The sequence below is a fragment of the Anastrepha ludens genome, chromosome 3 (assembly GCF_028408465.1).
Source record: "Anastrepha ludens isolate Willacy chromosome 3, idAnaLude1.1, whole genome shotgun sequence".
Classification (NCBI taxonomy): domain Eukaryota; kingdom Metazoa; phylum Arthropoda; class Insecta; order Diptera; family Tephritidae; genus Anastrepha; species Anastrepha ludens.
In genome coordinates this window covers 13,630,163-13,774,341 of record NC_071499.1, presented here as the reverse complement: position 1 = coordinate 13,774,341, position 144,179 = coordinate 13,630,163, and the positions used below count along the sequence as shown (strand labels likewise).

The window sequence follows — 144,179 nt, the reverse complement described above, 5'->3', positions numbered from 1 at the left end:
GAGATCATTTTTCAGTATGCGGTGGATGTTACGATCAGATATTTTCTTTAGTTCTTTCGTCATTTGATTGGCACTTCGTCGGGAATTTCACTCAAGTCTCTTCTTCACTTTTTGAACCATTTCACATGACGTTGCAGTCTTTTGACGACCACCTCCATGACGTTTCGTGATGCTACCAGTATCACTGTAACGAGTAATGGTGCGATAAACAAAAACATTATTTACTTTAAGGTGCTCGAGCTCACGAACAATCGCTGGTTGTGATTTTCCAGGAAAAATATAATGCAATCACACTTTTACGTTTGAAATCCATTACTGATTTTCTTTTTTCGCGTTTACTCTCGGAAAAATGCTTCCGCGCGCTTGTAAACAATACTCTGGACTGTCATTTAGCCAATTAACAGACAGCTGATGCTCGTGCATGGTTACACTACACGAGCGGTCCGAATTTGGCTACTCTTCAATTGCCGGACCCTGTAGAAGCAAAAAGATTTGAATACAAAATTTCATCCAATCGTTTCCAAGAACCCGATGGCTTTATATTTATAAGAAGCGCCCGTTCAAGGTTACAAGATTCCAAATTAATTGCGAAGTAATAAAATTGATAAAATTATTCATTTACAAACTCTTTACATATCGTAAAAAGGAAATTAATTTTAAAACATGAAACTTTCTGTGCCACTGTATATCAAAAGAACTCGCATAGAAAAGAGAGAAATAGTATTTGAGAGATAGATAAATATTTTTGGATTTATAGTTGTAAGATTTTAAGAGAAGCGCAGGCTCCTACATACATGCGATTACGCTTCTGAACTATTACAAATTCAACAAAAGTATACATACCGAAGTTTTAAAAATATGTTAATATGTATGCAAGCTCATAATGGTGCTGCTGACAGTATTAGGTGGGTGAAAGTTGCATAAATATAAACAGTAAAAAGAGAATAACTAACTTTAGCAATAACAGCAATGAGCTTGAATTATAACAAACAAGCAAACAAACAGACTACAAACAAGAAGAAAGAAAGAAATAAAGAATACAGCACAAAAAACCAAGTTTGCAACCATAAAAGCAACACACAACAAACCAACTATCCGACCAACCAACCAACGGACCAATCGACCGACCGACCCAACATCAACCCACACTGAACGAATGAATGAGCCAAATAACGGGTTCGTAAAATAAATGTAAAATAAAAGATGCAAAAGAAAAGTAATACAAATTATTTGTAGAAGCAAGGAAAAATACTTCTTCTAAGAAAGGCAAATTAATGGCGAGAATCGCTGCATAGAAAAATGTACTAATGAGCTCTCTAAGCAGGTCTTTGATTTAATGAAATTGGGGGAACAAATTTATTATAATTTGTAGTACTCCATAGTAATTAAATTTATTAAGTAGTATTAAAAGTTGAACCGGTTGATAATAGTAGGCATTAAAAACGAGTAGTATAGGGTTTCCCAGTAAGAGGTGTTATTTTGATATTCAAGAAAAATGTTTTTTTTTTCATATAAATGATCGGATGTTGATTTCATTATAAAGAGGAAGGTTTGCCGTTAATAATGGAAAATAACATCAGGCAAATGACCACCACGACCACGCTTACCGGACAATATCCTTTTCATGAAATTTTCCATAACCGAATTGCAAAGTGACTGCCCTATGTCCTCGATAGCCTCGCGAATTCAATCATTGAGGTCTAGAATCGATCCTCGGCTGTTGGCGCAGATCTTCTCTTTCCCGTGGCCCCAAAGAAAAAAGTCACAAGGTGTTAAATCACAAGATCTCGGTGGCTAATTGTGATCACCTCTTCGAGAGATAACACGGTTCGGAAACTTTTCCGGTAAAAGATCAATGGTTTCGTTGCTTGTGTGGCACGTAACGCCGTCTTGTTGAAAATAAACGTGGTCCAGAAAACCATAAAAATCGTTAATCATCTCTTGATAGCGCAATCCATTCACCAATAACACCTGTTATTGGAAAACCCTTTACCTTGGTACGAGCAAATGCAGTTTGATTAACATGTCTAAATTCTGTCAACAAAGTACCGGGAATTGTTCAACAAAGCGCAAAATAATTTTTTAATCATCAAAAATTATTTTGTCGCCTTCCAAATAGGCTCCATTCGAAGCAATGCATCCACATAAACCAACGATTAGTCCAGTCATCAAAGCACCTAATAAACTCGTCTGAAGAGATCTTATGCAGCTCCTTGAGCGAATCCTCTTAATGGTCTCTATCGACTCAAAGCGGCGTACGCGGAGTGCAATTTAAGTTTTGGGAAAAGGTCGCAGGGGACTAAATCCGGTGAATGCAGTTATTGTTCGATGATATTTGCCGAGTTTTTGGTCAAAAAAAGTATTCACAATACGAGCCTTGTGAGACGGTGCATATTCATGGTGCAAGAATCCATGAGTTTCCTTTCCATAAATTAGGCCGTTTCCTACGCACATTCTCTCTCAAACGTCACATAACTTCCAAATAATATTCTTTATTTACCATAAAACCTTTTGGTACGAATTTTGAGCGCACAACCCAATGATAATCAAAGAAAACGAGCGGCATGACTTTCACTTTTGACCGACTTTGACGTGGTTTTTTGGGTTTCGGCTCATGTGGATAGCGCCGTTGGTTTGCATGTCAAGCTCATATACCCACGTCTCATCACCTGTTATGATGCGCTGGAAAAGCGTTGGGTCCGAATTCACTTGCTCAAGCATGTCTTCAGCCACCTTCTTCCGATGAATTTTTTTAAAGGAATTGAACTCTCTTGGAGCGAGTCGAGCAGCCATTTTCCAGCACCATTTTTTTGACTTTGTCGACTAGATCAGGGCAAATCTTCCACCACTTCTCGGTCCTTGGCCGTCTGCAAAAGCCTTATACCATTCGTATACCCGTGTTTTTGATAAAACACACTCGCCATAGGCTTTCTGCAACATTTTCAACTATTCGGTTCACATAATCCTGATCAAAACACAAAACTTCAAACAAATTCTTGGTTCAATATTTTTATCCATGGTGAAAATCGCCGAGCATTACTGCGGTTGACTGACTGACTGACTGACCGAGCATTCCTGCGGTTGACGGTTAAATGCCAAAAGCAAGGTGACAGATCACCCTCAAACTCTGCGACACTATAGAGGGCAGTTGTAACAACATTCTAGCAAAAAAATGTAGACATAACAAACATTTTTTGAAATAAGAAAAGTAAAGATATCCATCGCTCAGAAGTATATTTTATTGATTTAGTGAAAAAGTTATTACAAAAAAAATTGGATGATTAATTTTGAGCCACTTTGTATAAAACTGTTTTATGTTTTTTTGATTTAATTTTGTTTTAAATTAATTATTTATCATGAATCCAAATGCTAACTGTTTATGTTAACTGTTTTATGTTTTATAAATTTTTGTTTTTTGAAATTAAAAAAAAAACAATTATATTAATTTTGTCTTAAATTAAAAAAAAATTTTTTTATGGTGATCCAAATTTAATTTTTTTTAATTCTAATTTTTTTTAATCTAAAATCAAAAATTTTTTTTCAAATAATTTTTTTTTTAAATAAGGCGCGTAGAAGTCAAAGTAAAGATTTTCATCACTCAAAAGTTTTTTTTTTGATTTAGTGACAAAGTTATTTTAAAAAAAGAAATAGGATGATTAATTTTGCGCCACTTTGTATATATGTAACTGTTTTATGTTTTTTGAAATTAAAAAAAAAATTATTTTAATTTTGTTTTAAATTAAAAAACAATTGTATCCATGATGAATCCAAATTTAATTTTTTTTAATTTATATAAACTTGATTAAAAAAAAAAATTTTTGTTAATATTTTTTTAAATTTTTTTTTAAATAATTGTTTTGAAATAAGGCGCGTAGAGGTCAAAGTAAAGATTTTCATCACTCAAAAGGTTTGTTTTTTTGATTTAGTGAAAAAGTTATTAAAAAATATAGGACGATTAATTTTGTGCCACTTTGTATATAACCGTTTTATGTTTTTTGAAATAAAAAAAACAAAAATATTTTTTATTTTGTTTTAAATTTTAAAAACAAATTTTATTTATGGTGAGTCCAAATTGAATATTTTTTTATTTAAAAAAAAAAATTTATTATTTTTTGTATATATTTTTTTAAATAAGGCACGTAGAGATAAAAGTAAAGATTTCCATCACTCAAACGTTTTTTTTGATTTAGTGAAAAAGTTATTAAAAAAAATTGGATGATTAATTTTGCGCCACCTAGCATATATGTAACTGTTTTATGTTTATTAATAATTTTTTTTTTTTGCTTTTAATTATTACCGGTTAAAAAGAAAATCTTGAAGCGGTTTTCATACATTCATGAAGAGATAAGTACAATCGGAGATGCGACTATAACTGTTTTATGTGTTTAGAATTTGCTTTTTAAATTAAAAAAAAAACAAGTTTTTAATAGTTTTTGAAATAATTTTTTTTTTGTTTTTTTAAATAATTTTTTTTTAATATTGTAATTTTTTTTTTAATTTTGTTTTAATATTTTTTGTTTTTTAATAATTGTTTTTTGAGATAAGTTGTTTTTTTAAATATAAATTTTTTTTTTAATTATCACCGGTTAAAAAGAAAATTTTGATGAGGTTTTCATACATTCATGAGAGATAAGCACAATCGGAGATGCGACTGGGTACTGACCATCCAAATCAATACAAATTACTATAAACATAGCACCGTCAGTATTCTTTTTTCAAGAGCTGTTATATTATTTTACTGCATAGAAAAGAACCTGCTTTCCATATTTATATTCATACATTTTCCCCCCTCACAGATTTTTCGTTATTTTCTCACATACATACAAACATACATATGCAGAATGTGCTGCCCAAAGCCCGTTGAGGGAATTTAAGGACGAAAGAAGCGAGGCGTGGCTGATGTAGACATACAAATGTGGTTGCATATCAAAATATGCAAATTTATACCCATGCGCAACCGCGTGGATATTTTATACCCCTCACCCCTTTTTAACCTGATATCAGCATTCACAGCAAGGCAACCAAATTCGGTCTTAGACTGGTTAGTAGTGATTTTGTGGTGTGAAGTTTTATACTTAATTCGAATGGTATTTGCTGGACATTAAAATGTATAGTAGTTCTTGACAATTTTTCACTGTCTAAATGAACTCGTTTCACGCAAAGGTAAAATTTTCATCTTTTACTTATTGTTTCCTCATTTGAGAACAAGTATCAGAAATCCAAACGTGTTGTCGTTTCGTTATTCAATTTTGGTTTTTTTTTTTTTTAATAAATTGTGAATGAATTAAAGATTCCCATTTTTGATTAAAAACAAAGCCTTCCACACAGTGTTTCATTAGTCCCATTTTACGCATTTTTGATATAATTTTACGTAAGCAATGAGGCTGTGCTTGGCGGCCTTTTGTCGCAAGTGCTAGTACTCAATCACATTTGACCTCTTCGGTACTAATGCTTGCCTCGAGAGGCCAATATTTCTTAGGCTCGTGCTGAAAATTCCTACTGGCCATTTTCTCCTATGTAGGCAATATGTTTGTATGTATGTATGTATAATACTTTTGTATTTATGCAATTCTGCATATTTCCAGTATCAGCAATTTGATATACATCCACACATACAAACACACTCACTGGCACACACTACAAATCTATAACTCGACATAAGTAAGTAAGTATGTAAGGCCTGTTCGCTTGTGCATTTTGTCAGAGGAAATTTTATGTCTGCTTCGGTTCGGTTCAGTTTGCCTCGCTGCTCGCTTTGTGTGCTGCTACACGACAGCTGTTGGAAAGTTCAATTACTTTTCTAGCATCATCATCACCATCAACAGCATAGCATAGCCGCAGTGCGAGGCGCAGCATCATCCAGCATCCAGCATCGAGCACTCAACAACAACCAGCTTCCAGCCTTCTGCCTCTAACTGCCACCTTCCACTTCAACACGAAACGCCCTCCCTCCCCCGATCCTAACTTGGCGGCCCACTCCATAGCCGAATGGTTTCATTGCTAACTCAACCCAACTAATTTTTTGCGCGGAGGTTGGTTGGGCTGCTGGCCTGCCCTGTCTTGTTGCTTTACACAGTTTGTTGTTATTGTTGTTGCTGCCACCATTTGTGCTACTTACTTCTTCACCTTTTCGGGAAAAATATTTTCTAGAATATTCCAGCCTTTGCATATTATGGACCGATGGTGGCAGCAACGAAAACAAACTGAGCACTGCCTCATATTCAACAATAACGCATTGCAACAACAACAGACTTTCTTCTATACAAAAGTTCTGTACCTTTATGTGTCATGTGGGCATTGCTATTGTATTTGTGTACTTGTGTTGTTCTTATTATTATTGTAATTTTTATAATGTTGATTTTTACAATTTTGTTTTCTCTCTTCTTCTTTTCCTGTTAGAGTTTATCTGCAGCTTCATTTAGCAGAATTCGCCTTAAATATAATATTTTCTTGTTGTTTGATTGAATGTTTTATTAAGTTCTTTTAATATTATATCATTTTATTTAAATTTATTTCCATTTTTTCTTTTTACACGAATTTAATTTAACACGACTCAAAAAGGAAAAAAAAATCGATTTTACATGCATTTTTTTTTTGTTTTAGCACGATTTTCAATATTTAATGAATTATTCTTGAATCCAAAAGAGTAGAATTCTTCGACGCCTGTACGTAGCGTTTAAATTAGTCTAAGAAAAAGTCTCTGAGACTCGATAGACTTTGCTCTCGCGGTTTAATATTTTTTTTTATAATACATTTAATGAATTAAAATATGTAAGGAGAAATAAATTTTTAAGTGAACTCTAAAAATAATTTATTAATAGTGTTTCAACCTAATTCTCTTTTTGCACGAATTTTTTTTAATTTTTTTTTTTATTTTGTGGGAACGTATCCATCTTATAAAAGGAGAATTAGGTGTATTTTATTTCTGTTAAATTTTTTTATTTTTTATTTTATTTTAGAAGAAGTATTAAATTTTGCTTCAGTTCCGTTTTCTTTATTTAATTTTATTTATTTATTTTTTTTTTTAGTTCAGAGTTATTTGATTTTGCTTTAGTCCAGTTTTGGTTGTTTATTTAATTTCATTTATTTTACTGCAGTTTTTCTTCAGTTTGTTATTTTAGTTTGTATAATAATTTTATTGTTATGTAAGCCTTTATAAAATAAAATAAAATAAAAAAAATAATAATTTTTTATTTTTCATTTTATAGTTTGTTTGTATAATAGCTAGATTTTGCTCTAGTCTCGTTTTCTTATTTTTTTTTTTTTATTTAACTTATTTTTATTTCATTTTAATTTTTTTTATTTATATTTTTTTTTATTGAATTTATTATTAATTCTGTATTTTTTTATTATTGATTTTGCTTTAATTTAGTTTCGTTTGTTTCATTCAATGTAATTTTATTTAATTGTATTTTTTAATTTATTTAATTTCAATTAATTCTTTTCATTATATTTTATTTTATATAATATTTTAATTTATATTATTTTAGAATAGAAATAGATTAAAAATTGATTTATTTTGTTTTAGTTCCGTTTTGTTATTTTTTTTTTTTATATTTAATTTAATTTTATTAAACTTTTTTTTATTTTATTTTAGTTCAATTTATTTTATATTTTATTTTGATTTTATTTTAGTTCAGAATAATTATCCTATTTTGATTTAATTCAGTTGTTTTTTCATTTAATTTCATTTGAGTTACTGTAGGTTTTCTTCATTTAGTTCAGAATAATTATTAGATTTTGCTTTAATTCGGTTATGTTTTTTTATATTTAATTTAATTTAAATGTATTTTTTAATTTATTTAATTAAAATTTGTTCTTTTCATTATATTTTATTTTATATTTTGATTTATATTATTTTAGAATAGAAATAGATTACAAATAGATCTAGTTTGCTTTAGTTCCGTGCTTTTATTTAATTATTTTAATACCTAATTGAATTTTATAAAAATTTATTTTTTGATTTCATTTTAGTTCAATTTATTTTATATTTTATTTTGATTTTATTTTAGTTCAGAATAATTATTTGATTTTGGCAACATTCAGTTTTTTTTAGTATTTATTTTTCTTCAGTTTTTCTTAAAGTTATTTCAGTTTTTTATTTTTAATTTTGTTGTTTATCATTTTATAATAATTGTTAGATGTTGCTTTAGTCTCGTTTTTCTAATTTATTTAATTTTTTTTATTTAATTTAATTTAGTTTTATTTAATTTTATTTTTTATTGTATTTTATTTCAATTTATTTTTATATTTTATTTTCATTTAATTTAGTTTACAATAATTATTAAATTTTGCTTTAATTCCATTTTTTTTTTTTTTTTTTTAATTTAATTTGCTTTTAGTTTTCTTTATTTATTAATTTTTTTATATATTTTTATTTATTTCATTTCAGTTTATTTTTTCTTTATATTTTCATTTACTTTAGTTTTTATTTTATTTTATTTTTCATTTTGATTTATTAAAAAAAATTGTTATATCTCGATTTAGCCTCGTATTTATATATAATTGTTTTTAGATGTAATAAAATTGTATTTTGATATATATTATTCTAGGTTGAATATTGGATTTTTTCGTTTAGCTTGGTTTTTTATTTAACATAATTTAATGTAATTTTATTTTATTTAAATAATATACATTTTTTTTGTTTTTAAATATTCTCTTCATTATATTTTGTTTTAAGTCAGTCTTTTAGTGTATTTTATTTTATTTCAATTTATTCCTTTTCATATCGATGGTTTTCGAGAAAAGCGACACAACTCAAAATTCGGAGTTTTGCCGTTAAAAGCAAAAATCAACTACAGAGTTTATATATTTTTATCTGGAAAAGCGTCATAAGCGAATCTTGAAGCAATCCTGAGAGATGGCGTTAGTGTCGTTTTGTCAGGTGATCGAATTGGTGCGTCACTTATCTAGAAAACTGACCCAACTGAGTATTTTGTATTTTTGAATTATGCCCCTTCTCTCGAAAACCATCGATATATTTTTGTTTACTTGACTATTTTATCATATCATATTTTATTTAACTTTTTTTATTTTATCTGATTTGATTAAATTTCTATTTTTTAATTTCTTTACATTTATTTAGTTTTTTTCTCCTTTCCTACATTTTTTTATACTTTTGTTTTGCTGTAGTTTTTTATTTAATTTAATTTTCATATTGTATTTCAATCACTTCACATTTTATTATATTTTATTTTGTTTTGATTTATTGTATTTTAACTTTTTATTATTTTTTTATATATATATATTTTTTATATATACTTTTTTATATATATATATTTTTTATATATACTTTTTTATATATATTTTTTTAATTTTTTTTTGTATAATTAGGTTTTATGTGTTTTTTTATTTTTAATTTTCTTTTTAATTTTTTTTTGTCAGTTTTCATTTTATATATTTATTTCAAATCATATATTTTTTATACTTATGTTATTATTTATTTTATTTGAATTTATTTATTTTTTATATTTATTTTTAGTATTCGTCTTACTTTTTTATTTATATATATATATTTTTTTTTTATTTTACTTTTTTTATTATTTTATTTTATTTTAATAGAGGGTTTTCTTGAATTTTCTTTGTTTTTAGTTTTTTTATTTCATTTTACCCAACCTTGTTTGTTTTTGTGCTAACGCTTGCTTTAAATCGGTTGGCTAATATTACATTCTGTATACGAAATTGTGTTAAAACAAGTATCGTCATATCTGGGCACTTTGCATGTGCAAACGTATGTATATACGAGCACATATATGTACATAGATACATATATACTTCATTTTTCTTTTCCGTCTCTTCTTTAATGTACACTATACATTACACGCCTCATCTTCGTTACACCAAAACAAAAAAGAAAGAAATAATAAAAAATAAAAATAAAATTAAAAATCAATATCTCTTGAATTCGTTGTGTGCCTTTTCCTCCATGCTTTTCAAACAAATGCATGTACTTATGCAAATATATACATATGTACATATGTATGTACAGATTGCTACAGATATGTACTTAAACATATACAAATATTTACAGGCTGATACAAAAATCGTGTCTACATATTTTATGATCATTTGCCTAGAGTAGGTATACGTATGTATATATAGTATGTGAAGATATGTACATATGCATATACACCTAAATAAGTACAACCATTACATTCCTTTCCCTTCTCTAATTCATTGTCTACTTTATTTTGCTAAATTCACATTCCATTTGTGAGCCTCTCACGTCAAGTTCATATGTATGCATGTATGCAAATGCTTACGTATGTATATACATACTTTTATACATATGTATGTATGTATGTATTCGCATGAACACCCAGTGATATCATTGCCTTTGTTTAAATTGCAATGTACACAAATTAGCATTGAAAATACAACCGCTTGATCTTCAACTATAAATCCTCACTCGCCACCTCACTAAGCCCCCTTCATTCTCTACACCATTAATTTTTATCGCTGCTTCTCTTTTTTGATAGCGCACAAATTTCTATTGATCGCAAATAATCGAACTCACCCGCCTTCTCACTCTATTCACTCGAATGTTTTTCCACTTTTCACTTCAAACATTTCATTCGCTTTTCACATTTCGCTTTCATTTCAACAACTCAAAAAAAAAAAAAAAATCAAATCGATCATTCATTACATAGATATTATATGTACATATTTCTTACATATTTGCCGAGGCACAATAGACCTTATATATACATACGTACGCATTCACACAGATCTTCACCTATGCACCTATTCCACTGCGCGTTTATCATCTATTTGATTATGTTTGCCTGTTACTAGTTCCGTTAGTCAAGTTTCTATCGCAACAAATATGCATGGCATCTAAACAAAAATCTAATTATAGCTGCGCGCAGTAGATTCAGTAAGTACCATTTTATAGGCAATTTTAAATATCTACTCCAACGCACACACACACACGTATACATATACTGTATAAATAGTCGCTACTTACTTACCTATACAGTTGGGTACTAAATTGTTTTGAATATTTAACACGATTTTCTTATTTACCTATGCACGCAACTTCAGTATTGTTAGTGGGAATTATTGAGATGGGAAATTATTTTAGTAATATTTTCTGAGTCAATTATTCCAATCAAAGAGTCTTAGATATTCCAATCAAAGTGCTCTCATTTTGTAGCTAATCTAAAGTACAATTATTCGAGATTCAGCTACTTCTTTTTCGGCCCGTTCTGCCACTCTCTTCTGCAGCCATCAAATCTACGGTTAGCGAACGGGTTACTTCAATCCACAAGCGAGCTTCGCAGGTTGAAAGAGGAAGTTTTGGAAATGGATTCGTTGGAGTTGTCCCAGCTTGGAGTACGCGAAATTTTGTATAGAGATGTTGCAAAATTATTCCTTGAAGAAAATAACTGAAAGATTTTTTTTCTGTAAATTTTGAAAACTGGACTTAGCAACTTTTCACTCTAAGCTAGCGACTTTTTGTTTTTTTGTTGAAAGAAGTTCCAATATTTCTTAAGGCTTTAATAAAAATTTAATAAATTTGTGCGAAAAATAAAAATGAAGTAAGTCAGTGTAACTTTTTACAACAGAGGCATCCATGCTTTACTTTTCATATTAAAAAATATCAAAATCAAAAACAATATTAGAAAATAAAATTAAACTAACCAAAAATAAACTAAATATAATAAAATTGAAAAAAAAAAATAATAATATACAAAACAAAAATCAAAATAAAGAAGAATGAAATGAAAATAAAATAATTAAAAAAATAAAATAAAAATGAAATAAAAAAAATGAAAATAAAATTTATTTATTTATTTAATATATGGAAAATAACAATAAATTATTATTTTACAATAAAAAAAAGGAGCACTAGCTGCCAGGGCTTACGGCTCACTACTCTAATAAGATTATTTTTTTACTACAAAAGTTAAGCTATTAGAGAGTTAATTTTCTGGAAAAAAAATAAAAATTAAAAAAATAAAATTAAATAAATAAAAAAACAGTATTAAAAATAAAATTAAATAAAAATAAAAATTCTTTTTTTTTTTAATTTTTAAAACCAAATATAAAAATAATAATAGGTCTATTTATAAGTTCGTGCGGTTTTACAACAGATGGCGTAACTTGATTATTATTCCATCGATCCACATTTCCAAACATTCATTGGAGAGCTACTGTCGTAAGGCACAAACGTCAGTATAAGTTTTTTATTTGAAGCGTAAACAACAATATTTTTACCACACTTGAAAATGTCGAATTTCGTGCCAAATAATGTGTTTTTGCGGGGAATTCTTCTTCATTATTTTAATATGAAGAAAAAAGCAGCCGAAAGTCATCGTATCTTGGTGGAAGTTTATGGTGAGCATGCTCTATCTGAGCGAACGTGCCAGAAGTGGTTTGCACGCTTTAAAAGTGGTGATTTTGGCTTGGAAGACGAAGAACGCGAGGGTGCGCCGCCAAAGTTCATGGATACCGAATTGGAGGAATTGCTCGATCAAGATCCGGCTCAAACGCAAGAAGAGGTTGCAAAAACTTTGGGAGTTGATCAATCAACCATTTCCAAACGTTTAAAAGCCATGGGAATGATCCGAAAGGTAGGCCATTGGGTGCCGTATGAATTGAAGCCAAGAGACGTTGAACGCCGTTTTATGGCATGCGAACAACTGCTTCAACGGCACAAAAGAAAGGGTTTTTTGCATCGAATTGTGACTGGCGATGAAAAGTGGGTCCATTACGACAATCCAAAACGTCGGGCAACGTATGGATACCCTGGCCATGCTTCAACATCGACGTCGGCGCAGAATATTCATGGCCTGAAGGTTATGCTGTGTATCTGGTGGGACCAGCTGGGTGTTGTGTATTATGAGCTACTGAAACCGAATGAAACGATTACGGGGGATGTCTACCGACGACAATTGATGCGTTTGAGCCGAGCACTGCGAGAAAAACGGCCGCAATACGCCGATAGACACGACAAAGTTATTTTGCAACATGACAATGCTCGGCCACATGTTGCACAAGTGGTCAAAACATACTTAGAAACGCTCAAATGGGATGTCCTACCCCACCCGCCGTATAGTCCAGACCTTGCGCCATCCGATTACTATCTCTTCCGATCGATGCAACATGGCCTGGCTGACCAGCACTTCCGTAATTACGATGAAGTCAAAAAATGGATCGATTCGTGGATTGCGGCAAAACCGACCGAATTTTTCACAAAGGGAATCCGTGAATTGCCAGAAAGATGGGAAAAAGTAGTAGTAAGCGATGGACAATATTTTGAATATTAAATTTGTAACCATTTTACGTCAATAAAGTTTCAAATTTCGAAAAAAAACCGCACGAACTTATTCATAGTCCTATTAATATAGAAAAAAAACTAAATTAAAAAAATAAAAAGAATAAAAGAATTAGGAAGCAATATGAAAATAATAATAAAAATAAAAAAAAATAAGAATAAAAAATTAAAAAAAAATAAAAAATAAAAGAATTAAAAAAGTAAAAATGAAATAAAATAAAATTTAAAAAATAATAAAAATAAAAAAAAATTGAATAAAAATTTAAAAAAAGTTTTTAAAAATGTTCAAACCTATGCATATTTGCTAAAAAGTCGGTATTTCTATAAAAAGCGATTTTTCTACATGCATTTCATAGGCTTCACAAAAAATATACTGAAATCCCGGGATTGATATCCTTAGTACATATGTACATATGTATATAAATAGAAATGCTTAAACTAAGCATTCATTATTACTAGCCGCATTTTCACCTCGTCGGTTATGGCGATAAACAAAATGGCCACAGCCGGGTATTGTAAATGCGCACAGGAAATGCACCCGCAGAGTGTGACAATTTGATGCCGATTTTGGAGTGATGGCAATTTTGTTTTCGAAAATGCAACAATATACGTAATTTCGCACCTTCTATTTTTTCGATCAACAGTGCCAACTTTTCTTAATAAGACTCATGCAAACTATCGCTTAATTTACTTACTTAGAGGAAATCTGTGTCAATCGAAGACCATTACTGACTGAATATATCTTCCCTTAATCCCTATTGCTCTTTATGAGCCAAGTTCACAAACCAATACACGCGGAGAAGGGCTCGATTATATGCTATAAACGTAAATTTATTAACTCAGAAGGTCAAGAAAAAAGGCAATGTATTATAAAGCCTTCAAAAACAATTTGGGTGCTAATTTGTGAATTTAACTGGTTACCTTAATGTGATTCAATATAAATTTCATAAATTTTCTCAAATTCTCAATTTTTTTTTTCGTAATATATACTCATATGGTGTAGTAAGCAAATAGTAATTTCAGTTTATAGCATGCGAGATGACCTTGGAGTATTCATAAGATCCCAGCGAATTAATATCGTCATACGAACGCTATATAACAACAATGCATATTTGAATTTAGTACAAATCGCTCACTTGCTGAGTAACACAATTGACAGAAACAATTTTGTATTGAGATAAGTATGCAGAAATAACTGTGAGTTAGCTCTTTTGCTCTTATGCTGAGTATGCATAATGCATAGCGGTATCAATTATTGGTGGTGGTGGAGGTGTCAATCAATAGTATCTCTTTAGAAGAAAAAGTTCAATAGTAAACTGAGTTTTCTCAATATTTTGATATTTTTTGTTTAAGACACTCTTCTAGCAAACTCGTTATGTGTGAGTACTTATGCATTTATTTATTTACTTTTAAGTCTTTTGGTATAATCACTAAACTCACATGCCCGGAAATCTCTTGTGTATATATGTATGTATGTTTGCTCTTATGTTTAAGTTAATGCAGAGTAAGTAATATGAGAGTTTGTCGATCATGTGACTTTAGTGATTATACCAAAAGATACATATAGGTATATATGTACCATATGTATATATATGTGTATAGAGATGCTCATTAAAGTACTTCGTATACGCGTATGATATAGCAATTCACGCAAAAATGTAATGTGCGTACGTATGTTTGTATTAAGGTGGCCGGGTGCGAGCACGACTACATAGTTTTTCTCTCTAAACCTATAGGCGATCAAAAAACACAAGAGCTAAGAATTCGCTATATACATAGGTGTATTGTGGCTTGTGGGTCAACGGCTATTTTTTATAAAATGCACAGGAAAATCAGGCGCTGAGTGCTCAATTTTGAATCTCCAGTGATCCAGATCCCGGTTTTCACTTGAACAATTGTACATCCCATCTAAGTTAGAAAACATAATAATAAGCTTATAGCCTAGACAAACCGCAGCGTTAATCAGGATTACCAACGCAGTTAATTCTGTTTAAAACCGTAGGGTTTAGCGATGGTTGGTACGCGTATTAGTGAACAGCTGTTGTGTTTATTGGGTAGTTTTGTCAGTAAAAGGTTGACTGCAGACAATAAATGCGAGTATTAACTACCTTGATAGTTAAAAATAATTATTTATTAAAAAAAAATCTTAAATTGCAATTTCTCAAACTGCTCCGAAATATCAAAACAATTAATATAACTTCGAACGTGTAAAGGCAAACAAGCTTTGCATCCAGTTCTTCTCGTTCTGCCTTTTAAAATGTTGATTATTTTTCATTCACCGTCTGTAAAGGCTATTATGTAAGCAACCTACATAGACATGGACGCACATATGTACATGGGTCGAAAACACTCACTCTATTTGTTCAATGAGATGCAAGAAATTTTCATAAAATATTTATTATTATTATTTATTAGAATAACATAAAATATTACACTAACTTAAAAACAAAAAAAAAGAGCACACTAGCTGCTTGGGAAAAAAATAAATAATTGAAAATCGTGTTAAAAGAAAAAAAATTGTGTAAAAGAGAATTTTGTTTTTCTTTTTAACTGGTGGTAAATCAAATTCATATAAAAAATTTCGTATAAAAAGAGAATTAGATGTATAAACAAGGTGGCACAAAATTAATCATCCAATTTAGTTTTTGAGTAACTTTTTTATTAAAAAAAAAGTTATTTTTGAATGATGAAAATCTTGTGTTTGTTGTACCAGCATAAACAATCCCCATACTTACATACGGGGAATGCTGCTGGAGTGAAAGTCCTTGGCCGGATATAAATCCGGGTCGTTTCGGTAACGTAGAACCGACTGGAAGCGAAATGAATGAAAATCTTCTTCTCCATTGCTTGTCTGTTTGCATACTGCAGCTGTCTAGTTCACAAATGATTGGCGTATGACGTCATTTGCAAAAATTATAAATCCTCCGACAGGGTGATTAATTTTGTGCCACGTTGTAAACTATGATTTCACGAGGCCAGTTGCAAAAATTATAAATCTGCCCATAGGGTGATTAATTTTGCGCCACCTTGTAATACTATGATTTCACAAGGTCATTTGCAAAATTATAAATCTTTCCAAAGGGTGATTAATTTTGCGCCAACTTGTAATACTATGATTTCTCGTCATTTGCAAAAGTTATAAATCCTCCGGGAGGTGATTTCTTTTGCGCCACTTTGAAATACTATGACTTCACGATGTCATTTGCAAAATTACAAATTTTCCGGTAGGGTGATTAATTTTGCGCCACCTTGTAATACTATGATTTCTCGACATCATTTGCAAAATTATGAATCTTCCGGTAGGGTGATTATTTTTGCGCCGCCTTGTAATACATTGATTTCAAGGGAGCGCCATTGTAGTTCAAGGAGTGTTTTCCTTCGTCTGGTCACCCTGATATGTATATACGTAGCAGTATGTGCTTTAAGTATTACTATCATATACATATTGTAAGTTTTTTGTTTTTGTTTTTTAATAATTCTCTTGTGGCTGACATCATATTGTCATCAGCAAGAGCGCGTGATTAAGTGCAGATGAATATATGTACATACATGTGCGTATGTATACGTCTTTTATTCTTTATTTTGTATTATTTTTTTTATATTCAGGCTCTACAGGCATTTATGTATGTCGTCCACTTATACAGATATTGTATGTATAATTGTATATCTTAAATAATTACATACATGTGTACACATTTTTATAAATTTCATCCTGTCAAAGCACCTTACCACAAAGCACCGATCGCTGCTATTTTTTTTTTGTCTCTCATTTTTTGTATTCAATTGTGCCCATATTCACATACGTATCGAGTTTATAGCAATTCTCGCTATTTTTTTTTTCTTTCTGAAAATATCTCCCTAACCTGTCACTTTGCGCTTTTTATCAGCAGCTTCGAGCATACATACATACATACATACATACATCAGATAGGTTCATTGCATTAAATACCTAATTAGGTATGCAAGTCATGTCAGTGAAATATTTTAAATTACTCGCATAAGCAACGGCAATGCGAAAGACAATTTACAACGCATTGCCAAAGCGCTGCCACAACAGATAGTATAAATAGTATATATGTAGATGTAAGTGCATATGTAAGTATGTATGTATGTATATATAGTAGATGTAGAGTGTATTTATTTTAATATAAATAGATTCAGTGAGTTTATGAGCGAGCGAGTGAGTGATAGCCGATCTTACGCTCGACCACTGGGTGCGGGCGTTTGGTTATTTGGTGTTATAACGAAATAAAAATAATCGAAATGGAAATGGAAATAGAAACAAAATACTATATATAAAATGAAAATAAAATATTGATAGCAAAGGAAAGCAATCATAGCACAGAATAAGTGATGAATTTTATTATTCATTTATTTAATAAGCAAAGTAGCTGTAGCTAGCACGTTGAGGAATGGAAATTACACATACAAATGTACCATATATAAATGTACATATGTGTATTTACATATTTACATGCTTATAAAAATGTTGCGCTCAGTGTAGTTCGAAAAACAAAAATACACCATTTCATTACTCGTACCTCTATTTTATCATCTTTTATTAAAATGATAAAAGGAGCACTTTAAAAATAAAAAATGGCAACCCTATGCAAAAATATTTCTGGATGAAAGCGCTTCTATATTTTTTTCAGTTTTTTTTTTTCTATTTTTATTTGATTAAACAAACCATAATCAACCATAACTTATTTTTACAATGTTTAACCCTCCGTTGGTCACCTTTTTTAAAACCTTCGGTTGGGCACCCAGGTCTGATCTTTTTTCGTGCTGTTATATACATATGTACGTTGTTCGAATTATAGAGGCTATACTGTTTAGAAATTTGTTGCACATTTGTTTATCTCGCATCAGCATACAAACACGAGGAAAAGCAGAGTAATTAGGCCAGCAGTGAAAAATAACGAACTCTATTACGATTTCCGGTTCAGTGGCCCCCACTCAAAAAATTTGTATTCATTAAAAGCAATAATTTATTTTTAGTATGAGCTTACTGAGTTTGATGTAAACAAACAGTAGTTCACACTTGTAAATCTTTAAGGTATTTATTTAGAAATACAGGTTGGCGGAAAAGCAAGAAAGCAAATATGAAATTATTCAATATAATCTTGCTCAACTTCAATGCATTTATTCCCATGATCCAGGATTTTTTTGTTTTCCTTGTTCACTCTCCTCGGGAGCAAAGGGCCTCGACAAGACTTGTCCTGCGTTGGTTTCGTTAATCTATTTGATTTCTGACAGGGTAGATGATGATTAACAGTGGGAATGCCTACCTGTCGTTGCTTAGGAATAACGCCTTCTTACTGCTTGGAGCCCATCTGTGTGTCAAATTTTTCTAGCAGAAGGATCGCACAGAGGCTTGAGGACTTTGCTAAATTTGGGGTGTCTGCGCTATTACCGCTGTTGCCCGCTTCCTCTTCCTGGCGCCACTGATGCAATGTGTAACTGGGTGTTTTTCTTTGTTTTTGCTTTCACGTGGCCCCATAGAAAAGAGACACAAGATGTTAAATCACAAGATATCGGTGGCCAATTGTGATTTCATTTCATTTCATTTATTGCCCAAAATCATTTTAACATAGGAGTTTACAAAGTTATGATAAAATTAGATTATTTAGCATTATCCTAACATACATTTGTATTTATCTAGGAGCTTAAAACTTATTTTTCTTTTGATTATACAATAGGTTATCATTATTATTTGGAATGTCTTTGGCATAATTTTAAAACTTATTTATATTCTCCCAAAAAGGGCTTAAAAAGGAGATAACGTATAATAAACTTCTATAATTTATTTGGCTATAAATTGATCAATGTTATAAACTAAATTTTCATCGTTGAAGTTGTAAGTATTGTATCGCCTATGATAATATATTGCTTTACTATTTTTATGTAACATATTATTATTTTTTAGTATTTTTAAATATATTGGTGATAAATATTTTTCTGTTAGAGGTAATGCTATTTCCCTTGCCTTTGACGGATATTTGTTTATCAGTTCATTTTCTATGAATGTCAGTTTATCAACAAATCTTACTGACGATTTCATTAAGAAAAAGTCTATGCGTGATATTTTACATTTTTCATACAAACTTTTATTAGAAACTCTTTTCCGAAAAGTACCACTTCTGTAAGGTTGGCGATTAAGACCGCTACAAATTCTTAAAACATATCGTTCAAATCGTCTGAGTCTCTCCATTTGGCTCGAAGAAATGTTGAACCATATCGGATGAGCATAAGATATGATTGGTCTAATTATTTGTTTGTAAATATTTATTTTAATACAGTTCGATAGTCCACCCTGCCTTCTTAATAAATTACAATAGCTAAAGAACATTTTTTTTGCTTTTGTCAAAATGAAATCTATATGTCTTACAAAGGTGAATTTGATATCCAAAAATAAATTTTTTGGATTTGTGAACATTTTTTGTGAGTATTTGCACAGCAGTTTTCCGGGATACTTCAAAAACAAAAAAATGGATTGATAGCTAAAGCTTTTGAAAATTCTGCACATGTGCGCTTAAAAAACGCCCGTTACTTAAATACATACATACGTATATAATATATATAGGGAGGGTCGATTTAAAAATCGCTCATTGCTCTGTGATAATCGTATTCTAGGGATCAAAATAAGAAACTTTGTCGAAGGAACCATACCTCTAAAACGAATTCTGATTGATGTCCCCCAATTTGGGTCGAACGAAAAATCCCACTTTGACCCATTTAGAGTGCTCCAATCGAGTCCAAATGTATGACCGACCCCCTAACTTTGGACGGCCGATCCACCCATGCCAGTGGCACACCTCCTGGAACTCCCCTGGGGGGTTCCCCATACAATCATTTCAAAATATCACCATTTTTGGCCTTTACATGAAAAAAGAAACTAAAAAGTTCGACCCAAATTGTGGGGCATCATAATTCGTTTTAGAGGTATGGTTCCTTCGGCAAAGTTTCTTATTTTGATCCCTAGAATATGATTTTCACAGAGCAATGGGCGATTTTTTTGTCTCCCCACAAATCGACCCGGCCTAGTATATATGTATATGCATATAAATGACATAAATCCTGCTCAAAGACTTGCAGAGATGATATACAATAACTTTTGTGAATTTGTTTGTGAAGCAGATGTGTGTGCACATGTATGTACATAAGTATGTATGTATATAAAAAAATAAAAATACACTTTTGATTGCACAAGTTTTTATTTTTGTTTGCAATTAATATGTACACTCGTACTTATATACTATGTATGTATGTGCGTATGTATGTATGTATGTATGTGCATATGTATGTATGTACGTATTTAAATATGTATGTATATTATGTTCATACGTATGACGTTTTTGCGATGGTGAAATAGAACTTCCACATAAATTGCCTTGCCTCAAGCGGTGGGCAGCAAAAGACAGCGGAACGGGCGAAAGTCAACGAAAATTAAGCGAAAATGTAAAACCAACGCCATATTGGAATGTGACTTGATTTTTGTGTTTTTTTTTTTGCCTTTTTCTTCAGTATACACAATTCTCTTTTTTTTTTAAATATTTTTTTTCTATTTTATTGCTAAAGTACAAATTGTGGTTGGTGTGGAGCTGAATATGAGCAGCAGCTCAAAGGAATAGATATACAAATATGCGTACATACTTACGCTCATTTGTGTATATATATGTAATCTGTATGTATGTATGAACATATACCTATAGGTATGTTTGTATGTTTGTATGCACACATTTGGTTATTCATATTTATGATATGTGCACAATTGTACACGAATGTTATATACATACATACATACATATGTATTCTTGTATGTGTGTTCTCTTCTAGCTAACACACTGGCCAGACGCACTAAACGACGGGCGGCGGCGGCGAATAAGCGTCTTTGTCAGTTAGTCAGGCAAATAGACTCATTTCGTAGATACAAAAGTATTTTCTTTTCATATGCCTTAATGTGCGCGTATGTACATAAATATGTGCTAAAGTGTAGATATACCTACATACAAACATACATATTCTCATTCATACATATGTAGGTAGATGAATTTGTAGTCAACGCTATTTTTAGAGAACGAACGAACGTCGACTTCGGCTTCGGTCATTTTCGTCCACTAAAGCTCTGTTCGTCTTCGGTAAAGAAAAAGCCGAACTTTGAACGAACATTTCTCAATTTTTTTGTCTTCAGAAAAATACAAAGAAACAGTCTTCGCGGTTTACATGGTAGCGATATGATTTACAGTAACAACATTAATTAAATAAATAAATACTAATCAATAATTGGCGCATACACTTCTGTTAGTTGTTTGGCCGAGCTTCTCCTTTTATTTGTGGGCGCGCGTCTTTTTGTTGTTCCACAATAGAGGGATCTACAGTTTCAAGCCGACTCTGAATGACAAACGGTTTTTTATGAGAAACTTTTTCGTGGTACAAATACACTCAGAGAGGTTTGCTATTGATTGCTGAGGAGAGACCGCTATTAGAAAAAAAAACTTTTTCTATCATTTTGCTTTTTCATGCACGGAGATTCGCGTCTACGCTCTCCCGAATGGTAGTCTCGCTATTCGGCAAACGGCGGCAGTAACAACATTAGAAAAATTATTTTTCATTATTAAAATCAGTATCTTAAAGAATATCTGCGGTCAAGAAATTGTAAAATTTTTCAATACTGATAGCAAAGTTCACCTCTTTTTTTTTGTTGGTTTTGTTTTATTTGTTTTTTTTTTTATTTTTTTTTTTTATTTTTTGTTTTTTTTGTTTTGTTTTTAAAAACTGCTTTCAAATGTCTGTCTGCCCCTCCATCGAGTGTGACCAGAAAGAGAGAGAGAGAATTGTTCCGTGCTGCAGGTCAGCTCTATGCAGACAGGCGCGATGAAAATGCCGATCAACTTTTGTTTTTATGATACATTAAAATATATTAATAATCCGTTCTTTCCAAAGGTACATCGTTTTATTAATAATTCCAAGGTTACATAATTCTTACAACTAAGTTAACAAATACGAGCTTAAAAACTAATAGTGAGAGTCAAAATGTAAACTGTTGCTGCTATGTAAGAAAGAGAAATAGATTGGTTTAGGTAATGTCATTAAAGAAAAGGTCACTTAGTAAGGGGGCAAATTAAGAAATGTGAAGAAGAGATGTGAGAATATACATATTTAGGAGAGCTAAGGAGAGAATAAGTAAGAGAGTGTGTGTTTTTGGTAGTGGCAGCATGGTTATGTGACTATATACAAATTACTCAACCATGATTCAATTATTAAAGGTTTGCTCACTAGTGACATTCGATTTTTGGCACTCCCTTACAAAAGGTTGTATTTAAGAAGGTGAATGGTGGAAAAAATTAAATCCTTTTTGTTAAAAATGATAGCAAAAAAGTATTTTTTTTACTTAAATGGAAACAAACTGCGAACGGTTTAAAAAATTTATTTTAATTAATATTTGACTGTAAATAATGGTACAAATAGAATTTGTTAGCGGAAATTGTCAAGTCTAATATTAAAACAAGAAATTATTTCACTTAATCCAAGATTTTATTTTGTAAATTAATTATTAAATTTACAACCGATCTCGAAATTGCGAAGCTTCGTCAACATGAAAGTATTTTGTGAAAAATAAATTAATAATTGGCACGTACAATTCTGTTAGTTGTTTGGCCGAGTTGTAGCGCGTGTCTTGATGTTATTCCACAAATGGAAGAACCTACAGTTGTAAGCCTATTCAGGCAGATGGTTTTTTTATGAGGAGCTTTTTCATGCTGGTACTATGCTTTGCTAAGCCTTCTCTGGACACTTCATCCATTCATGGTAAGGTGGGCTCATTGGAAACAAGTTCCGTTAATCCCAACTTTTTTATAATGAGGTTTGCAATCTTCTTATCGGTCGCGTCGGGACTATCCAATTATTCTCACTGTCTTAACGCTTTGGGAAATGCTAGCTGTTTGCAAAACATGAATTCCTTCTAAATCAACACTTCACAAGAAATAAAGCTTTGTAAATTCTCCACTCATCGATCTTGGATTACGTCAAATACTCTATCATGCCCTGACTTAAGCGGTATGTATTCCATGTCATACTACCATAGTCCTGAACATACCGATGAAAACTCTTGAGCGAGTTGTTGCTCGTAAGCACATCATTTTCAAAATGAAAGGTTTTTTCTACAAATTTTACTTTTTCTCCACTGTTACTCAAAATTTCTAGAGCTAGCAACACTGGGTTGCTCCGGCTAAGGGAGCCGATTTGTCAAGAGAACGAGAAAGTTTCAGTAAGTAAGCAAAACTTTTATCATTGAATCATGTTACTCAACCACGAGTATAAAATAATTTCTACAGAAACATGTAGTGAATAGTTTTTTTTATTAAAAAAAATGTCCAATATATAAAAAAAATACTGTAATTTTAAAAAGTCTGCGCTTTTTATTCGCTTACATCCTTGAAAATATTCATTTCGATTTCGGTTCGTCTTCAGAAATCGATGTTCGTTCGTTCTCTAGTTATTTTATACAATAATTGTGCGAGTGCGAATACCATTTTCTACCATTTCTTATAATTATTCGTTGAGTTTTTGATTTTTTCGTTCTTGACTGCTGTTTTCACTCTTTTTCACTGCTGCTAACATTGTGTTTGTTGCTTTTGTTGTTGTTGTTGTTGAACAAGTGTGATGGTAGGGCTGGGCTGTCGCGGTGACAGCGGTGTCATCCATTTGGTGCGCTATCTACACCATTTTTACGCCGCACCAACAGCCTCACACTCGCGCGCTCCATTAAGACGGGCAATCGGCTGGAATGACTGGAGCGAGCGACTTGGTGACTGCTTGGCTAACCGACTAACTGACTGAGTGACAGCCTGACGAACTGACTGACTAACAGCCTGACAAACTGACTGTCCAGCAGCAAATCTGTCTAAGCCGTACAATGTAGCGACGGACTGACGCATACTAATGACTAAATGCCCATGTATGTATGTATGTATGCAGTTATACGTGTATAGAAGTATGTATGTATGTGCGTATATAAGTGTGTATGTATGTACATACATATGTATGTAGGTACGTATGCATGTATGTATGAATGTATCTTTGTGTGGATGTATGTACGTATGTATGCATGCCTTTGTAGTTTTGTAGGCATTTTGTTGTTGACTGTTATCCCTGTCAATTTGTTTTTATTGTATCTTATTTATTTCAGTTGAGTTTTTTATGCCCATTTACGCTTCTTCTTATACGTCGCCTTCACATATTCAATTTACATTCGCCACTTTGCCACTTTTGTAATCACGACGAATTCAACTGTCCTGCTCTTCGTTATTCATTTAATTTCAGACATACATACATACGAACATATTGCTTAGCTCATCATTGTATTGGATTGTATGGCTACTTTATCTGCTGAAGAGTATATTTTCCGCAAATGCTTAAAGAACTATCGCAAATTTATATGTATGTATGTGCAGATGCGTCTGTGCGCCGAGCTTCACATACTTGGGTACTCATTTACTCTTTTTTTTCTGCTTGCTTATACGCACATATTCTTATGATTTCGCGTTCACCTGAATTATGATTGTACATAGGTATGTATATATGTGCATATGTATGTATGTATGTATGTATGTACATGCATATAAATAAAATTAAGTTATGCATGGCGATATGTTTTTCTGAATTGCTATTTATTAGCTAGTCGCGTTTGGTTGGCAACCAAACGATAACGGCATTTACAATAGCAATAAAATCATATGCGGACAACAAAAACAACCACTAGCATTCACTAACGACAACCGTAACTACAATCGCAGTTTAAAGCTCAACAGCTCGTGTGTTCGCTTCGCTTTGTCCCGGTTTTGTTTTGTCTTCCCCTACTTCCCCTCCTTCTACACCTTTGTTTCTTTGATTGCGTGTATTAACATACGTATAGTATAAATTTGCAATTTTTTATTTTTTTGTTATTGCTACATTTCTATACACACATTTTACAAGTTTATTCTGCTACTCTTTGGTATTTTTATCATTAATTTCCATGAATTCATGCGACAGAACCCGAGTGGGTACTCCTTTTTGAGTGTGCACGCACTTGGCTTTACGAGTGAGTTTTCTTATGTACATACACACACATATACAGTCATACATATTAAATCATCTAGAGGATATCATGTACATGTGTATGCATGTATGTTGTGTAAGTCCTTTTTTTGTAAGTCATTTGCTTTGGAGAACCAATTAAAATAAGAATAAAAAAGCAATTTTTCAGTCTACGCTGAAATCGCTTTTGGGCATTCATATAATACATATTCGGCTGCATACAAATCCATACATACATAAATTTACGTTAAGTTGCGTATACGCCATGCTGTCGCAAATGGACGAAAAACGTTAAGCCTTTAAAGCCGTTTACTGAAAAAAATATTCAAGTACTGAAGTGCAGCTGAATACAGTAAATATTTTCGCTGCCTACGGCTTCCAGTTGTAAAAAGTACTGAGAGAAAGGAGAGTCATCATCTTATGTGCACATGAGTCAATTTGATATCATAAGTTGTCACTGCGCTCGGCAAGCAGGTGGGTATAACACATTGGCAGAGTGTCACCGCACATCCTGTGAAATGGTTACATTTTTCATATTAGATAGAAAAACATTCAAAATGATGCTCTATCAGAAATCAGCAATGCTACAGAATCTTTTACCCGCGCATTTATAACTTTTATAGCAATTTTACTGAAAGAATTTAACCCGGGCAACTTGGAATTTGGCAGTGTTCCAGCTTATTTGACAGTTTTGTTGGCTTCCAAACGATTTTCATGATTTTTGCATATTTAGAAATTTAAATTTCGTTCTGGCATTACCAAATTTATTTTATAAAGGGTGGTTAAGTTTCAAGGGCCGGTGTTGATTTTAAATAAAATACAAATTTTGTAGGAAATTATTGTCATTTCTCTTTATTATGATAATATTGATATGGCTCAATTACGTATGGAACAAAATATCGGTCCAATGGCCACCGTGACCTCGGCGGCACACCTTCATCCGATGGTTCAAATTTCCGATGACGCTGAGGCATAATTGAGGTTCTGTGCCGTTAATGTGCCGAATTATCTCATCCTTTAGCTTTTCTTTCAAATAACCCCAAAGAAAGAATTCCAACGGTGTCAAATCACATGATCTTGGCGGCCAATTGACATCGCCGCGACGTGAGATTATTCGGTTATCAAATTTTTCGCGCAAAAGAGCCATTGTTTCGTTAGCTGTGTGACAAGTGGCACCGTCCTATTGAAACCACAAATCGTCCACATCCATATCTTCCAATTTGGGTCATAAAAAATTCGTTATCATCTCAAGATAGCGAATACTTTTCACAGTAACTGCCTGACCGGCCTCATTTTCGGAAAAAATACGGCTCAATGATGCCGCCGGCCCATAAACCGCACCAAACAGTGGGTGCATTGGTTTTTCGGCAATCCTCTTGGAGTATCATTCGCCCAAATACGGCAATTCTGCTTATTGACGAATCCACTGAGGTGAAAATGTGCCTCAGATGATTTTCTTCGAAAATTGGTCATTCACTGTTGACATTTCCTGAATAACTTTAACGCGTTGCTCGATTGTGTATTTTTCCATGGTTCAAATTGAGTTAGTCTGAAATTGAAAAATGTCAAATGAAATGCAGAAAAAAACTTGACGTTTAGGTGTGGTTCACATTCAACATCGGCCCTTGAAATTTAACCACCCTTTATATTTTTAGTGTAATCAAATATAAGAAGCCGAACTAAATTTTGAATAATGATTTTTTTTTGCGAAAATTATTTTTTGCCTATCAAATAGATTCCCATTTCGGCGTAGTTTTGCTCACGTCAGGCGAATTTGATGGTTTTTTTCTGTTGGCGGATCGTCATTTTGCACCTGCATGTTTTTTTTTTTGAGCCTTGTTCACTCCGCTCGGGAACATAAGGCCTCGACAAGACTCTTCCATCGCACGTCGTTCTGGGCAGTTGTTTTCACGCCGCTCTATGAAATATCGGCATCTGCTAGCTCGCACACGACCTGCTTTTGCCAAGTGATCTTTGGCTTACCGTAACCTCTACTCCGTTGCAGATACCAGTGCAGTGTCATTCTCGTAATGCTATCTGTTGGTTTTCTAAGCGTGTGACCTACTCATCGCCCCTTTCTGCGTTTGATTTGCCATAGAATGGGCTCTTCATGCGTTGATCTCCACAGCGCGTCGTTGCTGATGATATTCGGCCAGAATATTCTACAGATGATTCGGGGGCATTTGTTAACGAAAGTTGGTAGCCTCCATGTGTTGGTGTTGGTGACCATCCTGCATTTTTAATAATCTGAAATTTTCGCTGCATGATTTTGATGGTAGCAACATTTCTAAAGCTGCCTTTCTAATTTCCATTTCAGTTTTGAAACATTTCTGGGCTCTATACTGATGAGCTCTATTAACTGAACCTCTATTGATTCAGTTTTTTATAGTTCTCCTCTTAACATGCGGAACTCTTAATCATGCGAAAAAGCTAATTTTACCATTTATCACCCATTGCAGAAGTTGTGGAGACCTTTCAGAGAAGGATACTATTGAGCACTTTCTCTGTAGATGTCCGCGTTTGGCAGTCAGACGATTAAGGTCACTCGGTGCTCCTTTCTTTGCTAGCCTGGGACAGTGCGCCAACCTAAGTTCCATCAATCTTCTCCGTTACATCAACAGCTTTGGTCGGCTGTAGATATCTTTCTCTTGGACGACTCGCATAGTGGTATTAAAACGGCGCTTTAGCACTACTTGGGAGTGTCAGAGTGGTACTTCATCTACCTTCCTCTTAAAAGAACGGCTCTCTTATGACCACTCAATTTCGGCTCTCAAACTCTTCTAAAGGGTGGTTAAATTTCAAGGGCCGGTGTTGAATGTGAACCACACCTAAACGTCAAGTTTTTTTCTGCATTTCATTTGGCCTTTTTCAATTTCAGACTAACTCAATTTACACCATAAAAAAATACACAATCGACCAACGCATTTGGGCGGATGATAATCCAAGAAATGATTGCCGAAAAACCAATGCACCCACAAAGAGTGACCAAAATGAGACCGGTCAGGCTGTTACTGTGAATAGTGTTCGCTATAGTGAGATGATAACGAACTTTTTATAGCCCGAATTGGAAGATATAGATGTGGACGATATGTGGTTTCAACAGAACGGTGCCACTTGTCACACAGCTAACGAAACAATGGCTCTTTTGCGCGAAAAATTTGATGGCCGAATAATCTCACGTCGCGGCGATGTCAATTGGCCGCCAAGATCATGTGATTTGACACCGTTGGACTTCTTTCTTTGGGGTTATTTGAAAGAAAAGGTGTACGTCGATAAGCCAGCAACAATTCGATAGTTAGAGGATGAGATAATTCGGCGCATTAACGGCATAGAACCTCAATTATGCCTCAGCGTTAGCGAAAATTTGGACTATCGGATGGAAGTGTGCCGCCGAGGCCACGGTGGCCATTTGGCCGATATTTTGCTCCATACGTAATTGAGCCATACCAATATTATCATAATAAAGATAAATGACAATAATTTCTTAAAAAAAATTGTATTTTATTCAAAATCAACACCGGTCTTGAAACTTAACCACCCTTTATAACAGATTTGTTCAATGCGACTTTTGTAGTGTTCGCACTTTCCGAGCGTTTTAAATTTTGATTTAAAGGTCAAAATTAAGACACAAAAAATTAATTATGTGATAAAAAAAAAAATTTGTAAAAGTGCATCTGTGTCAATATCTACAACAGTTTTATTTTTGCTGAATCGTGTGCTTATCGTATGTAATTACACGTACATACATATGTACGTTTTAAGCTCATGCCGACTACGAGTGTGCAAAGTTTGCAACTGTACATACATCCATACATACATGCATACATATATACATACATACAAATTTACATATATACATACATACTTACATGTGTACATGCACACATACATACATATACATACATACAAACATACATAAATATTCATCATTATCTCAATCGCCAGTTAAATCACGCTCCAAAAATGTCACATCATTCCATACTTTCCGTAAATTTCAATTTACTATGCGCAACAATTCCCAAATTGTACACTATGATGAAGGAATTACTATTTCAAATTAAAAAATCAAGATTTATACACCCCGATTATCCGCTCGTCGTCCGTTTAGTTTAATTTGCAGCAGTGCAAAAACAACCAAAACGGAATGGACGCCCCGCTACCAACACCAAAAGTTATTCAACCTCTACTGCTTAACACGACTAGTAATTCAAATCCCAATTATACAATTTTGTAGTTGCTCTTGCTGAGCTTCTGGTTCTTGTGTATAGCTTTTAACTGTTTCGTTGTCGTTGTCGTTGTCGTCGTCATCGTCATCGTCGATATGTCGTTGCGTCGTAGCTTCGTTATCGTAACGCGCAAATATCGTTCAACAGCCAACTTCCACCTCCTATCACCGCCGTCGTCGCATTGCTGCCTCGCTGCCTCGCCTCATACATACATACATATGTATATCACTTCCACTGTGGCCGTTTCATTTGGTTCCTGTTGTTCTACGACCTGTGTTTGTTGTTTTTGTTGTATTGTTACTACTATTCACCTTTAGTTTTGCAGTAGCATTTGCTGTTATAGGTTGCGCACAGTTCATTTCAGCGTCAACGTCAACGTTCACATTCACAATGCGACGCCTGCTGCCATGGTCGTGCTGCTGCTGCCAATGCGTTTCGGATTTTCTGTTGCTGCTTACACAAAATCACATCTCTCTTCGACTTTTTAGTCTCAATTCGCGTGCGCTACAATAATAATGTATTTGCGAGTACCACGCGATTCTCCATAACACAACAAAGCGCCAACGAGGAACAGCAGCAGCAACAGCACCACCAACAGCAGCACAATCAATTTCACAGTCATACATACATAAGTACACTGATTTTTGTGCATAAATGTCGACAAACAACAACGGTTCGAAAGTGTGTGTATGTGTGTGTACATACAAGAATACATTCGTGTATACAAATAAACAAACAAATGTGTATTGACTCGTTAGCTAGCCCCAGTGGTATTGTGTGTGTGTGTGTGCTCGTTGCAGAATATTATTAACTAGTAGGTAGTTGGAGAAAAATAAAAATATTGCAAAAATAGCACAAAAGAAATAAAAGATAATAAAACATTGTAAAAACAGAAGTGAGCAAAGTGAAAAAATAGCGCAACAAAGCGTATTACGGAATAATAGCAGCAAAGACATAAAAATGAATTAAAGAAAAAAAGAGTGTAACAGTGAATAAAAAAAAAATTGTAAAAGTGATAGCAGATAAAAGCTTAGTAAAACCGCACGCAGCAATAGAGACCAAGTGTAGAATACACAATGCAGAGAAGAAACGGAGAACAAAAAAAATGCTGATAAAATGCAACAGCATATCCATACACATACATACATACATATTTACATAGCTAAATATATAAAAATACAAGTATTCAAATTTAAAAGGTGAATAAGTTGAAAACGAGATAAATCCATACACAAATTGAATTAATTAAGTAAAATTACTCTTAATACTTGAAAGATAACGTTAATTATGGTATGTGTAAGTAGATAAATTGGAAAATGACTTGAAAGTAAAAGTGACTTATTCAAAATTATAATTTATGTGCATATGTTTTAAATATGAAAAATATTGAGAGTGTATGTATGTGTGTAGGTACAACTGGCTTATGAAGTAATAAAAAATCAGTTAGCAATTACTTAATCAGAAAAATTTAATCACACATTAAGCGAAATTTTACAGTAGTATAAGAAAAAAAGTGAATTTAAAATAAATCTCGTGCCATTAACTCGAATATTGTCCGATTTATGTTGAAGTGACAGTTTGTAATTTTCACCTTAGTGACAAGTATTGCGCTTTTATGATTTAAGAGCAGTCATATATTGGACATTTTTTACCTACCGCACAGTGGGATAGAAATTGATTGACACATTTTTTATTTGGGTCCAAAAAAACTAAAATAAAAATTTAAAATTTTAAATCAAATTTTATTAAACTAAGATTTTGTAAAAATTTTGAATTAAAGTTTTGTAAAAAATTTAAATTTTGTAAAAATTTTAAATTAAAATTTTGTAAAAAATTTAAATTTTGAAAAAATGTTCTAAAAATTTTGTAAAAAATTTAAATTAAATTTTTTTGAATTAAAATTTTGTAAAAATTAAAAAAAAATTAAATTAAATCTATAATTTGTTTATTAAATCTTTTAAATTAAATTAAAATTTTATTATTAAATATTTTAATTTTTTCTTTTAATTCAAATTTTTAAATTTTTTTTTTAATTTTTTTGGAAAGTACAGGGAATGCAAATTTTGATTCTTGCGTGAATCTGGGAACTAGATTTCAAAAATTTTGTAAAAATTAAAAAAATAAATTAAATTAAAATTTAAAAAAAATTTTAAATTTGTTTATTAAATTTTTCAAATTAAATTAAAATTTTTTATTAAATATTTTAATTTGTTTTTTTTTAATTTTAATTTTTAAATTTTTTTATAAAGGAAGTGGAATGAAAATTTTGATTCTTTCGTGATTTTTTACTTGGTAACTGAATTTCAAAAGTTTTGTAAAAATTTAAATTAAATCAAAAATTGGTTTATTACATTTTTTAAATTAAATTTAAAATTTTGTATCAATTAATTTAATTTTATTTTTTAAACATTTTTTAATTTTCTTTGGAAAGTTAAGGGAATGAAAATTTTGATACTTGAAAACTGAGTTTCAAAACTTTTGTAAAAATTAATATTTCTTTATTAAATTTTTTCAATTAAATTTAAAATTTTTTATTAATATTGTAATTTGTTTTTAATTTTAATTTTTGAAAATTTTTTAATATAATTTTTCTGGGTGATTTTTTAATTGAGAACTTAATATTTTTTTTTTAATTGTCTTTAATATTGAAACAAAAAAATATAAACAAATTAAATTGTTTTAATAGTTTTGTATCAAATGAACGTTTGGTTGATCCCACAGCGCTAGTTCTGCTTACCAAAAGTGACCCACTGGGCACATTATATCATAACCTCAACCTTCATATCAAGAAAGATGAGGTTCTTACCCATTTAAAGTTTGAGAATAGGTTAAAATCATTTCGACCCTAAGGCCTCTAATTATTCGCTTTACCAGATAAGATTATTTTACATAAATTTTAAATGTACCAGCTAACCTGAGGGAAACTTCGGAGGGAACCTTACATTGAGTTTTTAGTGTTCTTCGTCGGATTTTCATCGATATTCATCAACGTAGTATAAATTAATATATACATTTTTTTTGTACCAATGGAAGAAGAGGTAATTTTTCCGGCACAGTTCTGTAAGGCGAAATTGCTCTCGAAGATGTGCAACTGCCTGCCGAGAGTTTGATATTTTATAAAAGCTGTGAGTTCAAGGGCAAGACCTAGTTTGCGATTCTCGTCTACCACAGAGCTTTAACAGATCATTTATGTACACATAAATACACAAAAAGGAGTCTTTGAAACTCTAAGTTGTGTTTATGTTGACGATAAATAAATATTATTTGAAAAAAAAAAAAAAATGAAAGAGAAATAAATAAAAATAAAAATGAAATAAAATAAAATAAAAATAAAATAAAATGAAATGAAATAAAATAAAATAAAATAAAAATGAAATGAAATAAAATAAAATAAAATAAAATAAAAGAAAATAAAAATGAAATAAAATATATTAAAAAAAAAATGTATAAAAAAATAAAAAATAAAAAATTTTAACAAAACCAAAACTTTTTCCTTCCTAAACTTTTACGACAAGTATTAAATTAAAGCAGGGTTCATCTTTATCATTTAAATTCAAATCATTTTGCGTCGGTTTTGTAAACATCATCTAAGTACGCATTTACATATTTTTCTATAAACATCACATCATTTTTAGTGAATTTTGGCGTGAATCATGAAAATTTCTACGCATATTTGAAGGCAACTAAATAATACAACTTCTAAATTTTTCAATATCAAAACTTTTATACAAATGTTTTTAAAATGATTTTCTTTAGTTAATGAATTTTTCATTGTAGATAATTTCGTTTAGAAAAAATGTCAGCTGTAAATCATTAATTAGTGAACGCATTTTTCATAATAATTTTACTTTTGAAAAAATAATTTTGAAAAAAAAAAAGTCTTCATTCAATGTATACCTAAAACTGTACAGAGAAACAGCCAAACGTATTTTGCCAAATAAAAAATTGTTTAGCCAAGGTGAAAGCATATCTGTTGACTTTTGTCAAAAAAATATGTATCGACTAAGCATTTTTTGGCTGTTAAGTGGTAAATTAAAAAAAAAAAATAATTTATAATTTTATTTTATAAAAATTTATAATTTATTTATGGGCGACCATTTTTAGTAGAATTTTTTTGTGTAACGTCCTGATTTATTGATTTAAAATGGAAACTTGCTAACATTAGATACATAAATACACAAGTAAATTGTTCAAAATCTGCAGATATCTAAATTTGGGTAGCATAAAAAATTTCAAATGCACTCCTGCCTAACAACTTTTGTTGTCTCATTTCTACCAACTGTTTAAGAAGAAACCGAACAGAAATAAATACGTGGATACACATAAATATATATGTACAGTATGTAGTAGTACCTATAGATAAAAACAAAAGCAAAGCCTCGCAACGCAACGCTATCTACCTAATTAAACATTTCAAAGAAAAAATGTGGATTTTTAAACACATTTCATGTACCACAACAAGTTTTCGCATTAATACGAACAATACATGTGCATATAAACGCACGCACATATCAGCTACAACACAATTAAATGCATCACCACACAACCCCTTCGCCTTCGCCTTGCGCCTTTGCGCCTTTGACCAAAACGCCACAAACCTCTTGAAAATAGCAGCAACGCCCGAACACATTACACTGTTTTTGCCAATGCTTCTTCTTCTACTTGTCAACATGTACGCTCTCATTCTTGTGCTCTCGAGGCTCGTGCTCGAAGCCCCCTCCCCTAACGGAAAATAACTAGTGGCTCTCATCTCCCGCTGCACTGCTCTGTACTCCCATGCAATTTAATGTTTTGCACTGAGTGCCAAGTGTTGTTTGCAGTTGATTTTTTTTTTGTTTTTGTTTTTTTTGTTTGTGTGTTTTCTTTGTTTCCTTTACACTCGTGTGCCAGCTCGATTGCCTACTCCTTGGCGTGTACATCGCTACATACATACATACATATGTACATTTGTATTCTTGCATACAAGTGGATACATTTGCCAACGATTGGCACTCGTATGAATTTTTATTTTTGCTGCCGTTGATTTTGTTTTAACACTGTCCACTGTTTTGGTTGCTGTTGTGTGTTATGATGATGATTTTTTTCCTATTGTTGTTGGGTGTGTCGTTTTTTCGCCCGCATTCGGTCGCATCTCCCAACTTTTGCATTCATACATACATACATAAATGTAGAGCTATGTGCGCTTACTTACATACCTATAGTGGTTACATACATACATACATACGTACAAGTACACTCTTGCTATTTGAATATATTTTATTGTATTAGCGCAACTACATACATACATACATATTCGGTGTATAAAAAAATAACACCCGTACCAGCTCGTCTTACACATCGCCACAACACTTCCAACTGACATCAGCCTTCTTCACACGCTTCCTCCGCCACCCTTCTGCGCTATCCTCAATTGTAATTTCGTGCCATTCGTTTTCTTCTATTTTGTGTTTCAATTTTATTTTTCAACTTTACTCCGCTTTGCTCACCAGTTCCGCAATTCATTTGCTCCCACTTTTGCATCACCTCCACACTCTTCTCGGTTACTCCCGCTGCTCGTGCTCTTTGCAGTTATGTTGTTGTTTCTTTTTCTTTTTGTATGTTGTCCCCTACCCCCAATATGCTGGCTGGCTGGCATCCCGTCCTATGCTTACTGCCTTTTTGTTTGCCTGACAGTCAGGCGGTTGGCCTGTTGTTCGGTCGATTGAATTTTTTATTATAATTTTTTGGTTTTGCTATTTGTATTCCCTCTTACCTCATAAATACGTACATACTGTATTCATACATATATAGTTGGTACATACATACATACGTATGTACGTGTGCGAATATTTTCAAGTGCTGCTGCTGTGTCTCCAACACTTCTCTTGTATACTCGATCCGTTCTTAGCATTCAGGTTATCTCTATGTACCCCACTATACTATATGTATGTATGTAAATGCCTTGCGCAAATATACAGATGTATGTACGTACGTAGATATATATTTATATATGTATATATAAATATTTGCACCAATTCGCTGTACACCATCGTTTTAATCTCGACATTTTTCTTTTACTTTTACTCTTAGTTCATATTTATTCTGCATATTTTATACCCTTTTGTTCTTCCGATTTTTATTACTACCTACATATGTACATACATACATATATATGTACATATGTATACTCTGTTCTTCAATCCGATTTCAATTTGTATTTTTTTTTTGTATTTCCTTTTACCCTTACCTCCAATTTAATATTTGTCTCTTGAAGTCATTCGCCAACGTTTGAAAATTGTGCCGTTTTAATTCATCGACTAAACAACGATTTTCATATTCCAATTTTTATTGTTTCATTATGGGCTTTATATATATTTGTATATGTGTATATATATATGTATATGTATATATATAGTATATAGTACTTAATATGTGCAGTAATCGGCTACTGAAGCAGTTCGACAAATATTCATTATTTTCCAATTGACGTTACTAGTTTGGAAGGAACTGCGCTTGAAATGTGGTGAAATTGATTGTTTTTTCTAGATGGTAGCATCAAATGTTTGCCTCCTCCTATCTAAAATTGTATGTGTCTAACAGCATATCATAGCGGCAGAGTTGGAAATATTAGCAGTAGGGTACGGCAGCAGTTTGGTTTGATTAAAGTTACTTAGACATGTAGAAAAATCAGGGCCATGGCGAATAGAAGAGGTATTTTTCCATGCAACGAGAAGAGTTTAAGCGCACTTTAAAGTGAAGAATAATTTATTGGCTTTGTTAGCAAAGAAAACAAGATATTGAATTAGGTCAAGAGGAAACTATTCTTTGATTTCAGTGCGATGCTTGTTAAAACTCTAGAAAACTAGCCAAATCTGGGCAAAACCAGTAAATATGATAAAGGTATGTCATCTCGGAAACTTTTACCTATACACATGGAATGCGTGGGTTTTATATTTGCTAATTTCCTATTTCCTCATCAGCATCATCTTTTGGCGCTACAGATGTGGCCATGCTGAAAAGATTTTTCAAAGTGTTCTTCGTAGCAGACCATTATTCGGCTCTGAGCGAATTTGAGATGATGAGCTGCTGTCACTTGGGATGTGTTTCACAATATTTAAAAATTTCAAAAATCAACAACAACAGGCTGTAGTAACGTAGAATCCAAAGTTCCCCTCAAAAAAAAATGTTGTTTCACCATACCTAACGAGCAAACCTGGTAATCTATCATTCTTGAGAGTTGGTTCCTGCACAAAATATCTCCATTTGCCCCGATCCTTTGCTGATACCTTTCAGTTGTTGACCTTGAGTCGTCCCCATGTCGTCTTCTACTTCCTCAATCCATCTTGCTCTTGGTCTGCCTCTTGCTTTCCTTGCAAATGTTTAAGCGTCACTTTTCGTCATTTTTCGTTGAGCTCTCGTGTGGTGCATTTTCATGGTATGAGACCTAGTCATCTTAGTCTTTGAGCTTTGATGAATCGCACAACATTTTCCCCTCTTATAAGCTGGTCCCGTTCATGGCTCCATCTTATACGCCACTCGCCGTTGTTTTGACTGCACAGCATTTTTGCCTTTGACTGCCTCTAAATTTTTTCTCTCAAATACTTGGAGTTTGCTTTTGTATTTTTCACTTTATGCCCAAGAATCCTATTTCCTAATTTTCTTTACTCACCGTGCATGAAACAGCAAATGATAGGAAAATCTTTTTTCGGTAGCGGTTTGTAACGATCGCCCCTCTGCAGGCAATGGCAAACCTCTGCGTGCATTTCTGTCATCAAAAAGCTCCTAATAAAAAACCATCGGTCGTTCGGAGTCGGCTTGAAACTGTAGGTTCTTCCAGGAGGAGCTCAGCCAAACACCAAGTTAGGGGAATACTTTCTTTAAAAAGAAACTTGAGCTCTACTCGCTCTCATGAAATACTCGTAGTTCGAACAGAAAATTCAGTTTGAACTATAATTGGGTACCTCAGCAGTGTTGCCAACGCCAATAAATCTGAGTCGCTAGGGCCAATATCAAAAGTCGCTAGAAAGCCGCTAACTCCATCAGGGGTGGATCCTAAATTTCATTCTGAGAGGTGCACAAGAGGCCAGCTGCGGACTTACAATTTTTAGATGAATAATAATTAAACCGGTAATACCAACTCTACTGAAATTTGAGATCAACGGAAGTTAGTTTCAATCTCCTGAAATACTGGTTTTTTTATTATGATTCGATAAATCTACTAAATTTTCTAACGCTTTGTTAATTTGTGTCTGAAAAATATCATTGGAAAGCATGAGTGATGCAAGAAATGTTGAAAAAGTTATTTACGAAGTTGATCCAGTACTGGATTCAAATGGAAATTTGAAAATTTATAAAATTAATAATATTAACTATTACGCTTTAATAATAAAACCAGGCAAATCATACAACAATTTACTATATGATTATTAAATAAAGTCTTGAAATGGATTTATAAAATATATTTAAGCATAGTAAAGAAAAAGGGGCATAAAAAAGCTACGCTTTAAGGGGGAACACCACTGTGACAGCCAAATAAATAAGTGGGGAAAATGAAGGAATTTGTGGATCGAATTTTTTTTCATTTTATTAAGTGTTCATTAAAGACTGTCATCCTAAATTTTTATGGAAAAATATTAATTTATAAAAATTTTAGCTATAGTCAGTAAATTGTTACACTAGGGTATGGAAGGTAAAGTGCATTCACGGGTAATCAAGTTGACAGAAAAGTATCTATTGCCTAAATCGGGTTTGATTTGCTCTCCAAAAGTCGCCAGATAAGTCGCTAATCATTTTTGTCGACAAAAATTTTATTTTGTCACCAAGACTCAAGCAAAAGTCTTAAATTCTAGCGACAAAGTCTCTAAATTGGCAACACTATACCTCAGAGGTATTTCATTATGGCCTTCCCCTTTGCTTTGTGGTGCGATTTTGTTGTTGTTGTTGTAGCAGGATAAAATATTCCCCATACTTACATACTGGGAATGCTGCTGGAGTGGCAATCCTTAGCCGGATATATATCCGAGTCGTTTCGGTAACGTAGAACCGAGTACGATTTTGACTTCCCCTCTTGCACATCATCAATCATCACGGCATATTCCCCGGAGGTTTATATTAGGTACATATATTCGATTAATTAAATTTTCTAGCTATCAGGCTCAAATTGTTAGTTACACAATGTACGCATCTCAGAGGTATTTACTTTCCACCTGTTCCACCTGTTCTTATCTCATAACCCATCGTGCTAAGCTTCAGATTTTCGTACTTTAAATCTAAATAAAAAATAAATGTGTTAACATTTCTTGCTGTTATTCTTCTTTTCCTTCTATTCCTATACATACATATGTATGTACATATGTAACTACATACACACATACACATACATATATATATGCTGTAATCATACATATGTATGTACCTACCTCTATTTGTGGTAGACAAGTAAATATGTATATATCTGACTATTAAACGGTTCGCATATAGATTTCAATAATTTAAATTAGCGGTTAGTTTCAACCGGAACGCGTTGTTGAAGTGAGTGAGTGGCAGCTTGACTAAGTGGCTAACTGAATTAAGTGTAGATACTATTTAACAAGAGACATAGCAGAAGACTAAGCATGAATTGCAGTAGCTCAAGAAACACACAAGAATAAGAATGATGAAAAGACCAAGCAAAGAAGAAAAACCAAAAAAAAAAAAAAAAATAACAGACTATCAAGAAGTGCTCAGCAGATAGACACAGACTAGACTACCAAATAAATCTCAACACAACATACTCAGGTACTACACATACTCGTATGTTCATGCTGGAGGAGAAAAAAGAGTACATTTATACATACACACAATTGTCACATTGGCAAACCAACTTACCAAACTGTATGGGACAGAGAAAGATAGAGCAGCTATCTAAGGTGAAGAATGGAGTTAAATGTTGGGTATTGCTCCACCACGCTCCACTCCACGTTCCGCTTACGATGAGCTTACGGCGACCGGCTTTTGAAGGTAGTTCGTCGACAATTTCGCGTTTTGTTTGAACACTTTTCGCCTTCGATTCCTCACCAGACCTCCCCGCGAAACTCAAGCTACTCGCCGAATGGGTACAGTGAGGTGCATAAAATAACGTGCTTTTAAAAGAATTTGCTAACTATTTGCTAATTTATGGTTTACATGCGAATATAAATAAAAAATGATTTGAAAGAAAGGCGCTGATTTTCGTTTCGATTTATAGTGAAAGTGCTTTATGAGATCGAGGTGGGGCAGCGATTTAGTCAACATTTGCTCGGATGAAAAAAATTAAAAAAATTTTAATTTTCTTAAACAAAGTTTGCGGTTTATTTTAGGGGGGAACCTGCTTTAGAGGCTTGAAAAAATCGATTTTTTTTGCATACATTTTTTTCCCCAAACTATCCACTACGGCGGCCGCCGTAGCCGAATGGGTTGGTGCGTGATTACCATTCGGAATTCACCGAGAGGTCGTTAGTTCGAATCTCGGTGAAGGCAAAATTAATAAAAACATTTTTCTAATAGCGGTCGCCCCTCGGCAGGCAATGGCAAACCTCCGAGTGTATTTCTGCCATGAAAAAGCTCCTCATAAAAATATCTGCCGTTCGGAGTCGGCTTGAAACTGTAGGTCCCTCCATTTGTGGAACAACATCAAGACGCACACCACAAATAGGAGGAGGAGCTCGGCCAAACACCTAACAGAAGTGTACGCGCCAATTATTTATTTTTATTTTTATCCAAGAATGTATCCTCAAAATTTCAGAAGCAAATTCAAAATATCTTCGGAGTTACAGAAGAAATTGTGATCAAGCGTCGAGCAGGTATACGAGCGGCCGGTTCGCTCGAAGTGCGAGTTCTCGGTTTTTTATTTTTGCGATTTTTCCTAATTACCGGGAAAGATAGTGAAAAAGTTAAACGTCCTATCGAAGCGAGATAACATTGATTGTATTCGGAATTAAATTCTCTTCTAGTTGAACCTAAAAAACCTTAAGAAAGTTACGATTAACCCAGTTTTTAAACATTCTAAAGTGAATTTGTTTTTCCAAAAAAACATTTTTTTTTATTTAGCGAAAAATTGTTGAATGTCTCACTTTTTGTTTAATTTTCTCGGTTTAACTAGAAGCTATACTATACTAAAATAAAATTTTTTTTGGGTTTTTGGTTTGATATGAAAATTGCAACCTGCATCTTTCCCGCCGCACGACATATGCACACTCGAAGCGCCTCTGAAAATGCTTGTACCAGGCATAATATGACATACATTATAATAAAAAACTGTTGAAATATATAACAATAAAACCTGAAAGTTTCGTTTCAATCGAATATTTCTTTCCTTCCCAAAAAAATCCACGATAAACTCGATTTTTTGAAGCCTCTAAAGCAGGCTCTTAAGGGGGATGCATTCAATCTTTAAAAATATTGTATTTTTACTTCTAAATTATGGAATGAATAATTTTAGTGTTACAAAATTCTCGTAGTTAAGTACAGATTTTTCAATAGTCTGTAAGTGAACAGCTGCTGCATAAGACTTAAATAAGTAATAATTAGGATTTTTAGCGGTTTTTCTGCTCGTAACCAGTCAAAGAAAAAATGTTTTAGCGCTTCAACAGAATTGCAGTGGGCAGCGGGCCCGCTGTAAAAATTATTAAGTTGTTCTGAAAGTAATTTCGTTTTTTTGTGGATATATCGAGCTTCAAGGTTAAACCCAGATGATCATAAACAGTTGAATGCCGGATTGAAATTTTGCAAACCAGTTCTGGCACTGGTGTATTGTCAACACATCTTCTCCGTACAAATCGGTTAATTTCTTTCTGGCTTGAACAGCATTTTTACCTTTTCTATATTAAGGAAATGCTGTTTAGTGCTCTCCATATTTTAAAGGGCACCAACCAAAAACTACTGCGTAAAATCAACTGAACTTATTCACACACAAGCCAATAGAAAACATTTAATAGCATGAAATTGCACAGAATTGCGGCGGGAACGGATTTCGTGCCGTAGATTTGTTTAGAGAATTAGATTAATTTCTATTTTCTCCGACGAGTTGAAGACTCGGGGTTGCTTTTTTGATTACTTGATTTCACTAAAAAATTTATTTTATTGTAAACACAAAATATCAGCTGAAAACCAGTCCGGGGATCAGTGGATCAGTTGATAATCACCCGTCAACCCGCTGTCAAGCTGCAATTCTATTCCGGGTCGAATTAGTCGAATTTCTGTGCTTAAAGAAAGCTTTAATCTTCGCTTTAAAGAAATCTTTGAATCTTCGTGTAGTCAAGCATACATTTTAAAGCATTGTTTTTTATGTTTTGAAAGATTTCGTCTTATTTTTACACTAAGAGCTGGTCCTAACGAGGTTTTTAGATTACTTTTACTTGTTAATTTACTAAGAAAAAAATTAATAGCATTAATGTTAGATTTTTTGGTTAATGTTCCTACTTAAACTTAAATGCCCCTTACATTAAAGCCTACTCATCTTTCGAAATTGATGGCCCTAATTCATATATGTATAGTAATCACATTTACCAGCAATGCAGAAAGTAGTCCCGTGAACGGACTACCACTAGTCCCCACAGTGGCCACACCATTCGACACAGTAGACGACGGTCGCTGTAAGTGCGACCCTACCTTGAACCCTACTTCACCTATCAAAAAAAAAACAAAAAAACAACAAATCACACTTGCTCTCCCCATCACTGTAAAAGCTCCTTGCTTTCCCCACGTTTGGCACCAAAACAACAACACCCCAACACATCTTCGTTGTTGGCATCCTCGGCACAGCAACAATGCGTTTCGCTATCACCAGCAACATCAAGTTTTGACTTTTAGCTGTTGGCAACTGTCGGCTGTTGTGCGCTGGTTTGACGGTCAGCCAGTCGCTTGGTCGCTTGGCGGGCCTGCCATTAATCGGTGGTCGCTCGTTTTTCGTTTTAATGCACATAAATACAGTCATATACGAAAACTATTCAACGCTTTGTGTCCGCTGTTACACATACATGTGTGCGTGTGTGTGTGTGTGTAGACATGCATGCACATATGTAGGTATGTATGTATCTTATTATGAACTTCGTAATATTTTGCTTCGCCACTTTTTCGCTTTTTAACCATTAATAAAAACAAATAATAATTAAGCATTTCTGTTGTAGCTGCTATTTTTATTGTTGTTCGTGTCGTTGTTGTTTTGTTGTGTGGTTAAATATAAATTTAATATAAAATTATTTGTTTGAAATTTTCGCATTGCTGAGTAAAAATGAATCAAAAGCTAAACGCGAGAAATGTTTTGCGGAAATCGCGTTGACGATCAACTTGTTCGTTGTAGTTTGTGTGTATGTATGTGTATATATATTTTTTTTTTTTTTTTTTTTTTTTTTTTTTTTTTTTTACGAGGAGGAAGCATCGAAAGCCTGTACCCCGTCAGTGTAGGACTTTAACCCAAACTAAACCTCCTACCGTCCATGTACCGATCCCCTCCCGGTACTACCGTTAAGTAAATCGTCGGGAAGGCGGTTGAACTCTAGGCTCTACGTCAGTTACACTTCACATGCAGTCCGTCAAAAGTTGCATGTACTTTAATCCTCCCCCAGTTTTGTTTGTTACCGAAGCAAACCACCCCAGTTGGGCCTGTCCACCCCCTCCCACCATACTTGTCACACGTCGACTTAAGAGTTCGTTTCTTTGTCAAGTATCGTCTGTTTATCTGCCGCTGACCTCGGATATGTCTGCGAGCTTTAATGCATAAATTATTTGGCTAATTGCGGCCGAGATCTTATCCCACGCATACTTTGAAGACATCATGATGTCCACTATGTTTTCTGGTACTATCGGATCATCTGATAGTGAAGCTAAATCCTCTCTGATAGTCACAAATCGCGGGCATACAAAAAATACATGTCTTGCATCTTCCTCTTCATGGCATATTCGACATAAAGGCGAATCACGTATCCTAAGGCGATGTAGATACTTCTGGTAGCAACCATGGCCTGTCAAAAATTGCGTTAGCTGGAAATTAGGCTCACCATAGCTTCTATTTAGCCATTTTTCGATTTTTGGGATTAGTGTATAAGTCCACCTTCCCTTTGTCGCGTTTTCCCAACGCTCCTGCCATTTCAGCATGGATGTAGCCTTCTCTCTTTTTATGATCGCGGATATGTTACTGTGGTCCTGTTCTTTCTGCACGAACACTCTCGCTCTTTCTTCCGCCAATATATCTATCGGAATCATGCCTGCGATCACCATTGCCGCTTCGTCAGAGGTGTATGTGTATATATGCATATGTATATGTGTGTGTGTGAAATGTATGTGCTGTTGGCCAAGATAGGCAAGAAAAGGTATTCGCTAACGGTACTAATTGGTGCGTTCGGCTGGTGGTTTATGCATAATTGATGATTGGGTGAATTTATTTACTTTATAATTAATTTTTTTTTTTAATTTTTTTAATTCGGTTTAGTTTTTAATTAAACGAAACTCTTATTCTAGTTTTATTAATTCTACTACAATTAGGAAAACTTATTTAGTGTGAAATTAAATTTTTCTTTTAACTTTTTTTAAAATTTTTTTTAATTATAATTAAGTTTTTTCTTTTAAATAAATGAAACTCTTATTTTATTTTATTAAATTTTATTATAATTTAGAGCTGTTTTTTTAGCTAAATTTAATTATTTTTTTTTTTACATTTTATTATAATTTAGTGCGATTTTTTTTTAATTTTCTTTTTTAATTTTAATTTCGTTCTTTTTAATTAAATGAAATTCTTATTTTGTTTTATTATAATTTGGTAAATTTATTTAGTGTGAATTTCAAAATTTCTTTTTTTTAATTTTAGCTTAGTTTTTTTTGTTTTAATTATTTTATTTTATTATAATTTGGTACTATTTTTTTATTATAATTTGGTAAATTTTTTTAGTGGAACATTTTAATTAAATGAAACTCTTATTTTATTTTATTTTAGTTAATTTTATTGTAATTTGGTAAATTTATTTAGTGTGAATTTTTCTAAATTTTCTTTTTTAATTTTAATTTAGTTTTTTTAATTAACTTTAGTTATTTTTTTTTATTGAATTTTACTAAAATTTGGTAAATGTATTTAGTGCTTATTTAAAATTTTTTTTTTTTTTTTAATTTTAATTTCGTTTTTTTTTTTAATTAAACGAAACACTTATTTTAGTTTATTTAATTTCATTGTAATTTGTATTACTTTATTTAAATTCTTTTTGCATAATTTTATTCTAATTTATGCTACTTATTACTTCATATTATTTAATTTAATTTTATTTTATTTTATCTTATTTTTTATTTTATTCTTAATTTTTTATTATTTTATTTATTTTATTTATTTTATTTAATTTAATTTCATTTCATTTCATTTTATTTTATGTAATTTAATTTAATTTCATTTCATTTTATTTTATTGTATTTTATTTTATTTAATTTCATTTTATTTTATTTTATTTTAATTTATTTTATTTTATTTTATTTTATTTTATTTTATTTTATTTTATTTTATTTCATTTCATTTCATTTCATTTTATTTTATTTTATTTTATTTTATTTTATTTTATTTTATTTTATTTTATTTTATTTTATTTTATTTTATTTTATTTTATTTTATTTCATTTTATTTTATTTCATTTTATTTCATATCATTTCATTTCATTTTATTTTATTTTACGTAACTTTCTTTTATTTATTTTTTTCTATTCTATTTTACCCCTTTACTTACCTGTGTTCCCCTCAATTAGTTGTGCTTACATTGACGCGTTCCTTTGTTTTTTCCCCATACATCTCATCTGTGGCCAAACTTTGTATTGCTTCTGCATTTTTCGACAAAAAAAAAACAAACAAAAAATGACAAAAATAAAAAGAAAAAATAACAAAAATAAAAACCAAATTGTAAATGTAATTTATTTATTTTCGTTTTTGTGCTTGTGACTCTGCCTAAACGTGTCACATTCACAGCGGTTGAATGACACTTAGTCGTTATTATGTTGAAAATAATTTTGTTTGTCTTTTATAATTGTTGTTGCTCCTGTTGTGGTCGTGTTGTATGGTGAAGTGTTTGTTGTGAATTATTTCTTTGGTTTTGACAATCGCGTTTCGGTGTTTTTGTGAGAATCAATGCAACACTGCTGTGGGTTGCGAGTTGGATTTGGGTATACACAAAAACGAAACAAAATGGGCGTAAGGGAGATGTATGAAAGACTGAAAAAACTACATATATCTATATTTTCACCTGCAAATATCGATATTTTTGCACAAACAAAAATAAAATCCATGTCGTTTTAGTATTTTTTTTTTTCAAAGCCTCTCAACTAAAAGTTTTAATTTTTTTCTCTTTCAACCTACGCAAATCACTTTGCCCTGAGCTGTTAATGGTATTGTTATAATCTAATTGCATATGTGAAATTCAAACAAACATCTGTTTTGTAAAAGAATTGAGTTGTGGAACACAAACATGAAATAATTTGGATCATAGAAAGCGACCTTTCCAGGTTTTGAAGTAAGCCCCGAATGAAGTTTCAAGTGACAACTGATATTTATACATACATACATACATATTTATAAGGCATCAAAAAGGTACAAGGCGCAAGGCACAAGGGCACAAATAGTGTTTGTATAAATCTCATCATCCCATCAATCCAACCATCGGGATGATGGTGTTTACATTGAAAGGGGCGAGAATACTCCTGCCGAAATTCGAGCTCTGCTAACAGCAAACAGCTTACAGGATAAAATAGTGAATTTGAAGTTCATTGAGTTAGGGGTAATGATCAATTGTAGGGAGTCTCTAAAACTCCCTTTAAATGAAAAGTAGTTCTTCTAACAAGAAACTGCGTTAGAAAAATTGCAAAATTAATGCAAAAACCTTTTTGCCCGATTTTATTACTAATAATCCTAAGCCTGGCGCTATCACTGGACTTAGGTTAGGTTGAAGCGGTTGTCCACTGTAGAACACACTCAGGCTCATGGCCCATTGTGATGCCGCGTGAGGAAACTAGCCCTTATCCCTCCTGAAACTGTTGTGTTGTTTCGTAAGATCCTTAATTTCGACATAGCCGAGATCTTCGGATTCATTAAAGAATTGTCCGCCCAAAATGGCGAATTTTCTTCTAGATAGAGCAGGACAGTGACACAGAATGTACGGGAAGGTCTCTTTCTCTTCCTCGTCTAGACAACTTCTGCAGAAGTCATGTGTTTGTATACCCATTCTCACTGGACTTACAGTCATTACATTTTTATGCAAGTCAGTCACTACAGTTCAAACAAACTGACCGCTGTTAAGGTTAGAATAATAAGAACTTCAAAAATTCCTCCAGAAAATATAGAAAGAATTTTCTGAACAGTAGCTGTTTGCAGTTTGTGACAGTTTTTCGAAGTGTTATTAAGGATAAAGGCAAGTGATTTGAAGAATATTCTTCATATATGCAAGTGTATGTATTTATAATTAACACTTACACCCTTTTCCAAGTGTTTGACTGAGCTCCTTCTTCTATTTGTGATGTGATCTTGATGTTTTCCTCTAATGGAAGGGCCTACACTTTTACGATGCCTCTGAGCGGCAGAAGTTTTTCATGAGGAGCTTTTTCATGGCAGAAATACACTCGGAGATTTACCATTGTCTGTTGCGTAGCGACCGCTGTTAAAATACTTTTTCCATCATTTTGTGCTTCATAACCGATATTTGAACCTGTGCAATTGTTACAAACTATCAAGTATTAGTGTTCGTGTACATCAAAGTAGGGGAAAGTGAGAGAGCAAACCGACATTTCATTTTGAGGGGAAGTTGCAAGTTTTTACTCGATGAAGTTTTACTTGTAAGAATTTGCAAGTGAGAAAAACAGCTGCTCTCAAATAAAAATAAACACGAATCAAAATTTGCAAATTGAGTCAAAGTTCAAAATATAAATAAAAATTGTGATTAAAATGGAGCATTGAAGTATATATATTTTAGAAAAACTGTATAAAGTTTATTTGAAGTCATATTTTAAATGGGAATCGTCCAATAATATAGAGCTATGTATTTACGCCTGAACCACAGCTTCCAGTCACCGTGGCTGCATACACACATACATGCAGGCATAGACGGAAGCAGGGGAACTATGAAGATATGTAGATGTGAATGCCACAACAATGCAATTGCTAATGGAATATTCTTCATCTGAGGGCGATGATGAAATGGAGCAAATTAATGTGAACAAATTAAAATCATGTGATGTTAAGCGCGTTATTTTGCATTTTATTTGCATTATTTTGGTTTTTTTTAATATACTACGAGGTAGCTCAACTATTTTAATTAACTTTTTAATTATTCCAGAAAGGTGTTTCTGCATCGACCGAAACAAGTGGTAAGCGGAAGGAGCTATGTCTGGGCTATAAGACGGGTGAGGTAGAATTTGCCATCCAGCATTTTCCAAATAATTTTTGACCGGTACTGCAACATGTGGCCTAGCTTTGTCATGATGGCAAATCAATTTATCGTTTCTGGATGCCCATTCTGGCCGTTTTTCGGCTATTGCCTGCTTCAAACGTATCAATTGTTGCCTGTATAGCTCTCCCGTGTTCGTCTGGCCCGATTTTTTAACAGGTCATAGTACAGCACACCCTTCTGATCCCACCAAATACATAGCATTACCTTCAAACCATGAATATTCGGCCTTGGTTTCGATTTGTCTGCTTGGCCTGGCTTCACATATGATCTTTTTCGCCGCTTTGGGTTGTCTTAATGAATCCACTTTTCAGCGCCAGTGACAATACGATGCAAAAACGATTTCTTCTTGTGGCGATTAAGCAGCATTTCAGACATTCAAAATCGTCTCTCAACGTCTCTCGGCTTCAATTCGTGTGGCATCCAATTTCCTTGTTTGTGAATGTATCCGGCTGCTTTTAAACGTTTAGAAATGACTTGTTGAGTGACTTCCAATGTTTTTCCAAGTTCTTCTTGAGCTTGACATGGACCTTGATCGAGTAATGCCTCCAATTCTTCGTCTTCAAACTTTTTTGATGGACCTGATCGCTCTTTGTCTTCTGTGCCAAAATCACCACTTTTAAAGCGTGCAAACCACTGCTGACATACTCTAACCACTGGAGCATATTCAGGATAAGCTTCTGAGAGTAAAACTATGTGCTTCTGTTGCACGTTTCTTTAAATTGAAGAACAAAAGCAAACCTCCCCGCAAATGCTGTTTTGTGGGAACGTAATTTGACATTTTCACTGTAATAAAAAAAATGTGTGTGTGTCTACTAATATTCACTGTGACATATAAAATTCACTTGATTTTTTGGCGTGCTTTAACATAGAATAGCTGCCACTGCCAAAATATTGACTACATAAATAGATAGGAGGTTAGTACAATAACAAATACGAAATTAATTCGTTTTACACCCGAATATTTCGAATATGAAATAAAACTTCAGCAAAAAATAAAAAAAAATGTATGATTACGTCAGTTTTTTTGTGCGATTCGCTCGAAAAATAGCTAAACGCAGCTATCGAAACTCTCCAAATTACAAACACACAACAGCTTTTTTTGCACATACATATGTACATACATGTACATTCATATGTTTGCATGTATGTGTGTGCGTGTGCATATTATCATGTTTTTATATATAAATATAAAAATCTCACCAACAACAACAACACCACCAATTGCTATACTATAGAGCAAATAATTCGAAAAGTGCAGTGAAAAAACAAAAAAATTCTCTTACAACGCATTCAATCGCGTAATGCGGCACAAATAATTGTCTCTACATACAATATGTATGTATGTGTGTATGTATGTATAGTACCTATGTACGTACTTTCGTTTATAAATACGTGCATGCATATATACATACATATACGTACGCACATGTACATGTGTATGCACCCGTTTTCTTGCCCCTCCAATTTGCGCCCCTTTCTTTCCATCCTATCATTTCCATTTTTCACATCCATGCACACAAACGCACTCACACACTCATGTTTAGCTGCATTTATATGCATCGAAATAGTATATATGTAGACATCTATGGTACATAGCCGCATACGTGGCTATGCACTCGTGCATATGCGTAAGTACAGCGTCGATTTGTATTTATTGCAAAGTATCTTTCCGCTGTTTTATTTATTTGCCTGCTTGAATGCCCACTTCTGTCGCCCATTTGTACTGCATTAGTCAAACAATCGGAAAAAAATTAAATAAATACCTATCAAAGTTTATGCAATTTTGATTAAGCTAAGTGAGTGGGGTGGTGACGTTTTAAGGGTGGCTCAATGCCACTAGTTTTCGTGAAGTCGCAACTCATTAATGTGAAATAGGATTAAATGAGAATAAAGAATATAAATAGGCATAAATATGTATGAGTACTAATATTAGTGTAAACAAGAATATATAAAATACAACAAATAAAAAAAATCTTTTTATAATTTATAAAAAAAATAAAGTTAATAAAATACAAATTTATATATAAAAAAAATTGTATAATCCACAAAAAAAAAAAATAATTAAAAAAAAATTTATAAAAATTAAAACAATAAGATCATTAAAAATTTTAATAAAAAGAAAATTTATAAAACATTAAAAAAAATTTATAATAATTTTAATAAAATATTTTTTTTTATAAAAATAATTTATAAAAAATGTAATTAAGAAAATACAAATTTATATTAAAAACAGATGCTTTTTTCCAAAAAAAAAAAAAATATTTTTTTAAAAACATTAAAAAAAACCCCGACTGAGATGTTTGCCAGAGAGCTTCAAACTAAGAGGGGAACTTAAGGGGGGAAGCTGGTCTAGAATTTTGAAAAAATCGAAAAAATTTTTTTTGTCTTAAAAGGTGCTTTAGGGTCTTAGAAATAATATACCAAATGAGGGATGCCAGCAAAAATGTCTAAATGCCCAAATTTTTCAGTCGACGGCAGTGCCTCGCAGGTATGCCCCGAACGCTACTTACAACTTTAAACGCGTTTTTCTCGAAATCACTTTTTTTAAACTGGCCGAAGACATAACTCGAACAAATCTTTACCGATTCTTACGAAATTTTGACAATACATTCGAAATACCTTTCTCCGGAGACGTACGTAGGATTTTTTATTTATATTACATAGTTTTTTTTTTAATCAACAATTTTATGTCGTTCTTTATAGTGAAAATTGTAACTTTTTGTTCAAACGTGCACCATTTCGCGAAAAAACAAAATATCGAAAAAATCCTACGTACGTCTCTTTCTGTTGTTATATAGAAACTAAAAAAATTTAATTTTTTGATCCAGGACAAAAATTAAGGAGTTTACGTCTTCGGCAATGGACCCACTAGAAAAAAAGGCGCCTTAGGAGAACTGCTGGACAGCGGCCATTTTGAAATTAATTCAGACGAAAAATTTTGTATTTGTACCATGAAAGCTATATTATTAAACCTATTTCACAGATTTTCGATTGATTCCTTTGTTGAGTCAAAATAAATTCATAAAATATGCCAATTTTTTGCGCTCTAGACCAGCTTCCCCCCTTAAGGTTCAAACCTGATGGAAAAATAATCTAAAGGGATAGTGGGAACCTAAAGGTGACAAATATTTATAAAGTGGGTGCTTCAATGACAAAACATAGAGACAATTAGTTATTTATTATTATTATTATTAACATAGGGTTAATAACCAACATAATAAAGAATAATGAAATAAAACGTATATAAGTATTTTCAGTGATCGCTTTATTGTAAATCAAGTGAATCATAATTATTAACAAAAATCTGTTTTATTTTTATTGTAGTGCTTTATGATATACAATGTTTCTTGTTTGATTACCTGGTGAAATATACAAACAAATCTGATGCTTTTCCAACACTGGAACAGGCAACATACAATTGGCCATATGAGAAACATGGGTTTTCTAGATAAATTAGTAATGTTTATCTTTTGGTATTCTTAAATAAATATGTTTTGGATTTGTATAGCCCTCCTTGATTATTCTTAGAATTTTCTTCGCCATTTTTATTTATTGTTTGTGAATGAAATCATTCCTTAACTGAAACTAAAACAAAAGAAAGAATATTGCGAGGCCAATCAAATCTATAGCTCTTACATTTTTCGACTTTTCAATTTGGTCGAGTTCACTATTTATCACTTTTGTGTAAACGCATTAGATCCTCCAACGCGAACACGCACACACACATGAATGCACAATATTTATATGGAAAAAAGAAAAGGGCTGTTTTAGGAGTTTCCCCGGAAATGGTTTGAATTTTTCTCGCCGTACAAACCATCTGTGGACTTCAAGGAACATTTTAAAAAAAGAATTGTTAAGAATGGTGCATGCGCTGTTGAGTTATGCGCTTACCAACACATTTTGCGATTCATTTTTATTTTATAGATTATAATATAGACTAATTTGTTATGTTATGAGTTCTGTTGTAGACTTTTTGAGTCTGGTAAAGGTTTGGGATTTGCACTTATTTCTGTGGGAAGAGGGTTGCGATTGGAGTCGAGTGTTTCCACTGGACTATCCTTAACGGTTACAAGATAGCTGAGTAAAGTGAAAGTAACCAATAGGCCTCTTCTAATCGCCTTTTCCCCGCTCATTAACGCTATGCTCGATTGACTTTACGAAAAATGTGCTTGCGAAAGCAAAAACAAAGTTATCGAACAAGATTCGCCTCTAGCAGCGAGTATGCTTATCCCCCATACAACTGGCATAGCTCAGTATTTTACAAACAAATGTAATTTTAGGCAGCTCTCTTCTTAACTAAAAGTTCTATCTGCCGACCTGATATGATTTGCATGCAATACTTTTATTTCAACGAGACTCATGATCCATTAATACAGTTTGGAAGTTTATCCCCTTGAAAATTGAAAAAGGGTCGATGTAAATCATAGAATAATTTTATGTCATTTTATGAATGAAAGTACAAATTATTTATATATTTAACTTAGCCATCCATTGGTGATTGGCATCTCTATGTGCCTGCTTACCACATTCTTTATGCAGTATGTCAAGGCTGACTTTTGACCTTAGAAAATAAATTCAATTTTTCGACTTGAATAGAGAAAATAGCACTCTTTATTTACCGTTGACTTCGTTTTTGTACTGATTCATATTTATTCACAGCATTTAAAGGGAATTAATAAAAAACTTCAAAGTCCTTGGAAAGAAACAACAACTAAAGCAACGAAAAGAAGTAACACACTTTTTTGACATTGTCAATAAATTATTTTTGCAAACTTTAGACCCCAGAACCATAACGGACATTTTTCCAAATTTAACCGTTGGAATCATATTTCGAATTTGTGAAGCTCTCAAGAGCTTGCACCATACTCTAGTCGGTCCATCGATGTAATGTAACATTATCTTTGTTGTGCAAAGGAAAATACAGGCGTTTTTCTACGTTTTGTGCAGATATTCTTTTTTTTTTATTGTAATTTTTTATTTTATATATCGGTTGCTTTTTTAACTGCATAAGAATTATTGATATTGATAACAATGGTTTGACAGCTGATAATGGCAAACTGTGTTGCAATTTATGTTTGGCAAGACGTTTTGAATCGTTCAGCGCCAGAACAATGCTTCCAAATTGTGCAAATATACTTTGAAAAAAAAAAATTATAATAATAAATTTGTTTGCGAAGTTCATAGAGCACTTCGTTCATTTTATGATCAACATACGATATATACCAAAAAATAAATGCCAAGAAATTATTTACCAGATTATACGTAGTAAAAAACAAGAATTTCACAGCATTGCTGATCGGAGGTGGCGAGTGGCCATCCTACAATCTGAAACAGATAAAAACCCTTATACGTCTTTCGAAACACGAACTAAGGCATATACTATCTCTTATCACCGGCCACTGCCTGTTGGGCACTCACGCACGTCGGCTTGGGGTTCCTCAAAACGACCTGTGCAGATTCTGCGAGGAAGAAGATGAGGAAGTATCGAGCAGACATTTGCTGTGCAGTTGTCCCGGTCTAGCCAGAAGTCGACTCGCTCTTCTAGGCTCTCCAACAATTGACAATCTTTCAGTACTCTCGAACTTGAAAATCGAATCTCTCATTAAATTCTCGAAACGAATTAATATCTTTGACCAAAACCTACAATAAAAATCTCGGTTAGGTGGGGAAATCATATAACATAATGAGCTCTAGGGCAACACAACGGATCCAACTTGCGGTCTATGTGGCACTCCGATGTCGGGTCACCCTTAAACCAACCAACCAACCCAACCAAAAAACAAATCATTCCAATAATATTAAATTTTTTTTAATGTGACTTTTATTTTTTTGATAATTTTTTATTGTTTTTAATTTTGTTTATTTCTATTTTTTAAATAATTTTGCTTGTGTTATACTGTTTAATTTTTTTAAATTAAAAAAACTTAATTTTTTTATATTAATTTCTATTTTTTTTTTTGTTAATTTTTTATTGTTTTGAATTTTTGTTTTAATTATTTTATTTTTGTTGTATTGTTTTATTTTTTTTTAATACAAAAATTTTTTTAAATTAAATTTTAATTAAACGTTTTAACTTTTTGTACATATTTTTTAATTTTATTAAATACATTTTTTTTATTTAATTTAGTTTGAATTTTTTATTGTATTAATTTTTTTAATTTTTATTTCTATTTTTTTTAATTTTTTTTAATATCTTTTTAATTTCATTTTAATTTTTTTATTATTAATTTTATTTTTATATCTTGTTAATTTTTTATTGTTTTTAATTTTTATTTTTATTTATTATTTTATTTTTATTATATTGTTTTGTTTTTTTAACCAAAAAAAACTCTTAATTTTAATTTAATTTTTCCATTTTGTTTTACATTTTAAAATTTTTTTTTACTATTTGTTTTTTTAATTTAAGTTTTAAAGTTTTTTTTCTTAATTAATTTCATCCAATCATTTCAATAATATTTCAGTTTTGTGTTATCATTTGAAGTTATCAAGCTCCTAAAAAAAACAGCCAATATATTTTATTATGTATACAGGGTGGGCCAAATAAGACCTACTAATGACTAAAGACTACTACTAGCAGTATGCGCAGTTACTCCATCTTGCTGAAACCACAAATTAGGATACTGCTCCGCCATTGGCCGCAAAAAGTTTTCAATCAATGTTCTGTAAAAAGCTCCTGAAATCGATTCCGGCGTTTCATCCTCATTTTCGCAGAAATATGGGCCGATAACTCTAGTGGCCATAACACCGCACCAAACAGTACATTTAGATGGGTGCAACTGATGTTGGTGTGTTGCCCTTGGATTTTCTGAGCCCCACAATCTACAGTTTTGTTTGTTGACCTAACCATTTAAATGGAAATGCGCTTCATCCGACATCAAAACATTATTTAAAAAATCAATTTGTGTGGCTAATTGTGTAAAACGACTAATTGTGTGGCCTTGGGTTCCATAATAAATTTCCAACAATTCAATTATAACCTACAAAAAGAGAAAAATAAATATGTCAAAAAATAAAAAAGTTATTTGTGCTCAAAATTAGTAGGTCTTATTTGGCCCACCCTGTATTTAATTTGTGAAAGTGTTACATTTGTCTTGTTCTATTCTCATTTGAAATTCCAAACATTTGCACAGGGGCGTATGCCAATATTTTCGTAATGTCGAGAAAAAAAATTGCGCTCTTTCGCAAAAATTTGGTTTCCTCCCAAATAAAGAAATAAAGAAATAAATAAAAATGTTCACCTATGAAATAAAATAAATAAGAAATAAATTACGTAGCAAAATTGGTAATGATTTTTGCATTTCTGGGTTTTAATGTCATCTCATGCAAAAAATTAGAGTATCTGTAAGAAAGAGTGGATTTGCAAACCCTGAAATTTTCGCATAATAAAAAAGTTGAAATGCCTTCACCCCTTTTTTCTGCCTGCATAAATCAGCACGGTTTTTACACCAACATACATACCTACACGTGCATATTAAATTACTGCTTACAAGCCGAGGCCTTCGCTTCAAAAGAACTTTTCACAAAACCTTTTTTTTTGCTCGCATTAAATAAATGAAAAATATTTTTGTGTAATTATGAATTGTAACAGCGATTGGAATGCCAATAAGCAAGCAAGCAGGAGAAAGTAAAAAAGAGCAAATTAGAGAGAAGAAACTACAATACATTGAACTAAGCGAATCAGTAAATAGAAAAAGCTGCTAAAGCAAAGTACTTGTAAAAGTGCGCTGAATGTTCAAACAGATGTGTGTATACACATTAAAAATCGTTGAGATAAAAAGCAATGCAAACAACGAAATTGAACTGGATTGCGGCACCTAAATAACGATCGTCGTAAGTGAAAAGTGAGTTGCCAGTTGAGATAAAACAGTGTACAATTGAGCTACTGGAAAACGTTATATGACGTTACCGCACCGAGAAAACAAAAAGATTAAAAAAACTTAAAAATAATGAAAAAAGTAACCTTAAAAACTGCGCCTAAATTTGTAGCTCCAAACCAAATTAATTCGGTTTCACACATCAGCTCCAGAAATAAGTGAAAAAAAGTAAATTACAATCAAGCAAATAAAAAACAAAAAAACTACGCCAACGTCAACAAAATCTTCGTGGGAGATTGAGCCGGAGAGATACTCGCGCGAGTACCGTTTTATTTTAAACTTATTCACCACATACATACACACAAACATATGTGTGTATGCAGCCAGCAGTATTTGCATGTGTTTGTGCATCGGTGGAAGCAGCGCTAATTATTATGCAAAAAAGTAAGTATCACTCGAGTGTTTATTATGCGATCAGCTATGGACAACAGTTTTTGTTACTAGTTTTTTCTTCACAAAAAAAAAATAAAAAAGTGGAGGCGTATAATTACTAATGTAAAATCTTAATATATAATATTTTTTGTACTTTAAGACTATTTTGATTGCATGCGCCACTGTGTTGATAGTCATTCACGCTTCTCAGTTGTGCTTAGTTGGTAGTCGTAACGAATGGTTTATTGAGATAGTTCGGAAGCGTCATTTTTGTGTATGTATGAGCAGTTGCAGGCATTTGCACTTGCAAGCGTAGTGCAAACGTCGCTTCTACTAAACTTAAATGTAAATATTTAGTTGAAAATAATTTTATAAGTTTGAATAGATAATTGCGTGAAATATTTTTCGCTTCAAAATAGACTCCTCCACAATCACACAGACGCGTGTTATACATGTATATACATACGTACGTGTGTACACCTGTGTTCGCAATAATAGCAGCGCGACATATGGCAAAGTTTTGACTAATTAATTATTTTCTAATAATTTTAATTAAGATTCTTTTATTATTTAATTTTAATTTTTGTTGAATTCTTTAATTTGTTAAATTTTTTTCTATGGTTAGTTTTGTAAAACTATAGTTCATACAAAAACAACACATTGCAAAGTTTTGACTAATTAATTATTTCTGATTTGTTTTTTTTTTATTTATAATTTTTTTTTTTTTTATTTATAATTTTTTTTTTTTTTGTTAATTTCTTACTGTTTTTAATGTTGTTTATTTCAATTTTTTAATAATTTTATTTTTGTTATATTTTATTATTTTTATAAATAAAATAAAATAATTTTAAAAATAATTTATATCTTTTTTTATATTTTTGTTTGTTAATTTTTTATTGTTTTTAATTTTTTTTTTATTATTATGTTTTTGTTATATAGCTTTTTTTTAATTAAAAAAATCTTTAATTAAATTTTAATTAAATGTTTGAATTTTTTTTTATATTTTTAATTATTTTTAATTAAAATTTTTTTTTCTATGGAGGTTGAATTAGTTTTAAAGGTTTTTTTTCGAAGATTTGGGGCTTTATTGTGAAAAAACGGTACAAAATATTTTATTCGAAGTATTGGCCATCGCTAGCTACAACTTTCGCCCATCTTTCGGGCAATTCTCCAAAATTCTGGCCGCTGCTTGGCTATCCATGACTCAACCCATATTTTGGTAGCCTCGTACGAGGAGAACCGCTGGTCCGCCAAATCGAGACTCATATGCCGGAACAAATGATAATCGGAGGGAGCTATGTCTGGACTATACGGCGGGTGGGGTAACACTTCCCAGCCAAGCGTTCCAACATGCGGCCGAGCGTTGTCATGTTGCAAAATAACCTTCTCGTGCCTTTTTACCGTTTCCGGCCGTTTTTCTTTCAATGCCCGGCTTAAACGCATCAATTGCAGTCGGTAACGATCCCCCGTGATTGTTTCGCCCGGTTGGAGCAGCTCAAAATATACGACGCCGACCTGATCCCACCAAATGCAGAGCATGATTTTCTTGCCGTGAATATTCTGCTTGGCCGTCGACGTTGATGCGTGGCCGGGCAAACCCCATGATTTTTTGCGTTTTGGGTTATCGTAGTGGATCCATTTTTCGTCGCCAGTCACCACCCGATGCAAAAAACCCTTCCGATTTTGTCGCTCGATCAGCAATTCGCACGTAAAAAGTCGCCGTTCGACGTCGCGCAGCTTCAACTCGTACGGGTCCCAATGTCCTTGCTTTTGGATCATTCCCATCGCTTTTAGACGCTTGCAAACGGTTGATTTATCAACGCCCAATGATTCAGCAAGCTCTTCTTGGGTTTGCCACGAGTCCTCGTTTACCGATTCCCCCAATTCCGCGTCCTTGAACTTTTTGGGCTGGCCAAGACGCTCCTTGTCTTCGGTGTGAAAATCACCACTTTTGAATCGTGGAAACCAGTACCCACATGTTGAAATCGACGGAGTATGGTCTGGGTAGGCCTCCTGCAGCAATTCACGGGCTTGGGCTGTATTTTTTTTCAAATTGAAGCAGAAAAGCAAAGCTTCCCGCAAATTGCGTTTCGACGGCACGAAAGTTGACATACTCGGAGCACGAAAACACTGCGTTGTTTATACTTCAGCGAAATGACAGATACTGATAAACAAAGCCTAGGGATGAGGCTTTGTCATGAATATATATTCAGTATTGCCAACGCGATAAAGTGATAAATAGCGCCATCTGTGTGCCACCTTTAAAACTAATTCAACCTCCCAATTTTAATTTTTGTTTTATTTTATAATTTATGTTGAATTCTTTAATTTTTTAAATTTTTTTCTATGGTCAGTTTTGTAAAACTATAGTTCATACAAAAACAACACATTGCAAAGTTTTGACTAATTAATTATTTCTTATTTTATTTAAACAATTTTTTTATAATTTTTTATTCTCAATAAACCGTGCGTACACCTGTGTTTGCAATAATATCAGCGTGACGTATTGGAAAGTTTTGACTAATTAATTATTTCTGATTTGTTTTCTTTTTTAATTCATATTTAAAATTTTTTTTAATTAAAAGTTTTTTTCATGTAACTTTAATTTTTTTTTGTTAATTTTTAATGTTTTTAGTTTTGCTTATTTCTATTTTATTTGTTTTGTTTTTTAAATTAAAAAAAAATATTTAATTTTTTAAATTAATTTATTTTGTGTTTTTTTGTTAATTTTTAATTGTTTTTAATTTTTTTTTTAATTATTTCATTTGTTTAAATTAAAAAAAAAATTCTTTAATTCAATTTTAATTAAATGCTTTCATTTTTTTATATATTTTTTAATTTTATTAAATCAACTTCTTTTTAGTTTAGTTTAAATTTTTGTTTTTTAATTTTTTATTGATTTAATTTTTTTTATTTTGGTTTCTAAATTTATTTCTACTTTTTTAATATTTTGTTTTAATTTCTTTTTAATTTCATTTAGATTTTTTTACTATCAATTTTCTTTTTATTTTTGTGTTAATTTTTTTTATATTATTTAAATTTTTTTTTTTTTATAATTTGTTCTTGTTTTTAATTTTATTTTTTGAAGCAGTATTTCCGCGCAGAGAATTATTATTAATTATTTATTCTAAGTGCCCTTTTACATTTTTGGCATCGCCTACTATCTAATGTATAATTGTACAAGTAAGTGAAGTACAATTGTTCGTATAAGAGAGCAGGATTGGTTTGCAGAGTTGTATTTAGAATTCAACATTTTTATTATATTGTTTTATATTTTTAATTAAAAAAAAAAATTATTTAATTTTAATTTAATTTTTCCATTTTGTTATATATTTTATAATTTTTTGAAATACATTTTGTTAAATTCAATTTTTATTGTTTATTTTTAAATTAGTTTCTATTTTTTGTACTTCGTTTTTTATTTTTGTTAATTTTTGTTTTCATTTTTATATACTTTTTAGTTTTATTGTAAATTTTTTTTATTTAATATTTATTTTTGTTTTTTAATTTTTTTATTGTTTTCAATTTAAATTTGTTTTTTTAATTTTCTTTTAATTATTTTCTAAATCTTTTTTTAAATTCTTTTTCTTAATATTTTGTAAATTTCATTTTAATTTTTTTATTATTAATTGTATTTTTAGTTTGTTGTTATTTTATTGTTGTTTTTAATTTTTTTTTTAATTTTTTTATTTTTTTATATTATCTTACTTTTTTAAATAAAAAAAATGTTAGAAAAATTTAAAAAAATAATTTTGTTTTTCACTTTTCTATACATATATTTGTTAATTTTGTTAAATAAATTTTTTTAAATGTAATTTTTTGTGTCAAATTTTTTAAATTAATATTTCAATTTTTTATTAAAAAAAAAAATTTTTTATTTTATTTTAATTTTTTTTTATAAAACTATAGTTCTTACTAAAAAAACAACCGTGTTGCGCAAAGTTTGAAATTTTGTAGAAATTTTAAAAAGATCAACAAATTTTCATCAAATTTTAAATATTTTAATTGGAATATTTAGAAAATTTTCTGGTATGCAGTTCTATAGCCCATTTAATTTTAGTAAAATAAAGTGTAAATTTGAAGTCACTCAAAAATTCTGTTAATTTTTGATAATTTTTTTTTTTGTTTTTGTGGTTTACTGTACTGCTGCACCTTTGCTTCCATACAAACAAATTCTCGATCATTTCTTATATATGATGAAAGAAACTATCATTCGATATTGACTGTAAACTAAAAAGGTAACTGTAACTATTAATGAGAAATCATATTCTCCCCCTTTTATGAGATAATTATTTCCGAGTAAGAGCAGCCGGCAAAATGGGAAACAAGTTTAAATGCATTTTTGTGTGTATGTGTATTGTACCTGAATCTGTCAAAGAATGCCGAGATTTAAGTGTACATTTTGACAGTAATTTTCCTTTTAATAGTCACAGTAATTTCATCTTATCAAAATCATATTGTGCCCTACGCTAAGTACTACAGAATAGCTCACATTTACGGATCCTTTTAACTGATTGAAATGAAATGAGACAGATATAGAGATAGTTTGTCCTGTGAGAATTTTCCAGATTCTTTGGCAAATCTGTAAATATCCTCCAGTTTTAGAGAACGAATATTACTCATTCTCGGAGCCCAAAACTCGTAGCCGTGCTCTAGCAAAGGCAGGCCACTCACAGAGAAAGTGCTCAGCGCCTCTTCCAAGTACGACATGCACATTGGGCCTGCGTTTATCGAGCTCAATGAAACTGAGCAGAAAAATATATGGAAAATTTGCGTGTCATTATTAATTTGACATTATGCGACAGCTGATTTGACAGAGAGAGAAGAGAAATTCGCTTTTTATATGAATTCACTATCGAATTGCTGTGATTTGTAAGTGGGCACGATTTAAATATTTCAAACTATTTTTCACGCAAAATTTTGAAATTAAAATTTCTCGGCACGCTTTACTTAAAAATATTGAACATTTTCAAAATTAATTGAATTTTCAATTATTGACTGTAATTGTAAAAATTATTGCTTACAAATAATTAGTTCATTTGCAATTTTATTTATGCTATTTTTAGATAGGAATTTTTGTTCACTCATGCACACTACATACATAGGTACATACATACGTAGTGTTTACCTCATTTACTTCAGGCTGAAGTCAATTTACATCAGTTGTGGTGGAAACGCGTATTTATATACGTTCCTGCTCATACATACTTACTCATATACCCACTGATATAACCTCATACTCACATACATATGTATATAAGAATTTATCATAAATTTTATATGAAAATTTACATTACTACATTTGTTTCACATGAATTTCTAGATGAGCTGTTTAATACAATAAACATCGGAAATGACTGTGACCTGAGATTTGTTAAATTTAGCAACGAAAATATGAAATACAAAGTATTTCGCATAATAATTAATGCATTAATGCAGCTTAATCTGGGTAGTAAATATAATTTTAAAAATCCTGAAATGAACGCGTCAATCCGAGCAGACAAGACAGTCCACGACAAAAAAATAGTAAAATATATATTTTTTTTTTCAGAAAATCGGATAGATTTGCATGAATGTTATAGTATTTTTCAACCATGTGTTGGTATAGGTGAACCCGTTACCTATGAGAATCGGAAATTCTATTTCGATTTCTCGAAAAAATTATATCACCATACGCCAGAGGCTACAGAAAGTTGCGCATATTGCGGTACCGCTACTTGGCTCTCAATAAATTTGCCTGCCAGTTGTTGAGCTGATGTGATTGTAGAGTAGACTCACGATGTACAGAATTCAGTTTGTGGTCAGCGCATTTCAAAGAATCATCTGATTGGCTGACGTAGCAGGGGTAATGAATCAGTTTGTTTACGAAGAAAATGAAATTGTGTTGGTGATGTATAAAAAAAATGAGCGCAGCCTAAGTCCATGTTACTTTGTTGCTGTTTGAATAACAACTGTTTGCCAGCCGATGTTACTCTCACAATTTTGCTTCGGATGCCGAAAAATTGTAATCTATCGTCTTTGAAGTAGATTGTTTTCAAGGATGATAGATTCCCAGTTTTGGTATTTAGGTATGGTAGAAAAGAAAACTGTGCGGGGAACTTTGGGGTTGTCACGTTACTTGGGGGCTCGGCCGCCGACTTCTGCACGATAATTTCACACATATTCACACACTCGCCCAATGAGTCGTTGTTCAGACAGCAACGAAGGGTTATTGGTTGATTTTTTCGTATATATCTCTGAACTGGCCAGAGGTTCCAAAAAACCAAACATATTTCATTAAAGTAATGTTAAATCTAGTAATTAATCGAAGGAATAAGTAAAATAAATTTTTTGGCGGTTTCTGAAAAAAAAATCGATATTGTTTATAAAAAAAATATTTATCGGTAAGAAAAATCTTCGATTAATCACGAAAAAATATATTTAAGAAGCTCGTGTTTCGAGTAATGTTGGTCAGCGACTTTGAAAACACCATTTTGAGAAAAAAGCGTTTAAGGAGACAGATACCTATAAACGGCCATATTTTCCCTGATTTTCATTAAAATTATTTAAAATGAAGAAGTCAATATATTTCTTTCAAAATTGGCATACAGTTTATTTATACATCAAAATAAATACATTTTTTTTTTTAATTTAATCAACAAAGCACCAAAATTTTTTTTGTTTATTGATGTCATAATTGTCTATATGAATTAAACAAAAATGGGAAAAAATTGTGGAATAAAATGCTTCAAAAAAACAATGAATCTTTGGGCGAATTTTCCTACTATTTTTGCTTCGAAACAATTATTTTTAAGAAAATTTTCGAAATTGTAAATTTACATAGAAAGTAATATCATAAAAAAAATGTGTGCAAAATTTCTGAGAGATCGGTCAATAAATTTTCAAGTTATCGTGTACGCCAATTCGAAAAATATAGTTTTGAGAAAAACACGTCTAAAGTTTGAATACAACGTAACTATACCTCTCCCAACGTTCGAACGCAAAGAATAGAGTCGAGTCGGTTGACGATCTATAATATAAAAATACTTAAATTCACGTTCTAAAATTTGTTTGACATATTCTTAAAGGATTATATTAACATTTTATGAAAAAAAAAAAAAAAATGTTTTTTCGAAATTTTACAGGTATCTGTCCCCTTAAAGTTTGAAAAGCACTTTCAAGCACTCTGAAACGCCTTTCCAAATTTGCGTGTAACTTCGAGAATATTCACCGGAACGATTTTCTGTGTGTATTCTTAAATATATGTACATTAAGAAAATAAAAATAAAAAAAATCGATTTTTTGAAAATTCTAACTGTATAGACCGCTTAAGGTCACTGAATGCTCCTTTCTTTGATAGCAGCCTGAGACAGTACGCCAACCTAGCTTCCATTAATCTTCTCCATCACATCAACAGCTGTGGCTGGCTGTAAATATCTGCCTGTTGGAGGTCTCATAATGGTATCAAAATGGACAGTGCAGAGGGGTAATTCAAACATTTCCCCTACGTACTGTAAATCAGCTGTCAAGTGTTTAAGAAGTTCCTAAAGACTAATAAGGCTTCGCTCACTATCAAATATCTCACTTATACCATTTTTTTGTCTAATATTTTATGGATTAAAAAAAAAAAATTCAAACGTCCTGTCTTTTTGCTCCACCGCTAGTATATTTTTATTATTATTATTTTCACCTTATTTTGTGCCCATTCGCCAACATCTCTTTGCTAAAGTGAATTTATTGTAAAGAAAAAAAATTTAAATTAAAAATAAAAATTAATCAAAATTAGATTACGCCATATTTTTGCTCTGCATTGTATGTACGAGTATTTACCTGCATTATGTCACCGAGACTCGTACGAATAAATTAAAATAAAGCAACAAATGTCTTCTCTGACTTCCAACATTCGTCAGGGTCACTATGTATAGAATTTTAAATATTTAGCAAATTTAAACGATACAAACGTTTACTTTAAATAAAAATAAAGAAGAAATACCTACCACACACCCACATACGTACATACATACATACAAACATAAACGCAAATGGGCGAGTATTGTGCTGAAAAAAGCTCATCTGCTGGCGAATATGCAAGTACATATGTATGTATGTTTTCTTGTATGTATGCATGGATGTATGTTTGTATGTATGTATGTATGTACCTATATTGCACACAAGTATGTATTAATGTATATATGTATGTGTGTGCATACCCGCAAATACATATTTATGTACATAAAAATAATAATGGCGTCTCAGATAATGCCAATTCTCGTTGATTACCCGCCGTAGTAGCGCATCGATTTTGTGCGGTGTGACGTTTTCATCAGTTGCAAAAATAAAAGGCAACAAAAAAAAATGAAAAAAAAAATTAACAAAATGAAGAAACTGCATTCAACTGTTAATTCAGTTCAACAACGAATTCTGCGCACAGTTATCGATTCGTCGGTGTTTGGTTGTCGGACCGAATGATCCAACAGCACTTTAGCCAGTCACTTCATGTTGCAACGATTCACCACTATGCCTTTATTTGATTCGATCGCTTTTTGTCTCGCTTACTGTCGCTTTGCCGCCCGCCTACCTGCCTGCCTGCCATTCGCGCTCGGTAGATCGGTCAACCGCCCCGGCTATGTGTCAGTGCAATTGTCTGGCTGTCTGTCTGTGCGTTTGCCTGTCTGTCTGTGCGTTTGTCTGTCTGTTTGTTTGTCTGTTTGTCTCTACATTGTGATGTCAAGCTTGAGCCACATACTATAAAATTATGGCTTGCTGTCGAATCGGTAGTTTACTAAAGCTGAATTGGTTGTAGTTGGCTCGGTCGCCGGCACGATCGTTGGCTAAATGGCTGCTGCTTCACTGGCTATTTAGTTGGCTGACGGGCTGTCTGCCTGTTTGTTGGTCGCTTACTTTGAGTAAGTCAAGTCGAGGCGTTAGACACATGCTTGTACACTTTTTTTATGTTGTTGTTGTTGCTGCAATTGCCACATTTAATAATAAAATATATACACACACACAATGCATACACATATTTAGCTTTGGCTGATCGCTCTTACCGTTTGTTGAGTTGTGTTTTTCTTAAGTTGGTACTGATTTCGGTTTGTTGATGTGCAGCTTTTCTTGCATTATTTTTTGTATGTACATACCTTATTTTTGCTGCTCGTTTTAAGACTGTTAAGTTAGTTGTTTTTTTTTGTTGTTGTTTGTTTGTCTTTTTATTTCTTTTAATTTATATTTTGCCGTTTTTCTGCTTCTATGAACACTTTTTTGTTTAAAAATGTAGCCGTTAAATCGCAACGTTGGCAACTGTAGCCAAAGTAGCAGCAGGAGCAGTAGCTGCAGCGGCAGCGGCTGCAGCAACAGCAACAGTAGCAGTATCAGCAACAACAGCGCAGTCGCATTTTGTGGAAGTTTGTGGATCGGTCGTTTGCTGTTCGCTGCTTGATTTTGTCGAGACTGGCAACTGGCGACTGGCGACTTGCGCTGGGCTGCGTTTCTTGTGTAGCCATGGCGAGTTTATTCACCTTTGCCGTGTAAGAAAATCATGTAACAACAACAACAATAACAACAATAGACATTACGAGAAAAACAATAAGAAAATGCGCAAAGCATAAAGTAAGCCAAATCAGATGCATACCTATGCGTATGTATGTATGCGTGTATGTATGTATGAATGTGTAAATGTGTGTGTATATGTATATATGTATGTATGTTTGGGTGTATGTATGTTTAGATGTATGTATGTATGTTTTTGTGTATGTATGTGTGTATGTTTTATGTATGTATGTGTGTATGTATGTATGTATGTGTGTATGTAAGTATAGACATGCGTTCATACCCGTTTACTAAGCAAAACTTGCGCTAACTTTATGTGAGGCAATGCGTCAAATCAGCCAGTCAGCCAGTTTACGTGGCCAGCTTCCATCTACAACAAATACTATGTAGTAGAAGTGGAAAAATTAGTTTTTGCTATTGAAATAAAATTTAGTTAACTTGACGTTTGTTTGCTTAGAAAGTACAGTAATTTATTAACACATTGAGGTCACTTTCCCCCGAAACGAAGCGTCGACGATTTTCCACTTGAGAACACTTGCCGAATATGAGATACTTAAGTACATACATATGCACCTACATGCATACCTACCTACTTGGATACATATTTGCAAGCTTCGCAGTTTTAGGCTAGCGTTGACCTAATACACATACACATACATGTATGTGCATATGTACATATATACGCCCGACTAAAAAGAAGCAGCATACGAGTACATATAAATCATTGCCTCTGAAAAGAAAAATACATGTGTAGAAATACCTATGATTGGAGGGTGAGAGTCTCCTCCAACTTCCATTATTCTCCGCACATTAATGCCCAATGCTCTTACAGTTACTATTGCTCCAGCAAGTGCATCCCAACAATAGTTGCATATTCCTGCAAATTGACAATTGTCTGTAAATGTGCATGCTCCTATGTGTGTATGCATGTATGTATGTATGTATGTATGTATGCATATATATATATGTATATATAGTATTCATGTTAATGATGATGTGCAAAGTGCATAGCTACCTCTTTATCGATTTTGTTGCATGTCATGTTGCGTGCATCCACTAAAGTTTTCAAGGGTTACTCATCTGAACGCATTCGCTCACTTGCTCTCCTACTACATAGGCTCCTCGTACATGTCGGCCTAGGGTGCTTGACGGCTGCTTGGCTGCCTTGGTGGCTGGCTGGCTGGTTGGCTGACTTCTCGGTTGGGTGGCTGCCTGCCTATTTGGTGTTGACGCACCACTCAGGTCAGTCCAGCATTCGGCTTCCAGGGTTGCCAGGCTCTAGCCTGCGCTTTTGAGACTTTTGGCAGACTCTAGCCTGCTACTGGCGCACATTCTAAGGGGAATTCAAGTGAAGAGGACGTATGTATGTAGTTATACATATGTACATATGTATGCATTCAACAACTTCCCCAACCATCTTTCAAACCGTTGTGCTCGGCCATGTCGTTTTAGTTCTTATTTTATTTAATGTTTGAATATTTCGCCTCTTACTTAGTTTTGGCGAAACGCTGACACGAAGCCGCAAACGAATGCATTGTACAATTGCAGCCACATATCTACATGTAGATAAGTACAGGGTATGTTTTTGAGGTAATAGCGTTAGCAAGGGGAAATCATAGAATGTGACTTTGCTAGAGCAACAGCAGCATTTACATGTAGTTTGTTTTTACAATTTGGTTGTTCGAATGTCAAAATTTCAATGTGGTTGTAAACAAATAAATCAGACAACAACAAGTGCACTTTGAAATGTGCTGCTCTAGCGAAGTCACCTTCTGCGGATTCACCTTGAGCCGTAAGTCGTACTAATGGCCGCATCTTATTCGAAATTTCGTTAGCTTACAGTTTTACAGGGTTTGATTGAAAAGTAATGAGCCTTCCCGCGCGGAGCGTCTGCCAAGCGATCAACCGAATCGGCTGGTGGGGGAAAATAATCGTTGGACCTTCCCCTTCCACTAGAAACCGGTCCCAGTTCGCTGGCAACAGCGGTGCAGTCAACATCGCTCCGCGCGTGAAAGCTGTTTTAAAAATGTGTTAGGATTTTGCAGACGCGAAAATGCAGTGATCGTTGGAGCAACGGTACTCGATCAAATTTTGCGTAAAGCTAAAAAAACGACTACCGAAACCATTGGGCTACTCAAGGAGGCTTACGGGGACCAATCTCTGTCCAGTGTCCAGGTGAAACGGTGGCACAAGTCGTTCAAGGAAGGCCGGGAGGACGTCGAAGACGAGTAGCGACCTGGTACCTCCTTCCTCTACACCTCTGCATTGGCCAAGATGGGGGTTCCAGTGCTTCCCCACCCTCCCTACAGCCCAGACCTGTTCGCTCCGGACTTCTTCTTGTTCCCGCGCCTGAAAAGAAAGCTGAGGGGAAGGCGTTTCGACTCCATCGAGGCGATCCAAAAAACTGTGACAGCCGAATTGATCGCGATTCCGGCGGATGAGTTTAAAAAATGTTTTCTGCAGTGGAAGGACCGCTACCAGCGGTGTATTGACGCTCAAGGGTCCTATTTTGAAGAATATTAGTTGTATAAGTCAAAAGGTTTAATAAAACTGCTTAAAAAAAATAAGGCTCATTACTTTTCAATCAAACCCTGTATACAGGGTTGACAATCTGAACGGTACTACGTCACTTATCAGGTTAGCGAGACCAGCAATGGGTATGCATTGACAGTTAATATGTTTTTGCGTAATCAGTATAAATACGACTAACACTGTTATGGATCACCTGGGTCACCTTGTAAAAGTTCTGAAATATGCCAGTCACTTACACATGACTTTTTTGAGAAGATTATTATGCGAACCACTTCTAGCAATGTTTGTTTCCAAGATTTCAAAAATTTTTCCGAATTATTTTTACTCCATAAATTAAAAGAGCAAATCTTTTACGAAGCCATTAAGTCCAAAAAAACTAGTTTTGCCTAAATAATGGATATAAATGTCATGCAAGTTTCTATACGTTACACGTACTTAAGAACGCTTTTCAATTTGGCTGACTATACTGAGCGAGATTACTTACTTAGCCTTCATATCTGTCTGCCGCTTTTATAGTTCAAAGTTGCAATACTTAATAAATAAGCACCATGTCCTTACATTTTAATAAAGTCCCTCTCTAAATTTGCTCGTTGCCGAGTTTGCTACTTTTTAATTTGTTATTTTCCATACGACTATTTTATATTTTTTATTATTTTTACCTCATTGATATATACATACATATATTTATATATGTACGCACTCACATTAGTATGTATCATATGTATTTTTCCACTTCGTTCTTTGCTTTAGTTTGCATTTCATTTCGTTTAAAATGCTGCAGCCCAGCCCTCGCACTTTGTCTAGTGTTTATCACACCCAACAGCCAGCAGCTGCAATTACAATATATTGTTCCAACCTTGCCATACGACGACTAATACTATTCGTTGACTGCTTAGTTGCCAACCATCATCAAGTCAGCCAGCAGCAACTCGTTACTTGACGCTGTGCGCCTGTTAGCAGCCAAACAAGTCGTTGCCAGCAATCCCAACTACCGAACCAGCACCGAAACAAAAACCAACAACGTCATCGTCATCGCTGTTATATTGACAGTGTCAGGTGGTGGTGGTGGTGGTGGTGTTGGTGATGGTAGCTAGCGGGCTCTTTTAAAGTTTGCTACATACATGCACATTCTTCTAATCTCCTGGAATAGTTCACACTGCAAGCGAGAGCGTAGAACCCAATTTCACCAATATGTATGTAATGCATGTATGTAGATATGCACACGTGTTCGATCAGGCACAGGGGAAGTCGAGGTGTGGCAATGATGTTATTGTACAAGAAAATCTACAACAAGTATACATTCATACATATGTACTTTTGTGGCTTAACGGTTTGCTAATGTGTACACGAAATGGTGGGTGGTAGGCGCACAGAGAGCGCGAGAATTTTGCAATTCATTGGCGAGTGGGTATTTTTGTTGGAACAACAGTGAAAGAGTATCTATTTAGTAGTTGCACGAATAAATGCCTTAATTCCGAAGTGTAACCGATATACTCATCTGCATGCACATTTAAATGCGTCGTATAATCGGTAGGTTTTTAATAGAAATGTTTTTTTTTTTGTTTTTGTTTTCGTTCTGTGGAACTCTCCTCCTGTTATCGCCAACAAAATTATAATTGCTAAGAAGGAAACGAGTAGGAAAATCTAAAACTAAATTAAAGTAAATAATAAAAAATGGTTCACCTTCCATGGCAAATGAAATTTGATATAAACAAATATTGTTATGAATTAATATTTAAATATTTTGAACCAAAGCTACAGCGAAGTGCTGAAAAATAAGGTGTTTTGAATGCGTTTCGGTTGTATGAACACATCCAAGTGAAATATACGGCTAGCATCGATAACGAATAGCCTTACTGCAGAAGCGTAATATGTAAATGTTGTTCGAAACAATGGCCCGACGATTTTCAAGCTGATGGAAGCAAGAAAATGGCATAAAACATAACAACTAATGAAAGATTGGGAAAGCATTTCTCTATATTATGTGAAAAAATACTTGTAGGCCCCAATTAAGTAAGCAAAGGAGACTAACGACAAAATGTGAAATTAATTTTGAAATAATTTTGTGAGTAGTCAAAAACCTTCAGAATGGATGACCCATTTAATTAGTTTTTGCTTTTATGGATTGGCAATATAATCCATAAATTTGTAGGAATGATTATAAAATATTTATTTCCGTTTTTTTATATGGTAATTCAAAATATTCTGTGATTTTAAATTATTCAGTGAAAATTTGGGCATTTTCAATGTGGCTACATATCTGCCTATGTACATACCTCTTGTATTCCGACGATTTTAGTACAGTTATATCTGGTTCTAATAAACTAATTATGGAATTAAGGGGTTAGGTGTAGTCAGAGGCCCGAAAAAATTATGATTTTCATTTACAATTTACAAAAATATAAACATAGCATTAATACATCATGTTTCGACTTGACTTTAGCAAAATTTAAAAACAAAAAATTAATAATTGTAAAAGTTATCGCTGTTTGTGTGGAGCCCGTTTCTCCAGAAGTCCCTTCCAGTGATCATCACAAGTCCTTGGAGATTCATCTAAACTCAATCCGACAAGATAAATTAGTTTTATTAATAGATAAACTTGAGCCTGATCAAAGCTTTTTCTTTTTGTTTTTCAAAATTTACAATATGTCGGCCTCAGGAATAATTTTTCAGATTTTCGAGAAAAAAACCGACAATTAATAAAAAAAAAATTGAAATTAAAAAGGAAATCCTTCGATTAGACACGAGTTTTTTTGTTTTTCAAAAGCAGTATAAATTTTATTGAAATCCATCAAGCGGTTTTTAAGTTACAGTGATCACCAGTTCAAAAAACATAGTTTTGAGAAAGTCGCATTTAACGTTAATTGTTGAATAACTCGAAAAGTATTTGTCAGATTTTTAAGATATTATACTTTAAAAAATGCAAAAAAATTTCCAATTTTTTGAAAATTCTGACTACCCCTTAACTCTTGATAAATACACGCTTTTTCTGAGATCTTCCTCTTAGATGCTAAAAAATTGTCTGGTGAGAGAGAAATGTTACGTAGGTATCTTTTTATTTCCGAAGTTTTTAACCCTCTGTTGGAGATCTGGGTCTGACGTGACGGGGTTTTTCGACTTTAGACGTGAATTTAACATAATTCTATTGTAGGTAACGACTTGAGCTTCCAGGTAGCTTCCTAAAATCTAGTTTTTTATCGATTTATGGAAATAACCTTTTAAAAAGCATCCTCGAACAGGGCGAAAAATGGACAGACAGGTGTCCAACGGAAGTTTAATTTAGCTACCTCAAATATTTTTGCCAAAGTTGAAACACTAACATGCATTTTTCGATTTTTCTTTACCCATTTCGGATTCTTCCCTAAAGCAGTTTCGTCGAGTATTATTTGAAATACTCGAATAACACCACAAATAAGAGAAGGAGCTCGACCAAACACCTAACAGAAGTATACGCGCCAATTATTTATTTATTTTTAATATAAAAAATTCAGTGATCACTATAGGGTCCGGCACCTGAAGTGTAACCACTTAGAAAAGCTATAAATTTATATTAGTTTGGAAAACTATTTTTATTCAATTCAAAGTAAAAAATGTGTGAAAGTAATACAAAATTAAGATATGACCACCTTTTGCCTTGACTACTCGCTCTCTTCAAAATGGCCCAAGGAGAATAATCCATCGGACTTGCATCTGGTGAATTTGAGAGCCATTGTGTGGACGTTATGAAGTTCGGAACGTTGTGTTTTAGCCATTCTTGGTTCATTCGAACTTTGTGAAACGGTGCCGAGTCCTGTTGAAACGTCCTTGGTCTGCCACCGAAATGTTTGCCTGCCCACGGCTCCAAAGCAACCTCCAGAATACTTTCCCGATAATATTTCGCAAATGGAAACGATTGAAGAGCGCCCATCTGCGGTTGCAGCGACCCAAACCATTACCAGCGGCGAGTGCTGCCTCCTGGTGGCCAATCGATGACTCAAATTCTCGTATGAACGGTCGGTCAAATAAACCCTATCGTTTTGGGAATTTACGAATTGCTGAATTTGAAAAATATTCTCGTCAGAAAATACAATGATCGGAAATTTACCGCTCTCGGGCAAACTAAGCAACGCCTTCGCTTTCTCAAGTCTCTCTTTATCTCTTTCCGTTGAATTTACACAATTATTTATTTATTACGCTTAAAAAAAAAAAATTATATGACTAAAAATTGGCTATTTTTTATATAAATAATATTTCAAACAAATTTCGATAAAATTATTTTTTTTTTATTTATTTTTTTTTTTGTTGAGAATATAATATTTTTTAAATAATGAAACAAGTTTTAATTTTTATTTATATTCATTTATTAAAAAATAGTTTTTCATATTTCTTCGATTACTGCTGAAATCCCTGCAGGGCACTTTTTTGCATGTCTGAATGTAAACGAAAGCAGAAAGAAGGTGACGAGTACGTATTTTAGTTGTTGTTTTTTGTACGTACATAAATTAGGTTTGCCAAATGCATATGAACCGGTTTCGGTTACCAGCTCTTATTATATTATTTATATTGGAAGCAAAGATGAAAAAATTCACGAATACTTAGTTATATTTGTGGAGCTTAGACATGGAGCTTAATAAGACTGCGCACAGTGTACGTATGTAAATATAGTTGCAAGTCCGTCCGGACATTTGTACATATTTTTTGCGATCTCAATATAAATTTTTGTTTAATATTTACATAACTTTTCCTATTATACGCAAATTATATTGCAAATTATGTCACGTTTATGCCACTTTTTCAATTATTTGCTGGACAGCATAATTAAAAAAAAAAACGTTTCTATAATTTTCAACCACTCTTCATAAAACACTTTATGATATGATATAAAAAGCCACAATCCACGCGCTGGATCGTTCACTTAGTGGATCCTATGTGTATAACCCTTTAAATGCAAGCTTTCAATCTATCCAAATTCGTATGTCCGCAACTGTATGTATGTACATATGTGGCTTTTAATAAATACTATTTATCTGTGGGATGGTGCCTACCAACGATTAGGTACTCGTTTCAATTCGCATGCAAGCATTTCTGCACGACCGAAAATTGGCGACATAAACCATCTTTAGTGCCACTATTGAGCGTTACTTCGTTCAACGGTTTTGACGAGTATATTCCACTAGTTGTGCTATTGAAATTGATACGTTGACTGGGGTGAAAACACGAGTGGAACACACCGCAGACATACATACATATGTATGTAGTGCACGTATATATACCTATCTTCTCTTTTTTATATACCTATGCACAAAATGGAATCATTCCAAAATAATTTCTCTAATATAATATGTACGTATGTATGTATGTGTGTAGATGTACATATATACTCGTAATGAAATCTTAAATGTATTTATACATACATAATTGATTGTTTTTAAGTCAAGGCGATGGCGATGACTACATCCACAATGTAACGGAATGTAAAATATGAATGTGTTTATTAAGCTGCGTAGAGATGCAAGTATTGCACTCGTTAATGAGTCAACGAATCAAAGCTCTTTTAGCTGAAGTTTTTAGATTTTTTTACTAAATTTTTTTAAATGCATTTGTTCTTACAGATATGGTTTTTGCTTACATTTTTACGACAGAATGAAAATATTTTTATGGGGTATATTTTGTTATCATTAAAATAAATGTGGTTTGCAAGTAGAGTGGGAAAATTTTGTTCATTTTATTCAAAGGGGATTGCTGACTAGTTTCTTTAAGTTCAGAAGTTCACTACTTTAGGAGAATTGGGAAAGCCTAAATTTTCATTATGCGCATTTGCATAAGGCCAACCTAAATTAATTAATTAATTGCTTAGCTAGTAAGAATGGGATTATATTTTTTAGTTAAATAAATGAAATAAATTAATTCAAGTCAGTTTAAGTTCTTTTGTAATAATTCAAAAATATCCTTAAAAATTTGTGTACACTTTATATATTTTTTGTTTTATTATTTTTATTTTTACGATTTTTTTATTCATAGACTCATACACAAATTGGAGATACATTTTTATTATTTTGTATTTAATTTTTTGTTTTTTTCATAAATACATTTAAATTGGGGATCAACTTTGTGTTTTTATTTGATTTTTTGTGTAATTTTTTTTTTAGTTTATATATTTTTTTATTTAATATATTTATTTTTTTTATATATATTTTTTATTTTATATATATTTTATTTATTGTATATATACCTATTTGTTTTATTTTATATATTTTTTTTTTATTTTTAGGTTTTTTTTATTTTATATATATTTTTACGTATTTTATTTATTTTATATATGTATATTGTTTTTTTATATACTTTTTTTATTTTTATGTTTCTTTATTCATAAATACAAATGTAAATTGGAGATCAACTTTAGTTTTTTTATTTTATTTTACTTTTAAAAAAATAAAGTTAAATTATTTTTATTTGTTTTCTATTTTTTATATTTTTTTTATTTTGTCTACTTTTTTTATTTTATACAATATATTGTTCTTATTTTATATATTTTTTTGTTCATAAACACATATGTAAGATACATTTTTTATTTTATTTATTAAAGTCAAACATACAACCATGGGTTATTTTTACAATGAATGTCCTTAAGAATAGCTTAAAAGTTTGAAATTTGAAATAATTTAAAAACTTTTTTTTATAAAAATTCTAAACTCGCGAATCGGAACTTTGAGAAAAATGTCAAGTATGCAGGTATATGGCCATTGAACTTTGTTATAATAAAATGCCAGTTGAAGTGGCTCAAAGATCGCGTTGACTTTTGATATTTTTTCTTCACTTGGTGTGTCCAATTGAGACACGAGAAAGAAACGACTGGCGCGCTTTGTTAAACTCGGCCAAAATTGCTTAAGCGATTATCGCGCCAATTAAGAAGGAGAAGGAAGTGCTCAAAAGTGGCTCAAAATTCGGGAAGATTTTTGATAATTTGTTTTTTGATTTGTGATAAAAAGCATTTTCATCTGACTCAAATAGATTAGGGCTTATTGTTACGTTTCATCGATTATTATAGCAAAATCTCTTTTGATATCTTAAAGATGATATGTTATTATTTTTTTTATTTTTTTATTATTTTTTTTCTATTATTTTTCAATATTTAGTTGCATAGAAATTTGTAAATATCTTTTGATTTTTATTTGCTTTAAACCAACTTTTGTGCCAGTTTGTGGTGAGTTTAAATTGAAACTCGGTTCCAAGCTAAAAACCAAGTAGCAACTGGACTCTGACTGAAATAATCTATGGTTTTTCTTCAATTCTTGTCCAACAAATATGTATGTATAGAAATAGAATACTTATTTTCGACTGTGATTATGCGCTATTATTTTCTAAATTTTTAAACCGATAATTTTTTAAATTCTTGTTTATTCTAAACTCCTAATCCCATCCTAATATTCCCCTAATCCCATCCTAACATATTCGTATGTACATACATAAATACATATGTAGGTATAGGGGCTTCTGACAATTCATATAACACAATATGTGACGCACAAAGGCACACAGCCGTTCAAGTGAGTTGCAAATCTTGGCCAGGATGGTCAGATAAATGGAAACTACTTTCAACGGTTCTGCAAGGAATTGGCTTTTAAGTTGAGTTCATCCCTTACGTGTATGAAAGTAATTGTAAATATGTTTGGAGTTATACATATGTACATACATATGTATGGTATGTACTAATGATTCATGACTCAAATGGGAGCATTCGGCAACAACTTAAAAAGTTTGCGAATACCTCAACAGATTCGCCGCGAACAGATTTTCAACATAACGATAACGAATAAGTAGCGAACACACAATAAATCACATTCATACATACATACATACATATTAATATTATATGTATGCATCTATTACATATAAACAAGGGAAAAATTGCGAAGTGGAGTGTGGTGCCACGAAGTCGAGCTGTGGATAGGCTACTTTGAAGAAAAGTGGTGAAACCTTTAAAGAAATTAAAGAAACATTGACGTGGCGGCGAAAATTCGTATGTTGTTGGTTGGCTGGCGCGTGTGGTTAGTTAGTTGCGTCAAAGGAAGATATCAGAGTCGCAAAATGCAACTTAAGCCACATACAACATACAACATACAACATCTAGCAACAGCAATAGCAGCAGAATCCACGCAGTGCGAGTAAATGTACAAAATCGACAAAAATAAGAACAAAATATGTGCATATGTATGTATATGCCAAGTCTGACCGAACGAAGGCGAACAGAAAGCAGCTGCAACAACGACGTCAGCGTCGAGTCGTGAAGTCGGCGAATGGACGAGTACAGCATTGGTGTGGTGTGGTGTCATTGCGGCATCGCGGCGTTCTCTAACTTAACCCAAAGCAAAACAACAATTTTAAGTTCAGTCGGTTAGTTGATTATTTTCGCTTCGTTCGGTCGCTTCTATATGTGCGAGGCGAGTACGTTTTACTAATTTCACCTTGGTTCGCCTTGTCGACAACGTGTGAACGGACGGACGTACGGACAGATGGTGGATCGGTCGGTCGGTTGGTCGATTAAACAGTTTGTTAGACTGACGAACATACACGCATATATACTTATGTTATATATTTACATATACATGTATAGCAGAGCGTTGTATGTATAGCGCAATGCAATGAAGTTACTAAGTAAAAAACCGTGAGACGAGGCTCGTCGCGACGACGCGCAACCAATTGCAAACCAAAGCAAAAGCACTGGTATCTGAGTATCTTCTCTGCACTCGTATCTGTCAGTATTGGTTGCGCAGAGCGCACATCGTGACGTGTGTACTCGTTTGATAGACGGTTGAAAAAATTGCAAGATGGAAACAAAAAAAAACGACAAAAACTAAGGAAAAGCAAATAAATAAATAGTCAAGTGATAAATAGCAGAGAAAAGAAGTGAGACCAATGTGTGATAAAACAGGTAATGTGTAGAACACACACAAAACAAAAACGTAATTACTTGTACAAGTGCAAAGTAAACTAAACAGATAGTGAATGTTGGGTAAAAAAAAAAAAGAGAAACAAGGGACGGTAAAAGAGTGAAGCGAGAGAGAGAGAGAGCGAGGGAGCGGATATGTTAGTGTCATTAACAGGGTACCGCAATCATTTAACTATTACACACACATATATATACACAAAAAGAAAAAGTGTAACAACACTGACAATAGTAGAGGCCAATGAGCAACGCGAAATATTCCGGCAACTTCGAGTGATAGCAGCAGGCAAAGTGACGACAATAAGAGTAGCAACGACGAAACGCATATACCGCAGCGACTGTTACTTGCTCTGCTGTGCAATCTTATATAGGCCCAAAACGCAGTGGAAGCGAATACCGAATTCACCTTAGTGAATTTTCGCTGTAAAATCTAGAACACCCACAAGGGTATATGACATTGAACACAACAACCAACAACTGTGTAAGGTCCGTCTGCATTTTGCTGATTCGCCACACAGGCGAATTAATTCAAGGTGGTGGCGCTAGAGCAGCTGGTTTTGCGATTTTTCGGTTTTGAATGTCAAAGTGCTTCATGTTTTTCATTTGCTTTGTTTGTGCGTTTACTTTCTCATGGAAATTTTGACATTCACAACACCAAATTGCAAAAACAAAATGCATCTAAATGCTGTTGTTGTCGCTAAAGGTGATGACCTTAACAGATTCGCCTTGGCAGCCACTGAGCAACTTGCGGCTTATCAAGTTTTTAAATTTTTTGCTCAACATATTTAATAAAAATACATTACGTTTTATTAATACCCTTAAATTTTGTTATATGGATAATGTGACAACGTGCCTTAAACCGAAATCAACAAAAACTATGCATTCTTCCATTTTGAATATCCCATTTCTTGCTACTTTCTTTTCTGTGTAAAATAATAGTCTCAGTTGCTATTGCAGCTGCTCAAATTAAGCTTCAATAAACGACAATGTTGGGCGAAATTTACCATTTGCCGTTCGCTGTTCGCCGGTATTGTGTTTACGCTATTAATCATATCTACATCCATACAGATGTTAGTTGGCAGCATCTTGTCGTCGCCTTATACTCATTTTTATTTTATTCTTTGTGCTCCATTGAAGAATAGCCGAGAATACATCGAAGAATACGAACGGAATAGAACACAAAAAATTGCGAGTGTAGTGCGCTATGAATGAGCAATGAAAATTAAGCAAATCAAGAAATACCATGCCAGAGACAATTATATCTATCGGCTGTCTGCTCTGGTCAGTCATCTTCGTATACCCCAACTAATCAACAGCACCGTCAACGTTGTACGCAGTTGGGAGCTTACCTCGTGCGTTCATTAATTTATAAAAACAAAATACATATATTCAACGTGTACGTGCTGTCAAATTTTATCTAATTCTCTACACCACTTAAACATGACTTAAACTGCAATAAAAAATAAAACCTACAGAGGCATACAAAAGTTAAAAAAAAAAAAAACAAAACGAAAATATAAAAACGAAGATTAATCGAGTGGTGTCTGTTGAACTCTCGCATGCCGAGTGATTGTGCACTCGTTTGTTTACAATACAAACAAACAGCGGGTTGGGATTTGTGTTGTTATTCATATTGGTTCGTGAAGTGCGAGACTCGGCTACGACTACGACGACGGCTACACGGATACGGTCAACTAAACGAGCAGCTGTTTCGTGCCGGTCGTTCGTTTGTTGTGTTTATACCGATCAGCTGATTTCTCTTTGCCTCGCGGCCAATCGCTTATACCAGTAGCAGCCAGTGTCTATCGTGTTTTGTTGTGTTTTTTGTTGCAACGTGCATGACTTCTAATTGTGCGCATATGTTGCCCGCTGCTTCGGGCTTTGGCAGTGTCGGCGCTGGTCTTGTCGTCGGTAGTGGTGGTGGTGGTGGCGGCGGCGGCGGCGGTGGCAGCAGTAGTAGCAGCGGTGCTGGTACATTTACATTATTAACAACTACAACAACCGCCGCAGTGCAGCCAATGTTTACCGAAATGGTTGTAGTTGCGGCAGCGACAGCAGCAGAGCAGCAGCTGCAGCGCCAGCGTTCCAACTCGAATTTGATAACGAGTATAAAGTCAACAACTGCGACGCCACGCGGAAAGCGACGCTGTATGAGCGCGAGTACGCCGACTCAACAAATAATTGGACAAGCAGCAACAGTAGCGGCAGCTAAACGGAATCGCAAACTGTTAACAACAGCGGCAGGAAAAATAACAGTAGAGAGAGTGAGTTCTATTTGTGACTTCCGTTTGTGAAAGGGTTTATAAAATCTGTTCTATATTTATTGCTTGCCTTTTTCTCGTGTACTTCTCTCAGGAGGTGAAGTGAGCGAGAAATATATATAAATATATATATACATATATATGTGTGTGTCTATGTAATAGTTGCCGACTGCTCAGCGTGTTTCATATTCCATTTTCAGCTCTCATTTTCGGTTCTCTTTAATATGCAGTGATTTTCTCTTTTGTTTAATTTTCAGCTTGCACGTGCTGGTGTTTTTTCCGGTTAACATTATTTTTTTTACCTCACTCTTTGCTTTTGAGCACAAAGTTGTATTACATATTAGTGTAGGTAAATACAGATATGTATGTATGTATTTCTTTGATGAAATGTGGAGCAATGCGAATGCCACAGACAGTTAATTTGAAAAATTGGATTAAATCGTTAAAGTCAGATTTGTGGTTGTGGGTCGTGTTTCTCACGCTGTACGTGTATTTTTGCCACTTTCGTTTCGGTTTGTGGTCACCAATTGATTGTGGCAAATAAAAATGTGTGAATGTATGTAGTATGTATGCATGCAAGTGCTTAAATGAGTGTGCATGGGTGTTTTTTACTACACAAAGGCGACGGGAAAGAGTGGAAGCTTCGCATTGCTAATTAAAGCTACAAATTTTGTATATTTAAAGTGCATTTGAAATTTGAAGTGAAACGGTGGCTTAGTTTTAAAGTGCTTCGTATTTATTCGTAACTTTATAATACGGCCTTAGAGCTAATTTCTTGTAACTAATTTTTTAACAATAACAAAAATAATGACAGTCATTTAAAAACTAAATAGTTTTCGTGAGCCTGATGTTTTAACTTTAGTGGTTGGAGTGCATATATACGATATGTAAAACTTTCATTACAAAAAAAATATTAAAAATGTATATCTAGTTTTTCACAAAAAAAAAAAATCATGCTTTTATCTCTCGCTTAAAACTTGCACACATAAATTCATACTTAATCATTGCTCTCATAAAACCAAAACAAATAAACGCTTAAAATGTGAATGAAAAAAAAACGAAGTGTAAAACATATTCGTTGAAACGAAAATAAACAAGAAGAAAAAAGAAATAACAAATCGTAAACGCCACTGCTCTGCTGTGCTGGAGAAAGAAGCAACAAAAATAACAGGCAATTCAAACAACAGAGCAACAATGAACTGTTAGCGAGCGTGGCTCTCCATTTTTATTATTCTCCACCAAACACTAAAAACTTGAATAAATTCGAGTACGTATGAATGTGTGTGTGCAAATGCTGTTAGTGCTATAAATAATTGTAAATGTTTGGATGCCCTATTGGAATTTATATGCGAGAATGTTTACACATCTCTCCATACATACGTACACGAACGTACGTACGTCGTATATATGTGTGTATGTATTAATTTATTTTGTGTGGGGAATGAAAATGAAAATTTGCGTGACGTGACGTCTCTCGACCTTGACTCATCGGCATGAACGGTTAAACTGTGAAACTGCTGTGGTACAATTTGATGCCGTTGTTGCGATCTGATACCAAGTTACCAAGTTGACAAACAAGCAAGCGCGTTGCCATATAGTTAGGAGATTTTATATCTCAATGAAGGAGACGTTTTTATATACTTGTAAATTTTCTTTGAATCGATTTATTTGTTGGAAGTTTTGTATCGCGTAACTTTTGGCACGATGACTTCCTAGTTGTCGGTTGTTGGTTGTCGATTGTCGTTTAGCGCCGATGTTGCCGCCGTTTGCTATATTTCAGCTGATGACTGACTGCTGACTGCTTCTCTATGTGTTCGTTCGCGCATAATCGGGAGCCCATTCGGTGTTGGGGTGGCCGGTGGGTTCTTTAGTTGTGCTCTTTGCTGCTTCTGTTTCTGTTAGTGTTGCTGTTGCTGCTGCTGCTGCTTCTTTTGTTTGTTTAGTCTGCGGTGTTGCCGTTTTGTTTGGGATTATAGTTTCGAAATTGACAGATGGTCGGCACATCTGGCATGGTGTAGTGGGGAAATAACGATGTCTTACTCATGTACGCTACATTCGTCTGGTATCTATAGAATTGTTATCAACAGTGGTAATTTTTTCGATTGAAATGTAGTGGTAACATTTGTTTGCCGTATCTAGACGAGTTGATTTTATTTCGTGCGATGTTGGCTTGGCAATGCAGAGTGATTGTTAAGAATATGCACTGACTGATGGTTTTTTTTTGCTGTTACAAAAACATAAATGGCATAAAAATGAAAAAATATGCATAAAAAGTAATGTGAAAATTAATACAGAGTACAAATAAAATCAACAAAATGGTGCGGAAGCGCTAGTTGGATTCTGGAGGAATCACCACTCAAACCAACAAATAAAATACTATTTTGAATTGGCTAAGGTTATAACCTTAAAATAATAAATGAAGATACACACAAATTCTATGGAAATAAAAAAAAAATCGAAAATTCAATAGTTCAAGTCATATTTTGCTGTTAATTTTTCAATATTTCGTTATAATTTTTGGTATGTAGCCTAAGAGATAACAGCCCAAGCTTTGTTTATGAGCAACCAGAGAGCAAAACTCCGTATAAGGTAAAATTGCTCACAACGGTCCCATTTCGTGGTCTAAGTAGCATCGTTGCCTCTATGTGCGATGCGGCTGCCAAACCTAACCTAACCTAAGGCAAAACTACAAGAATCAAAATAGTGCGATAAGTCGTAACTGTCATTGTCTCATCAATAATTCGATAGCTCCGACTAACATCTTGATAGAAGAGGCATCTCCACATTATAATTGATCCTCCTTTATGTTAAATAGTTTTAAATGTATGCTGCGGTTTGAAAAAGGTGAACATTTTGTGTGTCCCCGTCAGGATAAAACTATTTAAATTTAGACTCATCCGACATCTGAACATCTGCAATCTGTCTTCACTCCCAATCAATCTTCTGGAACTACTTGTGTACCACTAGACATATTGCAACCCCCAAAAAAGTCAATAAGTTTTAAAACAAATAACATAGTTTCTGTTATTAATCACCCCAAAGCGGCCGCCGTAGCCGAATGGGTTGGTGCGTGATTACCATTCGGAATTCAGATAGAACGTTGGTTCGAATCTCGGTGAAACCAAAATTAATAAAAACTTTTTCTAATAGCGGTCGCCCCTCGGCAGGCAATGGCAAACCTCCGAGTGTATTTCTGCCATGAAAAAGCTCCTCTTAAAAATATCTGCCGTTCGAAGTCGGCTTGAAACTGTAGGTCCTTCCAATTGTGGAACAACATCAAGACGCACACCACAAATAGACGGAAGAGCTCGGCCAAACACCCAAAAAGGGTTTACGCACCAATTATATATATATAGGTATATAAAGATACTAAAAGAGCTTCCCAATATTGCTCTTCTTCATGTCACCCACATATTTGACGCCATCTCTCGTACTGCCCTATCAAAACGGCGCTTTAGTGTTACTTGAGGAATGCCAGGCCGGCACTTCAACCATTTCACCTCGTACTGCCAACTACCCGAAAGCTTGAAAATTATCTGAAATCGCTATGAAAAGAAAAGTGCGTGTAGTGTAGTACACATAACAGAAGTGAAACTTTCAAGAAAGGCAAAGAAAGAGGGAGAGATCCGAGAGAGAGAGAGAGAAAGAATATATATCTAAATAAACTCACAACATTTGCAGAGAATACAAATAGACAAAATTTACTAAAAACGAAGAAGGGTCGACCGGTGTAGGTAAACGCCGGACACAAACCGTGGCAACAACGCGCACTACTCCGAGCGTTTATCACCCGCACAAACGCAGCGATTCCAAGACCCCAGCAACGGCACAAATTACCGTAAGGCAATACCAATAAAACCGATGCCGGAATGGATAGCACTTTATATACACACAAGCAGTAGCTAGGAAACGGAAATAAGCGCTAAAAAGTAGGCACTAAAAAAAAAAACGCCAAAAAAAGTGGGACCAAAAAACGCCCGAAACAGTAGGCACCAAGGAAATATAACGCCAAAAAGTAGGCACCAAAAATATATTTCCTACAAGTTTGCACCAACAAACAAGCGCCAAAAAGTAGGCAGTGTAATAACTCTCACTAAAAATTAGCAACCACAAGGAAAACTCAGTAAAAATAGCCTAAAGTGTATCTAAGATATATATAAGGTATAGCTCTCTCACTCCTTTTCCTTTACGTTATATCTTTTTCTCTCTCGCGGAACGAGAATGCCCAAAACGTTGCATAACCTTGAAATTTTACTCCATTCTCGCTCATCCATCGACGCCTAAGAAAATTCACTTCAAAAAAAAAAATTTCTTGAACTAAAATTCTCGTTAGCAAGAAATAGCCTTTTAGCAACATTTTGCTTCAGCAGAAGAGCGTCTTTGGTCTTTTTGACTCTAAATTTTTCTTAATAAGTCTTTGCAAATGGTAGAAGTGTCGACGTTCAAAGAAGATTTACTTTGAGTGTCACTTGAAGATCCAAACTGGTTCTTTTTGACAAATGCGCTATATTTTTTTTTCAAAACTTGGAGATATTTTTGATTCTAGTCCAAGTATTTCTTTTTCAGGCTTATATTTTATTGCATTTTCTGTTATTCTCTTGGAACATTTCAACGTTTCGACTACTTTTCGGTATAGAAATTCGAAGGACTTTTATCTGCTCTCGAAGCTGAACGCTACAAAGCTGTCGTTAGCCCATTGTGATTGACTAAATTATATTACAGGGTGGTTTATTTAATATACCATATACTTAAGGGGTTATACGCAGTTATGACTTTCAAAAAAATCGATTTTTTTTTATTGCATTTTTGTAATGTATGTTACATATATTCAAAAGTATACGCACGAAATTTGAAGTAGATCTAAGCAACACTTTCGGAGTTATACCTAAATATGTAGAGATGCCTCGGCACGTTTTAAGGTAGGTATTGAAACTTTAAACGTGTTTTTTTCAAAACGGCATTTTTCAAGTCGGTGTACACGATATCTCGAAAACTGCTTGTTTGATCGGTCAACTGTTTTAACTCAATCTTTAAAGATACATTTTCTAGTAATTAATCGTTCCTTTTGTAAATCTGATACTTATTTTCCATTTTATAATCAATTTACGGCCAAATTTTAACGTAAAAATCGAAATCATTTCTTTTAAAAGCTGTCATTTTGTGAAAATTCACTATTTTGATTAGCCGAACGATTAATTACTAGATAATCTAATATATTAACAAAATTTGTTTGGTTTTTTGATTTCAGATAATCCAATCCTGAGTTACGATGTACACCGTAAATCGTCTTTTTTTAAAGGAGGTTCCAGAAATCGCCTGCAGCGCGCTCTATAATCAACATTTTCATAAATAAAAAATTTTGTTACGTTCTTGAAGGATGCTTTTATAACCGCCAAAAATTTTAAAATTAAAATATTCTGAAGTTTCTTCAGGATAAATCCTTGACAACCCGTCTTTTATTTGCTTCATAACTGCGTATAACCCCTTAACCTTTCTCTTATAAAATCCCTTTATCCTTTACAGTTCTTTAAAATCCACCATATTTCGAAACAAATATAATAAATATTAATTTGATTTTCATGACCCCATCATTTCATTTCGCACAGGCTTAAAAGGACTCACGTCACAAAATAATCAACAATTATAAAACGACGCAAAATATTTGCCCTTTGATAACGGTTCTTTGTTACAATGACATATCAGCATGAAATTTAATAATAAATTCTTGCCAATTTATAAGAATTGAAGCCGCGTGAGGTTTTGAAATATGTTAGAGCAAATGCACCTATTATTTTTCACATGACTGTATTTACATACATACATTCATAGGAGTATTTATGAATATGCAATTATATATATGTAGGTACATATAGGAAAATGTACTTGTTTGCACGTCTGCCAAATCGATTTTTTAATAGTTTTATTAATTTCAATGAAAGTCAATTATTATCTAGTTGATAAAAATATAATAAGGCGCAACATTTTTTTTAATTCGCCTTCTTCATTCAAAAGCGTATAATTTGTAGTTCTTTTTAGGTTTCTAGGTATTTCAATAAAAGTTAATTCATAATTGTTAAGAATTATTAAAACACAAAAATTAAGAATAATTTAATTCATAAATCCATTATTCTTGACAGTTGCTTTGATTTTATTTTATTTACCATATCAATAATAATTCTTTTTCTGTTTTAGTATATTATTTTTTTTCTATACAATAACGATTTTCACCCATTAACAAATACTTATAAAGTGTGTGATGAACAATTAGGAATCGACAATGACGAGTATACTTGGTCGGTCGGTCATCCGTTAAGCTCTCAAACATATGTCGTGCACTTATTAAAGTAGAGTTGCCCATTATAAAATTTCACACACACACAAATTAAATATAAACACCTTAAAATTTGCTTGTCTACCACCAATTCCCCAGATTCCGGTGTTGTATAGTTGGCAAGATTGAGATGAATTATTTTTGCAATTATTTGCAAACAAAGCAAATAGCGGAACACAAGAGCACGAGTGAGCCAACGCGAGAGACGTTCACGCCTTATATACGTCAATGCATTTGTGTGAATGTGTTCTCTGTTGGCACAACAATTTTGTATGTATCTCTTTACCTGCTCATTTGTTGTGCTGTTTTGTTTCCTTCGCTGTATTATCACGCTGTTATACTTCCCCGTTTGCTCCCAAATTCGAATATATTGAATTTATTGTCGAGAATAAGGTATGCTCTTGTGTGTGTGTGCTTTCATGCCAGTCATATATTTATCTCGTTCTAGCGTGAGCGCATGAAAAGTGTACGAGCGGAACTACTCATGCTCACGTAGTTAAAGTGTTGACATTCTTGGTCTGAGGGAAAAATATTTCGCTCTAAGCACGTTTGTCCCTTTTTATAAGTGTGATTTCAATGTTTATCAATTAAATAAGATTGAATTATTGTGTTTCCCATGTGTGCGAGTACATTTGTTTGCCCGTATTAAATTGTAAGCGGGTGCGTGCCGAAAAGGGGCATAATATGGGGATTGAAAGGCAACACCTTTTTTGTCGCATTTTTTCTCATATACATACACATTGATAAATTGGTGAGTATAGCTCACGGTATGTATGTAATTTTTCTTCCTTCCTTTTACACACTATCATGATTGGATCGGTCAGTCGTGTGCGGAGTAAATGAAAAAGACGTCGAGTGTAAATTAAAGTAATTTGCAATACAAAAGTGATATTTGTGACAAAAAAAACATTTAATAAGATGTGTGAAAAGTTGATTGTGCTTAAGAGTTGAGTCTTATTAAAACTTTGCTAATAATGAGATGGTATTCTTATAGTGGAAAATGAATGGAAATTATTAAAGAAGTGTATGAAATGTGGAGGAAAAATGTATTTAATTTTTTTCGGCAATGGCTGCCGACGACGAAGAAACACAGCAGTGGCAGTGGCAGCGACAACAACAAAATGCATTAGCAAATAAGGCGACGTCGACGACGACGACTACTACTAGACAGCAACAACGATGACGAAGTGAAAAACGAGAAATAATCGAGTGACTGACAGCCGACTCGTTACAGTTGGAAGCAACTTGGGTGAACTCGTTAAGACTAAAAAGAGACGAAGCGAGACGTGAAGAAAAACGAATCGAAGCAAAGAATTTTTTTTCGCTCAAAGTCAGAGAAAGAAGTTTTTGTGGTCTGCAAATAATTACTAGTCGCCATTTGTTTCATTTAATAAATATTAAAGAATAATTCATAAAGTGTTAGCAAAAAATTAAAAAATGAAAATAAATATTCACGTGCACGGTACTTGGAAAGTAATAGTGATTATTTTTGAATAGTTTTCAATTTATTTGAAGCTTTGCGATATAAAAGCATTACGAACCGTGGTGAAAATCACAAAAACCACGAATTTAAAACGTAACGCAAAGAGAGCAACAACGAAATGCGGCATTTAAAAAAGGTGACAAGAACACAGACATACAAGAAAGTGGAGAATTAGTGTTGTCCGCTTCTTTTAAATATGATAAGTAGTTAAAGTGTATTCGTAATTGATTTTGATAAATGAAAGTTTAGTAGTTGAAAGTAGATTTGCGTAGTAGTTGCGTATTTCGATGCAAAAAACTAGTTAGGGGAAAAGTAGTGCAGTGCGAAGCAATTGGCTACTAGGCTGACAAGTTGACGAGTACTCGCCGACGGTAGCCATTTTTGTTTCTGCCCTGCTTTGACATTTTTACTATTTTTTACATTCGTTTACTCGCACGTTCGTTCGTTCGTTGGTGGTACGTTCGTAGGTTTGCTTGTAGTTTGGTAATTCGTTAGTTTGACTCGTTATTGCGTGGACCTCATCCGCATCGTCGACGGTTGTTACATATGTACATACATATATATTTATCTCTGCCATAAATATGTGTTGTATTTCGTATTCTGCCAGCTGCTAGTTGATCGGCCGGTCGGTGCTAATCGATTATTAAATTAAGCTTGTTATCGATATTTACAGGGTCGTGCTAAGAATGTCAAATTGAATTTGTGTAGACAAATTTAATTGATTTAATTTATCAAGTAAAACTAAGTAGAGAGTACAAAAAAAAAAAAACGAAAAACCTTTCTTGTTATAAACTTATGCAAATAACTTTTCTGGAATTAAATGATGGTGTCTGCAAAAATGGGTATTACCACAACAATGTATGCGAATTGTGAGTTTTTAGTTATTACTTTAGTCGTAAAGTTATATGAATATGTGCATTTACTAAATTCCATTCATTACCATCGATATGAAATACTTTTTGATGCGCAGTAAACATAGATAGTTTTGTCAAACGTAATTAAAAAATTCTAATGTTTGTGTTTTCTATTTGTTTTCTCATTTGCAGATGTCAGCTGGCGCTCAATTGCAGATGGCACCGCAGACCACTTCGTCGATAAGCCATCATCATCAGACCCAGCAGCAGCATCATTTTGGCACAGCACATCATAATCCACAACAACAACAGCAGCAGCAACAGCAACAACAACAAATTTTAACACAACAGCAACAAATAACGCAAACACATCAGTTACAACAGTTGCAACAACAGCACATTACGCATCATACGACGCAGCAGCAGCAACAGCAGCAGTCGCAGCCGCAACAGCAACCGCAAACACTACACACATTAGCCAATCATCATCATCACCAACAGCAGCAGCAGCAAACACAGCTTCCGCATCCACATTCGCACACACAGCAGCTGTCCCATCAACAACAGTTGCTGCAACAGACGAATAGTGGGCTCGCAGCTCCGTTGCAGCAGCAGCAGCAACCAGCTGCCCTGCAGCAGCACACGCATAGTGGAGGCCATAGCAGTAATCCCGATTCGAATATGAGCACAGGATCATCCCATAGCGAAAAAGATGTTGCCGACATGTTAGGTGCAGCAGGCATTCCCAGTCAGATAGGTTTACTGCCTAATAACGGAGCCCCGGGGGCTATGATGAGCAGCAGCGGTTTGGGTCAGGACGTAGGAAGTATGATGGGCGGTGGCGCAGGTGTTAGTAGCACACAACAACAGCAACAAGTGCAGCATAATAATATGGTTGGACGACTTGAAAAGCCACCACGTAACACAACTGAACGCAAGCGTAAGCGGAAAATTCCACACACCGAAGATAGTGGTGGTGGCGGTGGTGGCGCAGGAAGTGGCGGAAACGGAGGTAATAACGCTGGAAATGCGACTATTGTCGGCACCGGCAAGGCGTCCAAAACTTCTAGCTTGATCGGCAGTGCACAGACACTAAACAAAGCAAATTTATCATTGAATATAGGTACACCAGCGGATCGGTGCAACTTGCCGGGCGGCAAGAATGCAAGGCTACTCCAACATAGTAGCATGGATAACAAAAAGATCAATGAGTACTTCAATAAGCCCCTTATAACAAGCAGCGGTGCTACAAATAGCCCTATGCGTCCGCACACTGGCGGCTCGAAGAGTCCATCGGCTGCCGGTGGCGTGCAACAGCAACAAACGGCGCAGCAACAAGTGCAAAGTGCAGGCGGTAATGCTGGTGGTGGCGGTAGTACGGGCGCTTATGCCATGTATCCACCTAGTCCTCAACAGCTGAATGCAGGAGGCGTACAAACACCCACATCGCAAGCGCCTGAATTCCATCATTACAGCGCTGTGCCGGTAAACAATGCTGCCAAGCAGCAGCGTCAACCTCCACCACAAACTTCCAACGCAATGGTTCCTCCCCAGTCGTCCATAGTCGGCGTGTTGGCAGGCAACATGGGTAGCTTAGGTGGGGGTGTAGTTGGCGGACCACCCCCACCGCCAATGGGCCCCACACAACAGCAACATATTCCTGCAACATCGGTAGCCACTTCGGCGCAACAAACGCTAACCAGTGGCGTAACCTCGCAACAGCTGGCCGCAGTGCAGCTGAATTCATTGCAGCATGGCGGAATGATGCCAGGCGCATTGGGCGGTATGCAGCCGCCACTGCCACCGGTACCGGCTAGCACCATAGCGAAGGCAACCCAAACGGATCTCTCGTTCCAAGAAATCAAGGAACGCGACACGGAGATCGAATCGAGCAAGTCGAAGCTCGACGAGATGACAAGACTGTCCGATGAGCAGAAATGCCAGATAATCGCTCATCAGAAGCTGATCGACCAGCATAAGTCGCAGATCGCCAAGTGCATTGAAGTAGTGAAGAAACTGCTGAAAGAGAAGAGCAGCATCGAAAAGAAAGAAGCGCGGCAGAAGTGCATGCAAAATCGACTGCGTCTTGGGCAGTTTGTGACGCAGCGCGTAGGCGCCACATTCCAGGAAAATTGGACAGACGGCTATGCTTTCCACGAGCTTAGCCGGCGTCAAGATGAGATATCGGCCGAGCGTGAAGAGATCGATCGCCAGAAGAAGCAGCTGATGAAAAAGCGACCCGCGGAATCGGGACGCAAACGCAACACCAACAGCAACAATAGCCAACAGCAGCAAAACTCGAATTCAAATGATTCGACCAATGTGGCTGGTTGTGATCGGCTGACTGGCGGCGGCGACAGTGGCATCGGTTCGACTGGTGGCGGTGGCGGCGGTAGCGGCCGTGGTCTGTCACGATCCAATTCCACACAGGCCGGTCAAACGCAATTGTTGCACAATGGAGGTGGCAGCGGTGTTGGCGGTAGCAGTGGTGTTGGTGATCGCCTCTCCGATAGAGGCGGCGGCGGCAGCAGTGGCACAGGCCGCGGCGATAACAGCGGCGGCGGTGATGCAACGTTCCTTAAACCCGACCCCGTGTCGGGGGCATACACAGCGCAAGAGTACTACGAGTATGATGAGATATTAAAATTGCGGCAGAACGCACTCAAGAAAGAGGACGCCGATTTGTCACTAGAGATGGAGAAGTTGGAGCGTGAGCGCAATCTACACATACGCGAGTTGAAGCGGATATTAAATGAGGATCAGGTAGATTGAATTTGCCAAGTCCAGTTTTATATGAATATTTTTTATCAAAAAATATACTTTTACACTCTGAAAAATGCTTGCAGTTAAGAAGAGGTTTGTCGCTAAACACAAACAAAATTTAAAAGTTCCAGAAGGCAATTTTAGGGATTTGATACTTTTTAGAATTATATTGATTGAAATTGGAAATATCAACTAAAGCATTGCGAGTATTTTAAGTATTTTCAAATAATTTTCATCTCAATTTAAATGAAATTAAATTTCCACTCGCCTATAAACTCAATAGGGCAGCGTTATGCCGGATGCTAAAATCTGGTTAAAACTAAAAATGGGCTGTCTTCTTTACTTTTTTACTGCTTTACTTCAATTTTTTACTTCTTTACTTTACTTTTTTACTTCTTTACTTTACTATTTTACTCCTTTACTTTACTTTTTTACTCTTTTACTTTACTTTTTACTCCTTTACTTTACTTTTTTCCTGTTTTCCTTTTGTAACACTTCATTGATTGATTTATTTCCTTCTTTTTATACAACTTCTAATATTCAAATTGTATTTTTTTAGTCCCGCTTCAACAATCATCCAGTGCTAAATAATCGTTACTTGCTGCTCATGCTGCTGGGCAAAGGCGGCTTCTCCGAAGTGCACAAGGCATTTGATCTAAAAGAGCAACGATATGTAGCGTGTAAGGTGCACCAACTGAATAAGGATTGGAAGGAGGACAAAAAAGCCAACTATATCAAGTGAGTATCAAAAACATAGCCACCCACCCAATTATGTTTCTCACATCGCCCGTTGTTTGTTTGTTTGTTTGTAGGCACGCTTTGCGAGAATATAACATACATAAGGCATTGGATCATCCACGTGTGGTCAAGCTTTACGATGTGTTCGAGATAGACGCCAATTCCTTTTGCACAGTGCTCGAATATTGTGATGGTCATGACTTAGATTTCTATCTAAAACAGCATAAAACAATACCAGAGCGTGAAGCACGCTCAATTATTATGCAGGTAAGTTTAAGTCACACAAAAAAAAAATGCATACGATTTGTGGAAATTATGCCAAATTTAATTGTTGCTGTGCATTTTAGGTTGTTTCAGCATTGAAATATTTGAATGAGATTAAACCACCAGTAATACACTATGACCTGAAACCAGGCAACATACTTTTGACTGAGGGCAATGTATGCGGTGAGATTAAAATCACCGATTTTGGTCTCTCAAAAGTGATGGATGATGAGAACTATAATCCAGATCATGGCATGGACTTAACATCACAAGGCGCGGGAACCTATTGGTGAGTATGTGTGGGGCAACAAACAAACACACGCATTAGCGAGAAAAGTGGCATTTTCGGCTGGGTGAAGAAAACTAAATTTTCGCATAGAACCAGTGAAGATACACGTAAAATTTCTAAACTAAATGAAGATAATTATAATTATTAATATGTTGTTGTTGTTGGTGTAGCAGCATAAATACTCCCCATGCATATACGGGCAATGCTGCTGTAGCAAGGCGCATTCATTCATTCATTCATCCATTCACTAGGCCAACAACAATGGTTTTTACGTTAAATTGTCAAAGCAAAATATTGGCGGCGAAGTAGAAAATAAAGAAAAAAGCTGACAGTCACATGGACGCGGCGAAAGAAAGAAAAAGAAAAACAAATCAGCTTTAATAGATTCGCCTTGAGCTGTAGTGACTGTCCTTGGTAGTTCGGGTAACGTAGAACCGAACGATTAATATGTTGTGAAACCTGTCGCTTGAATATTGGAAAAGTGGAACTGCCAGAGCAGACAACTGGGTTTTATTATTGTGATTTGGGTAGTAGCTATTCACAAAGAAAGACAGTTGCCACTCCGGGTGACATTAAAGTATAAAATATATTTGTAACACATGGGCTCAAAAGTCCTGGGTCTAACAAAGAAAACACGTTTTTTTTGTTTGTTCAAAATTAGTTTTATTGTGGCCCTTTGTGCTCTCAGGTAGCCATAGGAACTTTTATATATATATAAAATCTATACAATGCATTCGAAGCCTTGCAACTTACCAGCTATTTTCATAATTTACCCTTCCATAGGTATCTACCGCCCGAATGTTTTGTTGTTGGAAAGAATCCGCCGAAAATTTCATCGAAAGTCGACGTTTGGAGTGTTGGTGTTATTTTCTACCAATGCCTCTATGGTAAGAAACCATTCGGCCACAACCAATCACAGGCCACCATCCTTGAAGAGAACACAATTCTCAAAGCCACAGAGGTACAATTCCCCAACAAACCAACTGTCTCCAATGAAGCAAAGGTACGTTTTAAAACGATAAATTTTTCGAAATGTAATAGAAAACTTGTTAATTAATAATTTTTTTTTTTTTTTTTGTGTACTTCAAAAAGAGTTTCATACGTGGTTGCTTGGCTTATCGCAAGGAGGATCGCATGGATGTGTTTGCTTTGGCGCGACATGAGTACATACAACCGCCTATACCTAAGCATGGGCGTGGTCAGTCGCAGCTGACGCAACAGCAGCAGCAGCAGCAACAACAGCAGCAGCAACAACAACAGCAACAGCAACAACAGTCGACTACATCGCAGGCGAATTCCGCTGGTCAGACGTCCTTTTCGGCGGGTATGTTTGGTAATCTGAATCAATCGAGCTCGTCCTAGCTGCAGACGAAACGTAACTCAAATTCCTAATTGCTGATGCTGATCGCGAATAATAATAATAACAACAACAACAATAATAATAATAATAATCACAGCAACAACAACAATAGTAGTAATACCAATTACAATAGCAACAATTGTTATAGCATCAGAAGTCGTAAATATAATCTTAATTGCAACATCAGCAACAGCCACAACAACAACCACCATCATAATCACCACTACAATTACAACAATAGTCATTGCAATCAACAAAGTAATGGGCTAAAAGTGGCAGCAGCAGCAGGAGGCGGCGGCTGCGGCGAGCTAGTCGAATCCATGGAGACGACTGTGTTGGAGAATACGCAAATTTGCATGTATGCGCACAAAAAAACCGAAACGCCAGCCACAGCAGCGCCACTGGCACTAGCTACTGCACCAACAATAGCCGCTGAGTATTATAATGGCAACAACAACAACAGCAGTAACAACAACATACAGCCCGAGTTGCGTATCAAACGTCGCAGACAATGTGTAGCAGCGGCTGGCAGAGAACGAACTGTGGTGGGACACGGGCGCAATGGCAGTAACAGCACAGTTAGTCGTCAACTGAAAACGTCGTCGCCAAGCAGACATTACCATCAGTATCAACACTGCCGCAAACAAGACTTGTAAAGAAACAAGAAAAAAATATGAAAATATGAACAAAAACAAAAAAACCGATGCTGATGGCAAGTTGCACTACTCCCAAAAAAGCTGTTGCTGTCTGTCGAATGCTGACAAATATTTGAGAATGCTTGACCTAGCGATATATGCAGAGTTAGAAGAGAAATTTATTAGAGATTACAAACCTTTCGAAACAAAAAGAGAAAAAGAAAAATTGAAGAATTGTGAAAAAAAGCAATCTTATTTAGACGAAAAATGTGATAATGTACTTGAATTTTTGTCAAATGAAAAGAAAAAATAATAGACACAGACCACCTGCGTGCGGTGCGCTTGTGGAAGTCACTAGTGGCGAATTTTCGAATTTGCAGCATTAAAAGCTGAGAGAGAAATGCGTGACGACAACAATAGCAAATTGAACATTGTTGGGTGGATTAAATGTTGTTGGCTTTTGTAAGCGCGCGCGCTAATTGAGCGTTTAGTGATTTTTGTAACGGCAAGTTTCAGCCAGCGCGACACTACTATTGCGCTAATGCAAAGCGCAAGCAATGCAAAGCTAACGCAAATTATGTTGAGTGTGAGTTACAGGCATACACGCGTTCAATTGGCATTGCTAAAAATGCATGTATGTATATACCATGCATAGGTCGATGATTAAATGCACGCGCATTTGTGGTTACTTTTCAGTTTGTTCTGCTCTTTCATGTGTATGTATACTTAAAACCTTATAGAGAAGCCTTGAAATGCCTTTAAAAAATGCCAATCGGTTTGCATTTTCGTTTTAAATTAGCTTAGCTTATTAAGTTCGCTTTTAAAATAATACAAATAAGCTGCAAAATGTTGTACAGTGTAATTTTAATACTTAAACACACACAAATAGTCGTTCTCCTTTATTTTTGTATGTAAAAAACTCCTTCAGTTGTTTGGTTGGTTCATTTATTGTACAGGAAAATAATTTTTGCGCATACGCACGCACGCCAACAATTCGATGATTCGACGATGAGATTTTAATAAAGTTTGCTAATTTTGATTTTCGAAACGAATTGCTGCAACAACAAAGTAATGCATGCCGCACGCATGCAGCAAATGATGAAAAGTGTACATAAAAAGACAAAACAAACGAAATGGAAATCAAATCATAGAAATTCAAGTATGACAAAAGTAAAAAAAAAAAAGCTAGAAAGGCGCGCAAGTCTAGGTTATAAGCAGTGGAATGCGTGAATTCCCACCAAAAAAAAAAAAAAATTAAAAATTGTATATTGTCGCAGGGTGTAAAGCAAAAAGAGTTACGCAGTATGAACAAAATACAACAATACAAAAACAAAAACACATACAGGCAAACAGAAGAACAAGCATAAGCATAAGCATAAATACGTCAGCAGCAGCAGCAGCAAAACAACAACAACAACAACAAGAACATTTAGGAAACCAACACGTAAACGCGCACGCAAATTTACCATAGGATTATCTCTAACTAGCATTAACTCACACACACATACATACATTATATATATATATATATATTGTATATATATATAAATATATAGGAATCTACATAAGCATAAGATTGTAATGAGATATATATATATATATATATACATACAAACAAATATAGGCAAGCAGCAGCGCGAGTGTGTAGGTGACGAAAACAAAACAACAAAATGAAAGAAAATAAGAGCAAAAAACCAAGCGAAGTATGCAAATAAAATAGTATCGCAGTTAAAAAATTACACTAAACTTAAGTTAAAATGTAGAATTTGTGAAGGCGTTGCGAAGCGCAGAAAAACGAATGCTCTAGATATGATAAATATGATAAAAATGATGATGTTGGCTAGCATAGCCAGTGAGGAGGGGAGGGGGCGGGCGTGTGCTGTAGGCGGCGTAGGTGCGCGAGCCAGCCGCAGCCCAAATTTTATGATTAATAATATTATTAATTCTTAACAATTAACTATTGATTAGCAGAGAGAGAGAGCGAGAGAGTAGCAAAATAAAATAGCATGCTATGAAACACAATAAAAAATAAATAAAAAAACAAAAACAAAAACAAAAAACGGAATGTAAAAGTGAGTAAAGAAAGAAAGAAAAAAAAAAACAAACAAAAAACGAAAACAGATATAAAGTAATGCTAATTATTGGTATAATAATGGAAATTAAAATTAAAATTAAAAGAGAAAAAAAGAAAAAAATCAAAAACAAGAACTATACTACCACTTAAAGTAAACAAGCAACAAGAATATTTATAGTTTTAGCTATTATTATTAATATTATTATTATTATTAAATACTAATAATAGTTTATTAAATTAAACAAGTGAATAAAAATGCAAAAAACAAAAACACAACACAAATAAATAAAACAAGCAGACGTTAAAAACACTATATAAGTATGCAAGTATGCAAGTATGTATGTAATGAAGAAGTGTAGAAGAAGAAGAAAAATAAAAAAACCTAACTATAAATGTATAATTTAATGAAAAAAGGAAAAAAAATAACATGCAAGCGTTATAATTTGAAGCCGAAACAAGCCGATGATGTGATGTTGATGATTGACGGTGTCGATGTTGAGCTGCCGGCACAATCAGCCAAAAGTAACAGACTTTTGCGGCGTTAAAAAACGTTTCCACGACAGTCGGTTCTACGTTACCGCAACGATCCGGACTTATATCCGGTCAAGGACTGACGCTCCAGCAGCATTCCCCGTAAGTAAGTATGGGGAATGTTTATGCTGCTACAACAACAACAACAACAACAGCAGCACTCTTTTGAGGCGTTAAAATTAAGGGGGGAGCCTGGTTTATGAGGTCTAAAAATTGCATCTCTTTGCGATTTTTTTTTTAAGGAAAAAATTAATTTAGCACTGCAAAGTTTTTTCTATCTTTTAATGAACATTTAAAAAGTATACAAAACTTGTGTACTGGTTAAAATAAGTTGAAAAAAATGTTTAACATAGAAATTAGTAGAGCGCTGCAACGCTGGAGTTTACAACTGGCGTACAAGATACAGCTCGTAATTATTATCTAAAGCAAAAATTCAAATGGTTTTCTAATGATCATGATTTTTTATTCTAGATGAACTAAGCAAACTGAGAGAAATTCCAAAATTTCAACTTTTTGGAGGCTTTAAAGAAAAAAATGCCTTTCTATAAAAAACAAAAATCACTTCAACTTGGTATAAAAAACTTGAAACATTTTTTTTTAATCTATTTTGTTAGTTCAATTGGAAGAGAGCTTAATACTGAAGGGAACAAGCTATGATGCATTTCAAAAGGTTCATTAGTTCTTTTTCATTCATGTACGCCAATTCAAAGAAAATTTTAAAAATGAAAAGTCGAGAAAAGAAGATAAAGTTTGTACTATAGCTGTCCGGTCACAGCGCAACTACCTAATGCTCGCCTACCTTTGGCTTTGTATCTACGGAAATATTGAGAATTAGGCTCTGTAACTTTTTGTGAATATTCTGAAATATATTAGGAATCGCTTAAAACGAAAAAAAAAATTTGATTTTTTTGACCTTATAAACCAGGCTCCCCCCTTAACGCACGCGTTGAGTGGGATGCGCATACAAATCGAAAAATTCGAAAAAATTGTTGCGCTGCTTGCGCTTGAGGGTTACTTACACTTACTAATGCCACATGCCACATGGTGCTGGAGCAGAGCGCACGCAGTTAGCTTTTTTGTTTTTTTTCTTTTTCTTTGATTATATTTAAAATGTCCTTTTTTATTTAGCGCATAATTACTCGTCGCTGTTTCTCTGCACGCTGTGCTGCACGTTTCCTCAATTTTCAATTTTCTCTGTTGGCGTTGCCCGGAAAGCGAATTGTTTGTTGTTGTGTTTTTATGCAACAATCAAAAACCAGTTATTATTGGCTGATGCGCAAATTCCTTTTTTCCTGTTGTAAAAACCGGTCGGTTTCGCGTAGGGCTTTGTACATATGTATGCATGTATGTATGTATGTGGTTGGTTGGTTCAGAATTTACTTGCATTGTTTTTCGCCGTATAAGCGAAGTGAACTTCTTCCTATCGACTTGAAAGTTTCAAGTGCGTTTTGTGTACATACATTTTGAGAGTTTTTTGTTTTTGTGTTTTTGCTTCAAAGCTGTTCCGCATATGTTTTTTTTTCTTATGGCCTTTGACTGATCTTTTGGTTTCTTCTTTTTTGTTGTTGTTTTTTTTTTTTTTTTTTACTTACATATGTGTTGCCTTCGATCGACGTTGGTTGGTGGTAGTTTTCACGGGTGTCTTTTGTGTTGTTGCGTATATTGCTTTGGCAGTGCGGCCTATCCTTATGTAAGAATTTGACGATTATTTTTTATTTTGGCAATTTTTAGTAAAGTTTTGTAAAAGTACGATTTGGATTTATTTTGGTTTTATAAAACCGAATTATTCTGATTAAAATTTATTTTGGAATTTTTTTTTTTGGATATTTTAGTTTCATAAAAGTACCATCTTGATTAAAATTTATGTTGACAATTTTAGGTTTATAAAAGCGCCATTTTGATAAAAATTTATTTTGGTAATTTTGGTTTTATAAAAGAACGATTTTGATTATTTATTTTTATTTTGGCAATTTTTTATTTTTATTTTGCAATTTTTTTTTATAAAAGTACCATTTTGACAATTTTTTATTTTCATTTTGGCAATTTTGGTTTTATAAAAGAACGATTTTGATTAAAATTTTTTTGTCAGTTTTTTATTTTATTTTTCCAGTTTTAGTTTTTTAAAAGTACGTTTTCGATTAAAATGTATTTTAGCAACTATTTTTGACAATAGATTTCATGCTAGCTGGCTGGTATTTTAAAGTTTAAACGTCGTTAAGGTTTTTAAAAATATTCCTTTACTACAGAAGTTTTTATTTTATTTGTTAAACATTTAAATTGTGGAAATAAATGTCCAATACATTTCTATTATAAAATATTGCTTTCTAATATTCGTTTTAAATTTGCTTTATGCATTCTTGTTTTTAATTACAAAAATGCAAAATTAGTTTTTCCTTTAGTATTGAATAAATAAATAATTAAATAAATAAATAAAATTAATAAATAATAAAAAAAAACTTTTTTTGATAATAAAAAAAATAAAAAGTAAAAATTACCAAAAAATAAATAAATAAAAATAGAATAAAATAATAAACAGAAAAGTTTAAAGGGAAATTAAAAAAAAAAGAAATAATAAAGTTCATAAGTCGAAAAAATATTAAAACACAAAAAAAGTGAAATTTAACAAAATACAAAAACAAATAATAAAATTTATACGTCGAAACAACTGAATTTTATCATCTGTTTTTGTATTTTTTTAAATTTCACCCTTTTTTATATTTTATTCTATTTTTATTTATTTATTTTTTGCTAATTTTTTTATTTTTTCTTTATTTTTTAGAAAGTTTTTTATTTTTTGCAAATTTTTTTACTTTTTGCTTAATTTTTTTTATTATCCAAAATTTTTCAATATTAAATGAAAAAATAATTTTGCATTTTTATAAGTAAAGAAAAAGAATACATAAAGTTACATCGCCAAATTTAAATCGAATACTAGAAAAAAAAAAATTCTAATTATAATAAATGTTAAATGTTTTTTTAAATTTCACCCTTATTTTTTATTCTATTTTTATTTATTTATTTTTTTTCAAATTTTTTCCTTATTTTTTGTTAATTTTTATTTTTTATTTTTTTTATTATCAAAAATTATTCAATACTAAATGAAAAAATTATTTTGCATTTTTATACAATAAGTAAAGAAAAAGAATGCATAAAGTAACGTCGCCAAATTAAAAAAAAAAATCTATAATAAATGTTAACTGTTTTTTTAAATTTCACCCTTTATTTATTCTATTTTTATTTATTTATTTTTTGCAAATTTTTTTATGTTGTCTTTATTTTTTGCTAATTTTTTTATTGTTTTTTTATTATCCACAATTTTTCAATACTAAATGAAAAAAAAAAATTTTTGGATTTTTATAAGTAAAAAAAAACAATATATGAGGCAACATCGCCAAATTTAACTCGAATACTAGAAAAAAATATTCTATAATAAATGTTCTATATAAATATTTTATATCTGGTTTTGTATTATTTTAAATTTCACTTTTTTTTCTGTTTTTATTTTTAATTTAATTTTATTTTATTTTTATTATTTTTATTTTTTTATTTCTAATTTTTTTTATTTTCTATTTTTTTTCTAAATTTTATTTATTTTTATTTATTATTTTTTTATTTATATCTATTTATTATTTTATTTTATAATTTTTTTTAAATTGTATAATTTTTTTTAAATTGTATAATTTTTTTTAAATTGTATAATTTTTTAATTTTTTATTTATTTATTTTTTATTTTATTATTATTTGTATTTATTTTTTTTATTTTGTTTATAATTTTTTAATTTTTTATTTTATCATTTATTTATTTCATTATTTTACTTTTATTTTTATTTACTTTTAATATTATTATTTTTTTTATTTTTCATTTTTTTTTAATTTTTTATTTAAAATTTTTTTTTATTATTATTTTTAATTTATTATTTTAAAATTTAAAACATTTTTTTTATTATTATTTCTATTTTTTTATTATTATTTGCATTTTTTTTTATTATTGTTTTTTTTTTATTAATCTTATTTTTTATTTTATTATGTTTTTATTTTATTTTTTTGTTAATTTGTAGTATGACTCATTTCTGCTGTTATAGGTTTCAAATTACTTCAAATTCTTTTGTATTCTATTTTTATAAATTTCAGTTTTCTCTCTTCTTATTTGCGGCCCTAAATTAAATACTAAACTAATAATATTTTAGGAATTTTACTGTGTTTTCTTTGCCTTATCCTAAAATTCGTATTTATATTTAATTTTAGAATTCATTCATTGCTGCACCTTTCTTAATTCTTCATTCCCATTTTACTTAGTTCGATTTGTCACAGAAATTTCTTACTGCTCTTCTTTAAGTCCTTATACGCAACAACACAAAAAATGCCAATGAAAGCCAAATAGTGATTGCGCTTGAAATGCTTAAAAAATTAAAACGAAAGAAAGAAAAAATAAAAAATAAAATAATGAAGCAACTGATTATAATCATACAGTTAAGTTAAAATGGTAGTAGATGCATGAGTAAAGCGGATATGAAATATTTGTTGAGTATTTTACTATTATTATTATACTATATTAATTAATTATTAAATAATGTAAGCTGAATGTGTTGGCGCAGTTTGAAAGCAGTGAATAAAGTAAATTAAAGAATAAAAATAAATATATAAACATTATTACATCAAATTATAACTTAAAAATAGTTATTAATAATATTTAAAAATAAAAATAAAAAATTTAGCATGTCGGAAAAATATGATATTTACGAAAAACAAAAAAAAAAGAATTAAATAAATAATTACACTACGTATATACAATGAAAGCAAATACATTTAATTTAAAAAATTGAAAATCATGAACATTGCCGCAACAAACTTCACACTCCAATCACAAACACACGCGCAAACACACAAAATCACGCCCACATCTTCTTCAGAACATCTCACACAAAAACACACACATCCACATACATACATTACATTCATAGGGATTACGTTAATGTAATAAAAATGGATAAGAAATAAGCAAAAACAAAAACTATATATACATTAAATAAAATTAACTACAATAAATTTACATATTAGGCAATTGCGCATGTATTGGTATGAATGAAACAGCAAACACGGAAGCAACAAACAACAAACAACAGAAATATAAATATAAATATACGCATGTAACGGTAACGTAATACAGAAATTACATTTTAGTACAGTAATGTGAAAAGGTGAGCATACCCAAGCAGAAGTAAAAGAAAATTGTTATAAAAAAATATGATAAAATAAAAAAAACCTATAAGTTTTAACTACTGCGAAATTTATAAAATATTTAATCGCTAGAAAACAGTAAATAAATTAAAACATACAAATATACATAAAACCAACATCAAAATTAAAGAAATAAACAAAAATAAAACATTTAAAAATTTTATTTCAAAAAAGAAAAAAATTTAAAAAAAAAAATTTAAGCATTTTTATTTCCTTACCATTCGACACATTCTTCTTCTTCAGTTTGGTTACCGTCGCTGCTTAATGTCAAAATGCTTTTACGCTAATTATGCAATGCCAAAATGAGCTATAAATAGTTGATTACACAAACCGCAGGACTAAATTTTGTAGTTGAAATCAACTTTGATTACGAGCTAAAAGTAAAAAAAAACAGAACTTAATTTCAAATTTTATGTTAGCTAAATAAGCGCTGAAAAAAAAAAATACATTTCTTTGAGAGGCACTCAGCTCGAATGAGAGAGCGTAGAATGGAAATACGGTTTAGAGTCAGTTCAACCAACCAGTGGGAACTTAAAAGAGTGCGCAGTTAAAACACTCACACATATTTGGCTTTGCAAATTTAGCAAGAGTGCATTTTTGTTTTTGTTGCACATGATTTCATTTGGCACATTCTTTGCTTGTGTTTTAAGATTTGCTGTTATTTACACTTCTGTATTGGTTAATTTTATTGCTACCCTGGATTTTAAAAATTTTTGAATTTGTAGAACATATTTTCGTTTTGGAAAAATTTTTCGAAAAAGTATTTAGATTCAAAAATAACATCTTTTCGATTTTCGCTAACAAAATTGAATGTTTTTTTAGGAATGAAGCCTAGTGTTCAAGATCAAAATTCCATTGTATGCGTAGCGTACCTTAGGGACTACATTTACAGGCATTTATTATTGGCTAAGTTATTAAGCACAGTTAGTTTGAGGGGCAACAGAGGTTTTGTGCTGTTGTAACATTTAAGGGGGTATTCTAGTCTAGAAATTTGAAAAAATCTAAAAATTTTTTTTCAAAATTCGATAGTTTAAGTATTCAAAAATATCTCCCTAAAAGGATTTTTCAAAATTCGAATTATTTTCGAAGTTACAACTATTTTAGTGACGCGACAGCTAGACTGGTTTGAGCGGACGGCGAACTTTAAACGTGTTTTTCTCGAAACTACTTCTTTTGATACGGCCGGCACGATATCTCAAGTTCTAATCCACCGATTTGCTTGAAGTTTATCATGAATATTCTTTAAATATTTCTCTATTGGATGACGCACGAAAAACTGGAAATTGCAATTTTTTAATATAATGTAAATTATTTGAGAAAGCTTAAAAATTAGGGAAAAATCGTCCTCAATTCTTGAGTAGCTGTCATTTTATGAAAAAAAAAAATTTTCTCCTTTTTTTCTGCGTCATACGATAATGACATTCATATTAATTAGCAATTTGTCATCTTTTTTTTTCAAATGACCACAAGGGTAGAAATCGTGACGACGAGTACACTGCCTTTTATTTTCCCCTTCCACTTCAAGGACGCATAATTCCATGAAATTTTTTTTTTTTAATTCATTTTGAGTGCACTTAATATATAAATAAATAAATGATAAAAAAATGGATAGTAAAAATATCAATAGCTTTTTTTTTATTCACCGTCAAAAAATGCTCGAAGTTCGGGCCTCTAGACTAGAATACAGGGACATTTAAAGCGCTGGAAACCACATCTACATACAAGAGAGCCACTCCAGGTGTTCTAAAAGTATTTTCATTAAAGAAGAGTTCCGAGCTTTGATATTTTAAGACGATGTGAGTTTACTAAAATAAATTCAAATAAAAAATTGCATAAGCATTTTTCAAGTGTTTTTTGTGAAATTCAGGAAATTCAGTGGAATTGCTATGCCATAAAAGTTGATTTTACAGCAGTAGTCTTCTAGTGGATTTTAATTTTTTAAAACCTTCATAAATTGTGGAAATTTTCTACATTTTTCAACTAGCATAAATATACAGAATATCTACCCGTACCAAAAAATAGTTCGTTCAGCGTTTAATCTTGAATGATTATTTAGATTATTGATATGATTGGTTAATAGTTCTGCCTGAGAATATCAAAGAGTCAATTTACTGTCGATCATGAAAGCAAGGGCTGCTTTATATTTCTTTATTGCTTTTTTCTGTGAGTTTTCTTAAATTTTGAAAAATGTAACTTGAAAGGGATTCAGCTCGAATGCGAGTGCGTGCTTAGTCGGATATAAAAACGGGTACTCAGTTTAGAAGTGGGTTCGAAAAACAGTGGGAAGTTAAAGCGGTCACTTACCAGCATTTGGAATTTTCTTAAATTTTAATTCTTAAAAAAAAAACTATTAATTCTTAAAAACATATTTTCTCTTCACTAATGCCGCAATTCTAAATAGCGCACGACGTTTTTAATGAAATTTTATTCCTTTATTGCAATTAACAATATTTTATACATTTTTCAACGCCTTAAAGATTAAAATATTTTTTTTTTTATTATTTTTTAAATTTTTTAGCGCCTTAAGGGGAAACACCACTGTGATTTTTCAAAAAAAATCGATTTTTTAGCATTTGTTAAAGTAGATATATTCAAAAATATGTAGAAAAAATATTTAACTTAAAATCTTGAATATTAACGAAGTTATACCCAATACAATAAGTGCAGGTAGTGAGTTACAAAGGCCAATGAAAACCTCAAACGCGTTTTCCTCAAAACGACTATTCTGAACACGGTGGCCTCGATTGCTCGGAGACGTATGAACCGATTTTAATTTTTTTTTGTTTTTTTTTTTAAGTTTTGCACATGTATTGTCTACAGTCGTACATAGCCGTTTTTCAAAATTCCAAAAATTAGAAAAAAATTAAATATTTTTTCAAGCCTTTCGAAAACAAAAAAAAGGTAAAAACAGGAACTCATTTTTCAAACCTGCACCATTTTCAAAAAAAAAAAATTTAATAAAAAAAACCGCCATGTACGACAATAGCCATTGATGTATAGATTAAGAATTTTTTTGGTTTTTGTAATTTTTGATATTTTTTAATAAAAATTTTTATCAGTATAGTTGAATATATGTTAAATAAATTATAATTTTTCCGATCCTCAAATAATCATCACTACTTACAAAAAAAAATTTATGAAAATCACTTAATTTTCACGCGTTCACACTGATGTTCCCCCTTAAAGATTAAAATTTTTTTCTTTTTAATATTTTTTAAATTTTATTTCTATGTCCATTGCCCATGTGAAGACCATTTTTTGAAGGCTGACAACTTTTTGAGAGAACCTTGCATGGCCAAAAAATAATTTTTATTTTTTAACAATGGATCAAAAAATAAAGTGCTGAAAACAAAAATAAAAAATCTTACTTCGTTTCTATTTTACACGCTTTTAAAGAAACGCTTATACAAATAAAATTTGTAAAGTTGTTTCGACTGAATGTAATATATTATATCTTTTCTTTTCGACATGCAGTCAGCGTCAAAATAAAGTGCACTCCAAAAATGTTGCAAAACTTATAAAAATCAGGCGATTTTTCATCCAAATTTTACAAACTTTTTACTCAGAATGTGTGGCAAAATGTCGACAATGCAGTTTTGTAGTACTTTGAATATGAAAGAAAGGTAAACGAGCCATCATTATTTCCCGATTCCTTGGGTATGTTTGCAATCAGTCTACTGAGTAGGGATGCCATCTTGGCGGCTTTCTCTGCTACGCGTTTTATTTGAGCTCAGAAGGTTAATCTTGAGTCCAGTCTTATGCCTAGGTACTTTATAATTGTTTTTGTGGTTAGCGTATTTGGGCAAGTTTGCTTTTTGGGTTCGTATCATTGGTGGGTTAAGTTTTCTACGAGCTTCTTCAGGGTTTCGTGCTGTGATGAGTACTTCGATCGATATTATTTATTATTATTTATTATTTATTTTTTTTCTTATTTATTTTTTATTATTTTTTAATTATTATTTATTACTTCTTATTTATTATTCTATTTTTTATTTATTTTTTATTATTTGTTTATTATTATTTATTAATCCATTTATTATTTATAATAATTATTTTTTTTTTAAGTTTTTTTTAATTATTATTTATTTTTTATTATTTTTTAATTATTATTTATTACTTCTTATTTATTATTCTATTTATTATTTATTTTGTATTATTTTTTTAGTTATTTATTATTCCATTTATTATTTCTGATTTATTATTTTCTTATTTTTTTAATTATTATTTGTTATTCCATTTATTATTTAAAAATTTTTATTTATTTTTTATTATATTTTAATTATTATTTATTACTTCTTATTCATTATTTTCTTATTTTTTTAATTATTATTTGTTATTCCATTTATTAGTTATAATTTTTTATTATTTATTTTTTATTATTTTTTAATTATTATTTTTTAATTATTATTTTACACTTCTTATTTATTATTCCATTTATTATTTCTGATTTATTATTTATTTTTTATTATTTTTTTATTACTATTTATTTATTTTTTATTACAAACAAATGACCGCGAAGGAACAAAGAGCCACATTACTTTATTTTATTTATATTATTTTGTATAACTTCTAATTTTTTACTCACGTTTAATTATATTTTTACCAATTTTTTTAAATTTTTTTTAATTTACTAAGCAAAAAGAAATATAATTGCAGCGCAATAATTATTTTATTGACCAAGCCTTTATTTTAGTTACGAAAATCACAAAATGTTTACTTTCTAAAAGTTCTACCACGGCAATGACGGCAACGGCTATTTTTAAAATTAGTAAAAAAATTAAAAAAAAAACATTTCGAAACTTGAAATAATTACAACGAAAATTATTATTTGCCATTAAGGCGCAATGTACATTTTTTATATGTAATTAAAAAGCGGTCAAAACACTACAACAACAAACACGCAAAACTCATGACACTCCAGCTACAAACATAGGCATTCCATAGCATTGAATTTAAAAACTTTTAAAGATTACATTAATCAGCAAAAAAAAAAACAACCGAAACATAAACAACAACAGCAAAAGAACAGTAGTGAAAATTAAAACATTAAGTATTTTGTAAAATATTTGCATAAAAAACAACTTCCAAAAAAACAAAACAAAAACAATCCATTAGATTACCAACCAAACAATAAACAATAATGAAAAAGAAAAAGCAAAGCAAAATAATTGACAAAAAATAGATACTCAAGTCATTTTTAAATTAAACTAAAAAACTCAAACAATCTTTGCGAAAACTATTGAAGCATTCAATCAACAAAAAGCCAAAACAAAATTAAATGCATATGAAAGGAAATGTGAAAAAACATAATAACAAAAATTTAAATTAATTTTAACAATTTTTAGATGTTTTCTAATAGGCGGCTAATAACTTTACAAAACATACAAGAGTTTTAGTAAAACTCAATATGAGAACAAAAAAAATTACAAAAGTTGGAAGTAAAAAGAGAATTTTCTGCAAAAAAACAGAAACCAAAAAACAGAAAACAAACTCCTAGACACTAAAGACAGACCATAGAGAAATGAAAAATCAGCTCCAATGAGGTTTTCAAAACTTCGCAACAACAGTAGGCAACAGAAAAGAATTACATTATATCGAACTCTTCTCTTCCTCTCTCAGAATAGCAAGCAGTATAAAAAGCAACAACAAACAGTGTTAAGGCAGTAAATAATTACAGAAAACTTAATAAACTTAGTGCAATAAAATTAAAAACCAGAAAAAAACCAAAAAAAAAATATGAGCAGTTAAAAGAAAAAAGTAATTACACTTTGAGACTTCTTAATTGTTAAATGTATAGACTTACAGGCAGAAAACAGAAAAAACAATACAAAACACGGCAGACAAAATGGCGACACCAGGCAGTCAGAAAAAGGCCTACAAAAAATACCACAAAAAACACTAAAAATAAAAATAAACCAAAGTGAAAGAAACTGCAATAAAATTTAAAGTAATTACATTTTTAATGAAGCTTAAAAACAAAAAATCTCAAAAAACAAAACCCACATTCACACAGACACTCACACACATACGACAACACTCACAATTTACTAAAACCTAAAAATATGATCAAGAAATTAAGTGATTTTCGCAGTTGAAACGATTTAGTGGAAATAACAGTGTATTTCGAATTATGCATTAGAAAGCTAATTAAAAATAATTAAAAGAAAAAAATATTGAGAAAATTTCTTGCTAGCAATGTGAATACATATGGAAAGGATGTTCTGAGCTGAAGGCGTTTGCTGGGGTGGGGTATGTCGGCTAACGAACTAAATGAAGAATGAACAAAGAGAAACATACAGACATTATTTAAAATACCAAAACGTGTTTGGAGTAATAGAGTAAAAAAAAATATGCTAAAAAATATACATAAAATTAAATGAAATTAAAATTATGAGAATATGAAAATATGCAAAGAAAACAAAAACACAAAAGGATTATAAAATAAATGAATGAATGAAAATAAATGAAGTAAAAATATGAAAAAAATACATAAAAATATTTAAAAGAAATCGCAAAGGCATTTTGTATTTTTGAACCGAAGGAAAGGGTTTTTATATACGCAATTTTTTGCAGGTTTCTCGAGCAACAAAAGTGAATAACATTTTAATTTTAATTTAAATTTGAATTAATTTTTATAATACTCGTACATTCTTTTAACGATATCAGCCATTTCTGTTTGTTTGAATTCATCTTGAAGGATAATTTTCAAGGTCACGAAGTTCAATACATTAATTTAATATGATACAATTTTTTTGAGGTTTCATTCAACATAATTTTTATTCATTTAAGATTATTTAGAAATGTAATTTTCAGGGTTACCAAGTGTAATAATTTTTTTAAGGTTCAGCTTAACAAAATTTTGATTCGCTTAAGTTTATTTTGAAACTTAGTTTTCAGGATTGCCAAGTGTAATAATTTTTTTAAGGTTCAGCTTAACATAATTTGGAATCATTTAAAATTATTTAGAAATGTAATTTCCAGGGTTGCCAAGTGTAATATTTTTTTAAGGTTCAATTCAACATAGTTTGGAATCATTTAAAATTATTTTGAAATAGAGTTTTCAGGGTTGCCATGTATACTAAATTTTTGAATTTTAATTTTCAGTATTGCCAAGTGTAATATATTTTTTAAGGTTAAAATTGCCATAAAATTGATTCGTTAAAGTTTATTTTGAAACTTTATTTTCAGGGTTGCCAAGCTTAATACATTTTTTAAGGCTAAAATTGACATAATTTTGATTCGTTAAAGTTTATTTTGAAACTTTATTTTCAGGGTTGCTAAGTGTAAGTCATTTTTTAGGGTTAGAATTAACATAATTTTTATTCGTTGAAGATTATTTAGAAATTTAATTTTCAGGGTTGCCAAGTATAATATTTTTTTAAGGTTCAATTCAACATAATTTGGAATCATTTAAAATTATTTCGAAGCGAAATTTTCAGGGTTGCCAAGGTAAGACAATTTTTTTAGGTTGAAATTAACATAATTTATATTAGATGTGTTTAAGATTATTTTGAAATATAATTTTCAGGGTTGCCAAGGTAAGACACATTGTTAAAGTTCAAATTAACATAATTTTGATTCGCTTCAGAAATTTTGAAGCAGAATTTTCAGGTTTGCCAAGGTAAGACAACATTTTAAGGTTCAAATTAACTAAATTTTGATTTGTTTAAGATTATTTTGAATGGTAATTTTCAGGGCTGCCAAATACAAATTTCCTTCCCTGTGTTTAATTATGTGAAATAAATTTACTTTCGAACCCTTCGAAATCTTCGAAACAGAAAATCATTGTTCCAACGTTCAATGAATGGGTTGAAGAAATTTCATGGATTTAGTGGAATAGAAAAACAGAAATAAAAAATAAGCGAAATGAAAACAAAAATCAAGTGAAGCGACACACGGATGGATAAGAGTCATCTAGATCGGTAAGTCCATTACAAGTTGTTAAAACTATTATACAACGTGGCACAATATTAATCATCAATGTTGCTTTGAATAATAAAATACTAAATAAAAATATAATTGGAGTACTAAATAAAATAAAAATGATTTTGACTGATGGAAACCTTTGCATTAACTTTTACGCACTCCATTGCTTCTCTGCTTGTATGCTGCAGCTGTCTAGTTGTCAAGTGTCAAATATGATTGACGTACGGCGCCGATAGGGTGATTATTTTTGCGCCCCGGTACTATATATCGAGATATTGACCTCTACTTTTCCTGTTGGAGATCGGCGTGGCATTCAATGGTAGCTTGACAACACCATGCTGGGATTCAGGTATCCCCATGACATATGCTTACCGCCACCAAAACCTTTCAGATCTTAAGGCTATGACAACGACCATGCAACAGCAAATTCGTTCCACTGGACTAAAGTTGTAAAACCCTACATGTCAACAGCACCACCTCGGATTCAGTGGATGTTGACGGGCATCAGTTCGTGTGCATGACGAAGTTTTGCTACCTTGGGAGCATTGACGATGCTAGTGGAGGATGTGGCATAGAAGTTGAGAAAAGAGTATGCAAAGCGGAGTATTTGGTATTCTCGCGCCTTTACAGCAAAACAACAACGTAAGCGTTAGTACCAAATGAAGAATATTCATTGCGTGCGTTAAAACTGTGTTGCTATCTGGGTGTACCACTTGGAAAGTTGCAGTGGCAATCACAAACCGCTGCCTCTGACGCATACTATGATTCTTCTGGTTCCGAAATATAAGAAAGTTCGAGTTGCTTGGTGTAACCAGTCAGGTCGATTTTGCCTGTGATGCGAAGATGGAAATGGTAATGGATTGGTCACACACTTCGAAAGGATGACGACAACGTTATGGTGGAACTCGAAGTGTAACCATATAAAGAGGCCATAAATTTAGTTTGGAAAATTACCACCTTTTGCCTTGGCTATAGCCTTGAGACGGTCTAGAAATGAATCGCAAGCTGCTCGAATGTGACTTGCAGGTATTTTGGCCCATTCGCGGACAATGGCTTTTTTAGCGCCTCGAGACTGGTGAATCTTTTAGTTCGCATCTTCCACTCCAAGATGGCCCAAAGAGAATAATCCATCGATTTCGCGTCTGGTAAATTTGAGAGCCATTGTGTAGACGTTATGAAGTTCGGATCGTTGTTTTTTAGCCATTCTTGGTTCATTCGAGCTTTGCGAGATGGTGCCGAGTCCTGTTGAAACGTCCATGGCCTGCCACCGAAATGTTTATCTGCCCACGGCTTCAGAGCAACCTCCAAAATACTTTCCCGATTTCGCATTTATAATACCTTGACGCCAGGCTCGATTAAAACGATTGGACAGCGCCCATTTGCCTTTACAGCGGCCCAAACCCATACCAGTGGCGGGTGCTGCCTCCTGTTGGCCAATCGATGACTCAAATTTTCGTATGTACGGTCGATCAAATAAATCCTATCCACAATTTGAAAAATTTTCTTCTCAGAAAACACAATGTTCGGAAATTGACCGCTTTTGGCCAAGTGAAGCAACTCCTTCGCTCTCTCAAGTCTGACTTTTTGCTTGACTTTGATAGCATTGTTCAGTTAGCGGCGAATGCTACGGCCAGATATTTTCTTTAGTTTAGTTCTTTCGTCATTTCATTTGCACTTCGTCGGGGATTTCGTTCAAGTCACTTCTTCACTTTTTGACCATTTCACTCGAGGCAAAACTCTTCAGCGCGCTTGTAAACAATACTCAGGACTGTCATTTAGCCAACTAACAGACAGCTGATGCGTGCAGTTGGAAGACCTCGATGGAGAGAATATTCCTGCAGTAGCGCAAAGTGTTGCTGAATCTCGATCTCGACGGCCATATAAAAAAAATTGTGTTTTCGTAACATCTTTTTTTATAAAAAAAACTGAATTTAAAAAAATCCTTGCTTTTACTTGGACTTTTAAAATGTCCGATTCGGTTCGGCTTCGATTGAAATTGCTCGTTGTTCGGTTTGATCTTAAAAAACGACCGAGTACGTTCTCTGCATTTTACTATTTGTCAAAGATAGTTTGGTATTAAAAATTGGCAAAAACGACCAAGAACAATGCCCATCTGTCATGGTAATATTCATAGAAAAAAACGTGATATCTCTGTTATAAACGAAGCAAAACTACTCAAATTTGGTACAAATGATGAACTGATATAAAAAAAAAAATACGACACAAGTATAATTTTGAAAAATTGTTGTGATTGCGTGTATGACTTAATAAAACTGGCTAAAACTTGGTATACCTCATTACGAAACCACCTGGTACACCTCATTACCATTAAACTCCCCACCTTATTTAGATCTGATAAAATATTATTGGGATTGGAAAAAACACGTGTTTTGTTTTTTTTTGTTTATAAGATATAAATTAAAAAATAGAAAAAGTAATAAAAAAAAATAAATAAATTGGATTATTAATTTTGCTCCACCATATATTAACAAAACCAGTATTAACAAAAGTCAAATGGCTAACATGTCTGCTAATGTCTTTTTTGCATCATGGCCCCGCACTGAAACTAATTAAACCCTGCTCAGTTGTACCTTTGACTTTACGTTTTGATATTTCGATAAAAAGTTTAAATAAAATGCGGTATGACTCATGAAATTATCCACAAAAAACCTTTCTGTTTCGATGTATTTGTATTTATCTTTAAATAAAAAAGAGAAAGGATCTCTCAAGCCAATTCGCAGGCTTTCATTCGCTTGGATAAATAATTCATAAACGAATTGAGGAGCAAGAGAAAGGGTGCATATTTCTTTTTTAATATTTAAATATCTCGAAAATATGCGCATATATTACACCATTAGCTGGATGACAATTAAATTTTCAGAAAATACCCACCACATCGCATTTACATACACATTCATGCTTGTATGTGAGTGAGAGAAGATGCATGTGAAGAAATATTTTCACTACTCCCATATGACCTTCTTTTTTCACTGACGCGCGCCGCCCAGTTGATGGCGCATTTTTCACTGCTAGTGCGCGTCGTTTGTGTATTGGGACGAACGCTGCGGCTGCATAAAATCGAGAGCAATTCGGAGAAATGTAAATATGGCAGCTTAATGCACATCCACTGATATGCAAATGTGTGTGTATTGCACGCGTGAACCTTAGGTATCTCAGGCATTGCATTGCCTTCATTTCACTGTCAATCGCTGTAGACTTTCCCAAGCCAATGCAAAGTACTTACTTTGCTTGCATTGTCTAACGTAGGTATGTGCAGATACTGCGATGTGGTACAAATGCGGTTGGTTGCAAGTAGTGGATGAGTGGATGTGCGAGCTGTGGTTTTTATGAGCCAGAAAACATTTCTTTTTTCTTCCTTTCTATAATTACAGTTGAATTCAAAATAAGTTGGAGGAAAAAACTCATGAGAATTCGCTGCTAATAAAAAAACTCATAAATATGAATGCAATAGATAAGACAATTGGAAGCCGACTAATGAATGGATATACTAAAGTATGCGGCAGAAAGTACCCTGCATTCAAATCTACTAGTTCGGAACTACTTTACTACCAGCTCGCTTTGCAGCTGAAATATTATTTCTTCTATATTTTCTCTATACTAGCAACTGGCAACTTTAACAAGCAATGCCTTTGTTTCTTTGTTATAGGTACTAGTTAATGGACTGGTTCAAAATAGACAAAAAAAGAAGATGATTGACTCCATCACTCACAGGGCGGTAGTAGTGGGTAGTGGTTTCCTTCTAAAAATTAAAACAACTGAGCAAAAATCAATATTTTCATCTGTTAGGTATTTGGCTGAGCTCCTCCTATTTGTGGCGTGCGTTTTCATGTTGTACCACAAATGGAGGGACCTACAGTTTTTAGCCGACCCCGAACGGCAGATTTGTTTTATGAGGAGATTTTTCATGGCAGAAATTTTGCCATTGCCTGCCGAGGGGCGACCGCTATTAAATTTTTTTTGTGTTATCTTGGTGCTTGACGGAGATTTGAACCTACATCTTCCAAATGGTAGTCACGCACCAACCCATTCGGCTACAGCGGCCGCCAACATATTATTGGTTTATTCGAAAGAGCTAACGTTTCCATTATGTGCCTGCCTCGTTTAGCTTCTCAGTAGCGTATCCTCTTAACTCAAGACATTTGTGAATGTTTCTGGCTCTATCTCACAAATGGTTTGCTCGATATTCGTCTGAAGGACAGGCATCGCACATGTTTAATCGGTCTCTCACAGCATCCTACAAAAAGAGTATAATGACGTCAAAGCGCAAACCGAGTTGGCCAATGGACATCGCCGAGACGGCTGATCACACCGAATCGATTACCGAACTTAGCGCGCAAAAGATCGATTGTGGCTTGGGCTATGTGGAATGACGCGCCATCCTGCATTCTATCATTTATAAAAAAATATGTATTTTGCAGTTAAAATTATAATATCACCTTACCAGCATGGTTTTGTTACCGGTAGGTCTACAGTTGCCAAACCAGTAATTCCTGAATTCTGCATTACAGCTTTCTCAGGAGGGCAACAAGTCGACTATATCTATACTGACTTTTCAAAAGCGTTCGATAAAGTATTAGATAAACTTCCACATCTGGGGTTTCAATCAGTTTTCCTAAATTGGCGGCGATATTACCTATACAATAGACATTGTATAGTGTGTGCTGATGGTTCTTAGTCTGCCACTTTCTCTGCGTCCTGATGTACCTTAAGGAAGTATTTATGGTCCCTGACTGACACCTCGTTTGGTATAAACGGCTCGGAGAGGTCCTTCCCAATTCTGATGGCGCTGCTGGTGTTGAGCAACGTCATCTTGCATAGCCGTATTAGTTTTGAGGGGATACCAAATTCAGACATCGCGGCATACAGGAAACTCCTTTTCGTACTATCGAATGCAGCTTTGAAATCGACGAAAAGATGGTGTGTGTCCATTCTCCTTTCGTGGCTCTTTTCGAAGATTTGGCGTATTGTGAATATTTGGTCGATGGTAGACTTTCCAGGTCTAAGGCCACACTGATGAGGTCCAATCAGTTGGTTGACGGTGAGCTTCAGCCTTTCACACAATACGCTCGCTGGCACAGATTGCAGGACCTACTTATGGATTAGGCATGGCACACTTAAATTCCAACCGGCAGGCATGCTTTCATCCGACCATATTTTGCATAGAAGCTCATGCATGCACCTTACCAGCTCCTCGCCACCATATTTGAATAGCTCAGCCGGCAGTCCGTCGGCGCCCGCTGTTTTGTTGTTCTTTGGCCGCGTTATCGTTATTCTCACCTCGTCATGGTCGGATAGCGGAACGTCAATTCCGTCATCAACGATTGGGGTATCGGGATCTTCACATTATCGGTGACATGCGCAGCTGTCACTGCTTAACAGTTTCGAAAAGTGTTCCCTCCATAATTTAAGATTGCTCTGTACGTCAGTCACCAGATCGCCGTCTTTGTTCTTACAGGAAAACGCCCCGGTCTTAAAACCTTCTCTAAGCCGCCGAACTTTCTGGTAGAATTTTCGGGCGTTATTCCTGTTGGCCAGCATCTCAAGCTCGTCGCACTCTCGTATTTCGGCCTCTCGTTTATTCTTTCGGATAATACGTCTCTTTTCCTTTTTAGCTCTCTGTAGCGATCGCACATGGCTCGCGTTGTGCCCGATCGCAACGTGGCTCTACAGGCGGCATCCTTTCTTTCTCTGGCAGCATGACATTCCTCGTCGTACCAACTGTTTTTTCGGGCTCGCCGGAATCCGATTTCTTCTTCGGCGGCGGTATGTAGGGAACGAGAAATGTTACTCCATTGGGCCCAAACCCAGTGCACAACTAGCTATCCTGAAATGCTGCGACTTCTCACGTTAGCTCACTCCCGAACGGGTGTTCGGAGGCTACCCAGAGGATACGTGGGCTAGTTCCGGATGTTGTGAGCTGCTTGAATCATATGCAGAAGTATAGTCTTGGCCACTCTCAAGTGCATGGCGATCAGTAACTTTCCCCACTTGCGTGGACTTCTACACATGGAACCATCCTAAGAACTAAGTAGGCAACTGAGTAGTAAAGTCCTCTCTCGACGAACAAAACTAACACTCTACAAGGCTCTCATCATGCCCGTCCTAACGTACGCCGCAGAAGCTTGGACGATGACAACATCCGATGAAGCGATGCTTGGAGTGTTTGATAGAAAGATTCTGCGTAAGATTTTTGGACCTTTGCACGTTGGCAACGGCGAATATCGCAGACGATGGAACGATGAGCTGTATGAGCTTTAGCGCAGCGAATAAAGATCCAGCAGCTACGTTTGTTGGGTCATGTCATCCGAATGGATACAAACGCTCCGGCTCTGAGAGCATTCGATGCGGTACCAGCTGGTGACATCAGAGGAAGAAGAAGACCTCCTCTGTGTTGGAAAGATCAGGTGTAGAAGGTCTTGGCTTCACTTTTTGTGCCCAATTGGCGCCGGTTAGCACGAGAAAGAAACGACTGGCGCGCTTTGTTAAACTCGGCCAAAATCGCATAAGCGGTTATCGCGCCAATTAAGAAGAAGAAGGAGATATGATACTGAATTTCTGCCGAGGTTTTCCCTATCACTGTCAAAATAACATTTGATTGCAAAAAAAAAACATCATGAATCATCGTGTGGACCACTTTTAAAAGCATCCTTAACTTTTAAGGTATTCTTATTTATAGTAAAATTAGCATATTTCTTTCGTTTACAACTCTAAAATGCCACTTTGCAACTGGTACAATTCTAGTCACCCTCAAACTAGTTTCACTACTTCCATCAAATACCAATTCATGAAGTAGAATAATTGCTGATTAGTTTTACAATACTTTTCGCTGCATGCCACCAAAACAGTAGAAAGCATGGAAATGTTTGGTGGCGAGCTGCATAGAGAGATAAATCGAGGCTGGTGACAGCTGCAGCCAGTGCTGCACACCCACAACACTGCAGTTTCTCTCCGGCATTCCCACACTGACAATCGCACACACACACACACATACATTCATACGTGCGTATTTAGGGGTGAACATAAATAATAATACAGGCATCTCAACAGGCAGGCCTGGGATTTTTGCTCAGTGTTAAGATTTCTTGCATTGTGTGTTGAAAGTGAAATGAAACGAAATTAATTTATGCAGCCATTGTATGCAATGTCAGCGTGGCGCCCAAATGGAAAAAAGGTGAAATAAACCAAACGAAAGAGGGAGTAGATATTTGTATTATACTTACAAAAATTTGTTGTCCTAAGCCGCTGACGAGTGTTCACACAGAAACCTTATTATTGTTATTAGTTCGCTGCTGTATCTTAATTGTGGCGGCTGGCGTTGCTGCTTTTTATCGTTTGATGAGTTACTACTGCAGTGCCAACCCATTGTGCCGCATTTTCACTTGCGTTAATGATCTTGCCGCATATTAAAAAGGTGTTTCTTTATACTACCATAGACCCTGCGACTATTTTTGTTACCTCCAGATTTGTTGTTGCTAACGCAGGCTTTCTTCGATGTCATGAGATGGGATTTTTGCGAGAGGTGTACAATTTTATTTAGCCTTAAGTTTCAGAAATAATGTTTGGCTGACATATTTAATTTTCTAGATGTAATGGCGACCGCCGTAGCCGAATGGGTTGGTGCGAGATTACCATTCGGGAGTGGGTAGGTTCGAATCTCCGTTATTGTACAGTACCCAACGCAGTTAAAACGAGGTCGTCTCACTTAAGATCCATATATACAGGGTAGCCAATATTCGACGGATCCATCTGGCAACCCTGTATCTTTTGACAGAGACGTCCCATCGCTTAATGACATACCGCGTTGGAAGCGTCAGTCCAAGCAGATTTTTACCATGGAACAGTACACGCCACGCGAGCGCTCTCAAATTGTTGAAATTTACATTCAACAAAAGAAGTCAAAGTGCGCCTTCTAAGAACACCATTAAACGTTTGTACGAAAGGTTTTCGACTGGTGATGCTCTTTCTAATCCAAAGAGGCCAAATCAAAACCGTCCAAGGCGATCGGATGAGAATATTGCTCTTGTCCGGGCCAGTGTTGAGACGTCCCCAAGGACATCCTAAAATCGCCATTCTTAGCAGTTGGGCATTGCTCGGACCACTTTACAACGAATTATCCGCATTGATTTGCATTTATTCCCGTATAAGATTCAATTGACGCAAAGATTGTTGCCTGCGGACAAACCCCGTCGATTGGAATGGGCCCAAAGAGTCATCGAAATCCGTCGGGTCCTTCGAATATGGGCAACCCTGTAATAAATACAACTTTACTCTGAATGCAACGAGAGCAATAGTATGAAGGTTGACTTTTTTATTTTGTGCCTTCGGAGCGCTACGTGTGATGAGCTGTAATTTGATATTTTTATCGAAAACCTTGTTACTTTTTAGTATAAACTTACATCTATCCTTTTCTTTATTTGCTTATTTGTTCTTTTTTTCAGTGAGTTGAAAAATTCGTCTCGCCCAAAAGGTGGAATTAATTTGTCAAAGATTACCGAGATTAGGAGTGTAAACTTACTTCGAAGTTTGGCGTTGAAGCGCCACACTCAGCCACTGTGAAACGCAAAGCTCGTACAACGAGTTGTATGTAATGTGACCGTTGTTTCTTGTAAGATGAATCTCGTAAAGGCCGCCCAAAAATGGTTGTTTTGCCAGAAACAATCGATGTTATGCGTCAATTGATAACGTAAGATTGACATATGACTTATACAGGGTCCGACGCATGAAGTGTAACTAATTATTGTAAAAAGGCAATAAATTTTGTTTGGAAAATTACTTTTATTCAATTCAAAGTAAAAAATGTGCGAAAATAATACAAATTTAAGAATCAATTTACTTTTGCTCGATATGACCACCTTTTGCCTTGGCTATGGCCTTGAGACGGTCCAGAAACGAATCGCAAGCTGCCCGAATGTGACTTATAGGTATTTTGGCCCCCTCGCGGACAATGGTTTTTTTCAGCTCCTCGAGACTGGTGAATCATTTAGTTCGGACTTTGCTCTCCAAAATGGCTCAAAGAGAGTAATCCATCGGGTTTGCGCCTGGTGAATTTGAGAGTCATTGTGCGGACGTGATGAAGTTCGGAATGTTGTTTTCAGCCATTCTTGGCTCACTCCAGCTTTGTGAGACGGTGCTCACGGTGCCGAGTCCTGTTGAATCGTCCATGGTCTGGCACTGAAATGATTCTCTGGCCACGGTTTCAAAGCAACCTCCAGAATACTTTTCCGAAAATATTTCGCATTTTTCTCGACGCCAGGTTCGATAAAAATGATTGGAGAGCGCCCATCTTTGGTTACAGCGGCACAAACCATTACCTGGCGGGTACTGCCTCCTGGTGGCCGATCGATGACTCTAATTCTTGTATGAATGGTCGGCCAAATAAACCCTATCGTTTTGGGAGTTTACGAATTGCTCAATTTCAAAAAGTTTCTCGTCAGAAAACACAATGTTCGGAAATTGAACGCTTTTGGCTTTCGGCCAAGCGAAGCAACTCCTTCTCTCTCTCAAGTCGGACTTGTTGCTGCTTTGGTGTGAGTTTATGCGCCATTTGGGTCTTGTAAGGCTTGACTTTGAGATAATTTTTGAGTATGCGATGGATGCTACGGTCAGATATTTTCAGTTCTTTCGCCTTTTGATTGGCACTTCGTGGGGATTTCGCTCAAGTCACTTCTTCACTTTTTGAACCATTTCTAGTGACGTTGCAGTCTTTCGATGACCACCTCCATGGCGTTTCGCGATGCTACCAGTATCGTTGTAACGAGTGGTGCGATAAACAAAAACTTTAGTTACTTTAAGGCGCTCGAGCTCACGAACAATCGCTGGTTGTTATTTTCCAGCCAAAATATAATGAAATCACACTTTTACGTTTGAAATCCATTACAGATTTTCTTTTTTCGCGTTTACTTTCGGCAAAATGCTATCGCGGACTTGTAAACAATGCTCTGGACTGCGATTTAGCCAACTAACAGACAGCTGATGCCCGAAAGGTCGGTGCGCGAGCGGTCCGAAGTTGGTTACACTTCGAGTGCCGGATCCTATAGAATAACATGCAAATTTAGCAGCTGTCTCTTTAAGGTTAGTACTAACTGAAAAAGAGGTAAATGCAATAAAACTAGTGCCTCCTATGTGTTAGGTCCGGGACTTTTCAGCCCATGTTTTATTTCTGAGTTTCAGGGCAATTAATATGCGTATTTTTTTGCCTGCAATCCATTTTTATTGAAAAAACTATCCAATGAGCAAATCAGCTGTTCACTAATCCGCATAACAGCCTTCTGTCGCACTACAATTTCAATCAGAATTAATTGCGCCACTAATACCGATTAACTTCTCCGGCTGTCTAGGCTATTACTTTAGCGCTCTGTGGTTGACCCTGGTGTTGGTACGTTACGGTTCTCTGTCTTGTTTCATGACGTCTTCCGCTACTCAATGTGAATTTTACACCCACTCAGTTTCGGTCGCATTGTTCGAAACCAATCCTTCTGATAATACCTTTGACTCACGCCGCCAAATCGTGTAAATATTTGCCTGCAGCCAAATTTACTTACGCCTGCAATTATTTGTGGTAATATCCATAACATTCAATAAGATAAATTCTTAACTTCATGCGAAATGCATGTTAAGTACATAAACGGATCATATTTCATGCATTTCGAATGTAGATTTTATGTAAGTGTGTGTGTGTGTGTATGTGTGTGTGTGCAATTTGTATGTATTGAGCGCAACATTACCAAACAGTTTTGAACATCGCCTTTAACCTTTTTAACCTGTTAAGGCGATGCATATAAATAAAAGGCAAAATTGAGAATAGCTGCATGCACATATGTATGTATGTAGGTATGTATGTATGCATGTATGTATGTGTATGTGTATGCATGTATGCATGTATGCATTTTCTAATTTAATAAAAATTCAAAATTGCCATAACGCGCATGCAGAGTGCGCAAGTATGAAATGAAAAATTGGCAGCCAAATAGCAGAATAAAAGCGCAAATAAATGTCGACTTATTTGGATCAAACTGAATAGGGTCTGGCTATGGGCCACGCCAACTCAGCGCTCAGTAATGGCACAATCACGCATACGAATTTTTTCTTTTTGTTTTCTATTCCTTTGTCAATCATGACATTATTATTGGTATAAATTATCAGCAGCAACAATTTTTGTTTTAATTTTTTTTTATTATTTTCTTGAATAACTCTGAATAAGCGAGCGGCTACAGCAGCGCAGTGCGCCTTTCCTTTATTTCGTTGCATGCAGCTTTTTTTCAGAAAATTAAAAAAAAATTATATATTATTTTTACACGTTTGGGCGTCGAAAATTTATTTGTTACATTTCGAGTTTTTTCTTTTTTTCAAATTTACTCCACTTTATTGCATGTAAACCTGTGTGCCTGTGTGCCTGTTTGGCATTCATTTTTTCGGAATTTATTACATGACAACACGCTGTGCAAGGTCAAAATTTAGATCAGTGCAGCGCCCTCTGAGCTCTTTTACAGTTACCTAAATAATGTAAGCGGCCGCCGCAAGTCACCAAGGGAAATCGATTTTAACGCCCAGCCGCTTTCAAGCGACCGCCATACCCGACATACCCGCCTGCTTGCCTTTGATCGCTAACGCAGTGACTACAGCAATTAAGTTGCTGCCCGTGCGCTCAAAAAACAAAAAAAAAAAAAATAAAAGAAAAAAAAAAAAAAAAACAAAAACCAACTGGAAGCAAACTTTTTCAACGGCGCCCATTCTGAGCGTTGGTGAGTAAGCGGATGACCGTAAATTTGTGTACCGCTGATGAATTGCAAATCCCCATGTTGTTGTTGGAGTTCTGGTACTACACATACATATGCACATAGGTGGCTGCTGAATAATATGCACTCAATTGCGCGCAGGGTGCGGTGGTGGACGGTGTGCGCTAAAGTGTTGTAATTTGTACGCGCCAGCTCTGGCGTTCGGCTTTACTTCTTGGCTGTTGCATGCCGCTTTTGTGTGGCATTTTGGCCGCAGTCCGTGTAGCTGCCGTTGAACTATTTAATATAAAAAAAATATTTAAGCTAAATTAGTTGATTTTGCTGTCAATTTTTGTTTTTTTTTTACTGAAACTCGTAATCACGGCTTTATTTATTACCTCTCAAATATTTTTTCACTAATTTGATTCTGATGATTTCACGTTTTTTCTGTTATGTAAGGGAATTAACTGTTAACATTTTTTTTTATTAAATTGTAATGGTTTAATTTAATTTTGGTTCAAGTACACGACACTTGTATATGGAAGGAAAAGTACTGAGTAAATCTTGGTTGTAGTGGAGCGGGATTGGTGCAACCAAGTATTGTTTTTTGTATTTTTCCCACATTTACAAATTTTCATAAGCGCGCATAATTGGTGGCCTGTGCTAATGATTTGCTATCATCGGCTTTAAAATCCGTACGAGGTTTTTTTTTTAATTGGATAATGAAAGTGGTGACTAGCCAATATGTGACCTACTTTATGGAATCAAAGAATTGTCAATAAACTAAAAATTACCCAAAGGGCAGTAGGGACATATCCTATGATCAGAAAGTACCGGGAATGCTTAATTTAAACGAACCGCGCAGGCACACACATCAGTCACTTTTTAGCGCCATCGGATCATTAGTGTTTGCCTGGCCGGCCAAAAAATGTGGGCAAACAATTCTTGGATTTTGCATGATGATAACGCGTCATCTCACCGAGCCCAAATTGTGATGGATTATTTGATCAAATACCAAGTAAATATGATACCATCGTGCAAGCACCCGTGCGACTTCTTTTTGTTTCGCAAGTTGGAGTTACCACTTCGTGGAAGTACTACTGTGGGCAAAAAGTAAGGTGAATTTATTTGTCAAACTTCGCAGGATTAAAATTTCGCTCCAGTTGTTTTTTCATGAGTTGGCAGCACTGTTAATAATATCTGGGCCAACTTTCATGTGAATGCCATTATCAGTAATATATTTACGCTTGTGTTTACCAAACGACCAAGAGTGCATTTTTCGATTTTTACAATGTCTGATTTGATTGAGCAGAGAAGTGCCATCAAATTTTGTTTGCGGAATGAAATTTCGGCTGCGGAAACGTTTAGCATGTTGCAGAAGGCATTTGGTGATTCGACCATGTCGCAGAAAAATGTTTATAAGTGGTACAAAGACTTCAAAGAGGGTCGAGAACGTGTTGATGACTTGGAGCGCTCCGGACGACCATCGACGTCAACAGATTACCAACACGTCAATAAAGAGAAGGAGTTAGTGCTCAAAAATCGTCGGTTGACTGTTAAAGACCTTACTGATATGATCGGAATATCAGAAGGATCTGTGAAAACCATTTTGAAACACCATTTGGGCCTACGAAAAGTCAAATCTCGTTTGGCACCGAAAACTCTCAATTTCTTGGAAAAAAGTCGTCTCGTTGATGTGTGTGAAACAATGCTTTCAGACTATCAGGACAAGCTCAAATGCATCATTACGGGAGGTGAGACTTGGATTTATGCTTACGAGCCTGAAACAACCGACCAATATCGAATCTAGGCGAATATCGTGCTAAAGGCGAGGCCAGACCGAAAAGAGCACGTCAAAGTCGTTCAAAAATAAAGGTCATGATGACAGTTTTTTTCGATTTTCGTGGTGTGGTGCACTATGAATTCCTTCCACCTGGCCAAACTGTTAATAAGGAATATTATTTGAGCGTTATGCGTCGTTTACATGAAGCAATTCGTCTAAAAGGACCAGAATTGTGGGCCAACAACTCTTGGTTTTTCTTCTCACACTGCACTCGTTCTTCGTGACCATTTCGCCAAAAATTCCACGCATATCGTTCCGCAACCACCGTATTCGCCTGATTTGGCTCCGTGTGACTTCTGGCTATTCCCAAAACTCAAGAGACCACTCCGGGGAACGCGTTTCGAGTCGATTGAGGAGATAAAAGCTGAATCGAAGAAGGTGCTGATGGCTATACCGGAAATGGACTATTTGGCATGTTTCGGGGATTGGAGAAATCGTTGGCATATGTGTATTTCATCAAGAGGGGATTATTTTGAAGGCGATGAAATTGATTTACAAGAATAAATAAAGATTTTTTATGTTACAACCAAATTCACCTTACTTTTTGCCCACAGTAGTAGATTGGAGCTGAAGGCCATCCCTTCGTTGGCCTACCAGGGGTGCATGGACGACTGGGTTAAACGTTGGCACATGTGTGTTGATTCAGACGGGTCATATTTTGAAGGAGATACAATAAATTTGCCTGAAATTTAACTCTGTTTTGTTTTATTTAAACATTCGTGGTACTTTCAGATCCTAGGGTAAATAACAGGTGCATGAAGATCATGTTCTCCTGAGGCACGAAGCGTTAACTTGAACTAGAATTCAATTGACTTACACCTGACAGAAATAGCAGCTTATTTTCAAAACAGGTGGCCGCCGTAGCCGAATGGACTGCCGGGTTGGGGCGTGACTACCAGTCGGGAGTGCGTAGATTCGAAACTCTGTGCATGAACATCAAATAATAGAAAGAGTTGTTTCTAATAACAGTCAGACAATGGCACACCTTCGTGTGTATTTCTTTCATGAAAAAGCGCCTCAAAAAAAGTATTTGACATTGGGAGTTGGCTTAAAACTGCAGGGGCATCCATTTGTGGAACAACATCAAGACGCACACCAAAATAGGAGGGGGAGATAGATGATATAGATAACAGAAGTATACGCTCCAATTATTTATATGTTGTATTTTATTTTTTATATTTCCCATTTTATCAAGCTGCGTATGTACTCTCAGCAAACCGATGTTATCTTTGAGCCACTTCAACTTACATCAAAATTCAATGAGCTATAAAACTGTACACCCGGATTTCAGCTAAAGACTCTGAATAAAATTGAAATTTTGATGACGATTAACCCAAAAAAATTTAATAAATTTTTTACAAGTTTAAAACCCTTATTGTAGTAAGAACTCGGGTTTTTAACAAAATAATTAAAATTAAAAAATAAATAAATACATAGTCATAACTTGCCAATATGTGACGTATACTTTCTTTTGACGTTGAACGTGATGTGTGATGAAACAACGCAAAAGGCTTTGCTGACAACTGAGTTCGTACAAGGCCACTTTTGTCTGCGAAATTTTGCGAATTCTATGGTGGTGTTGTTCTGATGAATACAATTGCTTTCATACTCGGTAGTTGTTCCCTCTCCTCGTTGCTGTTCCGGCATATTGGTTTTTTGTAGTTTGAATATAACAAGAGAAGATTTATGGGGATCTGAAAATAAAGCCTGCAGGGAGCGTACAGGTCAGCCATAAATTAAAAAATAATAAGAAATACAGTTGAATAAAAAAAAAAACTCAAAAGAAATGTTCTAAAAATTTTTGAAAAAAACTTAAAACAAAAAATTTTTTTTTTTGGTTTAGGAATAAGTTTCCGTCCTTTCATAGCCAAAGTTACGAATTATTCAAACAATTAAATAATAAATGAATTTTGTGAAGTATGTGCCTAGTGTGCCTATATGTGTGAAGCTACAACTTTAGTCCATATTTCAGGCAGCTTACGGATTCCCCTGATGAACACTTTGAGTTCTTTTGACTTGACTTTTTGACTACTTTGATGGGAACAGATGGTAATCCGAAGGTGCAATGTCTGGGAAGTACGGCGGGTGGGACAGTTGTGGAAATTTCCAATTCAGTCCCACTAATATTTCTGTACCGATTTAGCAACGTGTGGTCTGGCATTGTCATGCAGCAAAATCAGTTTGTCATGTCTATCGTCTACTGTCCCATTCCGGCCGCTTTTCTTTGAGACCTTGGTGCAAACGCAATAGCTGCAGTCGGTAACGATCACCAGTGATCGCCAGTGATGGTTTCAGATGGTTTAAGGAGTTCGCAATAGATGACAGCCTTCTGATATCACCAGATGCACAACATAATCCTTGAAGAATGCATTTTTTTTCACTGTCGATGGACTTGGTTCACCTGGCAGTCTCCAACATTTTCGGCGCTTAGGGTTATCATAATAGACCCATTTTTCATCGGTAATGACGATGCGATACAAAAACCCTTTTCTTTTCTGCCGTTCAAGAAGCATTTTACACGTCACCAAGCGTCTCTCCATATCCCTATCCTTCAATTGATGTGGCACTGTTACCTGCTTTCTGGAACATTCCCATCGCGTGCAAACGTTAAGGGGGGGGGGGGGGTAGGGTTAATTCCACTAAAAATATGCACTTATTTAAGAATTTTTTTTGGAAAGATGATTCATGTAAATTTATTTATCCAATTAGTATACTGTAAACTCATATTTCGAAAATATTTTCAAAAATTTTCATAAGAAAATATACAAAATTGAGCCGTTTACAGCAGATCTACGCAGACGTCTCGAAAAAAAGGCAATTTGCCGTGGACAGTTTTTCTCAGCATTGGATCATCTGAAATCAAAAAATCAAAGAGTTTTCATTAGGTAATCAATTGTAAGAGGTAACCCTGTTGAGTTTTTATTAAAAAAAAATTTTTTTTCAATTTTTTTTAACATTTGAAGTAGAAGTTCGATTTTTAGACGATAAATCGCATAATATTGTTTATTGTAAAATAAATAAAAATTGAAAAAACAAAAAAACCTCCCAGGGTTACCTCGGTAATTATGTAGAGAAAGTGTGTACAAAATTTCAGGAAGATCGGCCGAGTAGATTCAGAGAAAAAGTGTCCACCGACTTGAAAAACGTCGTTTTCCAGAAAATCGATTTAAAGTTCGACCATAGCAGGTAGCCGAGTCGGAGCGGCCAACGGTTATAATGCTCTAACTTTGTGAGTTTTGCACCGATTGACTTAAAATTTGGACACAACATTCTTGAGATTATGTACATTCATTTTCTCAATTAAACCAAAATCGATTTTTTTTACCCTAAAAACCCTACCCCCCCCTTAAGCGACGGTTGATCTGTCAATACCCAACTCTTTAGACACATCATCAAGGGTTCGACATGCGTCTTCATCCAATAATTGTTGTAGTTGAGTATCTTCGAATTTTTTTGGTGCTCCTTCGCGATCTTCGTCGAAATTGCCACTTTGGAAGCGTCGAAACCACTCTTTACAAGTTGTAATTGATGGAGAGTGATTACCGTAAATACTGATCAATCTACGAGACGTTTCAGCTGCACTCTTCCTTAAAAGGTAATAATGAAGCCCGACTTCCCGCAAATGCTGTTTTTCGGGACGAACGTAGACACTTTTGACGTCAGATAAAAAAGGATCTTTACGTTTTAAACGAATGTCAACTACTTTGATCGAGACCTCACATATACACCTTCACCTCTAGTAATATACAGAGCGAACACAAAAATAGTAACAGCAGCAACAACTATTTTACGAGGGCGAAAAATTATTCCCATACCCAATAAAAAAAAAACTTAAAAAAATTTTGTTTAGTATGTGTAAAATGTAAAATTTTAAAAGAATTGAAGGCAAAAACAAATTTTGGTTTTCACCTATAAATAAAAAAAAAGTTGGTTTCAAAACAACCACGAAAAAAAATTGTTCCCAAAAAAAGGTTAAAAAAATGTTGTTTATTATGTGTAAAATGTTAGATTTAAAACAAATTGGAAAAAAAATATTTTTTAATAAAAAAAGTTGAGAGGAGCGTTTTTAAAAATTTACAATAAAAATTTTCTGTGAAGAGAAACGTTAAACAATTTTTTCCGAACAAAAAATGTTGACGTTCCATACTTAAAAAATTTGTTTCCGCAACAAAAATGCTTTCCAAAAATTTATGACAAATTGTTTTGTTTTTGGGGGAAAAAATATTTCCACACTTAAAAAAATATTTTTAAAACAAAAAAGTTTTCTAAAAATGTATGACAAAAATATTTTTTTCCCCCAAAATAAAACCATTTGTCATAAATTTTTGGAAAACATTTTTGTTGCGGAAACAAATTTTTTAAGTATGGAACGTCAAATGTGGATCGGAGTAACAAAAATATTTTTCTCTGCTATAAATAAAAAATGAGAAAAAAAGTTGAGGGGAAGTGTTTTTTCAAAAATGACAAAAAAAAACATTTTGTTTCCAAAAAGTTTTCATCAAAAATCATTTAAAAAAAACCATTTTCCCCAAAAAAATAAAAAAACAAAAATAGTTTTTGAGGATGATGTAATGTAAAACGAATTGCAAAAAAAAAAATGTTTTCTGCTACAAATAAAAAGAAAAATGAAGAAAAAAATTGAGGGAGGGTGCTGTTAAAAAATTACGAAAAAAAGAAGCTTTCCCAAAAATGTTCAACAAAATATAAGAAATGAAATATGTAATTAAAATTTTTTGAGTGTGAAATCAAAATTATTAAGATTTGTTTTTAAATTTAATTTAGTGTAGTAAATAGTAATTTAATAATTTAGTAAGTTAGTAATTAAAATTCATGCTGGCCCACAGATGTAGCGTTCACTCCTTTTTTTAATTATTGCAGTACCGTTTGACGAACCAGACTTTTTAGTTGCTTTGCCTCGTTTTTATGTAGAAAATATTGCAGAGTTAATATTAAATATTGCATGGCATGGAAACCTATACAATAACACTCTACTAATATGCTTGCATGTCGATCGGGGGTCTGGCAATTTGGCATGCCCCATTATGCATGATTTAATCAATTTGATACCACTTGTCCATGCAGGCTGAGTGAAGCCTTGAGTTGCGTTATTTTGCTTGGAGCAACAAAAAGAAACGATTCCATAGAATTATTAGCAAAAATAAGAATAGTTCAAACAAAAAAGCACCGAATATCCAGCAAAAAAATAAATAAATCAAAAATCACTAAAAGGTACAGAGACATGACCACATAAACGTTCGCATATATGCACATTACACACACTAAGGTGCCAACATTTTTCTTGTATGTGTGTATTATGCACCGTTAATGGGCGCACCTATTTTGCAGTGACGATCGCGTACTCCAGATTTCATGATTTCTTGCGCTTGCGTCCAACACCGTAAGCTTTGGTTGATGTAGGTGGTGAATAGGGAAAATCGTCGCTATTAAATCGAGCTTAATTTTATATGGACTCTTTTATATGCATCCATGTGTAAATCTGCGGCTATCCTGTAGAGAAATATGGGGCATTGTTTGAGTAGTTTGTCGGTACTCGGTTGTGCGAAAATCAAATTAGTTACTTTTTCTTGCTTTTTTCATTAGTTAAGGGCTAGTATCCATTTGCAAAAAAAATTAAATGGATTATGCTAAATCAAACTAGTTACATTGACGTGCTTTTTTCATTAGTTGAGGACTAGTACCTATTTGTTCCAAAATAAAACTAGTTACATTGACGTGCTTTTTGCACTAGTTAAGACCTAGTTCCAATTTGCGGAAAAAATGTTTAAATGGTTTGTGCCAAAATGAAACTAGTTACAATGAGGAGCTTTTTCTATTAGTTAAGGACTAGTTTCAATTTGCCAAAAAAGATTTTTAAGTGGTTTGTGTCAAAATAAAACTAGCTACATTGACACGCTTTATTCATTAGTAAGGGACTAGTTCCGAATTGCCAAAAAAATGGTTAAATAATAGGACTATGAATAAGTTCGTGCGGTTTTTTTTCGAAATTTGAAACTTTATTGACGTAAAATGGTTACAAATTTAATATTCAAAATATTGTCCATCGCTTACTACTACTTTTTCCCATCTTTCTGGGAATTCACGGATTCCCTTTGTGAAAAATTCGGTCGGTTTTGCCGCAATCCACGAATCGATCCATTTTTTGACTTCATCGTAATTACGGAAGTGCTGGTCAGCCAGGCCATGTTGCATCGATCGGAAGAGATAGTAATCGGATGGCGCAAGGTCTGGACTATACGGCGGGTGGGGTAGGACATCCCATTTGAGCGTTTCTAAGTATGTTTTGACCACTTGTGCAACATGTGGCCGAGCATTGTCATGTTGCAAAATAACTTTGTCGTGTCTATCGGCGTATTGCGGCCGTTTTTCTCGCAGTGCTCGGCTCAAACGCATCAATTGTCGTCGGTAGACATCCCCCGTAATCGTTTCATTCGGTTTCAGTAGCTCATAATACACAACACCCAGCTGGTCCCACCAGATACACAGCATAACCTTCAGGCCATGAATATTCTGCGCCGACGTCGATGTTGAAGCATGGCCAGGGTATCCATACGTTGCCCGACGTTTTGGATTGTCGTAATGGACCCACTTTTCATCGCCAGTCACAATTCGATGCAAAAAACCCTTTCTTTTGTGCCGTTGAAGCAGTTGTTCGCATGCCATAAAACGGCGTTCAACGTCTCTTGGCTTCAATTCATACGGCACCCAATGGCCTACCTTTCGGATCATTCCCATGGCTTTTAAACGTTTGGAAATGGTTGATTGATCAACTCCCAAAGTTTTTGCAACCTCTTCTTGCGTTTGAGCCGGATCTTGATCGAGCAATTCCTCCAATTCGGTATCCATGAACTTTGGCGGCGCACCCTCGCGTTCTTCGTCTTCCAAGCCAAAATCACCACTTTTAAAGCGTGCAAACCACTTCTGGCACGTTCGCTCAGATAGAGCATGCTCACCATAAACTTCCACCAAGATACGATGACTTTCGGCTGCTTTTTTCTTCATATTAAAATAATGAAGAAGAATTCCCCGCAAAAACACATTATTTGGCACGAAATTCGACATTTTCAAGTGTGGTAAAAATATTGTTGTTTACGCTTCAAATAAAAAACTTATACTGACGTTTGTGCCTTACGACAGTAGCTCTCCAATGAATGTTTGGAAATGTGGATCGATGGAATAATAATCAAGTTACGCCATCTGTTGTAAAACCGCACGAACTTATAAATAGACCTATTAGTTTAAGGCTAAAAAATTATGGCTTTAAGTTTATATGTTCGCAAGCTTAAGCCAGCGATTTTTTCCCAATTTAAGATATTCTTGAGCCTAATCGATTTGACTAATGATTTGACTTACTAAATAATTTTTAATTGTGTTTTTAATCACTTTTTTTTTGGTAAAAATATAATAACCTGCCAGAATGGAAATCCATTTTACACTCTGAAATTTTCTTGCAGGGTCTGTATATATCTGAGAGCTTGTAGTGTGAGCCACGCCATCACACTCCCCACGCACACATACGCACTCATGCACAACAAATATGTGTCCGTAAATTTTATTGTGCTTTTTGTGATCGATTTGCAAATCTGCGCTAAAATGTAGTTTGTCCTTGGAAATGCGGCAATAGTAACGGTAATGCTGTGTGAAAAAAATATGCATGTCAGCGTTTAATAGTTTTTGTTGGTGGCTGCGTCACCAAAGCTGCAGTTAATAGTTTATGAAAACAAAAACAATAACGAAAATCAAACAATTTTTTCCTATGATTTTTTGTACAGTGCAATAGGTGTATGTATGTATGTATGTATGTATGTGCGAGTATGTATGTATGTTTGTATGTATGTGTGTGTTTTCATGTACTTTAGCATTACTACAATTAGCTTTTGTATGTGTTTTAAGGTGTTGCTGCCACACTGTCATACCGTTATGTTTTTACACATGCCCCTTTGTATGTTTTGACTTTCGCTGGCGTCCCACCACCCCTACCTGCTCTCATTGTGACGTTAAAAGGTGTTAAACTGCGCTGAAAACAAAACTTATGAAAACATAATAAAAACAATAAACAGTTATCTGCTTAAATGCATACAACTTAAAGAACCATTAAACCAACAACTACAGCTGCTTGCTCAAATAAATGCAAGTCTTAATTTTCGCAGTCTGGTCAATTGTTGTGAGCTGAGCCGAAAGTTGAGGTGTAGACGTTTTTTGCTTCCATCTATTTTTTTTCTGTTTTGTCTTTATTTGTTCATGTTTTGGTTAATTGGAGTAACACTATTTTAAGCACTAAACACAGCAAGTCTTTAGAATTTAATAGGCTTTTCTTTTATAGGAACTTAAATGGGCTTAGTATTGCTTTACTTATTAAAATAAAAAGCCACTGCTGGGCTTTCATGGTTTCCGGAGTTCATCTTATGATTTGAGATTTTAAGTTGCGTCTTTCTTAAGAGTAATTAACTTTATAGTGCTCTCGTTCCACTACACTCAACAGCTTTTTGTTTTTATTGAAATGCACTCGTTAATGTGGTGGTTGGCCGCTTCATATGCTTGCACTCATTAGCTTGCCCTAAATTTCAAATCCTCATCGGTTGTTTGAAACAAAAGTGACTTGGTGTACTTGGTGACTCGGTGCTCTTCCTGAAATACCATATATGTTTTTATATATAATATGTACATACACATATGGACATTAAAATACCGCCTGCAAATCTGCAAGCCTCCTTCCGCTTCATACTTATCCGAACGCATGTTTTTTTGTGGTTGTAGGTGGTCCACAGCGTTCTACTAACTTTGCATGTTGTCTAGTATCTCCACCTACAATCCAGGGAAATTGTATTCTTGATTGCACCCAGTGGTGTAAATACCGATTCTGCAAAAACGTTACTCATGGGCCCTCTTGCCCGTTCGTCTGCTTTTTCGTTTCCTCCAATGTGCCCGATGCCCCGGGACCCAGTTTAAGCTAACTTTATAGTTCCTTATGGCGGAAAACCTGGAAGCGAAATCCGCGAGGCGGTTAGTGGCTACGGGAGTATTCAGCTGTAGAGCTTTCGGATACAGCTCAATAGGAAAGTGGAGTTCAGGTTGCACAGACTATACGACTTCGTATTTTGATTGGGAGAGAAGGTCTCGTACTATAATTGAAGAGGCGGGATGGCACAAAGCCATGAAACCTGGCCGTAGGGCTTTTCACATCTATATAGACGGCTCTAAAACTTTAGACGGACTGGGAGCGGGCATTTACTGCTCAAAACTAGGGATGAGGCAACCTATCAAGCTGCCAGACCACAGCAGTATTTTCCAAGCGGAAGTTTTTGCTGTGGGGAAAGCTGCGGAGCTAGCCTACACAAGAACAAGAAAGAACTCAACAATTAATATATCCGTGAACATCAAGCAGCAATAAAAGCAATAAGCTCATATTGTGTTAAGTCCAAACATGGAGCAAGGAGACCATAGAAAGGCTAGCCGAAAGCGGTAAGCTGCATATCTACTGGGTACCTGGTCACAACGGCGTTATGGGGAACGAAATAGTAGATGAGATAGCAAAAAGTGCTGTTAGACTACCTTTTGAACAAGAGAATGACATACCAAAACCGCTAAATATGATACAGTATACAACGAAATGGGCGACTATGAACATGAAAAATCGAATGGAAGCTAGGTGGACTAATCACATGCAAAACAGCAAAAGTCATGTAAAGAACTAACGACAAAAAACGGACTCAATTCGTACTTATGCTCTCGCGAAAGGAATCCAGAACTATTATAGGTATGCTAACAGGTCATAATCTATTGGCGGCACAAGCGTTGAGGAAACTTTAGAACACCTTCTGTGCGTTTGTCCGGCATTATTAAAAACGCGTTTAAAATGCCTGGGAATCCCTTTGTTTAAAGGTCTGGAGGACGTCTCAAAAGCGGATCTCTCAGCTCTGATTAGATTCGGCAAAAGTGTTGACAACCTACATGATGACTACTTTCAGTATTCCTAGAGGTCGGTCTAAATCTGGTGTCGCTAGGGACCAAAAGGTCTATGCGTATCTTATTGGCTAACCACGCTAACCTAACCTAACCTAAATTGGAAAAACTTGTCATTAACTCGTAGTATGGTGAAAAGTGTTCAGAGGTATGACTAGCATCAAACCGCTATTTCACTCTCAGCAATTTTGAATGAATCAGCTGATTGGCTGACGTAACTGGGGTCATGGCAGCGGTTTATTTCTGAAAGAACTGATATTGTGTTGGTGGTATGCGATACAAATCAACACAGTCTCCGCTCATGCTATTTCATGTTGAGTATGTGTGAAATGAGCGGTCAAAGTTCTGCTGCCGGGTTCTCGGCGACTTGGCTGCCGAAGCTACGCTCACAATTTCGTTTTTCATATATCGGATGGCCAAACCTGGAAATCTATAATCCTTTACTCCTATGGAGAAAATATTTTTAGAAGTGTGCTCTTTTACAGCCCGTTATTTGGCTCTGAGCGAATTCGATAGAATTAGTTGATGAGCTGATATCACTTAGAATGCCTTTACAAAAAAACTGATATTGTGTTGGTGGTATATGCAAAAATCAACCAATCACACTTCGTTGCTGTATGAACAACGACTGATTGGACGAGTGTGTGAATACATTTGAAACGATCGTGCAGAATTCGGCTCCCGAATCTCCCAAGCGACGTGGCAGCCGAAGTTCCCCTCACAATTTTATCTTTCACCGTAGTTAAAGAGCAAAACCTTGTAAATCTATCATCCTTGTTTTACCTTTGCTTTACTCTTAGTGCTATAGTTGGTGAGTTGAGGTAAGTGAACTTTGGGTGAGGTGTGCCGTTTTGAGTTTTTCAACACGATGAAGAAAAAATTGTAGATCTATATTTTATTTCTGATAAAACAAATCATGCTGAAGAAATAAGAAATAAAAAGTAGTGTTATTTGCGTTTATAAGAAAAGAAAAAAAAAACAACAACTCATAAAAGAATCATTATTTTAGAGTGAACACATAAAAATCGAAAAATTTATTTTGTTTTTGGTTATATGATTATATCTTATGGAGAATAAAATAAAAATTTGGCACTATTTTTTTATTTCTTAGAGAAAGAAGAAGGCTCCAGAAATGAATTTTATTTTCGATGAAAAAAAAAAACAAAACACGCGGAAAACAAGCGAAAAAATAGGACTCGAAAATTGTTGTTACTTTCGGTCGAAAATCACAAAAAAAAAAAAATCAAATGAACAACAACTCACGAAAGAATCATTATTTCAGAGCGAACAAATAACAATTGAAAAATTGGTTTTATTTTTTATCAAATGATGATCATATGATTATATTTTCTGGAAAATATATAAGTGGAAAAATAAAAATTCGAAATTTATTATAATTTTTGATCCCAAATATTATTTGTTTTTTTCATCAGAACTAATAATTAATCCACTGAGGATAAGCCCTGGCTACTGGACCTTCGGCCAAATATTAAAATTTTAAAATAATAAGATACAAATTTTTTCCAAAAAACTCATAACAATTATGGTAGTTGCTTTTCACTTAGCAGTCTGCCAAAATATCGCCATCGAACTAAACGAAGCTGTAAAATAAAACACTTTCGAAAAAGAATCTTGGACTTGAAATACCCTTCTTCGATTAGTAAATGGAACTATGAAATTTTGAAATTTACGTGGATGACGTGGGCGTGTAGATATTGCGGAAGCAGATCTGTTTCGATGTTAATCATAGAATTCCGAGTACTTGAAGGCAAATTATTTTTTAATTGAATTATTACAATTTTTTAATAAAGAAACGCAGACGTCTCTCAACTGAATCGTATTCGTCGACATCTCAAACTTGCGCCGCATAAAACATGATCGACCTTGAGCACCCATCATAAACTTGAAATGCAGATTCGAGGATTATTAATATATTGAATTTAAACCAGGTTGCCTTGATAGCAATTTTACAATCAGCAAGCTTCAGACTTAAGTGCTTCACGTAAGAGAGTTTGTACGTAAGCAGCACAGATATTTATACTCGTTCACAATCTCGATATTCTCGTCGCCCAACTTCCAATAATAAGAAGAAGGAGTTCTGCTAGAATCTCCAAATGCTATGCATTTGGACTTAGTGAAATTTACTCTAAGGCTCCATTGAATGCTATAGTCGCGGATTGTGTCGATTATATCCTGTAATTAATTCGGAGACTTGGCAAAAATCACTAGGTCGTCGGTATACATTAACAGTTTGATATGAGGATTAGCCACTTTAATTCCACCAGGTAGGAAATACTTTAAATCGTTTAAATACAGAAAGATCATGGCTGGGCTTAGCAGACCAACTTGTATTACGCTTTGATTTGGATAATTGGAAGAAAGTTCGACATTGAACCAAATATGATTTGAAGTGCCTTTGTATAACAGTTTTACGATTTCTATCATATGGGTCGAGAAGCCAATTCTAGATATCGTCTCAAAGGCACATGAAAAGTCGACAAAGAAGGCGAACGTTTGCTTTTTTGCTTTGAAATTGAAAATATACAACTGACGATAGGTTGAAAAGGTAATCATTTTATTCAAATTAGTCCCAACAATAATGCGTGTTAACAGAAGTCTAAGAAATATTTTATATAGAGTGTCAAGTAGCGAGAGAGTCTTCTATAATTTTCCGCGAGATCGGGATCAGCCTTTTTAAATAGACAAACCATAACTGCCTTTCGGAATGAGGGGGGAATTTGCCTTCCTTATATATAGGGTTTTCTAAACAGAGGTGTTATTTTGAAAATCAAAGAAAAATGCTATTTTTTAATATAAATGCTCGGATGTTTATTTTTTTATAAAGAGGAAGGTAAGCCGTTAAAAATGGAAAATTACATCAGGAAAATGACCACCGCGACCACGCTAACAGGACAATATCCTTTTCATGAAATCTTCCATAACCGAATTGCAAAGTGGCTGCCCTATGTCCTCGATAGCCTCACGAGACCTTTTATTTCACGTGGCCCCAAAGAAAAAAGTCACAAGGTGTTAAATCATAAAATCTCGGTGGCCAATTGTGATCACCTCTTCGAGAGAACACACGGTCCGGAAACTTTTCCCGGAAAAGATCAATGGTTTCGTTGCTTGTGTGGCACGTAGCGCCGTCTTGTTGAAAATAAACGTTGTCCTGATGAATACCATCCAATTCCGGCCATAAAAAATCGTTAATCATCTCTCTTAGTATCTGAGACAAGAAACCAAACCAAGCAGGAAATTATTGGTGAAAATCGGTTCTATTGTTTCTAAAACTTTAATGGAGACTTATTTTGGAATTCCGCAAGGAACTCACAGTGGCCCGTTGTTGTTCATTATTTTTATAAATGACTTACCGAATCATTTTAAGTTTGCCAACTGCTTACGACTTGAGGTACGCAAATCATCTGACAGTACTAATCTGCCCTGCCCTCAGATATACTTGAATGTGCTTTGAAGCAATGGTTTACAACGATTCATTTATAAATCAATATAGAAAATGTATTGTGGTAACATTTAAATACAAAGTAAAGCACAATTAAATTAACTACACAGTAAAAGCCGTTACTAAATGAAAGATACGGGGGTTATTTTGACATCAAGTTATTATTTTCCAGTCATATTGACTTTATTGTCTCCAAAGCATTTGCTATGATCGGTTGCATTAGAAGAAATACTAGTAACTTCAAAGGTCCTCAGACATTGAAGTCGCTTTATATTGCCTTAGTGAGAGTTGCCTCGAATATTGTTCGTTAATATGGAATCCATATTAGAAAATCCATTCCAAAAAATTGGAAGAGCAAAAAAAAGAGTATATTTACTAAATTCGCTTTGAATAAGAGTGATTGGCCAAATAGTCGTCTCCACTACATCTACAGACAGAAATTGTTAGGCCTGAAGTCTTTGTCTTGTATTAGAATCTTTTTTTTTTCTTGTCCTTTCCGGAGCACAGGGCCTCGACAAGACTCAGTCTTGTGTTGGTTTTGTTAATCTATTTGATTTCTGGCAGGGTAGGTGATTAGCCTGAATCTACTGGTCATTAATTTTTGTTTACAATATTATCAATGGCAACATTAACTACAAATGAGCTGACGAATCTCTTCCAAGCACATATCTCGACCCACAGTCTTAGAAAAAATCGCATGTTGCTTCATTCAACTAACAAAATGAATCAATAAATGAATGAACCTGTCATGCGTTGTGTCCGATTGTGTAATATTTACAGCAATACTATAGATTTTCTTGTTAAAACTTATTTTTTGTTTGTAAAATTTAATTGTATTAGTCTGTAAGACATGTCTCTGTAGACTAAAAAAAATCATATTTTGAATTTAGTTTTGTCCAAAATTTCCACAAATTTTAGTTGATATGAATATTGACTGGCAGTTTTCTAGATCATTCAAATTCGCTCGAAACGCATAAAAAAAGAAATGAATGCTGAATGTCGGATTCTAAGAGAATTTGATTGACATTCACTCGGAAGTGAATTACAGAATCTGTCGGCATGAGTGAGACTGGAGGGCAATGCGTATGAGTAACCTTCAGAATTGGCTTGCTTAGGAATTTCCTTCATACTTCTCTATTCATTTACTATTTAATATTTTAAGTATTCAGTTATTTTTGACAAGTATTCACTACACTGCATGCTCTGCTAGCTTTTGTAGAATAATTTTACACCAAACAATACACGAAAACGTTACAGGCCGGTGCAATTTACTATTATTCATTAACCCCTGCTGAACCTCTATTTATTTTTACACAACTAAGTGTTATATATTTTCCACATTTAGCAGAAAAAAAGCATACACTTTATAGGTTAAACGCTATTCCATAGTAATTAACCTTTTTCAGAAGTAACATACCAATTATTTTGAATATTTCGGAAAGCCTGTCTCACGAAAGGCGAAAATAAGAATAATAGAGCCATCACTGATTGGCCTTAATAAATCATTTCCGTTATGCACCAGATTTTACAAAAGACAAATCAAAAAACGAAAAAAACATTTTCTGACCGGAAATGACCTCTACGCTTAAAAGCTTAGAACCTTAGAACGTCACTAAGGGTTACATACACAAGTTCAGCGCATGCAAATGTTTGCAAATAAACACATAAACTCGCACAATAACTCTACGTCAGGTATTTTCGTAAATCAAATTCACTCGCAATTCATTGATAAGCATCGCATGGTGAGGAAGAGCAGCATTCCGTAGGCGAGCAGCAAATCAGCAAAGCGTAAAAATTGTGAATGAATTTGGATGTGCGCTTTAACAGCACGCAAAAAGTTACAACTACAGTTGTCGCCAAACTGTTGTTTGAAAATTGTGAGTTTTCTATTGGAGTGCCCGAGCGGAGTGCAGTGAGTACATTAATTAACACTCTGCTCTTTACATTTTTTGTCTCTCCTCTCTCTCTTTTCAAGCCCAATATGTCGCTCAATTTTCGTTTGCTCTACCTTCACTTGCTCTACATTGTTGCCAAAACGATGACGTTGTTAACATGTTTCCGGCGCGCCTCACTTGGCTACTGATCGCTTACTCTTTCAGTGCAGCGTCTGGTGCTCGTCGGTGACTAGTTGTTGGAGCAGTTTGTTGCAATCGAAGCCGCCACTGCTTTACTTGTTGGCGGTTGCGTATTACGTCATTGACAATGTGTGCCTGTTAGCCGCTCTCTTTTTGTATTGTTATTAGTTTTGTACGACTTGCTGTGGCTTTATGGCTTCATGGTTTCCACAGTGCACAGTGGATTTTAGGGAGATGATGTGCACCAGAAATTGCTGTTTTAAGGGGTTAGGGGTAGTACAAATTTTCAAAAACTTGGATTTTAGTTTGCATTTTCTTAAAGTATAATATCTTAAAAATATTGTGTAAAAATTTGAAGTGAATCTTACAAAAATTTTTTGAGTTATTCAAGAATTAAAAAAACGGCGTATAACTCTACATAAATCGAACTGGTGATCACTGTAATTTAAGAACCTCTTAGTATATTTCAATAAAATTTATATTGCTTTTGAAAAACATAAACAACTCGTGCCTGATCGAAGGATTTTTTTTCAATTTACGATTTTTTTTTAACAATTAATTGTCGGTTTTTTCTCGTAAATCTGAAAAATATTTCCTATTTAATTTAAAAAAAGTTTCGATCTGTTACAAGATTATCTATTATTAAAACTTATTTCTCTTGCCCGATTGATTTTAGCTGAATCTCCAAGGGCTTGAGATGATCACCGTAAAGGACGCCATGCAATCAGCGATAACTTTTACAATTATACATTTTTTTGTTTGTTTTTTCTTTTGAAATTTTGTTAAAGTCAAGTTGAATGCTATGTTTATATTTCTGTAAATAAAGAAATTGACAAGCAAAAAAAAATTATTGAAAATCACCATTTTTTCGGGCCTCTGAATACCCCTAACGCCTTAAGGTGCGAGTGTTTTATTGAGTTTTTATTAGTAATATCAGATATTGTTTTCGTACATAACTTTCTGCCTCTCCTATTGATATTTAATATTTGGTAGGTTTAAACGAATGGTAGGCTGCCTGCTTTTCATCATGCATCTTGATTTTAAAGCCAGCAAAATGGTTTGTGCATTTCCACCCCTTCCATTAATACAGAGCTCCATGCGACACTATCTCTCGCCATCACCCACATCACAAATTAAAGCAGAAATATTTTCAAACTTTAAAGACTGTTATGACAGTCTAATCTGAACTTATTGTCTTATCTTATCGAACTGACCATCTGATTATAGTCTGATTTTTCTCTCACAGTTTGCTTTTACGCAAGGCTAGAAGAGAACTTTCGGGAAGAAGAAGTGTTAAATGAATTCTGTCTCTTCATTAGCCATTTTTACGGGGATGATGCCCATGAAGAGGAAACTTTGATGAGTCTTGCTATACGGGCATATCAATATACACGTCTTGTAGCCTGACAGCTACACCTACCTACTAAATACCTCTCCAAAATCTGCAACACTCCCCGCGGAACTACAAAAAGTATTGCTTCACGAGTCTAATTAGCTCATAGGCTGCTAGTTATTACGTCGACGAAGCTCCGTGCGCTTCAATGCCACTTAGACCACGAAATGGGTCCGTTGTGAGCCGCTGAAGCTGGGCTACATTTTCCCTTCTATAATGAACCATCCTGAGCTTCTGGCAAAGCGTAAAATCATAATGCAACCTCTTACATGCGTGCAGATTAGCTTCCAGTTATCGCCCGATTTAAGCATTCGCTCTAAAACATTTTCTCCGTTTAAGATGTTAAAGGTTTCTGGAGCATGACGTGGGCATTGGAACAGGGCGTGATCGGCGTCTTATTCACTCTCCATGCAGATTGGGCAGTTTGGGAACTGTTATGGCCGAATCTATGGAGGTGTTTTCGAAATACCTCGTGCACTGAAAGGAATTGGCTTAAATGGAAGTTTTTTTCCTCATGATTTCTTTCTAACCTCGTCGCGTGATTAGGTATTATCCCATGCGTCCATCTACCCTTCGGTGATCTGTTCCACTGGTCTTGCCAGTAGGCGAACGAACGACGCCTTTTTTCTTCTGAAATATCTTTACACCTAAAAACTAAGAGTCTTCTATAGGCTAATCGCTTTGCGGACTATCTGCGGCAAATGAGTGTATATAAATGCAAAGATTATACATAAGGCTATTCGAACACGAACACGTCGGTAGACCAAGGTGTAAAGATAACCGACGTGTTCGGATAGCCATATGTATAATCTTTGCATTTATATACACTCATTTGCCGCAGATAGTCCGCAAAGCGCTTAGCCTATAGAAGGCTCTTTGTTTTTTTGTGTAGCTATTTATGTTCAGTGCCTCAGCCCAGATCGGTGCGGTGTACAAAAGAACAGAGCTGACTACTCTGCTATATGGCATTATTTTGCTGTGGCTAGGGCCGCCGTTGTTTGGCATTATTCGTGACAGAGAGGACTGCAAACTCGATGCCTACTGTAAAACATGTTTGTATACAACGTTTTTATACCTGGACTATTAATTTTATATTATTTTGTCTTTACAGAATTTTCAAAGTACAGAATTCTGACTCAGATGAATTTAGGTTGTTCAGAATTTGTTTTCAAATATTTGGAAGAATTTTTACGCAAAATGATATTTCGAAGCAAAAATTAGGAAGGCTTCCCATCAATAATAGGCAAAAACACTGCAACGTGTTGAGAAGAACAATGGACCAATGATATCATCGGATCACGATGCGTACGACTCTCAAAATCGAAATCATTTTTGTAGTTACCACATAAAATATTATTGACTCCAATGAACGGTTTCACTTACTATCATTTATTATTATTATACTTATTTCATAGAACCTTATTGTCATTTTACTCTTGTCTTTTTTTATTTTATAAAAGTTTAAGTAACAACAAATCATTACACAAACTCACAAACTAACGCAGTATCAGCAGCGGAATCTTTTGGTTCGGTTTCAGTAATATCAAATATATGTAAAACATAATTTTTATTAAATAAAAAATCAATTTCTGTATTTTAAATCCTCACATGCTCACTTCCGCACACTGTGCCTCGTTGTCTCGTGACAGTTCACTCGCTAGCAATTGTCGCAATTTCAACCATTACCGATCACCTATCAGCGGCCATTTATGTATTGTTTTTCTTTTTTCTCACAGCCATATTGTTGTTGTTGCTCTTTGGTTTTGGTTGCACATTTTGGTTAGTGTTACACATTTTTGCGGAATAACATTGCTACACTGCATTTAAATATTTGTTGTTGATTGCTACTGTAAACCGGTTTCTCAAATAAACTGCTAAGTCTCTCAAGAACTTCAGAGCATTCACCAAACACAAATGGTTGTTCTCACTTGCGCTCATCTCAGCTCACCGCCTAAGTCTCGCTCAATGTGCGCTGCAGTTATACGCCGTTAGGCATTAGGCAGATTGCGCCAACTTTGGTGAGCCAGCAGCTCTAGCTCTCACAGCGCCATCTCACTTGCAGCAGTGCGCTGTTAGCTTAGCAAATTTTATATTTTCAAGTTAATATCGCACTCGCTGTGACTTATCAAAGCCAGTAAACAATTGTCTGTCAGCACTAGCGCAATGTTCTACGCTTGCTAGGGCCCAAGTCAAATAAATCGAATGCTGACTTGATAGAAAGCCACAAAAAAATAAAAACGAACTTTTGCCGTTGAATGCCGTGCGAATGTCACTGTGAAATAATTATTCTATGAAATATTTACGAATTTTTCGAAAAAAAAACTTGTTTGAATAACTGTTTTTGCTCGTAATGCCGGCGGTAATATTTCGAGTATTCTTTGAGTGTTGGAATAAAAATTGTGATTGAATAGAATTCAACGTGGATTTGGAAAACAAAAAAATTAAAACTGAAATAAGTTAAATGTAAAGTGGTGTGAAAAAATTTGACGCATATATTTTTATTAAGTGGCAGTGCTTTGCTTAGTTTCATTTGTTTTTTGAAGATGTGTGCATATGTATAGGTATATATTCTCTTCCCAAACGCCGGTTGCTAATAAAGCTAATTTAATGCATTGAGTAAATATTTCACGCAGATTTGAAAGTGTAAAAATAAAAATTCATTTTACTTTCGAATGCAAGTGCAATAAACACAAATTGCTTAGGTATTCTGAGAAAAAATACTTAAATTTGTTTGCTTTGAATTTGTAATACACAATTTTCAAGAATTACGTTTTGAACAAAATAAAAACAAAAAGAATAAAAAACTCATAAATAAATAAAAATTTTAAAATTCAAAAAAAAAAATTTTTTTTAATTCACTAAATAAATAAAATGCTTCAGCAACTGCTAGCATTAACAGCAAATATATTTACCCAGCAGTTAGACACTTACTTTCATTCACAGGCTTATCGTTTTTTTTTCATTTTCACTTTGCCTCGGCAATAATATGAAATCTTATTTATGTTATGCTAATTTGTATTTTAGTAAAAGCGTTTTGAGTTCTAGATTTGTTGAAAGGCAAACTGGTCATAGCAGAAAATGAAAGTAAACAAAGCCAGTGTAGAACAAATAAGAGTATTGGTTCAAGATTTAGTATTTACCTATAACAAGTTCGTGACTTAAGTCTTTTGTTCTAAGTATTGGCAGTGAGCTAGCCCAAGTGTGAGTTCAGGTTTAAAATTTAGTCATAAAAAACAGAAAAGCAGAAACATTACAAGCGGCAAAAGTAAATACTGAGTGAAACCTGATAAAATCATAGCAGCATGCGGAGTAAATTTCTATAATAGAATTCAATTTGCTTAGAGTTTCCGAAGCCTTTACTACTAAAACAGTTTTCTCTGCGATATAACATATGCGGAAGAAGTCGTCTAATGTATTGTCCAGTTTGAATGCCGTATTTAAACTAAAGGGTGGTTAAGTTTCAAGAGCCGGCGTTGATTTTGAATAAAATAGAACTTTTTTAGAAAATTATTGTCATTTCTCTTTATTATGATAATATTGGTATGGCTCAATTACATATGGAACAAAATATCGGCCAAATGGCCATCTCCAAAGACCACCAAATGCAAATAGTTCCTTATCTATTTATTTCTCATTCATAGACGTAACTTTCGAGTTTTCTCAATAGAAGTTGAGTACAAAAATGAAGGGTTTCCTTGAAACCCGGGTTATTTGGTCTACCGCAAATCAT

General features: G+C 34.0%; 1 protein-coding gene across 7 annotated transcripts; it reads left to right on the top strand.

The window, feature by feature from the left end:
- Window positions 1–30,060: 30,060 nt before the first annotated feature.
- LOC128857044 (serine/threonine-protein kinase tousled-like 1) lies at window positions 30,061–93,560 on the top strand. Of its 7 annotated transcripts, none has more exons than XM_054092580.1 (8): window positions 30,061–30,782; window positions 55,575–56,244; window positions 88,337–90,907; window positions 91,467–91,645; window positions 91,720–91,912; window positions 91,993–92,198; window positions 92,982–93,201; window positions 93,291–93,560. In XM_054092580.1, the coding sequence occupies exons 3-8, from the start codon at window positions 88,337–88,339 to the stop codon at window positions 93,558–93,560; spliced, it is 3,639 nt and encodes a 1,212-aa protein (XP_053948555.1). In that variant the 5' UTR covers window positions 30,061–30,782; window positions 55,575–56,244. The 7 variants fall into 7 exon arrangements, with proteins under 7 accessions (XP_053948555.1, XP_053948554.1, XP_053948549.1 ...); XM_054092579.1 differs by having other exon boundaries at window positions 30,061–30,873; XM_054092574.1 differs by lacking the exons at window positions 30,061–30,782; window positions 55,575–56,244 and adding exons at window positions 76,726–77,200; window positions 78,353–79,479.
- Window positions 93,561–144,179: the final 50,619 nt, after the last annotated feature.

Coding starts and splice junctions, on each gene's coding strand:
- LOC128857044 (XM_054092574.1), top strand. CDS start 79,054: ATGACTTCTAATTGTGCGCATATGTTGCCCGCTGCTTCGGGCTTTGGC. Junction 79,480..88,336: donor GAAAAATAACAGTAGAGAGA/GTGAGTTCTATT, acceptor TCTCATTTGCAG/ATGTCAGCTGGCGCTCAATT. Junction 91,646..91,719: donor AAAAAAGCCAACTATATCAA/GTGAGTATCAAA, acceptor GTTTGTTTGTAG/GCACGCTTTGCGAGAATATA.